At 44.5% G+C, this 137,996-nt stretch overlaps 56 non-coding genes and 4 pseudogenes across 56 annotated transcripts; 34 read left to right on the top strand and 26 right to left on the bottom strand.

The window, feature by feature from the left end:
* Positions 1–44,684: 44,684 nt before the first annotated feature.
* Positions 44,685–44,863, bottom strand: LOC135035141 (U1 spliceosomal RNA; annotated as a pseudogene).
* A 9,283-nt stretch (positions 44,864–54,146) lies between these two features.
* TRNAN-AUU (transfer RNA asparagine (anticodon AUU)) lies at positions 54,147–54,220 on the top strand. Its single transcript has one exon. It is a non-coding gene; the product is annotated as a tRNA-Asn (tRNA).
* A 12,306-nt stretch (positions 54,221–66,526) lies between these two features.
* LOC135035157 (U5 spliceosomal RNA) lies at positions 66,527–66,642 on the bottom strand. The gene has a single exon (XR_010230228.1). It is a non-coding gene; the product is annotated as a U5 spliceosomal RNA (small nuclear RNA).
* Positions 66,643–66,917: 275 nt separating this feature from the next.
* On the bottom strand, positions 66,918–67,033 carry LOC135035151 (U5 spliceosomal RNA). Its single transcript, XR_010230221.1, has one exon. It is a non-coding gene; the product is annotated as a U5 spliceosomal RNA (small nuclear RNA).
* Positions 67,034–67,307: 274 nt separating this feature from the next.
* Positions 67,308–67,423, bottom strand: LOC135035155 (U5 spliceosomal RNA). The gene has a single exon (XR_010230226.1). It is a non-coding gene; the product is annotated as a U5 spliceosomal RNA (small nuclear RNA).
* A 286-nt stretch (positions 67,424–67,709) lies between these two features.
* LOC135035149 (U5 spliceosomal RNA) lies at positions 67,710–67,825 on the bottom strand. Its single transcript, XR_010230219.1, has one exon. It is a non-coding gene; the product is annotated as a U5 spliceosomal RNA (small nuclear RNA).
* Positions 67,826–68,095: 270 nt separating this feature from the next.
* LOC135035146 (U5 spliceosomal RNA) lies at positions 68,096–68,211 on the bottom strand. The gene has a single exon (XR_010230217.1). It is a non-coding gene; the product is annotated as a U5 spliceosomal RNA (small nuclear RNA).
* A 144-nt stretch (positions 68,212–68,355) lies between these two features.
* On the top strand, positions 68,356–68,518 carry LOC135035102 (U1 spliceosomal RNA). Its single transcript, XR_010230184.1, has one exon. It is a non-coding gene; the product is annotated as a U1 spliceosomal RNA (small nuclear RNA).
* A 2,919-nt stretch (positions 68,519–71,437) lies between these two features.
* LOC135035127 (U1 spliceosomal RNA) lies at positions 71,438–71,600 on the top strand. The gene has a single exon (XR_010230205.1). It is a non-coding gene; the product is annotated as a U1 spliceosomal RNA (small nuclear RNA).
* Positions 71,601–72,271: 671 nt separating this feature from the next.
* On the top strand, positions 72,272–72,435 carry LOC135035163 (U1 spliceosomal RNA). Its single transcript, XR_010230235.1, has one exon. It is a non-coding gene; the product is annotated as a U1 spliceosomal RNA (small nuclear RNA).
* A 152-nt stretch (positions 72,436–72,587) lies between these two features.
* On the top strand, positions 72,588–72,750 carry LOC135035125 (U1 spliceosomal RNA). The gene has a single exon (XR_010230203.1). It is a non-coding gene; the product is annotated as a U1 spliceosomal RNA (small nuclear RNA).
* A 671-nt stretch (positions 72,751–73,421) lies between these two features.
* On the top strand, positions 73,422–73,585 carry LOC135035067 (U1 spliceosomal RNA). Its single transcript, XR_010230151.1, has one exon. It is a non-coding gene; the product is annotated as a U1 spliceosomal RNA (small nuclear RNA).
* A 152-nt stretch (positions 73,586–73,737) lies between these two features.
* On the top strand, positions 73,738–73,900 carry LOC135035108 (U1 spliceosomal RNA). The gene has a single exon (XR_010230189.1). It is a non-coding gene; the product is annotated as a U1 spliceosomal RNA (small nuclear RNA).
* A 670-nt stretch (positions 73,901–74,570) lies between these two features.
* Positions 74,571–74,734, top strand: LOC135035066 (U1 spliceosomal RNA). Its single transcript, XR_010230150.1, has one exon. It is a non-coding gene; the product is annotated as a U1 spliceosomal RNA (small nuclear RNA).
* Positions 74,735–74,886: 152 nt separating this feature from the next.
* Positions 74,887–75,049, top strand: LOC135035112 (U1 spliceosomal RNA). The gene has a single exon (XR_010230193.1). It is a non-coding gene; the product is annotated as a U1 spliceosomal RNA (small nuclear RNA).
* Positions 75,050–75,663: 614 nt separating this feature from the next.
* On the top strand, positions 75,664–75,827 carry LOC135035162 (U1 spliceosomal RNA). Its single transcript, XR_010230234.1, has one exon. It is a non-coding gene; the product is annotated as a U1 spliceosomal RNA (small nuclear RNA).
* Positions 75,828–75,979: 152 nt separating this feature from the next.
* LOC135035124 (U1 spliceosomal RNA) lies at positions 75,980–76,142 on the top strand. The gene has a single exon (XR_010230202.1). It is a non-coding gene; the product is annotated as a U1 spliceosomal RNA (small nuclear RNA).
* Positions 76,143–76,813: 671 nt separating this feature from the next.
* On the top strand, positions 76,814–76,977 carry LOC135035205 (U1 spliceosomal RNA). The gene has a single exon (XR_010230279.1). It is a non-coding gene; the product is annotated as a U1 spliceosomal RNA (small nuclear RNA).
* Positions 76,978–77,129: 152 nt separating this feature from the next.
* LOC135035107 (U1 spliceosomal RNA) lies at positions 77,130–77,292 on the top strand. Its single transcript, XR_010230188.1, has one exon. It is a non-coding gene; the product is annotated as a U1 spliceosomal RNA (small nuclear RNA).
* Positions 77,293–77,962: 670 nt separating this feature from the next.
* Positions 77,963–78,126, top strand: LOC135035204 (U1 spliceosomal RNA). The gene has a single exon (XR_010230278.1). It is a non-coding gene; the product is annotated as a U1 spliceosomal RNA (small nuclear RNA).
* Positions 78,127–78,278: 152 nt separating this feature from the next.
* LOC135035111 (U1 spliceosomal RNA) lies at positions 78,279–78,441 on the top strand. Its single transcript, XR_010230192.1, has one exon. It is a non-coding gene; the product is annotated as a U1 spliceosomal RNA (small nuclear RNA).
* Positions 78,442–79,055: 614 nt separating this feature from the next.
* LOC135035152 (U1 spliceosomal RNA) lies at positions 79,056–79,219 on the top strand. The gene has a single exon (XR_010230222.1). It is a non-coding gene; the product is annotated as a U1 spliceosomal RNA (small nuclear RNA).
* A 152-nt stretch (positions 79,220–79,371) lies between these two features.
* Positions 79,372–79,513, top strand: LOC135035119 (U1 spliceosomal RNA; annotated as a pseudogene).
* Positions 79,514–80,204: 691 nt separating this feature from the next.
* On the top strand, positions 80,205–80,368 carry LOC135035176 (U1 spliceosomal RNA). The gene has a single exon (XR_010230249.1). It is a non-coding gene; the product is annotated as a U1 spliceosomal RNA (small nuclear RNA).
* Positions 80,369–83,087: 2,719 nt separating this feature from the next.
* Positions 83,088–83,251, top strand: LOC135035169 (U1 spliceosomal RNA). The gene has a single exon (XR_010230240.1). It is a non-coding gene; the product is annotated as a U1 spliceosomal RNA (small nuclear RNA).
* Positions 83,252–83,403: 152 nt separating this feature from the next.
* LOC135035082 (U1 spliceosomal RNA) lies at positions 83,404–83,566 on the top strand. The gene has a single exon (XR_010230164.1). It is a non-coding gene; the product is annotated as a U1 spliceosomal RNA (small nuclear RNA).
* A 674-nt stretch (positions 83,567–84,240) lies between these two features.
* On the top strand, positions 84,241–84,404 carry LOC135035170 (U1 spliceosomal RNA). Its single transcript, XR_010230242.1, has one exon. It is a non-coding gene; the product is annotated as a U1 spliceosomal RNA (small nuclear RNA).
* A 152-nt stretch (positions 84,405–84,556) lies between these two features.
* On the top strand, positions 84,557–84,719 carry LOC135035090 (U1 spliceosomal RNA). The gene has a single exon (XR_010230172.1). It is a non-coding gene; the product is annotated as a U1 spliceosomal RNA (small nuclear RNA).
* A 674-nt stretch (positions 84,720–85,393) lies between these two features.
* On the top strand, positions 85,394–85,557 carry LOC135035083 (U1 spliceosomal RNA). Its single transcript, XR_010230165.1, has one exon. It is a non-coding gene; the product is annotated as a U1 spliceosomal RNA (small nuclear RNA).
* Positions 85,558–85,709: 152 nt separating this feature from the next.
* LOC135035081 (U1 spliceosomal RNA) lies at positions 85,710–85,872 on the top strand. Its single transcript, XR_010230163.1, has one exon. It is a non-coding gene; the product is annotated as a U1 spliceosomal RNA (small nuclear RNA).
* Positions 85,873–86,546: 674 nt separating this feature from the next.
* On the top strand, positions 86,547–86,710 carry LOC135035071 (U1 spliceosomal RNA). Its single transcript, XR_010230154.1, has one exon. It is a non-coding gene; the product is annotated as a U1 spliceosomal RNA (small nuclear RNA).
* Positions 86,711–86,862: 152 nt separating this feature from the next.
* On the top strand, positions 86,863–87,014 carry LOC135035134 (U1 spliceosomal RNA; annotated as a pseudogene).
* Positions 87,015–87,699: 685 nt separating this feature from the next.
* LOC135035181 (U1 spliceosomal RNA) lies at positions 87,700–87,863 on the top strand. The gene has a single exon (XR_010230253.1). It is a non-coding gene; the product is annotated as a U1 spliceosomal RNA (small nuclear RNA).
* A 152-nt stretch (positions 87,864–88,015) lies between these two features.
* On the top strand, positions 88,016–88,178 carry LOC135035088 (U1 spliceosomal RNA). The gene has a single exon (XR_010230170.1). It is a non-coding gene; the product is annotated as a U1 spliceosomal RNA (small nuclear RNA).
* Positions 88,179–88,852: 674 nt separating this feature from the next.
* On the top strand, positions 88,853–89,016 carry LOC135035203 (U1 spliceosomal RNA). Its single transcript, XR_010230277.1, has one exon. It is a non-coding gene; the product is annotated as a U1 spliceosomal RNA (small nuclear RNA).
* A 152-nt stretch (positions 89,017–89,168) lies between these two features.
* LOC135035080 (U1 spliceosomal RNA) lies at positions 89,169–89,331 on the top strand. Its single transcript, XR_010230162.1, has one exon. It is a non-coding gene; the product is annotated as a U1 spliceosomal RNA (small nuclear RNA).
* An 828-nt stretch (positions 89,332–90,159) lies between these two features.
* LOC135035098 (U1 spliceosomal RNA) lies at positions 90,160–90,322 on the bottom strand. The gene has a single exon (XR_010230180.1). It is a non-coding gene; the product is annotated as a U1 spliceosomal RNA (small nuclear RNA).
* A 152-nt stretch (positions 90,323–90,474) lies between these two features.
* Positions 90,475–90,638, bottom strand: LOC135035194 (U1 spliceosomal RNA). Its single transcript, XR_010230268.1, has one exon. It is a non-coding gene; the product is annotated as a U1 spliceosomal RNA (small nuclear RNA).
* Positions 90,639–91,312: 674 nt separating this feature from the next.
* LOC135035093 (U1 spliceosomal RNA) lies at positions 91,313–91,475 on the bottom strand. Its single transcript, XR_010230175.1, has one exon. It is a non-coding gene; the product is annotated as a U1 spliceosomal RNA (small nuclear RNA).
* Positions 91,476–91,627: 152 nt separating this feature from the next.
* Positions 91,628–91,791, bottom strand: LOC135035200 (U1 spliceosomal RNA). Its single transcript, XR_010230275.1, has one exon. It is a non-coding gene; the product is annotated as a U1 spliceosomal RNA (small nuclear RNA).
* A 674-nt stretch (positions 91,792–92,465) lies between these two features.
* On the bottom strand, positions 92,466–92,628 carry LOC135035097 (U1 spliceosomal RNA). The gene has a single exon (XR_010230179.1). It is a non-coding gene; the product is annotated as a U1 spliceosomal RNA (small nuclear RNA).
* Positions 92,629–92,780: 152 nt separating this feature from the next.
* LOC135035193 (U1 spliceosomal RNA) lies at positions 92,781–92,944 on the bottom strand. The gene has a single exon (XR_010230267.1). It is a non-coding gene; the product is annotated as a U1 spliceosomal RNA (small nuclear RNA).
* Positions 92,945–93,618: 674 nt separating this feature from the next.
* LOC135035096 (U1 spliceosomal RNA) lies at positions 93,619–93,781 on the bottom strand. The gene has a single exon (XR_010230178.1). It is a non-coding gene; the product is annotated as a U1 spliceosomal RNA (small nuclear RNA).
* A 152-nt stretch (positions 93,782–93,933) lies between these two features.
* LOC135035192 (U1 spliceosomal RNA) lies at positions 93,934–94,097 on the bottom strand. Its single transcript, XR_010230266.1, has one exon. It is a non-coding gene; the product is annotated as a U1 spliceosomal RNA (small nuclear RNA).
* Positions 94,098–94,771: 674 nt separating this feature from the next.
* LOC135035126 (U1 spliceosomal RNA) lies at positions 94,772–94,934 on the bottom strand. Its single transcript, XR_010230204.1, has one exon. It is a non-coding gene; the product is annotated as a U1 spliceosomal RNA (small nuclear RNA).
* Positions 94,935–95,086: 152 nt separating this feature from the next.
* LOC135035191 (U1 spliceosomal RNA) lies at positions 95,087–95,250 on the bottom strand. The gene has a single exon (XR_010230265.1). It is a non-coding gene; the product is annotated as a U1 spliceosomal RNA (small nuclear RNA).
* A 674-nt stretch (positions 95,251–95,924) lies between these two features.
* On the bottom strand, positions 95,925–96,087 carry LOC135035079 (U1 spliceosomal RNA). Its single transcript, XR_010230161.1, has one exon. It is a non-coding gene; the product is annotated as a U1 spliceosomal RNA (small nuclear RNA).
* A 674-nt stretch (positions 96,088–96,761) lies between these two features.
* On the bottom strand, positions 96,762–96,924 carry LOC135035087 (U1 spliceosomal RNA). Its single transcript, XR_010230169.1, has one exon. It is a non-coding gene; the product is annotated as a U1 spliceosomal RNA (small nuclear RNA).
* Positions 96,925–97,076: 152 nt separating this feature from the next.
* LOC135035069 (U1 spliceosomal RNA) lies at positions 97,077–97,241 on the bottom strand. The gene has a single exon (XR_010230153.1). It is a non-coding gene; the product is annotated as a U1 spliceosomal RNA (small nuclear RNA).
* Positions 97,242–97,912: 671 nt separating this feature from the next.
* On the bottom strand, positions 97,913–98,075 carry LOC135035113 (U1 spliceosomal RNA). Its single transcript, XR_010230194.1, has one exon. It is a non-coding gene; the product is annotated as a U1 spliceosomal RNA (small nuclear RNA).
* A 152-nt stretch (positions 98,076–98,227) lies between these two features.
* LOC135035167 (U1 spliceosomal RNA) lies at positions 98,228–98,391 on the bottom strand. The gene has a single exon (XR_010230238.1). It is a non-coding gene; the product is annotated as a U1 spliceosomal RNA (small nuclear RNA).
* A 972-nt stretch (positions 98,392–99,363) lies between these two features.
* On the bottom strand, positions 99,364–99,527 carry LOC135035168 (U1 spliceosomal RNA). The gene has a single exon (XR_010230239.1). It is a non-coding gene; the product is annotated as a U1 spliceosomal RNA (small nuclear RNA).
* A 674-nt stretch (positions 99,528–100,201) lies between these two features.
* LOC135035132 (U1 spliceosomal RNA) lies at positions 100,202–100,364 on the bottom strand. Its single transcript, XR_010230209.1, has one exon. It is a non-coding gene; the product is annotated as a U1 spliceosomal RNA (small nuclear RNA).
* A 152-nt stretch (positions 100,365–100,516) lies between these two features.
* On the bottom strand, positions 100,517–100,680 carry LOC135035187 (U1 spliceosomal RNA). The gene has a single exon (XR_010230260.1). It is a non-coding gene; the product is annotated as a U1 spliceosomal RNA (small nuclear RNA).
* Positions 100,681–101,372: 692 nt separating this feature from the next.
* LOC135035074 (U1 spliceosomal RNA) lies at positions 101,373–101,514 on the bottom strand (annotated as a pseudogene).
* A 152-nt stretch (positions 101,515–101,666) lies between these two features.
* On the bottom strand, positions 101,667–101,830 carry LOC135035165 (U1 spliceosomal RNA). Its single transcript, XR_010230236.1, has one exon. It is a non-coding gene; the product is annotated as a U1 spliceosomal RNA (small nuclear RNA).
* A 26,173-nt stretch (positions 101,831–128,003) lies between these two features.
* On the top strand, positions 128,004–128,167 carry LOC135035173 (U1 spliceosomal RNA). Its single transcript, XR_010230245.1, has one exon. It is a non-coding gene; the product is annotated as a U1 spliceosomal RNA (small nuclear RNA).
* Positions 128,168–128,319: 152 nt separating this feature from the next.
* Positions 128,320–128,482, top strand: LOC135035114 (U1 spliceosomal RNA). Its single transcript, XR_010230195.1, has one exon. It is a non-coding gene; the product is annotated as a U1 spliceosomal RNA (small nuclear RNA).
* Positions 128,483–129,156: 674 nt separating this feature from the next.
* Positions 129,157–129,320, top strand: LOC135035183 (U1 spliceosomal RNA). Its single transcript, XR_010230255.1, has one exon. It is a non-coding gene; the product is annotated as a U1 spliceosomal RNA (small nuclear RNA).
* A 150-nt stretch (positions 129,321–129,470) lies between these two features.
* LOC135035077 (U1 spliceosomal RNA) lies at positions 129,471–129,634 on the top strand. The gene has a single exon (XR_010230159.1). It is a non-coding gene; the product is annotated as a U1 spliceosomal RNA (small nuclear RNA).
* Positions 129,635–137,996: the final 8,362 nt, after the last annotated feature.

Genomic DNA, 137,996 nt, shown 5'->3' with positions numbered 1-137,996 from the left:
ATCTCTTTGCCAAAGAGAGATATCGGCAAGGAAAAACTGTATTGTACCTTTGCATTTTTCTCCCAAACGAAAGACACTAGAATGAAAATTTTAAAGCCTCCTGTTAGTGCTTCATCTACACGTTATAGCCCTGAATTTTCCAATGCCTATCTCTTTGCAAAAGAGAGATATCGGCAAGGAAAAGCTGTATTGTACCTTTGCATTTTTCTCCCAAACGAAGGACACTAGAATGAAAATTTAAAAGCCTCCTGTTAGTGCTTCATCTACACGGTATAGCCCTGAATTTTCCAATGCCTAGCTCTTTGCAAAAGAGAGATATTGGCAAGGAAAAGCTGTATTGTACCTTTGCATTTTTCTCCCAAACGAAGGAAACTAGAATGAAAATTTTAAAGCCTCCTGTTAGTGCTTCATCTACACGTTATAGCCCTGAATTTTCCAATGCCTATCTCTTTGCAAAAGAGAGATATCGGCAAGGAAAAACTGTATTGTACCTTTGCATTTTTCTCCCAAACGAAAGACACTAGAATGAAAATTTTAAAGCCTACTGTTAGTGCTTCATCTACACGTTATAGCCCTGAATTTTCCAATGCCTAGCTCTTTGCAAAAGAGAGATATCGGCAAGGAAAAGCTGTATTGTACCTTTGCATTTTTCTCCCAAACGAAAGACACTAGAATGAAAATTTTAAAGCCTCCTGTTAGTGCTTCATCTACACGTTATAGCCCTGAATTTTCCAATGCCTATCTCTTTGCAAAAGAGAGATATCGGCAAGGAAAAGCTGTATTGTACCTTTGCATTTTTCTCCCAAACGAAGGACACTAGAATGAAAATTTAAAAGCCTCCTGTTAGTGCTTCATCTACACGGTATAGCCCTGAATTTTCCAATGCCTAGCTCTTTGCAAAAGAGAGATATTGGCAAGGAAAAGCTGTATTGTACCTTTGCATTTTTCTCCCAAACGAAGGACACTAGAATGAAAATTTTAAAGCCTCCTGTTAGTGCTTCATCTACACGTTATAGCCCTGAATTTTCCAATGCCTAGCTCTTTGCAAAAGAGAGATATCGGCAAGGAAAAGCTGTATTGTACCTTTGCATTTTTCTCCCAAACGAAAGACACTAGAATGAAAATTTTAAAGCCTCCTGTTAGTGCTTCATCTACACGTTATAGCCCTGCATTTTCCAATGCCTATCTCTTTGCAAAAGAGAGATATCGGCAAGGAAAAGCTGTATTGTACCTTTGCATTTTTCTCCCAAACGAAAGACACTAGAATGAAAATTTTAAAGCCTCCTGTTAGTGCTTCATTTACACGTTATAGCCCTGCATTTTCCAATGCCTATCTCTTTGCAAAAGAGAGATATCGGCAAGGAAAAGCTGCATTGTACTTTTGCATTTTTCTCCCAAACGAAAGACACTAGAATGAAAATTTTAAAGCCTCCTGTTAGTGCTTCATCTACACGTTATAGCCCTGAATTTTCCAATTCCTAGCTCTTTGCAAAAGAGAGATATTGGCAAGGAAAAGCTGTATTGTACCTTTGCATTTTTCTCCCAAACGAAAGACACTAGAATGAAAATTTTAAAGCCTCCTGTTAGTGCTTCATCTACACGTTATAGCCCTGAATTTTCCAATGCCTATCTCTTTGCCAAAGAGAGATATCGGCAAGGAAAAACTGTATTGTACCTTTGCATTTTTCTCCCAAACGAAAGACACTAGAATGAAAATTTTAAAGCCTCCTGTTAGTGCTTCATCTACACGTTATAGCCCTGAATTTTCCAATGCCTATCTCTTTGCAAAAGAGAGATATCGGCAAGGAAAAGCTGTATTGTACCTTTGCATTTTTCTCCCAAACGAAGGACACTAGAATGAAAATTTAAAAGCCTCCTGTTATTGCTTCATCTACACGGTATAGCCCTGAATTTTCCAATGCCTAGCTCTTTGCAAAAGAGAGATATTGGCAAGGAAAAGCTGTATTGTACCTTTGCATTTTTCTCCCAAACGAAGGAAACTAGAATGAAAATTTTAAAGCCTCCTGTTAGTGCTTCATCTACACGTTATAGCCCTGAATTTTCCAATGCCTATCTCTTTGCAAAAGAGAGATATCGGCAAGGAAAAACTGTATTGTACCTTTGCATTTTTCTCCCAAACGAAAGACACTAGAATGAAAATTTTAAAGCCTACTGTTAGTGCTTCATCTACACGTTATAGCCCTGAATTTTCCAATGCCTAGCTCTTTGCAAAAGAGAGATATCGGCAAGGAAAAGCTGTATTGTACCTTTGCATTTTTCTCCCAAACGAAAGACACTAGAATGAAAATTTTAAAGCCTCCTGTTAGTGCTTCATCTACACGTTATAGCCCTGAATTTTCCAATGCCTATCTCTTTGCAAAAGAGAGATATCGGCAAGGAAAAGCTGTATTGTACCTTTGCATTTTTCTCCCAAACGAAGGACACTAGAATGAAAATTTAAAAGCCTCCTGTTAGTGCTTCATCTACACGGTATAGCCCTGAATTTTCCAATGCCTAGCTCTTTGCAAAAGAGAGATATTGGCAAGGAAAAGCTGTATTGTACCTTTGCATTTTTCTCCCAAACGAAGGACACTAGAATGAAAATTTTAAAGCCTCCTGTTAGTGCTTCATCTACACGTTATAGCCCTGAATTTTCCAATGCCTAGCTCTTTGCAAAAGAGAGATATCGGCAAGGAAAAGCTGTATTGTACCTTTGCATTTTTCTCCCAAACGAAAGACACTAGAATGAAAATTTTAAAGCCTCCTGTTAGTGCTTCATCTACACGTTATAGCCCTGCATTTTCCAATGCCTATCTCTTTGCAAAAGAGAGATATTGGCAAGGAAAAGCTGTATTGTACCTTTGCATTTTTCTCCCAAACGAAAGACACTAGAATGAAAATTTTAAAGCCTACTGTTAGTGCTTCATCTACACGTTATAGCTCTGAATTTTCCAATGCCTAGCTCTTTGCAAAAGAGAGATATCGGCAAGGAAAAGCTGTATTGTACCTTTGCATTTTTCTCCCAAACGAAAGACACTAGAATGAAAATTTTAAAGCCTCCTGTTAGTGCTTCATCTACACGTTATAGCCCTGAATTTTCCAATGCCTATCTCTTTGCAAAAGAGAGATATCGGCAAGGAAAAGCTGTATTGTACCTTTGCATTTTTCTCCCAAACGAAGGACACTAGAATGAAAATTTTAAAGCCTCCTATTAGTGCTTCATCTACACGTTATAGCCCTGAATTTTCCAATGCCTATCTCTTTGCAAAAGAGAGATATCGGCAAGGAAAAGCTGTATTGTAACTTTGCATTTTTCTCCCAAACGAAAGACACTAGAATGAAAATTTTAAAGCCTCCTGTTAGTGCTTCATCTACACGTTATAGCGCTGCATTTTCCAATGCCTATCTCTTTGCAAAAGAGAGATATTGGCAAGGAAAAGCTGTATTGTACCTTTGAATTTTTCTCCCAAACGAAAGACACTAGAATGAAAATTTTAAAGCCTCCTGTTAGTGCTTCATCTACACGTTATAGCCCTGAATTTTCCAATGCCTATCTCTTTGCCAAAGAGAGATATCGGCAAGGAAAAACTGTATTGTACCTTTGCATTTTTCTCCCAAACGAAAGACACTAGAATGAAAATTTTAAAGCCTCCTGTTAGTGCTTCATCTACACGTTATAGCCCTGAATTTTCCAATGCCTATCTCTTTGCAAAAGAGAGATATCGGCAAGGAAAAGCTGTATTGTACCTTTGCATTTTTCTCCCAAACGAAGGACACTAGAATGAAAATTTAAAAGCCTCCTGTTAGTGCTTCATCTACACGGTATAGCCCTGAATTTTCCAATGCCTAGCTCTTTGCAAAAGAGAGATATTGGCAAGGAAAAGCTGTATTGTACCTTTGCATTTTTCTCCCAAACGAAGGAAACTAGAATGAAAATTTTAAAGCCTCCTGTTAGTGCTTCATCTACACGTTATAGCCCTGAATTTTCCAATGCCTATCTCTTTGCAAAAGAGAGATATCGGCAAGGAAAAACTGTATTGTACCTTTGCATTTTTCTCCCAAACGAAAGACACTAGAATGAAAATTTTAAAGCCTACTGTTAGTGCTTCATCTACACGTTATAGCCCTGAATTTTCCAATGCCTAGCTCTTTGCAAAAGAGAGATATCGGCAAGGAAAAGCTGTATTGTACCTTTGCATTTTTCTCCCAAACGAAAGACACTAGAATGAAAATTTTAAAGCCTCCTGTTAGTGCTTCATCTACACGTTATAGCCCTGAATTTTCCAATGCCTATCTCTTTGCAAAAGAGAGATATCGGCAAGGAAAAGCTGTATTGTACCTTTGCATTTTTCTCCCAAACGAAGGACACTAGAATGAAAATTTAAAAGCCTCCTGTTAGTGCTTCATCTACACGGTATAGCCCTGAATTTTCCAATGCCTAGCTCTTTGCAAAAGAGAGATATTGGCAAGGAAAAGCTGTATTGTACCTTTGCATTTTTCTCCCAAACGAAGGACACTAGAATGAAAATTTTAAAGCCTCCTGTTAGTGCTTCATCTACACGTTATAGCCCTGAATTTTCCAATGCCTAGCTCTTTGCAAAAGAGAGATATCGGCAAGGAAAAGCTGTATTGTACCTTTGCATTTTTCTCCCAAACGAAAGACACTAGAATGAAAATTTTAAAGCCTCCTGTTAGTGCTTCATCTACACGTTATAGCCCTGCATTTTCCAATGCCTATCTCTTTGCAAAAGAGAGATATCGGCAAGGAAAAGCTGTATTGTACCTTTGCATTTTTCTCCCAAACGAAAGACACTAGAATGAAAATTTTAAAGCCTACTGTTAGTGCTTCATCTACACGTTATAGCTCTGAATTTTCCAATGCCTAGCTCTTTGCAAAAGAGAGATATCGGCAAGGAAAAGCTGTATTGTACCTTTGCATTTTTCTCCCAAACGAAAGACACTAGAATGAAAATTTTAAAGCCTCCTGTTAGTGCTTCATCTACACGTTATAGCCCTGAATTTTCCAATGCCTATCTCTTTGCAAAAGAGAGATATCGGCAAGGAAAAGCTGTATTGTACCTTTGCATTTTTCTCCCAAACGAAGGACACTAGAATGAAAATTTTAAAGCCTCCTATTAGTGCTTCATCTACACGTTATAGCCCTGAATTTTCCAATGCCTATCTCTTTGCAAAAGAGAGATATCGGCAAGGAAAAGCTGTATTGTAACTTTGCATTTTTCTCCCAAACGAAAGACACTAGAATGAAAATTTTAAAGCCTCCTGTTAGTGCTTCATCTACACGTTATAGCGCTGCATTTTCCAATGCCTATCTCTTTGCAAAAGAGAGATATCGGCAAGGAAAAGCTGCATTGTACTTTTGCATTTTTCTCCCAAACGAAAGACACTAGAATGAAAAATTTAAAGCCTCCTGTTAGTGCTTCATCTACACGTAATAGCCCTGAATTTTCCAATGCCTATCTCTTTGCAAAAGAGAGATATCGGCAAGGAAATGCTGTATTGTACCTTTGCATTTTTCTCCCAAACGAAAGACACTAGAATGAAAATGTTAAAGCCTCCTGTTAGTGCTTCATCTACACGTTATAGCCCTGCATTTTCCAATGCCTATCTCTTTGCAAAAGAGAGATATCGGCAAGGAAAAGCTGCATTGTACTTTTGCATTTTTCTCCCAAACGAAAGACAATAGAATGAAAATTTTAAAGCCTCCTGTTAGTGCTTCATCTACACGTTATAGCCCTGAATTTTCCAATGCCTATCTCTTTGCAAAAGAGAGATATCGGCAAGGAAAAGCTGTATTGTACCTTTGCCTTTTTCTCCCAAACGAAGGACACTAGAATGAAAATTTTAAAGCCTCCTATTAGTGCTTCATCTACACGTTATAGCCCTGAATTTTCCAATGCCTATCTCTTTGCAAAAGAGAGATATCGGCAAGGAAAAGCTGTATTGTACCTTTGCATTTTTCTCCCAAACGAAGGACACTAGAATGAAAATTTTAAAGCCTCCTGTTAGTGCTTAATCTACACGTTATAGCCCTGAATTTTCCAATGCCTATCTCTTTGCAAAAGAGAGATATCGGCAAGGAAAAGCTGTATTGTACCTTTGCATTTTTCTCCCAAACGAAAGACACTAGAATGAAAATTTTAAAGCCTCCTGTTAGTGCTTCATCTACACGTTATAGCGCTGCATTTTCCAATGCCTATCTCTTTGCAAAAGAGAGATATCGGCAAGGAAAAGCTGTATTGTACCTTTGCATTTTTCTCCCAAACGAAAGACACTAGAATGAAAATTTTAAAGCCTCCTGTTAGTGCTTCATCTACACGTTATAGCCCTGAATTTTCCAATGCCTATCTCTTTGCAAAAGAGAGATATCGGCAAGGAAAAGCTGTATTGTACCTTTGCCTTTTTCTCCCAAACGAAGGACACTAGAATGAAAATTTTAAAGCCTCCTATTAGTGCTTCATCTACACGTTATAGCCCTGAAATTTCCAATGCCTAGCTCTTTGCAAAAGAGAGATATTGGCAAGGAAAAGCTGTATTGTACCTTTGCAGTTTTCTCCCAAACGAAAGACACTAGAATGAAAATTTTAAAGCCTCCTGTTAGTGCTTCATCTACACGTTATAGCCCTGAATTTTCCAATGCCTATCTCTTTGCCAAAGAGAGATATCGGCAAGGAAAAACTGTATTGTACCTTTGCATTTTTCTCCCAAACGAAAGACACTAGAATGAAAATTTTAAAGCCTCCTGTTAGTGCTTCATCTACACGTTATAGCCCTGAATTTTCCAATGCCTATCTCTTTGCAAAAGAGAGATATCGGCAAGGAAAAGCTGTATTGTACCTTTGCATTTTTCTCAAAAACGAAGGACACTAGAATGAAAATTTAAAAGCCTCCTGTTAGTGCTTCATCTACACGGTATAGCCCTGAATTTTCCAATGCCTAGCTCTTTGCAAAAGAGAGATATTGGCAAGGAAAAGCTGTATTGTACCTTTGCATTTTTCTCCCAAACGAAGGAAACTAGAATGAAAATTTTAAAGCCTCCTGTTAGTGCTTCATCTACACGTTATAGCCCTGAATTTTCCAATGCCTATCTCTTTGCAAAAGAGAGATATCGGCAAGGAAAAACTGTATTGTACCTTTGCATTTTTCTCCCAAACGAAAGACACTAGAATGAAAATTTTAAAGCCTACTGTTAGTGCTTCATCTACACGTTATAGCCCTGAATTTTCCAATGCCTAGCTCTTTGCAAAAGAGAGATATCGGCAAGGAAAAGCTGTATTGTACCTTTGCATTTTTCTCCCAAACGAAGGACACTAGAATGAAAATTTTAAAGCCTCCTGTTAGTGCTTAATCTACACGTTATAGCCCTGAATTTTCCAATGCCTATCTCTTTGCAAAAGAGAGATATCGGCAAGGAAAAGCTGTATTGTACCTTTGCATTTTTCTCCCAAACGAAAGACACTAGAATGAAAATTTTAAAGCCTCCTGTTAGTGCTTCATCTACACGTTATAGCGCTGCATTTTCCAATGCCTATCTCTTTGCAAAAGAGAGATATCGGCAAGGAAAAGCTGTATTGTACCTTTGCATTTTTCTCCCAAACGAAAGACACTAGAATGAAAATTTTAAAGCCTCCTGTTAGTGCTTCATCTACACGTTATAGCCCTGAATTTTCCAATGCCTATCTCTTTGCAAAAGAGAGATATCGGCAAGGAAAAGCTGTATTGTACCTTTGCCTTTTTCTCCCAAACGAAGGACACTAGAATGAAAATTTTAAAGCCTCCTATTAGTGCTTCATCTACACGTTATAGCCCTGAAATTTCCAATGCCTAGCTCTTTGCAAAAGAGAGATATTGGCAAGGAAAAGCTGTATTGTACCTTTGCAGTTTTCTCCCAAACGAAAGACACTAGAATGAAAATTTTAAAGCCTCCTGTTAGTGCTTCATCTACACGTTATAGCCCTGAATTTTCCAATGCCTATCTCTTTGCCAAAGAGAGATATCGGCAAGGAAAAACTGTATTGTACCTTTGCATTTTTCTCCCAAACGAAAGACACTAGAATGAAAATTTTAAAGCCTCCTGTTAGTGCTTCATCTACACGTTATAGCCCTGAATTTTCCAATGCCTATCTCTTTGCAAAAGAGAGATATCGGCAAGGAAAAGCTGTATTGTACCTTTGCATTTTTCTCAAAAACGAAGGACACTAGAATGAAAATTTAAAAGCCTCCTGTTAGTGCTTCATCTACACGGTATAGCCCTGAATTTTCCAATGCCTAGCTCTTTGCAAAAGAGAGATATTGGCAAGGAAAAGCTGTATTGTACCTTTGCATTTTTCTCCCAAACGAAGGAAACTAGAATGAAAATTTTAAAGCCTCCTGTTAGTGCTTCATCTACACGTTATAGCCCTGAATTTTCCAATGCCTATCTCTTTGCAAAAGAGAGATATCGGCAAGGAAAAACTGTATTGTACCTTTGCATTTTTCTCCCAAACGAAAGACACTAGAATGAAAATTTTAAAGCCTACTGTTAGTGCTTCATCTACACGTTATAGCCCTGAATTTTCCAATGCCTAGCTCTTTGCAAAAGAGAGATATCGGCAAGGAAAAGCTGTATTGTACCTTTGCATTTTTCTCCCAAACGAAAGACACTAGAATGAAAATTTTAAAGCCTCCTGTTAGTGCTTCATCTACACGTTATAGCCCTGAATTTTCCAATGCCTATCTCTTTGCAAAAGAGAGATATCGGCAAGGAAAAGCTGTATTGTACCTTTGCATTTTTCTCCCAAACGAAAGACACTAGAATGAAAATTTTAAAGCCTACTGTTAGTGCTTCATCTACACGTTATAGCTCTGAATTTTCCAATGCCTAGCTCTTTGCAAAAGAGAGATATCGGCAAGGAAAAGCTGTATTGTACCTTTGCATTTTTCTCCCAAACGAAAGACACTAGAATGAAAATTTTAAAGCCTCCTGTTAGTGCTTCATCTACACGTTATAGCCCTGAATTTTCCAATGCCTATCTCTTTGCAAAAGAGAGATATCGGCAAGGAAAAGCTGTATTGTACCTTTGCATTTTTCTCCCAAACGAAGGACACTAGAATGAAAATTTTAAAGCCTCCTATTAGTGCTTCATCTACACGTTATAGCCCTGAATTTTCCAATGCCTATCTCTTTGCAAAAGAGAGATATCGGCAAGGAAAAGCTGTATTGTACCTTTGCATTTTTCTCCCAAACGAAAGACACTAGAATGAAAATTTTAAAGCCTCCTGTTAGTGCTTCATCTACACGTTATAGCGCTGCATTTTCCAATGCCTATCTCTTTGCAAAAGAGAGATATCGGCAAGGAAAAGCTGCATTGTACTTTTGCATTTTTCTCCCAAACGAAAGACACTAGAATGAAAATTTTAAAGCCTCCTGTTAGTGCTTCATCTACACGTAATAGCCCTGAATTTTCCAATGCCTATCTCTTTGCAAAAGAGAGATATCGGCAAGGAAATGCTGTATTGTACCTTTGCATTTTTCTCCCAAACGAAAGACACTAGAATGAAAATTTTAAAGCCTCCTGTTAGTGCTTCATCTACACGTTATAGCCCTGCATTTTCCAATGCCTATCTCTTTGCAAAAGAGAGATATCGGCAAGGAAAAGCTGCATTGTACTTTTGCATTTTTCTCCCAAACGAAAGACACTAGAATGAAAATTTTAAAGCCTCCTGTTAGTGCTTCATCTACACGTTATAGCCTTGAATTTTCCAATGCCTATCTCTTTGCAAAAGAGAGATATCGTCAAGGAAAAGCTGTATTGTACCTTTGCCTTTTTCTCCCAAACGAAAGACACTAGAATGAAAATTTTAAAGCCTCCTATTAGTGCTTCATCTACACGTTATAGCCCTGAATTTTCCAATGCCTATCTCTTTGCAAAAGAGAGATATCGGCAAGGAAAAGCTGTATTGTACCTTTGCATTTTTCTCCCAAACGAAGGACACTAGAATGAACATTTTAAAGCCTCCTGTTAGTGCTTAATCTACACGTTATAGCCCTGAATTTTCCAATGCCTATCTCTTTGCAAAAGAGAGATATCGGCAAGGAAATGCTGTATTGTACCTTTGCATTTTTCTCCCAAACGAAAGACACTAGAATGAAAATTTTAAAGCCTCCTGTTAGTGCTTCATCTACACGTTATAGCCCTGCATTTTCCAATGCCTATCTCTTTGCAAAAGAGAGATATCGGCAAGGAAAAGCTGCATTGTACTTTTGCATTTTTCTCCCAAACGAAAGACACTAGAATGAAAATTTTAAAGCCTCCTGTTAGTGCTTCATCTACACGTTATAGCCCTGCATTTTCCAATGCCTATCTCTTTGCAAAAGAGAGATATCGGCAAGGAAAAGCTGCATTGTACTTTTGCATTTTTCTCCCAAACGAAAGACACTAGAATGAAAATTTTAAAGCCTCCTGTTAGTGCTTCATCTACACGTTATAGCCCTGAATTTTCCAATGCCTATCTCTTTGCAAAAGAGAGATATCGGCAAGGAAAAGCTGTATTGTACCTTTGCATTTTTCTCCCAAACGAAGGACACTAGAATAAAAATGTTAAAGCCTCCTGTTAGTGCTTCATCTACACGTTATAGCCCTGAATTTTCCAATGCCTATCTCTTTGCAAAAGAGAGATATCGGCAAGGAAATGCTGTATTGTACCTTTGCATTTTTCTCCCAAACGAAAGACACTAGAATGAAAATTTTAAAGCCTCCTGTTAGTGCTTCATCTACACGTTATAGCCCTGCATTTTCCAATGCCTATCTCTTTGCAAAAGAGAGATATCGGCAAGGAAAAGCTGCATTGTACTTTTGCATTTTTCTCCCAAACGAAAGACACTAGAATGAAAATTTTAAAGCCTCCTGTTAGTGCTTAATCTACACGTTATAGCCCTGAATTTTCCAATGCCTATCTCTTTGCAAAAGAGAGATATCGGCAAGGAAAAGCTGTATTGTACCTTTGCCTTTTTCTCCCAAACGAAGGACACTAGAATGAAAAATTTAAAGCCTCCTATTAGTGCTTCATCTACACGTTATAGCCCTGAATTTTCCAATGCCTATCTCTTTGCAAAAGAGAGATATCGGCAAGGAAAAGCTGTATTGTACCTTTGCATTTTTCTCCCAAACGAAGGACACTAGAATGAAAATTTTAAAGCCTCCTGTTAGTGCTTAATCTACACGTTATAGCCCTGAATTTTCCAATGCCTATCTCTTTGCAAAAGAGAGATATCGGCAAGGAAAAGCTGTATTGTACCTTTGCATTTTTCTCCCAAACGAAAGACACTAGAATGAAAATTTTAAAGCCTCCTGTTAGTGCTTCATCTACACGTTATAGCGCTGCATTTTCCAATGCCTATCTCTTTGCAACAGAGAGATATCGGCAAGGAAATGCTGTATTGTACCTTTGCATTTTTCTCCCAAACGAAAGACACTAGAATGAAAATTTTAAAGCCTCCTGTTAGTGCTTCATCTACACGTTATAGCCCTGCATTTTCCAATGCCTATCTCTTTGCAAAAGAGAGATATCGGCAAGGAAAAGCTGCATTGTACTTTTGCATTTTTCTCCCAAACGAAAGACACTAGAATGAAAATTTTAAAGCCTCCTGTTAGTGCTTAATCTACACGTTATAGCCCTGAATTTTCCAATGCCTGTCTCTTTGCAAAAGAGAGATATCGGCAAGGAAATGCTGTATTGCACCTTTGCATTTTTCTCCCAAACGAAAGACACTAGAATGAAAATTTTAAAGCCTCCTGTTAGTGCTTAATCTACACGTTATAGCCCTGAATTTTCCAATGCCTGTCTCTTTGCAAAAGAGAGATATCGGCAAGGAAATGCTGTATTGCACCTTTGCATTTTTCTCCCAAACGAAAGACACTAGAATGAAAATTTTAAAGCCTCCTGTTAGTGCTTCATCTACACGTTATAGCCCTGAATTTTCCAATGCCTATCTCTTTGCAAAAGAGAGATATCGGCAAGGAAAAGCTGTATTGTACCTTTGCCTTTTTCTCCCAAACGAAGGACACTAGAATGAAAATTTTAAAGCCTCCTATTAGTGCTTCATCTACACGTTATAGCCCTGAATTTTCCAATGCCTAGCTCTTTGCAAAAGAGAGATATTGGCAAGGAAAAGCTGTATTGTACCTTTGCATTTTTCTCCCAAACGAAAGACACTAGAATGAAAATTTTAAAGCCTCCTGTTAGTGCTACATCTACACGTTATAGCCCCGAATTTTCCAATGCCTATCTCTTTGCCAAAGAGAGATATCGGCAAGGAAAAGCTGTATTGTACCTTTGCATTTTTCTCCCAAACGAAAGACACTAGAATGAAAATTTTAAAGCCTCCTGTTAGTGCTTCATCTACACGTTATAGCCCTGAATTTTCCAATGCCTATCTCTTTGCAAAAGAGAGATATCGGCAAGGAAAAGCTGTATTGTACCTTTGCATTTTTCTCCCAAACGAAGGACACTAGAATGAAAATTTTAAAGCCCCCTGTTAGTGCTTCATCTACACGTTATAGCCCTGAATTTTCCAATGCCTAGCTCTTTGCAAAAGAGAGATATCGGCAAGGAAAAGCTGTATTGTACCTTTGCATTTTTCTCCCAAACGAAAGACACTAGAATGAAAATTTTAAAGCCTCCTGTTAGTGCTTCATCTACACGGTATAGCCCTGAATTTTCCAATGCCTAGCTCTTTGCAAAAGAGAGATATTGGCAAGGAAAAGCTGTATTGTACCTTTGCATTTTTCTCCCAAACGAAGGACACTAGAATGAAAATTTTAAAGCCCCCTGTTAGTGCTTCATCTACACGTTATAGCCCTGAATTTTCCAATGCCTAGCTCTTTGCAAAAGAGAGATATCGGCAAGGAAAAGCTGTATTGTACATTTGCATTTTTCTCCCAAACGAAAGACACTAGAATGAAAATTTTAAAGCCTCCTGTTAGTGCTTCATCTACACGTTATAGCCCTAAATTTTACAATGCCTATCTCTTTGCAAAAGAGAGATATTGGCAAGGAAAAGCTGTATTGTACCTTTGCATTTTTCTCCCAAACGAAAGACACTAGAATGAAAATTTTAAAGCCTACTGTTAGTGCTTCATCTACACGTTATAGCTCTGAATTTTCCAATGCCTAGCTCTTTGCAAAAGAGAGATATCGGCAAGGAAATGCTGTATTGTACCTTTGCATTTTTCTCCCAAACGAAAGACACTAGAATGAAAATTTTAAAGCCTCCTGTTAGTGCTTCATCTACACGTTATAGCCCTGCATTTTCCAATGCCTATCTCTTTGCAAAAGAGAGATATCGGCAAGGAAAAGCTGCATTGTACTTTTGCATTTTTCTCCCAAACGAAAGACACTAGAATGAAAATTTTAAAGCCTCCTGTTAGTGCTTCATCTACACGTTATAGCCCTGAATTTTCCAATGCCTATCTCTTTGCAAAAGAGAGATATCGGCAAGGAAAAGCTGTATTGTACCTTTGCCTTTTTCTCACAAACGAAGGACACTAGAATGAAAATTTTAAAGCCTCCTATTAGTGCTTCATCTACACGTTATAGCCCTGAATTTTCCAATGCCTATCTCTTTGCAAAAGAGAGATATCGGCAAGGAAAAGCTGTATTGTACCTTTGCATTTTTCTCCCAAACGAAGGACACTAGAATGAAAATTTTAAAGCCTCCTGTTAGTGCTTAATCTACACGTTATAGCCCTGAATTTTCCAATGCCTATCTCTTTGCAAAAGAGAGATATCGGCAAGGAAATGCTGTATTGTACCTTTGCATTTTTCTCCCAAACGAAAGACACTAGAATGAAAATTTTAAAGCCTCCTGTTAGTGCTTCATCTACACGTTATAGCCCTGCATTTTCCAATGCCTATCTCTTTGCAAAAGAGAGATATCGGCAAGGAAAAGCTGCATTGTACTTTTGCATTTTTCTCCCAAACGAAAGACACTAGAATGAAAATTTTAAAGCCTCCTGTTAGTGCTTCATCTACACGTTATAGCCCTGCATTTTCCAATGCCTATCTCTTTGCAAAAGAGAGATATCGGCAAGGAAAAGCTGCATTGTACTTTTGCATTTTTCTCCCAAACGAAAGACACTAGAATGAAAATTTTAAAGCCTCCTGTTAGTGCTTCATCTACACGTTATAGCCCTGAATTTTCCAATGCCTATCTCTTTGCAAAAGAGAGATATCGGCAAGGAAAAGCTGTATTGTACCTTTGCATTTTTCTCCCAAACGAAGGACACTAGAATAAAAATGTTAAAGCCTCCTGTTAGTGCTTCATCTACACGTTATAGCCCTGAATTTTCCAATGCCTATCTCTTTGCAAAAGAGAGATATCGGCAAGGAAATGCTGTATTGTACCTTTGCATTTTTCTCCCAAACGAAAGACACTAGAATGAAAATTTTAAAGCCTCCTGTTAGTGCTTCATCTACACGTTATAGCCCTGCATTTTCCAATGCCTATCTCTTTGCAAAAGAGAGATATCGGCAAGGAAAAGATGCATTGTACTTTTGCATTTTTCTCCCAAACGAAAGACACTAGAATGAAAATTTTAAAGCCTCCTGTTAGTGCTTCATCTACACGTTATAGCCCTGAATTTTCCAATGCCTATCTCTTTGCAAAAGAGAGATATCGGCAAGGAAAAGCTGTATTGTACCTTTGCCTTTTTCTCCCAAACGAAGGACACTAGAATGAAAATTTTAAAGCCTCCTATTAGTGCTTCATCTACACGTTATAGCCCTGAATTTTCCAATGCCTATCTCTTTGCAAAAGAGAGATATCGGCAAGGAAAAGCTGTATTGTACCTTTGCATTTTTCTCCCAAACGAAGGACACTAGAATGAAAATTTTAAAGCCTCCTGTTAGTGCTTAATCTACACGTTATAGCCCTGAATTTTCCAATGCCTATCTCTTTGCAAAAGAGAGATATCGGCAAGGAAAAGCTGTATTGTACCTTTGCATTTTTCTCCCAAACGAAAGACACTAGAATGAAAATTTTAAAGCCTCCTGTTAGTGCTTCATCTACACGTTATAGCGCTGCATTTTCCAATGCCTATCTCTTTGCAAAAGAGAGATATCGGCAAGGAAATGCTGTATTGTACCTTTGCATTTTTCTCCCAAACGAAAGACACTAGAATGAAAATTTTAAAGCCTCCTGTTAGTGCTTCATCTACACGTTATAGCCCTGCATTTTCCAATGCCTATCTCTTTGCAAAAGAGAGATATCGGCAAGGAAAAGCTGCATTGTACTTTTGCATTTTTCTCCCAAACGAAAGACACTAGAATGAAAATTTTAAAGCCTCCTGTTAGTGCTTAATCTACACGTTATAGCCCTGAATTTTCCAATGCCTATCTCTTTGCAAAAGAGATATATCGGCAAGGAAATGCTGTATTGTACCTTTGCATTTTTCTCCCAAACGAAAGACACTAGAATGAAAATTTTAAAGCCTCCTGTTAGTGCTTCATCTACACGTTATAGCCCTGAATTTTCCAATGCCTATCTCTTTGCAAAAGAGAGATATCGGCAAGGAAAAGCTGTATTGTACCTTTGCCTTTTTCTCCCAAACGAAGGACACTAGAATGAAAATTTTAAAGCCTCCTATTAGTGCTTCATCTACACGTTATAGCCCTGAATTTTCCAATGCCTAGCTCTTTGCAAAAGAGAGATATTGGCAAGGAAAAGCTGTATTGTACCTTTGCATTTTTCTCCCAAACGAAAGACACTAGAATGAAAATTTTAAAGCCTCCTGTTAGTGCTTCATCTACACGTTATAGCCCTGAATTTTCCAATGCCTATCTCTTTGCCAAAGAGAGATATCGGCAAGGAAAAGCTGTATTGTACCTTTGCATTTTTCTCCCAAACGAAAGACACTAGAATGAAAATTTTAAAGCCTCCTGTTAGTGCTTCATCTACACGTTATAGCCCTGAATTTTCCAATGCCTATCTCTTTGCAAAAGAGAGATATCGGCAAGGAAAAGCTGTATTGTACCTTTGCATTTTTCTCCCAAACGAAGGACACTAGAATGAAAATTTAAAAGCCTCCTGTTAGTGCTTCATCTACACGGTATAGCCCTGAATTTTCCAATGCCTAGCTCTTTGCAAAAGAGAGATATTGGCAAGGAAAAGCTGTATTGTACCTTTGCATTTTTCTCCCAAACGAAGGACACTAGAATGAAAATTTTAAAGCCCCCTGTTAGTGCTTCATCTACACGTTATAGCCCTGAATTTTCCAATGCCTAGCTCTTTGCAAAAGAGAGATATCGGCAAGGAAAAGCTGTATTGTACCTTTGCATTTTTCTCCCAAACGAAAGACACTAGAATGAAAATTTTAAAGCCTCCTGTTAGTGCTTCATCTACACGTTATAGCCCTGCATTTTCCAATGCCTATCTCTTTGCAAAAGAGAGATATTGGCAAGGAAAAGCTGTATTGTACCTTTGCATTTTTCTCCCAAACGAAAGACACTAGAATGAAAATTTTAAAGCCTACTGTTAGTGCTTCATCTACACGTTATAGCTCTGAATTTTCCAATGCCTAGCTCTTTGCAAAAGAGAGATATCGGCAAGGAAAAGCTGTATTGTACCTTTGCATTTTTCTCCCAAACGAAAGACACTAGAATGAAAATTTTAAAGCCTCCTGTTAGTGCTTCATCTACACGTTATAGCCCTGAATTTTCCAATGCCTATCTCTTTGCAAAAGAGAGATATCGGCAAGGAAAAGCTGTATTGTACCTTTGCATTTTTCTCCCAAACGAAGGACACTAGAATGAAAATTTTAAAGCCTCCTATTAGTGCTTCATCTACACGTTATAGCCCTGAATTTTCCAATGCCTATCTCTTTGCAAAAGAGAGATATCGGCAAGGAAATGCTGTATTGTACCTTTGCATTTTTCTCCCAAACGAAAGACACTAGAATGAAAATTTTAAAGCCTCCTGTTAGTGCTTCATCTACACGTTATAGCCCTGCATTTTCCAATGCCTATCTCTTTGCAAAAGAGAGATATCGGCAAGGAAAAGCTGCATTGTACTTTTGCATTTTTCTCCCAAACGAAAGACACTAGAATGAAAATTTTAAAGCCTCCTGTTAGTGCTTCATCTACACGTTATAGCCCTGAATTTTCCAATGCCTATCTCTTTGCAAAAGAGAGATATCGGCAAGGAAAAGCTGTATTGTACCTTTGCCTTTTTCTCCCAAACGAAGGACACTAGAATGAAAATTTTAAAGCCTCCTATTAGTGATTCATCTACACGTTATAGCCCTGAATTTTCCAATGCCTATCTCTTTGCAAAAGAGAGATATCGGCAAGGAAAAGCTGTATTGTACCTTTGCATTTTTCTCCCAAACGAAGGACACTAGAATGAAAATTTTAAAGCCTCCTGTTAGTGCTTAATCTACACGTTATAGCCCTGAATTTTCCAATGCCTATCTCTTTGCAAAAGAGAGATATCGGCAAGGAAATGCTGTATTGTACCTTTGCATTTTTCTCCCAAACGAAAGACACTAGAATGAAAATTTTAAAGCCTCCTGTTAGTGCTTCATCTACACGTTATAGCCCTGCATTTTCCAATGCCTATCTCTTTGCAAAAGAGAGATATCGGCAAGGAAAAGCTGCATTGTACTTTTGCATTTTTCTCCCAAACGAAAGACACTAGAATGAAAATTTTAAAGCCTCCTGTTAGTGCTTCATCTACACGTTATAGCCCTGCATTTTCCAATGCCTATCTCTTTGCAAAAGAGAGATATCGGCAAGGAAAAGCTGCATTGTACTTTTGCATTTTTCTCCCAAACGAAAGACACTAGAATGAAAATTTTAAAGCCTCCTGTTAGTGCTTCATCTACACGTTATAGCCCTGAATTTTCCAATGCCTATCTCTTTGCAAAAGAGAGATATCGGCAAGGAAAAGCTGTATTGTACCTTTGCATTTTTCTCCCAAACGAAGGACACTAGAATAAAAATGTTAAAGCCTCCTGTTAGTGCTTCATCTACACGTTATAGCCCTGAATTTTCCAATGCCTATCTCTTTGCAAAAGAGAGATATCGGCAAGGAAATGCTGTATTGTACCTTTGCATTTTTCTCCCAAACGAAAGACACTAGAATGAAAATTTTAAAGCCTCCTGTTAGTGCTTCATCTACACGTTATAGCCCTGCATTTTCCAATGCCTACCTCTTTGCAAAAGAGAGATATCGGCAAGGAAAAGCTGCATTGTACTTTTGCATTTTTCTCCCAAACGAAAGACACTAGAATGAAAATTTTAAAGCCTCCTGTTAGTGCTTCATCTACACGTTATAGCCCTGCATTTTCCAATGCCTATCTCTTTGCAAAAGTGAGATATCGGCAAGGAAAAGCTGCATTGTACTTTTGCATTTTTCTCCCAAACGAAAGACACTAGAATGAAAATTTTAAAGCCTCCTGTTAGTGCTTCATCTACACGTTATAGCCCTGAATTTTCCAATGCCTATCTCTTTGCAAAAGAGAGATATCGGCAAGGAAAAGCTGTATTGTACCTTTGCATTTTTCTCCCAAACGAAGGACACTAGAATGAAAATTTAAAAGCCTCCTGTTAGTGCTTCATCTACACGGTATAGCCCTGAATTTTCCAATGCCTAGCTCTTTGCAAAAGAGAGATATTGGCAAGGAAAAGCTGTATTGTACCTTTGCATTTTTCTCCCAAACGAAGGACACTAGAATGAAAATTTTAAAGCCTCCTGTTAGTGCTTCATCTACACGTTATAGCCCTGAATTTTCCAATGCCTAGCTCTTTGCAAAAGAGAGATATCGGCAAGGAAAAGCTGTATTGTACCTTTGCATTTTTCTCCCAAACGAAAGACACTAGAATGAAAATTTTAAAGCCTCCTGTTAGTGCTTCATCTACACGTTATAGCCCTGCATTTTCCAATGCCTATCTCTTTGCAAAAGTGAGATATTGGCAAGGAAAAGCTGTATTGTACCTTTGCATTTTTCTCCCAAACGAAAGACACTAGAATGAAAATTTTAAAGCCTACTGTTAGTGCTTCATCTACACGTTATAGCTCTGAATTTTCCAATGCCTAGCTCTTTGCAAAAGAGAGATATCGGCAAGGAAAAGCTGTATTGTACCTTTGCATTTTTCTCCCAAACGAAAGACACTAGAATGAAAATTTTAAAGCCTCCTGTTAGTGCTTCATCTACACGTTATAGCCCTGAATTTTCCAATGCCTATCTCTTTGCAAAAGAGAGATATCGGCAAGGAAAAGCTGTATTGTACCTTTGCATTTTTCTACCAAACGAAGGACACTAGAATGAAAATTTTAAAGCCTCCTATTAGTGCTTCATCTACACGTTATAGCCCTGAATTTTCCAATGCCTATCTCTTTGCAAAAGAGAGATATCGGCAAGGAAAAGCTGTATTGTACCTTTGCATTTTTCTCCCAAACGAAAGACACTAGAATGAAAATTTTAAAGCCTCCTGTTAGTGCTTCATCTACATGTTATAGCCCTGCATTTTCAAATGCCTATCTCTTTGCAAAAGAGAGATATCGGCAAGGAAAAGCTGCATTGTACTTTTGCATTTTTCTCCCAAACGAAAGACACTAGAATGAAAATTTTAAAGCCTCCTGTTAGTGCTTCATCTACACGTTATAGCCCTGAATTTTCCAATTCCTAGCTCTTTGCAAAAGAGAGATATTGGCAAGGAAAAGCTGTATTGTACCTTTGCATTTTTCTCCCAAACGAAAGACACTAGAATGAAAATTTTAAAGCCTCCTGTTAGTGCTTCATCTACACGTTATAGCCCTGAATTTTCCAATGCCTATCTCTTTGCAAAAGAGAGATATCGGCAAGGAAAAGCTGTATTGTACCTTTGCATTTTTCTCCCAAACGAAGGACACTAGAATGAAAATTTAAAAGCCTCCTGTTAGTGCTTCATCTACACGGTATAGCCCTGAATTTTCCAATGCCTAGCTCTTTGCAAAAGAGAGATATTGGCAAGGAAAAGCTGTATTGTACCTTTGCATTTTTCTCCCAAACGAAGGACACTAGAATGAAAATTTTAAAGCCTCCTGTTATTGCTTCATCTACACGTTATAGCCCTGAATTTTCCAATGCCTATCTCTTTGCAAAAGAGAGATATCGGCAAGGAAAAACTGTATTGTACCTTTGCATTTTTCTCCCAAACGAAAGACACTAGAATGAAAATTTTAAAGCCTACTGTTAGTGCTTCATCTACACGTTATAGCCCTGAATTTTCCAATGCCTAGCTCTTTGCAAAAGAGAGATATCGGCAAGGAAAAGCTGTATTGTACCTTTGCATTTTTCTCCCAAACGAAAGACACTAGAATGAAAATTGTAAAGCCTCCTGTTAGTGCTTCATCTACACGTTATAGCCCTGAATTTTCCAATGCCTATCTCTTTGCAAAAGAGAGATATCGGCAAGGAAAAGCTGTATTGTACCTTTGCATTTTTCTCCCAAACGAAGGACACTAGAATGAAAATTTAAAAGCCTCCTGTTAGTGCTTCCTCTACACGGTATAGCCCTGAATTTTCCAATGCCTAGCTCTTTGCAAAAGAGAGATATTGGCAAGGAAAAGCTGTATTGTACCTTTGCATTTTTCTCCCAAACGAAGGACACTAGAATGAAAATTTTAAAGCCTCCTGTTAGTGCTTCATCTACACGTTATAGCCCTGAATTTTCCAATGCCTAGCTCTTTGCAAAAGAGAGATATCGGCAAGGAAAAGCTGTATTGTACCTTAGCATTTTTCTCCCAAACGAAAGACACTAGAATGAAAATTTTAAAGCCTCCTGTTAGTGCTTCATCTACACGTTATAGCCCTGCATTTTCCAATGCCTATCTCTTTGCAAAAGAGAGATATTGGCAAGGAAAAGCTGTATTGTACCTTTGCATTTTTCTCCCAAACGAAAGACACTAGAATGAAAATTTTAAAGCCTACTGTTAGTGCTTCATCTACACGTTATAGCTCTGAATTTTCCAATGCCTAGCTCTTTGCAAAAGAGAGATATCGGCAAGGAAAAGCTGTATTGTACCTTTGCATGTTTCTCCCAAACGAAAGACACTAGAATGAAAATTTTAAAGCCTCCTGTTAGTGCTTCATCTACACGTTATAGCCCTGAATTTTCCAATGCCTATCTCTTTGCAAAAGAGAGATATCGGCAAGGAAAAGCTGTATTGTACCTTTGCATTTTTCTCCCAAACGAAGGACACTAGAATGAAAATTTTAAAGCCTCCTATTAGTGCTTCATCTACACGTTATAGCCCTGAATTTTCCAATGCCTATCTCTTTGCAAAAGAGAGATATCGGCAAGGAAAAGCTGTATTGTACCTTTGCATTTTTCTCCCAAACGAAAGACACTAGAATGAAAATTTTAAAGCCTCCTGTTAGTGCTTCATCTACATGTTATAGCCCTGCATTTTCCAATGCCTATCTCTTTGCAAAAGAGAGATATCGGCAAGGAAAAGCTGCATTGTACTTTTGCATTTTTCTCCCAAACGAAAGACACTAGAATGAAAATTTTAAAGCCTCCTGTTAGTGCTTCATCTACACGTTATAGCCCTGAATTTTCCAATTCCTAGCTCTTTGCAAAAGAGAGATATTGGCAAGGAAAAGCTGTATTGTACCTTTGCATTTTTCTCCCAAACGAAGGACACTAGAATGAAAATTTAAAAGCCTCCTGTTAGTGCTTCATCTACACGGTATAGCCCTGAATTTTCCAATGCCTAGCTCTTTGCAAAAGAGAGATATTGGCAAGGAAAAGCTGTATTGTACCTTTGCATTTTTCTCCCAAACGAAGGACACTAGAATGAAAATTTTAAAGCCTCCTGTTAGTGCTTCATCTACACGTTATAGCCCTGAATTTTCCAATGCCTATCTCTTTGCAAAAGAGAGATATCGGCAAGGAAAAACTGTATTGTACCTTTGCATTTTTCTCCCAAACGAAAGACACTAGAATGAAAAATTTAAAGCCTACTGTTAGTGCTTCATCTACACGTTATAGCCCTGAATTTTCCAATGCCTAGCTCTTTGCAAAAGAGAGATATCGGCAAGGAAAAGCTGTATTGTACCTTTGCATTTTTCTCCCAAACGAAAGACACTAGAATGAAAATTTTAAAGCCTCCTGTTAGTGCTTCATCTACACGTTATAGCCCTGAATTTTCCAATGCCTATCTCTTTGCAAAAGAGAGATATCGGCAAGGAAAAGCTGTATTGTACCTTTGCATTTTTCTCCCAAACGAAGGACACTAGAATGAAAATTTAAAAGCCTCCTGTTAGTGCTTCATCTACACGGTATAGCCCTGAATTTTCCAATGCCTAGCTCTTTGCAAAAGAGAGATATTGGCAAGGAAAAGCTGTATTGTACCTTTGCATTTTTCTCCCAAACGAAGGACACTAGAATGAAAATTTTAAAGCCTCCTGTTAGTGCTTCATCTACACGTTATAGCCCTGAATTTTCCAATGCCTAGCTCTTTGCAAAAGAGAGATATCGGCAAGGAAAAGCTGTATTGTACCTTTGCATTTTTCTCCCAAACGAAAGACACTAGAATAAAAATTTTAAAGCCTCCTGTTAGTGCTTCATCTACACGTTATAGCCCTGCATTTTCCAATGCCTATCTCTTTGCAAAAGAGAGATATTGGCAAGGAAAAGCTGTATTGTACCTTTGCATTTTTCTCCCAAACGAAAGACACTAGAATGAAAATTTTAAAGCCTCCTGTTAGTGCTTCATCTACACGTTATAGCCCTGCATTTTCCAATGCCTATCTCTTTGCAAAAGAGAGATATTGGCAAGGAAAAGCTGTATTGTACCTTTGCATTTTTCTCCCAAACGAAAGACACTAGAATGAAAATTTTAAAGCCTACTGTTAGTGCTTCATCTACACGTTATAGCTCTGAATTTTCCAATGCCTAGCTCTTTGCAAAAGAGAGATATCGGCAAGGAAAAGCTGTATTGTACCTTTGCATGTTTCTCCCAAACGAAAGACACTAGAATGAAAATTTTAAAGCCTCCTGTTAGTGCTTCATCTACACGTTATAGCCCTGAATTTTCCAATGCCTAGCTCTTTGCAAAAGAGAGATATCGGCAAGGAAAAGCTGTATTGTACCTTTGCATTTTTCTCCCAAACGAAAGACACTAGAATAAAAATTTTAAAGCCTCCTGTTAGTGCTTCATCTACACGTTATAGCCCTGCATTTTCCAATGCCTATCTCTTTGCAAAAGAGAGATATTGGCAAGGAAAAGCTGTATTGTACCTTTGCATTTTTCTCCCAAACGAAAGACACTAGAATGAAAATTTTAAAGCCTCCTGTTAGTGCTTCATCTACACGTTATAGCCCTGCATTTTCCAATGCCTATCTCTTTGCAAAAGAGAGATATCGGCAAGGAAAAGCTGCATTGTACTTTTGCATTTTTCTCCCAAACGAAAGACACTAGAATGAAAATTGTAAAGCCTCCTGTTAGTGCTTCATCTACACGTTATAGCCCTGAATTTTCCAATGCCTATCTCTTTGCAAAAGAGAGATATCGGCAAGGAAAAGCTGTATTGTACCTTTGCATTTTTCTCCCAAACGAAGGACACTAGAATGAAAATTTAAAAGCCTCCTGTTAGTGCTTCCTCTACACGGTATAGCCCTGAATTTTCCAATGCCTAGCTCTTTGCAAAAGAGAGATATTGGCAAGGAAAAGCTGTATTGTACCTTTGCATTTTTCTCCCAAACGAAGGACACTAGAATGAAAATTTTAAAGCCTCCTGTTAGTGCTTCATCTACACGTTATAGCCCTGAATTTTCCAATGCCTAGCTCTTTGCAAAAGAGAGATATCGGCAAGGAAAAGCTGTATTGTACCTTAGCATTTTTCTCCCAAACGAAAGACACTAGAATGAAAATTTTAAAGCCTCCTGTTAGTGCTTCATCTACACGTTATAGCCCTGCATTTTCCAATGCCTATCTCTTTGCAAAAGAGAGATATTGGCAAGGAAAAGCTGTATTGTACCTTTGCATTTTTCTCCCAAACGAAAGACACTAGAATGAAAATTTTAAAGCCTACTGTTAGTGCTTCATCTACACGTTATAGCTCTGAATTTTCCAATGCCTAGCTCTTTGCAAAAGAGAGATATCGGCAAGGAAAAGCTGTATTGTACCTTTGCATGTTTCTCCCAAACGAAAGACACTAGAATGAAAATTTTAAAGCCTCCTGTTAGTGCTTCATCTACACGTTATAGCCCTGAATTTTCCAATGCCTATCTCTTTGCAAAAGAGAGATATCGGCAAGGAAAAGCTGTATTGTACCTTTGCATTTTTCTCCCAAACGAAGGACACTAGAATGAAAATTTTAAAGCCTCCTATTAGTGCTTCATCTACACGTTATAGCCCTGAATTTTCCAATGCCTATCTCTTTGCAAAAGAGAGATATCGGCAAGGAAAAGCTGTATTGTACCTTTGCATTTTTCTCCCAAACGAAAGACACTAGAATGAAAATTTTAAAGCCTCCTGTTAGTGCTTCATCTACATGTTATAGCCCTGCATTTTCCAATGCCTATCTCTTTGCAAAAGAGAGATATCGGCAAGGAAAAGCTGCATTGTACTTTTGCATTTTTCTCCCAAACGAAAGACACTAGAATGAAAATTTTAAAGCCTCCTGTTAGTGCTTCATCTACACGTTATAGCCCTGAATTTTCCAATTCCTAGCTCTTTGCAAAAGAGAGATATTGGCAAGGAAAAGCTGTATTGTACCTTTGCATTTTTCTCCCAAACGAAGGACACTAGAATGAAAATTTAAAAGCCTCCTGTTAGTGCTTCATCTACACGGTATAGCCCTGAATTTTCCAATGCCTAGCTCTTTGCAAAAGAGAGATATTGGCAAGGAAAAGCTGTATTGTACCTTTGCATTTTTCTCCCAAACGAAGGACACTAGAATGAAAATTTTAAAGCCTCCTGTTAGTGCTTCATCTACACGTTATAGCCCTGAATTTTCCAATGCCTATCTCTTTGCAAAAGAGAGATATCGGCAAGGAAAAACTGTATTGTACCTTTGCATTTTTCTCCCAAACGAAAGACACTAGAATGAAAAATTTAAAGCCTACTGTTAGTGCTTCATCTACACGTTATAGCCCTGAATTTTCCAATGCCTAGCTCTTTGCAAAAGAGAGATATCGGCAAGGAAAAGCTGTATTGTACCTTTGCATTTTTCTCCCAAACGAAAGACACTAGAATGAAAATTTTAAAGCCTCCTGTTAGTGCTTCATCTACACGTTATAGCCCTGAATTTTCCAATGCCTATCTCTTTGCAAAAGAGAGATATCGGCAAGGAAAAGCTGTATTGTACCTTTGCATTTTTCTCCCAAACGAAGGACACTAGAATGAAAATTTAAAAGCCTCCTGTTAGTGCTTCATCTACACGGTATAGCCCTGAATTTTCCAATGCCTAGCTCTTTGCAAAAGAGAGATATTGGCAAGGAAAAGCTGTATTGTACCTTTGCATTTTTCTCCCAAACGAAGGACACTAGAATGAAAATTTTAAAGCCTCCTGTTAGTGCTTCATCTACACGTTATAGCCCTGAATTTTCCAATGCCTAGCTCTTTGCAAAAGAGAGATATCGGCAAGGAAAAGCTGTATTGTACCTTTGCATTTTTCTCCCAAACGAAAGACACTAGAATAAAAATTTTAAAGCCTCCTGTTAGTGCTTCATCTACACGTTATAGCCCTGCATTTTCCAATGCCTATCTCTTTGCAAAAGAGAGATATTGGCAAGGAAAAGCTGTATTGTACCTTTGCATTTTTCTCCCAAACGAAAGACACTAGAATGAAAATTTTAAAGCCTCCTGTTAGTGCTTCATCTACACGTTATAGCCCTGCATTTTCCAATGCCTATCTCTTTGCAAAAGAGAGATATCGGCAAGGAAAAGCTGCATTGTACTTTTGCATTTTTCTCCCAAACGAAAGACACTAGAATGAAAATTTTAAAGCCTCCTGTTAGTGCTTCATCTACACGTTATAGCTCTGAATTTTCCAATGCCTAGCTCTTTGCAAAAGAGAGATATCGGCAAGGAAAAGCTGTATTGTACCTTTGCATTTTTCTCCCAAACGAAAGACACTAGAATGAAAATTTTAAAGCCTCCTGTTAGTGCTTCATCTACACGTTATAGCCCTGAATTTTCCAATGCCTATCTCTTTGCAAAAGAGAGATATCGGCAAGGAAAAGCTGTATTGTACCTTTGCATTTTTCTACCAAACGAAGGACACTAGAATGAAAATTTTAAAGCCTCCTATTAGTGCTTCATCTACACGTTATAGCCCTGAATTTTCCAATGCCTATCTCTTTGCAAAAGAGAGATATCGGCAAGGAAAAGCTGTATTGTACCTTTGCATTTTTCTCCCAAACGAAAGACACTAGAATGAAAATTTTAAAGCCTCCTGTTAGTGCTTCATCTACACGTTATAGCGCTGCATTTTCCAATGCCTATCTCTTTGCAAAAGAGAGATATCGGCAAGGAAAAGCTGCATTGTACTTTTGCATTTTTCTCCCAAACGAAAGACACTAGAATGAAAATTTTAAAGCCTCCTGTTAGTGCTTCATCTACACGTAATAGCCCTGAATTTTCCAATGCCTAGCTCTTTGCAAAAGAGAGATATCGGCAAGTAAATGCTGTATTGTACCTTTGCATTTTTCTCCCAAACGAAAGACACTAGAATGAACATTTTAAAGCCTCCTGTTAGTGCTTCATCTACACGTTATAGCCCTGCATTTTCCAATGCCTATCTCTTTGCAAAAGAGAGATATCGGCAAGGAAAAGCTGCATTGTACTTTTGCATTTTTCTCCCAAACGAAGGACACTAGAATGAAAATTTTAAAGCCTCCTGTTAGTGCTTAATCTACACGTTATAGCCCTGAATTTTCCAATGCCTATCTCTTTGCAAAAGAGAGATATCGGCAAGGAAATGCTGTATTGTACCTTTGCATTTTTCTCCCAAACGAAAGACACTAGAATGAAAATTTTAAAGCCTCCTGTTAGTGCTTCATCTACACGTTATAGCCCTGCATTTTCCAATGCCTATCTCTTTGCAAAAGAGAGATATCGGCAAGGAAAAGGTGCATTGTACTTTTGCATTTTTCTCCCAAACGAAAGACACTAGAATGAAAATTTTAAAGCCTCCTGTTAGTGCTTCATCTACACGTTATAGCCCTGCATTTTCCAATGCCTATCTCTTTGCAAAAGAGAGATATCGGCAAGGAAAAGCTGTATTGTACCTTTGCATTTTTCTCCCAAACGAAGGACAATAGAATGAAAATTTTAAAGCCTCCTGTTAATGCTTCATCTACACGTTATAGCCCTGAATTTTCCAATGCCTATCTCTTTGCAAAAGAGAGATATCGGCAAGGAAAAGCTGTATTGTACCTTTGCCTTTTTCTCCCAAACGAAGGACACTAGAATGAAAATTTTAAAGCCTCCTATTAGTGCTTCATCTACACGTTATAGCCCTGAATTTTCCAATGCCTATCTCTTTGCAAAAGAGAGATATCGGCAAGGAAAAGCTGTATTGTACCTTTGCATTTTTCTCCCAAACGAAGGACACTAGAATGAAAATTTTAAAGCCTCCTGTTAGTGCTTAATCTACACGTTATAGCCCTGAATTTTCCAATGCCTATCTCTTTGCAAAAGAGAGATATCGGCAAGGAAATGCTGTATTGTACCTTTGCATTTTTCTCCCAAACGAAAGACACTAGAATGAAAATTTTAAAGCCTCCTGTTAGTGCTTCATCTACACGTTATAGCCCTGCATTTTCCAATGCCTATCTCTTTGCAAAAGAGAGATATCGGCAAGGAAAAGCTGCATTGTACTTTTGCATTTTTCTCCCAAACGAAAGACACTAGAATGAAAATTTTAAAGCCTCCTGTTAGTGCTTCATCTACACGTTATAGCCCTGCATTTTCCAATGCCTATCTCTTTGCAAAAGAGAGATATCGGCAAGGAAAAGCTGCATTGTACTTTTGCATTTTTCTCCCAAACGAAAGACACTAGAATGAAAATTTTAAAGCCTCCTGTTAGTGCTTCATCTACACGTTATAGCCCTGAATTTTCCAATGCCTATCTCTTTGCAAAAGAGAGATATCGGCAAGGAAAAGCTGTATTGTACCTTTGTTTTTTTCTCCCAAACGAAGGACACTAGAATAAAAATTTAAAAGCCTCCTGTTAGTGCTTCATCTACACGTTATAGCCCTGAATTTTCCAATGCCTATCTCTTTGCAAAAGAGAGATATCGGCAAGGAAAAGCTGTATTGTACCTTTGCATTTTTCTCCCAAACGAAGGACAATAGAATGAAAATTTTAAAGCCTCCTGTTAATGCTTCATCTACACGTTATAGCCCTGAATTTTCCAATGCCTATCTCTTTGCAAAAGAGAGATATCGGCAAGGAAAAGCTGTATTGTACCTTTGCATTTTTCTCCCAAACGAAAGACACTAGAATGAAAATTTTAAAGCCTCCTGTTAGTGCTTCATCTACACGTTATAGCCCTGCATTTTCCAATGCCTATCTCTTTGCAAAAGAGAGATATCGGCAAGGAAAAGCTGTATTGTACCTTTGCATTTTTCTCCCAAACGAAAGACACTAGAATGAAAATTGTAAAGCCTCCTGTTAGTGCTTCATCTACACGTTATAGCCCTGAATTTTCCAATGCCTATCTCTTTGTTATCATGCTGTTAACTGGGTTCAGATCACAAGTTGTACGGTGTGATTGGTGTGGCTGGTATGAGTCTTACCCGGGATTCAAAATCCTTCCTTATTGTGTACGCTCGTCCGGGCACAGTATCCTAACTGAGGCTTGAGGAGGGTCATAGGGGGAGGAGCCAGTGCACACCAGCTAGTCCTAAAGCTTTTACTTTGTGCCCAGTCTCCTGCGGAGCCGCTATTCCCCATGGTCCTTTCGGAGTCCCCAGCATCCACTACGGACTATGAGAAATAGAATTATCGGTAAGTAAATTCTTATTTTCTGGACTGTGTCCAGGATCATCCTTAGGAATAGAAGACGTGTCTTCGGGATCAGCTGCGATTTTGGAATATTAAGAATCCAACCGTGCTGCCGCAACACTACCTGAGATAGTGCTACCCCGACTACCAACTGTTCCCTGGATCTTGCCCTTATCCGGAGATCGTCCAAGTAAGGGATAATTAAAACTCCCTTCCTTCGAAGGAGTATCATCATTTCGGCCATTACTTTGGTAAAGACCCGGGGTGCCGTGGACAAACTAAACGGCAGCGTCTGAAACTGATAGTGACAGTTCTGTACCACAAACCTGAGGTACCCTTGGTGAGAAGGGTAATTTGGGACATGGAGATAAGCATCCTTGATGTCCAGAGACACCATATAATCCCCTTCTTCCCGGTTTGCCATCACCGCTCTGAGTGACTCCATCTTGAATTTGAACCTTTGTATGTAAGTGTTCAAGGATTTCAGATTTAAATTAGGTCTCACCGAGCCGTCCGGCTTCGGTACCACAAACAGCGTGGAATAATACCCCTTTCCCTGTTGTAGGAGGGGTACCTTGATTATCACCTGCTGGGAATACAGCTTGTGAATGGCTTCCCATACCGCCTCCCTGTCGGAGGGAGACGTCGGTAAAGCAGACTTTAGGAAAACGGCGAAGGGGAGACGTCTCGAATTCCAATTTGTACCCCTGAGATACCACCTGAAGGATCCAGGGGTCCACCTGTGAGTGAGCCCACTGCACGCTGAAATTTATGAGACGGGCCCACACCGTTTCTGTTCCTGGGAACTGGCTGTTTGCTGCAGCCTTTTTCCTCTCCCTCTGCCTCGGGGCAGAAATGAGGAGCCTTTTGCTCGCTTGCCCTTATGGGGCCCAAAGGACTGCGCCTGATAATACGGCGTCTTCTTATGTTGAGAGGCTACCTGGGGTAAAAATGTGGATTTCCCAGCTGTTGCCGTGGCCACCAGGTCTGTTAGACCTACCCCAAATAACTCCTCCCTTTTATAAGGCGATACTTCCATATGCCTTTTGGAATCAGCATCACCTGACCACTGTCTTGTCCATAACCCTCTTCTGGCAGAAATGGACAGCGCACTTACTCTTGATGCCAGTCGGCAAATATCCCTCTGTGCATCACGCATATATAGAAAGCATCTTTTAAATGCTCTATAGTCAGTAATATACTGTCCCTATCTAGGGTATCAATATTGTCAGTCAGGGAATCCGACCAAGCCACCCCAGCACTGCACATCCAGGCTGAGGCGATTGCTGGTCGCAGTATCACACCCGTGTGAGTGTATATACATTTTAGGATATTTTACTGCTTTCTGTCAGCAGGTTCCTTAAGGGCGGCCGTATCCGGGGACGGTAGTGCCACCTGTTTAGACAAGCGTGTGAGCGCTTTATTCACCCTAGGGGGTGTTTCCCAATGTGCCCTATCCTCTGGCGGGAAGGGGTATGATGCTAATAACTTTTTAGGAATTAACAGTTTTTATCGGGGGAAACCCACGCATCATCACACACTTCATTTAATTCCTCAGATGCAGGAAAAACTACAGGCAGTTTTTTCTCACCCAACATAATACCCTTTTTAGTGGTACTGGTATTATCAGAAATGTGTAAAAACATTTTCCATAGCCTCAATCATGTAACGTGTGGCCCTACTGGAAGTCACATTCGTCTCTTAATCGTCGACACTGGAATCAGTATCCGTGTCGGCGTCTGTATCTGCCATCTGCGGTAACGGGCGTTTTAGAGCCCCTGATGGCTTTTGAGACACCTGGACAGGCACAGGCTGAGTAGCCGGCTGTCTCATGTCATCAATCTTTTGTAAAGAGCTGACACTGTCACGTAATTCCTTCCATAAGCTCAGCCACTCAGGTGTCGACTCCCTAGGGGGTGACAACTCCATTACAGGCAATTGCTCCGCCTCCACACCATTTTCCTCCTCATACATGTCGACACAATCGTACCGACACACAGCACACACACAGTGAATGCTCTGATAGAGGACAGGACCCCACTAGCCCTTTGGGGAGACAGAGGGAGAGTATGCCAGCACACACCAGAGCGCTAATAATATATATACAGGGATAACCTTATATAAGTGTTTTTCCCCTTATAGCTGCTGTATTGTTATACTACGCCTAATTAGTGCCCCCCTCTCTTTTTTAACCCCTTTCTGTAGTGTAGTAACTGCAGGGGAGAGCCAGGGAGCTTCCCTCCAACGGAGCTGTGAGAGAAAATGGCGCCAGTGTGCTGAGGAGATAGGCTCCGCCCCCTTCTCGGCGGCCTTTTCTCCCGTTTTTCTGTGGAATCTGGCAGGGGTTAAAATTCATCCATATAGCCCTGGGGGCTATATGTGATGTATTTTCGCCAGCCAAGGTGTTTCTATTGCTGCTCAGGGCGCCCCCCCCTAGCGCCCTGCACCCTCAGTGACCGAAGTGTGAAGTGTGTTGAGGAGCAATGGCGCACAGCTGCAGTGCTGTGCGCTACCTTGGTGAAGACAGGATGTCTTCTGCCGCCGATTTTCCGGACCTCTTCTTGCTTCTGGCTCTGTAAGGGGGCCGGCGGCGCGGCTCTGGGACCGAGCTCCGAGGCTGGGCCTGTGTTCGGTCCCTCTGGAGCTAATGGTGTCCAGTAGCCTAAGAAGCCCAATCCACTCTGCACGCAGGTGAGTTCGCTTCTTCTCCCCTTAGTCCCTCGATGCAGTGAGCCTGTTGCCAGCAGGTCTCACTGAAAATAAAAAACCTAAAACTAAACTTTCACTAAGAAGCTCAGGAGAGCCCCTAGTGTGCACCCTTCTCGGCCGGGCACAAAAATCTAACTGAGGCTTGGAGGATTGTCATAGGGGGAGGAGCCAGTGCACACCAGGTAGTCCTAAAGCTTTACTTTTGTGCCCAGTCTCCAGCGGAGCCGCTAATCCCCATGGTCCTTACGGAGTTCCCAGCATCCACTAGGACGTCAGAGAAACACTGATAGAGTACATTATATTTATGAATTAATTGCTTCCAGATTCTGCAGCAGCATCATCAGCACCACCAGTGTTACTCACAGTCACTTCACACTGACTGCTGCACAACACATCACTTAATTTCCGGGCCGCCCGCCACCTGGTGAAGAGACATGGGAGATGAAGGACCAGCAGTGCCACGTTGAGCGGAAGTATTGTGAATTAGTTACCCACACACTCCTTGTGACACCTGCTCCCCGTCTGCCCTCCCACCCGCCGCCTGCCGTCCGGAACCCGCACTGACAAGTAAGTCTCAGCAGAATGTGTCTGCCAGCAGCTCCCAGTCCCTCCTAGAGGAACACTGCCAGTGGTGTGGCGGCCGCGGCACACTAGGACTGAGAGACCGCAGCAGGAGGAAAGCACAGGTGGGCGGGAGGAGAGCATGGGCGGACATCACCATGTCACATTGCAAGGTGACGCCAGTCCCCCCAGTGAGGCCGCCGACGAATGCACTCAGCATAGTATTAGCAGCAGGCAGAGGGGGGTCGGGTGCAGCGGTGGTGGGAGGTACGGAAATGAGCTGCAGGCTAGGCTCCACCGATCACACACTCAGCGATCACTGTGCTACAGCAAGCGTGGCGTGCAGCGGTGCTGGACATGAGGGAGTGCCTGTGCGCACCTGGCACCCCCTGTACGCACGCCTATGCGCTACCACCACCCATATGCCACACTACATCACTATGCTACAGCCCTCCCATATGCTGCACTTCATAATTACACTATACCCCCCATACAACATACTACATCACCACACTACACTACTCACAATAAAATTAAAACATCCCAGTTCCTCATTCTTAATGAGCTCACGTGAGTTCTCTCCCCAACGGAGCTCCAGACCAAGTAACAATGAAGACACCAGCAGCGTGTAGGGGGCAGGCCTGGTCCACTTGTCAGGAGAGAGCAGTCACAGGAGGGTAAGAAGGGGGCGGGGCCTAGTCCTACAGACGGGAGAGAGCACAGACAGGAGAGAGCAAGGTACAGGGGTAGAAGGGGACGGAGCCTATTCTTACAGGCTTTCAAAATTCGACTTTAAAATTCGACATTTGACAAATTCGACTTTTCTGCAATGGTACAAATGCGGCAATTCGACAAAAGTATATTCAATTGAAGTTTGTAAATTCGACAACAGTGCTTTTAAACAGTAAATTCGTCATTTTCAATCCGCCACACTTTGCTGGCGGAATCTAATAAAAAAAAATTAAAAACATGTTTTTTTTTGCAGTTTTTTTTTTTTGGTAATAGCATATCTATTTATATTAGAAGGGATTAGGTACTTGGTTTGTCTTTTTTGGAGGCACAAGTATTATTTATATATTTTTTAAAATATTATTTATTTTTTAAATGGAATGTGAAAAACCCGAAAAAAAAATTGCGTGGGTCCCCCCTCCAAAGCATAACCAGCCTCGGGCTCTTCGAGCCGGTCCTGGTTCTAAAAATCTGGGGGGAAAACGGACAGGGGATCCCCCGTATTTTTAAAACCAGCACCGGGCTCTGCGCCTGGTGCTGGTGCAAAAAATACGGGGAACAAAAAGAGTAGGGGTCCCCCGTATTTTTTACACCAGCATCGGGCTCCACTAGCTGGACAGATAATGCCACAGCCGGGGGTCACTTTTATACAGTGCCCTGCGGCCGTGGCATTAAATATCCAACTAGTCACCCCTGGCCGGGGTACCCTTGGGGAGTGGGGACCCCCAGCCACCCAAGGGCCAGGGGTGAAGCCCGAGGCTGTCCCCCCCATCCAAGGGCTGCGGATGGGAGGCTGATAGCCTTGAGAAAATTTAAATAATATTGTTTTTTCTAGTAGTACTACAAGTCCCAGCAAGCCTCCCCCGCAAGCTGGTACTTGGAGAACCACAAGTACCAGCATGCAGGAGAAAAACGGGCCCGCTGGTACCTGTAGTTCTACTGGGGAAAAAATACCCAAATAAAAACAGGACACAGACACCGTAAAAATATAACTTTATTTCCCACCTGCCGACACACCCATACTTACCTATGTTGACATGAAGCAGTAGGTCCTCTTCTCCAAGTAGAATCCACGGGTACCTGAAAATAAAAGATAATTATACTCTCCTGATCCAGGTTCCAGATTAAATCCACGTACTTGGCAAAACAACAAACCGAACACCCGGACCAGACGGACTGAAAGGGGTCCCATGTTTACACATGGGATCCCTTTCCACGAATGCAGACATCCGAATCTCGCGAGAATCCGACAGCGGGATGATGACGTTCGTGCGCGCTCGGGCTAGCCGAGCAAGGCGGGAAGGTTCGAACCTGCCTCGGACCCGTGTAAAATGGGTGAAGTTCGGGGGGTTCGGATTCCGACGAACCGAACCCACTCATCACTAGTATGTACGTGAGTGTCAGGTGCCGTGCGCGTACATACGTGTCAGTGCCGTGCGTGTACGTACGTGTGTGTCAAGTGTCGTGCGTGTACGTGTGTGTGTGTGTGTGTGTCAGGTGGCGCGTACCTACATGTGTGTATGTCAGGTGCTGTGCATGTGTGTACGTACAGGCGTGTGTCAGGTGCCGCGCGTGTACGTACGTGTGTGTGTGTGCCAGGAGCCGCGCGTGTACATGCGTGTGGGTGTCAGGAGCCGTGCGTATACGTACATACGTGTAGGTGTCAGGTGCCGTGCGTATACGTACATACGTGTGTGTGTCAGGAGCCGCGCGTGTTCGTACATGTGTGTGTGTGTCAGGAGCCACGCGTGTGTGTGTGTGTGTGTGTGTCAGGAGCCGCGCGTGTTCGTACATGTGTGTCAGGTGCCGCACGTGTATGTGTGTGTGTGTGTGTTAAATTCCGCGTGTGTACGTACGTATGTGTGTGCCTGGAGCCGCGCGTGTACATACATGTGTGTGTGTGTCAGGTGCTGTACGTGTATGTGTGTGTCTCAGGTGCTGCACGTGTATATGTGTGTATCTCAGGTGCTGCATTTGTATGCGTCAGCTGCCACGTGGGTGTCAGGTGTTGAGCGTGTATGTGTTTGTGTCGCATCTGTATGTGTGTGACTGTCAGGTGCTGCACGTGTATGTGTGTGTCAGGTGCTGCATGTATATATGTGTGTGTTAGGTGCTGTTCATGTATGTGGGAGTGGCAGGTGCTACATGTGTATATATGTGTGAGTGGCAGGTGCTGCGTGTGTATACGAGTGTGTGTGAGGTGCTGCGAGTGTATGTGTGTGTTAGGTGCTCTGAGTGTATATGATTGTGTGTCAGGTGCTGTGCGTGTGTGCGTTAAATGCCACATGTATGTATGTATGTGTGTCAGGTGCTGCGTGTGTGTGTGGGTGTGTCAGGTGCTGCATGTCTGTGTGTGTGAGTGTGTCAGGTGCTGCATGTGTGTGTGTGTGTCTGTCAGGTGCTGCATGTGTGTGTCAGGTGCTGCATGTCTGCGTGTGTGTCAGGCGCTGCATGTCTGTGTCAGGTGCTGCGTGTGTGTGTGTCAGGTGCTGTGTGTGTGTGTGTGTCAGGTGCTGCGTATGTGTGTGTGTGTCAGGTGCTGCATGTCTGTGTCAGGTGCTGCGTGTCTGCGTGTGTGTGTGTCAGGTGCTGCGTGTCTGCGTGTGTGTGTCAGGTGCTGCGTGTCTGCGTGTGTGTGTCAGGTGCTGCGTGTGTGTGTGTGTGTGTGTCAGGTGCTGCGTGTCTGCGTGTGTGTGTCAGGCGCTGCATGTCTGTGTGTCAGGTGCTGCGTGTGTGTGTGTCAGGTGCTGTGTGTGTGTGTCAGGTGCTGCGTGCCGTGTGCGTGTGTCAGGTGCGTGAGTGTGCGTGTGTCAGGTGCGTGAGTGTGTGTGTGTCAGGTGCGTGAGTGTGTGTGTGTGTCAGGTGCGTGAGTGTGTGTGTCAGGTGCGTGAGTGTGTGTGTGTCAGGCGCTGCGTGTCTGTGTGTGTCAGGCGCTGCGTGTCTGTGTGTGTAAGGCGCTGCGTGTGAGTGTGTGCGTGTGTGTCAGGTCCGTGTGAGTGTCAGGTGCTGCGTCTGTGTGTGTGTGTCAGGTGCTGCGTGTGTGCGTGTGTGTCAGGCGCTGCGTGTGCGTGTGTCAGGCGCTGCAGGGAGGGCGGGGGGGACGGACAGCAGGGAGGGCGGGGGGGGGACGGACACACAGCAGGGAGGGCGGGGGGAGAACGGACACACAGCAGAGAGGAGGAGGGGGGGTGGCCGGACACAGCGGGAGGAGGGGGGGTGGCCGGACACAGCGGGAGGAGGGGGGTGGCCGGACACAGCGGGAGGAGGGGGGGTGGCCGGACACAGCGGGAGGAGGGGGGGTGGCCGGACACAGCGGGAGGGGGGGGTGGCCGGACACAGCGGGAGGGGGGTGTGGACGGACACAGCGGGAGGGGGGGGGGCCGCACACAGCGGGAGGAGGGGAGGGTGGCCGGACACAGCGGGAGGAGGGGAGGGTGGCCGGACACAGCGGGAGGAGGGGAGGGTGGCCGGACACACAGCAGGGAGGGCGCGGGGGGTAACACACTGCAGGGAGGAGGGGGGGGACACACAGCAGGGAGGGCAAGGGGGGGGGGCGACGGACACACAGCAGGGGGGGGGGAGGGAGACGGACACACAGCAGGGAGGGCGAGAGGGGGAGGGGGGGGTGACTGGTGACCATAGAGACCTTGATAAATACCGCATACTGCAGGGAGGGAGGGCCGGACACAGCGGGAGGAGGAGGAGGGAGGAGTGGCCGGACACAGCTGCCCGAGGCGCCTCCTACTGCCAGCCGCACCACAGACGCGGGGAGGAGACGCAGGCAGCCACCAGGGATGGTCCGGCGGGCGGCCGGGCACACAGCGGGCGAGCGGGCGGGCGAGCGGGCGGGCGAGCGAGCGGGCGGGCGGGTGGGAGGGGAGGGTGGCCGGGCGGGCGGGAGGGGAGGGTGGCCGGACACGCGGGGGAGAAGTGGAAGCTGGGCACACAGCGGTGGGCTGCCTGACAGAACTCACCCAGTGCTACGATCTCCTCCCGCTTCATGGACCTCAATGAACTCACACGCCGGGAACCGCTGGCTGTCCTCCTGCAGCTCCACGTGACTCCTTCCCGCTCTGTCTCCTCGTGCCCAACTGCCAGAGCTACTCTCTGTACACCCCCTGCTGGCGGTCACTGCGCAGGCGCAACAAATTGAAATGCCCTATCTCTATAATGGGGCATATTTCTCTTAATTAAAAAAACCCTATAACTTTCTGAAAAACCACAACCCCAAAAGGCACTACACTGGGGCATACTCTATCTAGTAAAACAAACCCCAAGTCTTAATTCGTCCTCTATCCTGAGTTATGCCTTCCCAAAAAAATCTTCATTCACTCTATGGGAAAACGTTGTCAAAAAGCCACAGAGGGAGTGGCAGAAAAAAACTGACAGTTGGAACTTTAGCTTACTCCCAATTCCTCATTTTTTATTATTTTGCCCTGAAATTTGTCCTGCAGCAGCGGGTGACGATTCTACGCGTCCATGCCAAATTTCAGCTCAGTACGTCCAATCAGTTTTGAGGTGTAGCCCCTCAAACACCATGCCCCCATCTCAGAAGTTCCCTATGGGAGAATTCCGTTTGTTCGATTCAGCCTTAATATAAGGGCACGACCGTGCCCTTATAATTGACAGTATTGTTTTCTTTCAAAAATCCACTTAATTTTCTTTACCCGATTATTAAAATGGTAATTGACAAAAACAAACTACATTGTCACCAGAAGTGCAATACAAAATGTACAAGTGATATATTAAAATCATCTTTCCAGCTTGAATTTCAATGATGCATTGGGGCAACGATTTTGTGAGAAACATCTTCACCCTTAAATAAAGATTTTCTTAATTCCTTACCTGTGTGCTAATTAGATATCACCTTGTTTTCACATTAAACAGACTTCCACATGAGAAAACAGCAAAGATGCAGTGGCGTTAATGTTTCCTGGTGTCAACCTGTATTATTTCCGTAGATATTGAAATGAGGATGCATCTTGCTGCCTTTCCAATGAAGCAAGTTTAATTTAGTAATAGGTGAAAAACCATCCCTACAAAGATGTTAATCAGATACTTGGCTTTGTGGACACTTTTCAGAGAACAAATTTGTTATCATAAAAATAAAGCCAGAAAATGAAGAGCTGTTTAATCACTCAATTGGATTTTTCTGCCAGCATTTTTCTTTTTCTCTGCAACCCACTGCTAAATTGTGCTTCCTAGCTGTTTTTTTATAAAATCACTTAATCAAATCTAACTCTGATTACATCAGAGAAGGCCAGGTACCCTACACCATAAGAGGGGGTTTGCAATTTTGACTTGTCTACTTAAATATCACCAAAATCTGATCACAAGGTCAATTACGTCCCTGGGTGGGATTGAACCACCAACCTTTTGATTAATAGCTGAACACACTAACCGATTGCGCCACAGAGACACTTTGCAAAAACTATATACTGACAAAGACTAATAAGCATTCATCTAGAACGTTTCCTAGAAAAACTTTAAAAAGTCAATAATCTGGAGAGTTTTTGTAAGATGTTTCTTCCAGCAACCAATGAAGAAACACATTGGTACTTTCGCATGATGAGTGAGTGCTTCAGGATCTCTTGCACTTACATGTGCAGCAGAGTACTGCAATGGAAGCATGCTGGGCCCATAACCCAGAGGTAGGCAGATTGAAACTATCCTTTGCTATATGCATTTTTTTTTTGTTCATTAAAGTAATCCAAAACTGGGATTGATATTTTAGCTTTTATTTTTACTTAAAGTACAATAACTTTTACCATTTTAATTTGTTTTAATAGTATATTGACAGTATTGTTTTCTTTCAAAAATCCACTTAATTTTCTTTACCCTATTATTAAAATGGTAATTGACAAAAACAAACTACATTGTCACCAGAAGAGCAATACAAAATGTACAAGTGATATATTAAAATCATCTTTCCAGCTTGAATTTCAATGATGCATTGGGGCAACAATTTTGTGAGAAACATCTTCACCCTTAAATAAAGATTTTCTTAATTCCTTACCTGTGTGCTAATTAGATATCACCTTGTTTTCACATTAAACAGACTTCCACATGAGAAAGCAGCAAGGATGCAGTGGCGTTAATGTTTCCTGGTGTCAACCTGTATTATTTCAGTAGATATTGAAATGAGGATGCATCTTGCTGCCTTTCCAATGAAGCAAGTTTAATTTAGTAATAGGTGAAAAACCATCCCTACAAATATGTTAATCAGATACTTGGCTTTGTGGACACTTTTCAGAGAACAAATTAGTTAGCATAAAAATAAAGCCAGAAAATGAAGAGCTGTTTAATCACTCAATTGGATTTTTCTGCCAGCATATTTCTTTTTCTCTGCAACCCACTGCTAAATTGTGCTTCCTAGCTGTTTTTATAAAATCACTGAATCAAATCTAACTCTGATTACATCAGAGAAGGCCAGGTACCCTACACCATAACAGGGGTTTGAAATTTTGACTTGTCTACTTAAAGATCACCAAAATCTGATAACAAGGTCAATTAAGTCCCTGGGTGGAATTGAACCACCAACCTTTTGGTTAATAGCCTTACACACTAACTGATTGCGCCACAGCAACACTTTGCAAAAGTAGTTACTGACAAAGGCTAATAAGCATTCATCTAGAACGATTCCTAGAAACATTTTAAAAAGTCAATAATGTGGAGAGTTTTTGTAAGATGTTTCTTCCATCAACCAATGAAGAAACACATTGGTACTTTCCCATGATGAGTGAGTGCTTCAGGATCTCTTGCACTTACATGTGCAGCAGAGTACTGTAATGGAAGCATGCTGGGTCCATAACCCAGAGGTAGGCAGATTGAAACTATCCTCTGCTATATGCATTTTTTTTTGTTAATTAAAGTAATCCAAAACTGGGATTGATATTTTTGCTCTTTTATTTTTACTTAAAGTACAATAACTTTTACCATTTTAATTTGTTTTAATAGTATATTGACAGTATTGTTTTCTTTCAAAAATCCAATTAATTTTCTTTACCCGATTATTAAAATGGTAATTGACAAAAGCAAACTACATTGTCACCAGAAGAGCAATACAAAATGTACAAGTGATATATTAAAATCATCTTTCCAGCTTGAATTTCAATGATGCATTGGGGCAACGATTTTGTGAGAAACATCTTCACCCTTAAATAAAGATTTTCTTAATTCCTTACCTGTGTGCTAATTAGATATCTCCTTGATTTCACATTAAACAGACTTCCACATGAGAAAGCAGCAAGGATGCAGTGGCGTTGATGTTTCCTGGTGTCAACCTGTATTATTTCAGTAGATATTGAAATGAGGATGCATCTTGCTGCCTTTCCAATTAAGCAAGTTTAATTTAGTAATAGGTGAAAAACCATCCCTACAAAGATGTTAATCAGATACTTGGCTTTGTGGACACTTTTCAGAGAACAAATTTGTTAGCATAAAAATAAAGCCAGAAAATGAAGAGCTGTTTAATCACTCCATTGGATTTTTTTGCCAGCATATTTCTTTTTCTCTGCAACCCACTGCTAAATTGTGCTTCCTAGCTGTTTTTATAAAATCACTGAATCAAATCTAACTCTGATTACATCAGAGAAGGCCAGGTACCCTACACCATAACAGGGGTTTTTGAAATTTTGACTTGTCTACTTAAAGATCAACAAAATCTGATAACAAGGTCAATTACGTCCCTGGGTGGGATTGAACCACCAACCTTTTGGTTAATTGCCGTACACACTAACTGATTGCGCCACAGCGATACTTTTCAAAAGTACATACTGACAAAGGCTAATAAGCATTCATCTAGAACGTTTCCTATAAAAACTTTAAATAGTCAATAATCTGGAGAGTTTTTGTATGATGTTTCTTCCATCAACCAATGAAGAAACACATTGGTACTTTCCCATGATGAGTGAGTGCTTCAGGATCTCTTGCACTTACATGTGCAGCAGAGTACTGTAATGGAAGCATGCTGGGTCCATAACCCAGAGGTAGGCAGATTGAAACTATCCTCTGCTATATGCATTTTTTTTGTTAATTAAAGTAATCCAAAACTGGGATTGACATTTTTGCTCTTTTATTTTTACTTAAAGTACAATAACTTTTACCATTTTAATTTGTTTTAATAGTATATTGACAGTATTGTTTTCTTTCAAAAATCCAATTAATTTTCTTTACCCGATTATTAAAATGGTAATTGACAAAAACAAACTACATTGTCACCAGAAGAGCAATACAAAATGTACAAGTGATATATTAAAATCATCTTTCCAGCTTGAATTTCAATGATGCATTGGGGCAACGATTTTGTGAGAAACATCTTCACCCTTAAATAAAGAATTTTCTTAATTCCTTACCTGTGTGCTAATTAGATATCACCTTGTTTTCACATTAAACAGACTTCCACATGAGAAAACAGCAAAGATGCAGTGGCGTTAATGTTTCCTGGTGTCAACCTGTATTATTTCCGTAGATACTGAAATGAGGATGCATCTTGCTGCCTTTCCAATGAAGCAAGTTTAATTTAGTAATAGGTGAAAAACCATCCCTACAAAGATGTTAATCAGATACTTGGCTTTGTGGACACTTTTCAGAGAACAAATTTGTTATCATAAAAATAAAGCCAGAAAATGAAGAGCTGTTTAATCACTCAATTGGATTTTTCTGCCAGCATTTTTCTTTTTCTCTGCAACCCACTGCTAAATTGTGCTTCCTAGCTGTTTTTTTATAAAATCACTTAATCAAATCTAACTCTGATTACATCAGAGAAGGCCAGGTACCCTACACCATAAGAGGGGGTTTGCAATTTTGACTTGTCTACTTAAATATCACCAAAATCTGATCACAAGGTCAATTACGTCCCTGGGTGGGATTAAACCACCAACCTTTTGATTAATAGCTGAACACACTAACCGATTGCGCCACAGAGACACTTTGCAAAAAGTACATACTGACAAAGACTAATAAGCATTCATCTAGAACGTTTCCTAGAAAAACTTTAAAAAGTCAATAATCTGGAGAGTTTTTGTAAGATGTTTCTTCCAGCAACCAATGAAGAAACACATTGGTACTTTCGCATGATGAGTGAGTGCTTCAGGATCTCTTGCACTTACATGTGTAGCAGAGTACTGCACTGGAAGCATGCTGGGCCCATAACCCAGAGGTAGGCAGATTGAAACTATCCTTTGCTATATGCATTTTTTTTTGTTCATTAAAGTAATCCAAAACTGGGATTGATATTTTAGCTTTTAGTTTTACTTAAAGTACAATAACTTTTACCATTTTAATTTGTTTTAATAGTATATTGACAGTATTGTTTTCTTTCAAAAATCCAATTAATTTTCTTTACCCGATTATTAAAATGGTAATTGACAAAAACAAACTACATTGTCACCAGAAGAGCAATACAAAATGTACAAGTGATATATTAAAATCATCTTTCCAGCTTGAATTTCAATGACGCATTGGGGCAACGATTTTGTGAGAAACATCTTCACCCTTAAATAAAGATTTTCTTAATTCCTTACCTGTGTGCTAATTAGATATCACCTTGTTTTCACATTAAACAGACTTCCATATGAGAAAACAGCAAAGATGCAGTGGCTTGGATTTTTGAAAGAAAACAATACTGTCAATATACTATTAAAACAAATTAAAATGGTAAAAGTTATTGTACTTTAAGTAAAAATAAAAGCTAAAATATCAATCCCAGTTTTGGATTACTTTAATGAACAAAAAAATAATGCATATAGCAAAGGATAGTTTCAATCTGCCTACCTCTGGGTTATGGGCCCAGCATGCTTCCATTGCAGTACTCTGCTGCACATGTAAGTGCAAGAGATCCTGAAGCACTCACTCATCATGCGAAAGTACCAATGTGTTTCTTCATTGGTTGCTGGAAGAAACATCTTACAAAAACTCTCCAGATTATTGACTTTTTAAAGTTTTTCTAGGAAACGTTCTAGATGAATGCTTATTAGTCTTTGTCAGTATGTACTTTTTGCAAAGTGTCTCTGTGGCGCAATTGGTTAGTGTGTTCAGCTATTTATCAAAAGGTTGGTGGTTCAATCCCACCCAGGGATGTAATTGACCTTGTGATCAGATTTTGGTGATATTTAAGTAGACAAGTCAAAATTGCAAACCCCCTCTTATGGTGTAGGGTACCTGGCCTTCTCTGATGTAATCAGAGTTAGATCTGATTAAGTGATTTTATAAAAAAAAACAGCTAGGAAGCACAATTTAGCAGTGGGTTGCAGAGAAAAAGAAAAATGCTGGCAGAAAAATCCAATTGAGTGATTAAACAGCTCTTCATTTTCTGGCTTTATTTTTATGATAACAAATTTGTTCTCAGAAAAGTGTCCACAAAGCCAAGTATCTGATTAACATCTTTGTAGGGATGGTTTTTCACCTATTACTAAATTAAACTTGCTTCATTGGAAAGGCAGCAAGATGCATCCTCATTTCAATATCTACGGAAATAATACAGGTTGACACCAGGAAACATTAACGCCACTGCATCTTTGCTGTTTTCTCATGTGGAAGTCTGTTTAATGTGAAAACAAGGTGATATCTAATTAGCACACAGGTAAGGAATTAAGAAAATCTTTATTTAAGGGTGAAGATGTTTCTCACAAAATCGTTGCCCCAATGCATCATTGAAATTCAAGCTGGAAAGATGATTTTAATATATCACTTGTACATTTTGTATTGCTCTTCTGGTGACAATGTAGTTTGTTTTTGTCAATTACCATTTTAATAATCGGGTAAAGAAAATTAATTGGATTTTTGAAAGAAAACAATACTGTCAATATACTATTAAAACAAATTAAAATGGTAAAAGTTATTGTACTTTAAGTAAAAATAAAAGAGCAAAAATATCAATCCCAGTTTTGGATTACTTTAATTAACAAAAAAAAATGCATATAGCAGAGGATAGTTTCAATCTGCCTACCTCTGGGTTATGGACCCAGCATGCTTCCATTACAGTACTCTGCTGCACATGTAAGTGCAAGAGATCCTGAAGCACTCACTCATCATGGGAAAGTACCAATGTGTTTCTTCATTGGTTGATGGAAGAAACATCTTACAAAAACTCTCCACATTATTGACTTTTTAAAATGTTTCTAGGAATCGTTCTAGATGAATGCTTATTAGCCTTTGTCAGTATGGACTTTTGCAAAGTGTTGCTGTGGCGCAATCAGTTAGTGTGTAAGGCTATTAACCAAAAGGTTGGTGGTTCTATCCCACCCAGGGACTTAATTGACCTTGTTATCAGATTTTGGTGATCTTTAAGTAGACAAGTCAAAATTTCAAACCCCCTGTTATGGTGTAGGGTACCTGGCCTTCTCTGATGTAATCAGAGTTAGATTTGATTCAGTGAATTTATAAAAACAGCTAGGAAGCACAATTTAGCAGTGGGTTGCAGAGAAAAAGAAATATGCTGGCAGAAAAATCCAATTGAGTGATTAAACAGCTCTTCATTTTCTGGCTTTATTTTATGCTAACAAATTTGTGCTCTGAAAAGTGTCCACAAAGCCAAGTATCTGATTAACACCTTTGTAGGGATGGTTTTTCACCTATTATTAAATTAAACTTGCTTCATTGGAAAGGCAGCAAGTGATGTCATCCAAGCAGTGGGTCAAAGTTGGCTTCAAACCTCGTCTGCTTATGAAAAGAGAAAAGGGGTATGCAGGGCATGGCGGCCTTTTGCGGTGCTTGGATGACCCCTAGTTCGCATTAAATAATGCAGTCGAGTTTCCCACATTTGGGGAAATCACAGGGGTCAGCATACCAAGAATGCAATGAATGAAACGCTCCCTGGGAGAACAGTCTTCATGACCATGGTATCTCCTATGCAAAATAAGTATGATTTGGGATAGGGCTGGGGAGGGCCTCTGCTCAGGCACATCTCTGTCAAGTAAAGGAGATTCAACTGAGGCAGCACAAGGGAACTCTCATCTGGGGACAACAACTGCAGGGAGAACACATATTCTCAGATGAACATGGGAGGGCAGAAGGCTGCCTAATACTGAAGCACCCCCAAACAACAAACCAAATGCAACAACTAGTGCAAGCATTCCTGGGGGAAGGCCTGCAGCAGATGGATTTGCATATGGCGATGTCATCCAAGCAGTGGGTCAAAGTTGGCTTCAACCCTCGTCTGCATATGAAAAGAGAAAAGGGGCGTGCAGGGCATGGCGGCCTTTTGCGGCACTTGGATGACCCCTAGTTCACATTTCTTGCAGCAGCTGGGCACTGTAACAGCTCCAGAGCTGCTCTGTAAGGCAAGTAAAAGGGTGTGGGCCCTGCAGCACTACCTGTAGTTCGCATTGTGCGAGACCCCTAGTTCGCATTAAACACCCCCACCCTCCTTCGGTGTGGGGCTCATGTTGGCCATGCCCCAGCCCCTGAAGCATTCACGCTGATTTCTTGCAGCAGCTGGGCACTGTAACAGCTCAAGAGCTGCTCTGTAAGGCAAGTAAAAGGGTGTGGGCCCTGCAGCACTACCTGTAGTTTGCATTGTGCTTTGGAAGGCACAAAGTAAGCAGAGGGGAGGAGAAGTCAGGATAGTGCACAAGGGTATAGACGGGAGGGGCTCAAGAAAAAAGAAGTGGAAACAGACAGCAAACTAGGCTTCCAATGCACAATGCAAACTACAGGTAGTGCTGCAGGGCCCACACCCTTTTACTTGCCTTACAGAGCAGCTCTGGAGCTGTTTAATCACTCAATTGGATTTTTCTGCCAGCATAATTTTTCTCTTACGTCCTAGAGGATGCTGGGGACTCCGTAAGGACCATGGGGGATAGACGGGCTCCGCAGGAGACATGGGCACTTTAAGAAAGACTTTAGATCTGGGTGTGCACTGGCTCCTCCCTCTATGCCCCTCCTCCAGACCTCAGTTTACTACTGTGCCCAGAGGAGACTGGGTGCTTTTCAGGGAGCTCTCCTGAGTTTCCTGACAGAAAGTATATTTGTTAGATTTTTTTATTTTCAGGGAGCCTGCTGGCAACAGACTCTCTGCATCGAGGGGCGGAGGGGAGAGATGCACACCTACTTCTGTGAGTTGATAGGCTCTGCTTCTTAGGCTACTGTACAGCATTAGCTCCAGAGGGATCGGTACGCAGGTCTCACCCTCGCCGTCCGTCCCAGCGCCGCGCCGCCGTCCCCCTCGCAGAGCCGGAAGATAGAAGCCGGGTGAGTATGAGAAGAAAAGAAGACTTCAGAGGCGGCGGAAGACTTCATGATCTTCACTGAGGTAACGCACAGCAGTAAAGCTGTGCTCCATTGCTCCCATACACCTCTCACATGGCAGTCAGTGTAAGGGTGAAGGGCGCAGGGGGGACGCCCTGGGCAGCAATATAGACCTCTCTTTGGCAAATTAAATATATATGCAGCTAGGCACTGTATATATATATATAAGAGCCCCCGCCATTTTTTTACTATATTTGAGCGGGACAGAAGCCCGTCGCTGAGGGGGTGGGGCTTCTCCCTCAGCACTCACCAGCGCCATTTTCTCCACGGCACCGCTGAGGGGAAGCTCCACGGACTCTCCCCTGCTTATACCACGGTAGAAAGAGGGTCTTAAAGAAGAGGGGGGCACATAATTAGGCGCATATATATATGGAAATACAGCGCTACTGGGTAAACATAAAATTATTGTGTTTTTTTCCTGGGTCATATAGCGCTGGGGTGTGTGCTGGCATACTCTCTCTCTCTGTCTCTCCAAAGGGCCTTGTTGGGGAACTGTCCTCAGATAAGAGGATTCCCTGAGTGTATGGTGTGTCGGTACACGTGTGTCGACATGTCTGAGGTAGAAGGCTCTCCTAGAGAGGAGCAGGAGCAAATTAATGTGGTGTCTCCATCGACAACGCCGACACCTGACTGGATGGATATGTGGAATGTTTTAAGTGCTAATGTAAACTTATTACACAAGAGATTAGACAAAGCTGAAGCTAGGGAACAGTCAGGGAGTCAACCCATGCCTGTCCCTATGTCGCAGGGACCTTCGGGTCTCAAAAGCGCCCACTATCCCAAATAGTTGACACAGATACCGACACGGATTCTGACTCCAGTGTCGACTACTATGATGCAAAGTTACAGCCAAAATTGGCTAAATGTATTCGATATATGATTATTGCACTAAAAGATGTTTTGCACATCACAGAGTCCCCTGTCCCTGACACGAGGGTACACATGTATAAGGGAAAGAAACCTGAGATAACCTTTCCCCCCTCACATGAGTTGAACGAATTATGTGAAAAAGCTTGGGAATCTCCAGACAAAAAGCTGCAGATTCCCAAAAGGATTCTTATGGCGTATCCTTTCCCGCCAATGGACAGGATACGGTGGGAATCCTCCCCTAGGGTGGATAAAGCATTGACACGCTTATCCAAAAAGGTAGCGCTGCCATCCCAGGATACGGCTACCATCAGGGACCCTGCTGACCGCAAGCAGGAGGTTACCCTAAAGTCCATTTACACACATTCTGGTACCTTACTCAGACCGGCAATTGCGTCGGCCGGGGTTGTAGCGCGGTGGCAGCATGGACAGATACCTTATCAGCAGAGATTGAGACCCTAGATAAGGATGCTATGTTATTGACCATAGGGCATATAAAAGATGCTGTCCTATATATGAGAGATGCTCAAAGTGACATTAGTCTACTGGGTTCTAGAATAAACGCTATGTCGATTTCTGCTAGATGAGTCCTATGGACCCGGCAATGGACAGGTGATGCCGACTCAAAAAGGCATATGGAGGTTTTACCTTACAGGGGTGAGGAATTGTTTGGGGAAGGTCTCTCGGACCTAGTCTCCACAGCTACAGCTGGTAAATCAAATTTTTTGCCTTATATTCCCTCACAGCCTAAGAAAGCACCACATTATCAAATGCAGTCCTTTCGATCACAGAGAAACAAGAAAGTACGAGGTGCGTCGTTTCTTGCCAGAGGTAAGGGCAGAGGGAAGAAGCTGCACAACACAGCTAGTTCCCAGGAACAGAAGTCCTCCCCGGCCTCTACAAAATCCACTGCATGACGCTGGGGCTCCGCTAAAGGAGTCCGCCCAGTTGGGGGCACGTCTTCGAGTTTTCAGCCACATCTGGGTTCATTCGCAGGTGGATCCCTAGGCAATAGAAATTGTTTCTCAGGGTTACAAGCTGAAATTCGAAGAGGTGCCTCCTCGCCGGTTTTTCAAATCGGCCCTACCATCTTCTCCCCAGGAAAGGGAGATAGTGTTAAATGCAATTCACAAATTGTATCTTCAACAGGTGGTGGTCAAGGTTCCCCTGCTTCAACAAGGAAAGGGAAATTATTCGACCCTGTTTGTAGTCCCAAAACCGGACGGTTTGGTCAGACCCATATTAAATTTAAAATCCCTGAACCTATACTTGAAAAGGTTCAAGTTCAAGATGGAATCGCTAAGAGCGGTCATCGCCAGCCTAGAAGGGGGGGATTTTATGATATCTCTGGACATAAAGGATGCATACCTTCATGTACTCATTTATCCACCTCATCAGGCGTACCTAAGATTTGCGGTACAGTATTGTCATTACCAATTTCAGACGTTGCCGTTTGGTCTCTCCAGAATTTTCTCCAAGAATTTTCACCAAGGTAATGACGGAAATTATGGTGCTCCTGCGAAAGCAAGGTGTCACAATTATCCCGTACTTGAACGATCTCCTCATAAAAGCGAGATCAAGAGAGCAGTTGCTGAACAGCGTATAACTTTCACTGAAGGTGTTACAGCAACACGGCTGGATTCTCAATATCCCGAAGTCGCAGTTGGTTCCTACGACTCGTCTGACTTTGCTTGGGCATTATTCTGGATACGGACCAGAAAAGGGTTTATCTTCCGATAGAAAAGGCCCAGGAACTCATGACTCTGGTCAGGAACCTATTGAAACCAAAACAGGTGTCAGTGCATCACTGCACTCGAGTCCTGGGAATGATGGTGGCATCATACGAGGCCATTCCCTTCGGCAGGTTCTATGCGAGGATCTTGCAATGGGACCTACTGGACAAGTGGTCCGGGTCACATCTACAGATTCATCAGTTGATCACCCTGTCCCCCAGGGCCAGGGTATCTCTCCTGTGGTGGCTGCAGAGTGCTCACCTTCTAGAGGGCCGCAGGTTCGGCATTCAGGACTGGATCCTGGTGACCACGAACGCGAGCCTCCGAGGTTGGGGAGCAGCCACACAGGGAAGAAATTTCCAAGGTCTTTGGTCAAGTCAGGAGACTTGTCTTCACATCAACATCCTGGAGCTAAGGGCCATATACAACGCCCTATGTCAAGCGGAGACCTTACTTCGCGACCAACCAGTTCTGATCCAGTCAGACAACGTCACCGCAGTAGTTCATGTAAACCGCCAAGGCGGCACAAGGAGCAGAGTGGCGATGGCGGAAGCCACCAGAATTCTTCGCTGGATGGAGAATCATGTAAGCGCACTGTCAGCAGTGTTCATTCCGGGAGTGGACAACTGGGAAGCAGACTTCCTCAGCAGACACAACCTACATCCAGGAGAGTGGGGACTCCATCAGGAAGTCTTCGCACAGATTGCAAGTCGGTGGGGACTGTTCCAGATAGACATGATGGCGTCCCGCCTCAACAAAAAGCTACAGAGGTATTGCACCAGGTCAAGAGACCCTCAGGCAGTAGCTGTAGACGCCCTAGTGACACCGTGGGTGTTCCGGTCGGTCTATGTATTTCCTCCTCTACCTCTCATACCCAAGGTGTTGATAATAGTAAGAAAAAGAGGAGTAAGAACAATTCTCATTGTTTCAGATTGGCCGCGAAGGACCTGGTATCCAGATCTGCAGGAAATGCTCACAGAAGATCCGTGGCCACTTCCTCTAAGACAGGACCTGTTGCAACAGGGGCCCTGTCTGTTCCAAGACTTACCGCGGCTGCGTTTGACGGCATGGCGGTTGAACGCCGGATCCTAGCGGAAAAGGGTATTCCAGATGAGGTCATTCCTACGCTAATAAAGGCTAGGAAGGACGTGACATCTAAACATTATCACTGTATATGGCGAAAATATGTTTCTTGGTGTGAGGCCAGGAATGCTCATACGGAAGAATTCCACCTGGGCCACTTCCTTCACTTCCTACAAACTGGAGTGAATTTGGGCCTAAAATTAGGCTCTATTAAGGTTCAGATTTTGGCCTTATCCATTTTCTTTCAAAAGGAATTGGCCTCTCTTCCTGAAGTAAGTACAAACTTTTGTGAAGGGAGTACTGCATATTCAGCCTCCTTTTGTACCTCCGGTGGTCCCTTGGGACCTTAACGTGGTGTTAAGGTTATGGTTTGAACCACTTAAAATGGTGGAGTTTAAATATCTCACTTGGAAGGTGGTCATGTTATTAGCCTTGGCTTCCGCTAGGCGAGTGTCGGAATTAGCAGCTTTATCACATAAAATCCCCTATCTGGTTTTCCATATGGATAGAGCGGAATTGCAGACCCGTCCTCAATTCCTGCTAATAGTGGACTCATCCTTTCATATGAACCAACCTATCGTGATGCCTGTGGCTACGCGTGACTTGGAGGATTCCGAGTCCCTTGATGTGGTCAGGGCTTTGAAAATTTACGTGGCCAGAACGGCTAGAGTCAGAAAAACAGAAGCACTGTTTGTCCTGTATGCAGCCAACAAGATTGGCACCCCTGCTTCAAAGCAGACTATTGCTCTCTGGATCTGTAACACGATTCAGCAGGCGCATTCTATGGCGGGATTGCCGTTGCCTAATTCAGTCAAGGCCCATTCCACTAGGAAGGTGGGCTCTTCTTGGGCAGCTGCCCGAGGGGTCTCGGCACTACAGCTGTGCCGAGCTGCTACTTGGTCGGGTTCAAACACCTTTGCAAAGTTCTATAAGTTTGATACCCTGGCTGAGGAGGACCTCCTGTTTGCTCAATCGGTGCTGCAGAGTCATCCGCAGGAGCCCGTTTGGGAGCTTTGGTATAATCCCCATGGTCCTTACGGAGTCCCCAGCATCCTCTAGGACGTAAGAGAAAATAAGATTTTAAACCTACCGGTAAATCTTTTTCTCGTAGTCCGTAGAGGATGCTGGGTGCCCGTCCCAAGTGCGGACTACTTCTGCAAGACTTGTATATAGTTATTGCTTACATAAGGGTTATATGTTAGTTTTCATCGGTCTTGGACTGATGCTATGTTGTTTTCATACTGTTAACTGGGTAGTATATCACAAGTTATACGGTGTGATTGGTGTGGCTGGTATGAATCTTGACCTTGGATTAACAAAAATCCTTTCCTCGTACTGTCCGTCTCCTCTGGGCACAGTTTCTCTAACTGAGGTATGGAGGAGGGGCATAGAGGGAGGAGCCAGTGCACACCCAGATCTAAAGTCTTTCTTAAAGTGCCCATGTCTGCTGCGGAGCCCGTCTATCCCCCATGGTCCTTACGGAGTCCCCATCATCCTCTACGGACTACGAGAAAAAAATTTTACCGGTAGGTTTAAAATGTTATTTTTTTCTCTGCAACCCACTGCTAAATTGTGCTTCCTAGCTGTTTTTTATAAAATCACTTAATTAAATCTAACTCTGATTATGTCAGAGAAGGCCAGGTACCCTACACCATAAGAGGGGGTTTGAAATTTTGACTTGTCTACTTAAAGATCACCAAAATCTGATCACAAGGTCAATTACATCCCTGGGTGGGATTGAACCACCAACCTTTTGGTTAATAGCCCATGTAAGTGAAAGAGATCCTGAAGCACTCACTCATCATGGGAAAGTACCAATGTGTTTCTTACAAAAATTCTCCAGATTATTGACTTTTTAAAGTTTTTCTAGGAAACGTTCTAGATGAATGCTTATTAGCCTTTGTCAGTATCTACTTTTGCAAGGTGTCTATGTGGCGCAATCGGTTAGCATGTTTGGCTTTTAACCAAAAGGTTGGTGGTTCAATCCCACCCAGGGATGTATTTGACCTTGTAATCAGATTTTGGTGATCTTTAAGTAGACAAGTCAAAATTTCAAACCCCCTCTTATGGTGTAGGGTACCTGGCCTTCTCTGATGTAATCAGAGTTAGATTTGATTAAGTGATTTTATAAAAAAACAGCTAGGAAGCACAATTTAGCAGTGGGTTGCAGAGAAAAAAAATTATGCTGGCAGAAAAGTCCAATTGAGTGACGAAACAGCTCTTCATTTTCTGATTTTATGTTTATGCTAACAAATTTGCTCTATGAAAAGTGTCCACAAAGCCAAGTCTCTGATTAACACCTTTGTAGGAATGGTTTTTCACCTATTACTGAATTAAACTTGCTTCATTGGAAAGGCAGCAAGATGCATCCTCATTTCAATGTCTACTGAAATAATACAGGTTGACACCAGGAAACATAAACGTCACTGCATCCTTGCTGCTTCCTCATGGGGAAGTCTGTTTAATGTGAAAACAAGGTGATATCTAATCAGCACACAGGTAAGGAATTAAGAAAATCTTTCTTTATGGGTGAAGATGTTTCTCACAAAATTGTTGCACCAAAGCATCATTGAATTTCAAGCTGGAAAGATGATTTTAATATATCACTTGTACATTTTGTACTGCTCTTCTGGTGACAATGTAGTTTGTTTTTGTCAATTACCATTTTAATAATAGGGGAAAGAAAATTAAGTGGATTTTTGAAAGAAAACAATACTGTCAATATACTATTAAAACAAATTAAAATGGTAAAAGTTATTGTACTTTAAGTAAAAATAAAAGAGCCAAAATATCAATCCCAGTTTTGGATTACTTTAATTAACAAAAAACAATGCATATAGCAGAGGATAGTTTCAATCTGCCTACCTCTGGGTTATGGGCCCAGCATGCTTCCGTTGCAGTACTTTGCTGCTCATGTAAGTGCAAGAGATCCTGAAGCACTCACTCATCATGGGAAAGTACCAATGTGTTTCTTACAAAAACTCTCCAGATTATTGACTTTTTAAAGTTTTTCTGGGAAACGTTCTAGATGAATGCTTATTAGCCTTTGTCAGTATATACTTTTACGAGGTGTCTCTGTGGTGCAATCGGTTAGCATGTTTGGCTATTAACCAAAAGGTTGGTGGTTCAATCCCACCCATGGATGTAATTGACCTTGTGATTAGATTTTGGTAATCTTTAAGTAGACAAGTCAAAATGTCAAACTCCCTCTTATGGTGTAGGGTACCTGGCCTTCTCTGATGTAATCAGAGTTAGATTTGATTAAGTGATTTTATAAAAAACAGCTAGGAAGCACAATTTAGCAGTGGGTTGCAGAGAAAAAAAATTATGCTGGCAGAAAAGTCCAATTGAGTGATTAAACAGCTCTTCATTTTCTGATTTTATGTTTATGCTAACAAATTTGCTCTCTGAAAAGTGTCCACAAAGCCAAGTCTCTGATTAACACCTTTGTAGGAATGGTTTTTCACCTATTACTGAATTAAACTTGCTTCATTGGAAAGGCAGCAAGATGCATCCTCATTTCAATGTCTACTGAAATAATACAGGTTGACACCAGGAAACATAAACGTCACTGCATCCTTGCTGCTTCCTCATGGGGAAGTCTGTTTAATGTGAAAACAAGGTGATATCTAATCAGCACACAGGTAAGGAATTAAGAAAATCTTTCTTTATGGGTGAAGATGTTTCTCAAAAAATTGTTGCACCAAAGCATCATTGAAATTCAAGCTGGAAAGATGATTTTAATATATCACTTGTACATTTTGTACTGCTCTTCTGGTGACAATGTAGTTTGTTTTTGTCAATTACCATTTTAATAATAGGGTAAAGAAAATTAAGTGGATTTTTGAAAGAAAACAATACTGTCAATATACTATTAAAACAAATTAAAATGGTAAAAGTTATTGTACTTTAAGTAAAAATAAAAGAGCCAAAATATCAATCCCAGTTTTGGATTACTTTAATTAACAAAAAACAATGCATATAGCAGAAGATAGTTTCAATCTGCCTACCTCTGGGTTATGGGCCCAGCATGCTTCCGTTGCAGTACTCTGCTGCTTATGTAAGTGCAAGAGATCCTGAAGCACTCACTCATCATGGGAAAGTAGCAATGTGTTTCTTACAAAAACTCTCCAGATTATTGACTTTTTAAAGTTTTTCTAGGAAACGTTCTAGATTGATGCTTATTAGCCTTTGTCAGAATAAACTTTTACGAGGTGTCTCTGTGGTGCAATCGGTTAGCATGTTTGGCTATTAACCAAAAGGTTGGTGGTTCAATCCCATCCAGGGATGTAATTGACCTTGTGATCAGATTTTGGTGATCTTTAAGTAGACAAGTCAAAATTTCAAACCCCCTCTTATGATGTAGGGTACCTGGCCTTCTCTGATGTAATCAGAGTTAGATTTGATTAAGTGATTTTATAAAAAACAGCTAGGAAGCACAATTTAGCAGTGGGTTGCAGAGAAAAAAAAATTATGCTGGCAGAAAAGTCCAATTGAGTGATTAAACAGCTCTTCATTTTCTGACTTTATTTTTATGCTAACAAATTTGCTCTCTGAAAAGTGTCCACAAAGCCAAGTCTCTGATTAACACCTTTGTAGGAATGTTTTTTCACCTATTACTGAATTAAACTTGCTACATTGGAAAGGCAGCAAGATGCATCCTCATTTCAATGTCTACTGAAATAATACAGGTTGACACCAGGAAACATAAACGTTACTGCATCCTTGCTGCTTTCTCATGTGGAAGTCTGTTTAATGTGAAAACAAGGTAATATCTAATCAGCACACAGGTAAGGAATTAAGAAAATCTTTCTTTATGGGTGAAGATGTTTCTCACAAAATTGTTGTCCCAATGCATCATTGAAATTCAAGATGGAAGATGATTTTAATATATCACTTGTACATTTTGCATTGCTCTTCTGGTGACAATGTAGTTTGTTTTTGTCAATTACCATTTCAGTAATAGGGTAAAGAAAATTAAGTGCATTTTTTAAAGAAAACAATGCTGTCAATATACTATTAAAACAAATTAAAATGATAAAAGTTATTGTACTTTAAGTAAAAATAAAAGAGCCAAAATATCAATCCCAGTTTTTGATTACTTTAATTATAAAAAAAAAATGCACATAGCAGAGGATAGTTTCGATCAATCGACCTCTGGGTTATGGGCCTAGCATCCTTCCATTGCACTACTCTGCTGCTCATGGAAGTCCGAGAGATCCTGAAGACTAAATTGATTAAAGGCCTAAAAGTACTGGACTATAAGGAAAGACTTACTAGGCTGAATATGTATACACTAGAAAAGAGGTGCCTAAGAGGAGATATTATTAATATCTTCAAATATGTAAAGATACATAACAAAGAGTTATCAGAGGAATTATTTATTAAAAGAACACGTGGTCACTCGCTGCGACTGGAGGAAAGTTCAGAACGCAATGGAGGAAAGGGTTCTTAACTGTTAGGGCAATCAGGATGTGGAATTCCCTGCCAGGGAAGGTGGTAATGGCGGACTCTGTAATTGGATTTAAAAAAGGAATGGATACATTTCTGAATGAAAAAGCTATCCAAGGTTATAATACTTAAAATATCAACAAGGTTAATCCGGGGGTAACATGAGTTATAGTAGCTAACTAGTCATAAAACATTATTCAGCAAGTATGTAGAATCATCACAACTTAAAACAGGTTGAACACGATGGGCAATTTGCCTCTATTCAACCTCAAAAACTATGTTACTATATGTTACTATATTACTGTAGTATACAGAACACCACAATGCAATGAGCAGTGATAGTGAGCACTGATGAGGATACTAGAACTGACACTGAGCAGCAAGATGCAGCACTGGACTATTAGTAATGTACTGTAGTATGCTGAGCACCACAATGCAGCACAAGACAATGAGCAGTGATACTGAGCACTGATGAGGATACTACTGAGAACTGACACTGAGCAGGAGAGACACACTACTAGTATTACTGAGCAGCAATAAGTAACCACTGATACTGAGCACTGATATTGAGATTTCCACTGAGAGAACATAGCCACGTCCTCTCCGCTCTCTCTTCAATGCACGAGTAAAAATGGCGGCAACGTGCAGCTCTATATATAATATCCGAATCTCGCGAGAATCCGACAGCGGGATGATGACATTTTCCCTTGTTCAGGTTTTCCGAGTCTGGCGGGAACAACCGAGCCTGCCTCAGACTAGAGATGAGCGCCGGAAATTTTTCGGGTTTTGTGTTTTGGTTTTGGGTTCGGTTCCGCGGCCGTGTTTTGGGTTCGACCGCGTTTTGGCAAAACCTCACCGAATTTTTTTTGTCGGATTCGGGTGTGTTTTGGATTCGGGTGTTTTTTTCAAAAAACCCTAAAAAACAGCTTAAATCATAGAATTTGGGGGTAATTTTGATCCCAAAGTATTATTAACCTCAAAAAACATAATTTACACTCATTTTCAGCCTATTCTGAACACATCACACCTCACAATATTATTTTTAGTCCTAAAATTTGCACCGAGGTCGCTGTGTGAGTAAGATAAGCGACCCTAGTGGCCGACACAAACACCGGGCCCATCTAGGAGTGGCACTGCAGTGTCACGCAGGATGGCCCTTCCAAAAAACCCTCCCCAAACAGCACATGACGCAAAGAAAAAAAGAGGCGCAATGAGGTAGCTGACTGTGTGAGTAAGATTAGCGACCCTAGTGGCCGACACAAACACCGGGCCCATCTAGGAGTGGCACTGCAGTGTCACGCAGGATGTCCCTTCCAAAAAACCCTCCCCAATCAGCACATGATGCAAAGAAAAAGAAAAGAAAAAAGAGGTGCAAGATGGAATTATCCTTGGGCCCTCCCACCCACCCTTATGTTGTATAAACAAAACAGGACATGCACACTTTAACCAACCCATCATTTCAGTGACAGGGTCTGCCACACGACTGTGACTGATATGACGGGTTGGTTTGGACCCCCCCCAAAAAAGAAGCAATTAATCTCTCCTTGCACAAACTGGCTCTACAGAGGCAAGATGTCCACCTCATCTTCACCCTCCGATATATCACCGTGTACATCCCCCTCCTCACAGATTATCAATTCGTCCCCACTGGAATCCACCATCTCAGCTCCCTGTGTACTTTGTGGAGGCAATTGCTGCTGGTCAATGTCTCCGCGGAGGAATTGATTATAATTCATTTTAATGAACATCATCTTCTCCACATTTTCTGGATGTAACCTCGTACGCCGATTGCTGACAAGGTGAGCGGCGGCACTAAACACTCTTTCGGAGTACACACTTGTGGGAGGGCAACTTAGGTAGAATAAAGCCAGTTTGTGCAAGGGCCTCCAAATTGCCTCTTTTTCCTGCCAGTATAAGTACGGACTGTGTGACGTGCCTACTTGGATGCGGTCACTCATATAATCCTCCACCATTCTATCAATGTTGAGAGAATCATATGCAGTGACAGTAGACGACATGTCCGTAATCGTTGTCAGGTCCTTCAGTCCGGACCAGATGTCAGCATCAGCAGTCGCTCCAGACTGCCCTGCATCACCGCCAGCGGGTGGGCTCGGAATTCTAAGCCTTTTCCTCGCACCCCCAGTTGCGGGAGAATGTGAAGGAGGAGATGTTGACAGGTCGCGTTCCGCTTGACTTGACAATTTTGTCACCAGCAGGTCTTTCAACCCCAGCAGACCTGTGTCTGCCGGAAAGAGAGATCCAAGGTAGGCTTTAAATCTAGGATCGAGCACGGTGGCCAAAATGTAGTGCTCTGATTTCAACAGATTGACCACCCGTGAATCCTTGTTAAGCGAATTAAGGGCTGCATCCACAAGTCCCACATGCCTAGCGGAATCGCTCCGTGTTAGCTCCTTCTTCAATGCCTCCAGCTTCTTCTGCAAAAGCCTGATGAGGGGAATGACCTGACTCAGGCTGGCAGTGTCTGAACTGACTTCACGTGTGGCAAGTTCAAAGGGCATCAGAACCTTGCACAACGTTGAAATCATTCTCCACTGCACTTGAGACAGGTGCATTCCATCTCCTATATCGTGCTCAATTGTATAGGCTTGAATGGCCTTTTGCTGCTCCTCCAACCTCTGAAGCATATAGAGGGTTGAATTCCACCTCGTTACCACTTCTTGCTTCAGATGATGGCAGGGCAGGTTCAGTAGTTTTTGGTGGTGCTCCAGTCTTCTGTACGTGGTGCCTGTACGCCGAAAGTGTCCCGCAATTTTTCTGGCCACCGACAGCATCTCTTGCACGCCCCTGTCGTTTTTTAAAAAATTCTGCACCACCAAATTCAAGGTATGTGCAAAACATGGGACGTGCTGGAATTTGCCCATATTTAATGCACACACAATATTGCTGGCGTTGTCCGATGCCACAAATCCACAGGAGAGTCCAATTGGGGTAAGCCATTCCGCGATGATCTTCCTCAGTTGCCGTAAGAGGTTTTCAGCTGTGTGCGTATTCTGGAAAGCGGTGATACAAAGCGTAGCCTGCCTAGGAAAGAGTTGGCGTTTGCGAGATGCTGCTACTGGTGCCGCCGCTGCTGTTCTTGCGGCGGGAGTCCATACATCTACCCAGTGGGCTGTCACAGTCATATAGTCCTGACCCTGCCCTGCTCCACTTGTCCACATGTCCGTGGTTAAGTGGACATTGGGTACAACTGCATTTTTTAGGACACTGGTGAGTCTTTTTCTGACGTCCGTGTACATTCTCGGTATCGCCTGCCTAGAGAAGTGGAACCTAGATGGTATTTGGTAACGGGGGCACACTGCCTCAATAAATTGTCTAGTTCCCTGTGAACTAACGGCGGATACCGGACGCACGTCTAACACCAACATAGTTGTCAAGGACTCAGTTATCCGCTTTGCAGTAGGATGACTGCTGTGATATTTCATCTTCCTCGCAAAGGACTGTTGAACAGTCAATTGCTTACTGGAAGTAGTACAAGTGGGCTTACGACTTCCCCTCTGGGATGACCATCGACTCCCAGCGGCAACAACAGCAGCGCCAGCAGCAGTAGGCGTTACACGCAAGGATGCATCGGAGGAATCCCAGGCAGGAAAGGACTCGTCAGACTTGCCAGTGACATGGCCTGCAGGACTATTGGCATTCCTGGGGAAGGAGGAAATTGACACTGAGGGAGTTGGTGGGGTGGTTTGCGTGAGCTTGGTTACAAGAGGAAGGGATTTACTGGTCAGTGGACTGCTTCCGCTGTCACCCAAAGTTTTTGAACTTGTCACTGACTTATTATGAATGCGCTGCAGGTGACGTATAAGGGAGGATGTTCCGAGGTGGTTAACGTCCTTACCCCTACTTATTACAGCTTGACAAAGGGAACACACGGCTTGACACCTGTTGTCCGCATTTCTGGTGAAATACCTCCACACCGAAGAGCTGATTTTTTTGGTATTTTCACCTGGCATGTCAACGGCCATATTCCTCCCACGGACAACAGGTGTCTCCCCGGGTGCCTGACTTAAACAAACCACCTCACCATCAGAATCCTCCTGGTCAATTTCCTCCCCAGCACCAGCAACACCCATATCCTCCTCATCCTGGTGTACTTCAACACTGACATCTTCAATCTGACTATCAGGAACTGGACTGCGGGTGCTCCTTCCAGCACTTGCAGGGGGCATGCAAATAGTGGAAGGCGCATGCTCTTCACGTCCAGTGTTGGGAAGGTCAGGCATCGCAAACGACACAATTGGACTCTCCTTGTGGATTTGGGATTTCAAAGAACGCACAGTTCTTTGCGGTGCTTTTGCCAGCTTGAGTCTTTTCAGTTTTCTAGCGAGAGGCTGAGTGCTTCCATCCTCATGTGAAGCTGAACCACTAGCCATGAACATAGGCCAGGGCCTCAGCCGTTCCTTGCCACTCCGTGTGGTAAATGGCATATTGGCAAGTTTACGCTTCTCCTCCGACAATTTTATTTTAGGTTTTGGAGTCCTTTTTTTTCTGATATTTGGTGTTTTGGATTTGACATGCTCTGTACTATGACATTGGGCATCGGCCTTGGCAGACGACGTTGCTGGCATTTCATCGTCTCGGCCATGACTAGTGGCAGCAGCTTCAGCACGAGGTGGAAGTGGATCTTGATCTTTCCCTAATTTTGGAACCTCAACTTTTTTGTTCTCCATATTTTATAGGCAGAACTAAAAGGCACCTCAGGTAAACAATGGAGATGGATGGATTGGATACTAGTATACAATTATGGACGGACTGCCACGGTTAGGTGGTATAAAAAAACCACGGTTAGGTGGTATATATTATAATAATAATACAATTATGGATGGACGGACTGCCTGCCGACTGCCGACACAGAGGTAGCCACAGCCGTGAACTACCGCACTGTACACTGGTTGATAAAGAGATAGTAGTATACTCGTAACAACTAGTATGACACTATGACGACGGTATAAAGAATGGAAAAAAAACCACGGTTAGGTGGTATATATTATAATAATAATACAATTATGGATGGACGGACTGCCTGCCGACTGCCGACACAGAGGTAGCCACAGCCGTGAACTACCGCACTGTACACTGGTTGATAAAGAGATAGTAGTATACTCGTAACAACTAGTATGACACTATGACGACGGTATAAAGAATGAAAAAAAAACCACGGTTAGGTGGTATATATTATAATAATAATACAATTATGGATGGACGGACTGCCTGCCGACTGCCGACACAGAGGTAGCCACAGCCGTGAACTACCGCACTGTACACTGGTTGATAAAGAGATAGTAGTATACTCGTAACAACTAGTATGACACTATGACGACGGTATAAAGAATGGAAAAAAAACCACGGTTAGGTGGTATATATTATAATAATAATACAATTATGGATGGACGGACTGCCTGCCGACTGCCGACACAGAGGTAGCCACAGCCGTGAACTACCGCACTGTACACTGGTTGATAAAGAGATAGTAGTATACTCGTAACAATTAGGATGACACTATGACGGTATAAAGAATGAAAAAAAAAACACGGTTAGGTGGTAGGTATATAATAATAAATAATACAATTCTGGTCGGACGGACTGCCTGCCGTGTGCCGACACAGAGGTAGCCACAGCCGTGAACTACCGCACTGTACACTGGTTGATAAAGAGATAGTAGTATACTCGTAACAACTAGTATGACACTATGACGACGGTATAAAGAATGGAAAAAAAACCACGGTTAGGTGGTATATATTATAATAATAATACAATTATGGATGGACGGACTGCCTGCCGACTGCCGACACAGAGGTAGCCACAGCCGTGAACTACCGCACTGTACACTGGTTGATAAAGAGATAGTAGTATACTCGTAACAATTAGGATGACACTATGACGGTATAAAGAATGAAAAAAAAAACCACGGTTAGGTGGTAGGTATATAATAATAAATAATACAATTCTGGTCGGACGGACTGCCTGCCGTGTGCCGACACAGAGGTAGCCACAGCCGTGAACTACCGCACTGTACACTGGTTGATAAAGAGATAGTAGTATACTCGTAACAATTAGGATGACACTATGACGGTATAAAGAATGAAAAAAAAACCACGGTTAGGTGGTAGGTATATAATAATAAATAATACAATTCTGGTCGGACGGACTGCCTGCCGTGTGCCGACACAGAGGTAGCCACAGCCGTGAACTACCGCACTGTACACTGGTTGATAAAGAGATAGTAGTATACTCGTAACAATTAGGATGACACTATGACGGTATAAAGAATGAAAAAAAAACCACGGTTAGGTGGTAGGTATATAATAATAAATAATACAATTCTGGTCGGACGGACTGCCTGCCGTGTGCCGACACAGAGGTAGCCACAGCCGTGAACTACCGCACTGTACACTGGTTGATAAAGAGATAGTAGTATACTCGTAACAATTAGGATGACACTATGACGGTATAAAGAATGAAAAAAAAAACCACGGTTAGGTGGTAGGTATATAATAATAAATAATACAATTCTGGTCGGACGGACTGCCTGCCGTGTGCCGACACAGAGGTAGCCACAGCCGTGAACTACCGCACTGTACACTGGTTGATAAAGAGATAGTAGTATACTCGTAACAATTAGGATGACACTATGACGGTATAAAGAATGAAAAAAAAAACCACGGTTAGGTGGTAGGTATATAATAATAAATAATACAATTCTGGTCGGACGGACTGCCTGCCGTGTGCCGACACAGAGGTAGCCACAGCCGTGAACTACCGCACTGTACACTGGTTGATAAAGAGATAGTAGTATACTCGTAACAATTAGGATGACACTATGACGGTATAAAGAATGAAAAAAAAACCACGGTTAGGTGGTAGGTATATAATAATAAATAATACAATTCTGGTCGGACGGACTGCCTGCCGTGTGCCGACACAGAGGTAGCCACAGCCGTGAACTACCGCACTGTACTGTGTCTGCTGCTAATATAGACTGGTTGATATTTAAAGAGATATTAGTAGTATACAACAATACTATACTGGTGGTCAGGCACTGGTCACCACTCCTGCAGCAAAAGTGTGCACTGTTAATTTATATAATTGTACTCCTGGCTCCTGCTAACAACCTGCAGTGCTCCCCAGTCTCCCCCACAATTAATTATAAGCTTTTAATTTATACATTGATGACTGTGCAGCACACTGGGCTGAGCTGAGTGCACACAGACTGAGTCACACTGTGTGACTGACTGTGCTGTGTATCGTTTTTTTTTTCAGGCAGAGAACGGATATAGCAGAGAGAAGTGAACGGATATATTATATTAAATAAAAGTTAACTAGCAACTGCACTGGTCACTGACTGTGGTAAACTAACTCTGTCTGCGACTCTGCACAATCTCTCTCTCTCTATCTAATCTATCTCTATTCTAATGGAGAGGACGCCAGACACGTCCTCTCCCTATCAATCTCAATGCACGAGTGAAAATGGCGGCGACGCGCGGCTCCTTATATAGAATCCGAGTCTCGCGATAGAATCCGAGCCTCGCGAGAATCCGACAGCGTCATGATGACGTTCGGGCGCGCTCGGGTTAACCGAGCAAGGCGGGAAGATCCGAGTCGCTCGGACCCGTGAAAAAAAACATGAAGTTCGGGCGGGTTCGGATTCCGAGGAACCGAACCCGCTCATCTCTACCTCAGACCAGTGTAAACAACGTGGAGTTCGTGGGGAATTCGGTTCTCGGAGAACCGAACCCGCTCCTCTCTACCTTATACCCATCAATTTTTTTTATTTTCAATCTAAGCCCCTGCAGTTTTCTGTAAGCATCTGCTTCGCTATCATGATCAACAAGTCACAAGGGCAAACACTCAGGGCTTGAGGCATAGATCTTTGGACCAGCTGCTACAAGCATGGCAGAGGTGTCACTATCACTGGTGACACCCAGAGAGGTGGCGAGGGAGATTGTAATGCAGTGCGTGCAAATAAGCAGCGCAATGGTAAAAAGGAGGCATGATTTCATAGGTAGGGGCGTGGCCTGGTGGCCTGAATCTACATTTTGTTGCTCCGGGTGTCCCGGGGGTTGGGGGCTGCACCCGGGGACTAGTGTGTAAGCGGTGCTGGCTCCTGCACAGTGACAGGGCATGGCCACCCAGTATGACACCTCCCTTCTTGACCATGCTGTAATTGCAGTCGCACTGCAGTTCAGCGTGATCATAAACAATGGTGTAGCCTCCTGCTGGTGCAGACTGTATGTGCGCGCAGGAAGCCGCCACCATTTTTGTGATCACAGCGGCTGAATGTGATGTCATACAGCCGCTGTGACCACGCCCCCTGTGTCTCCTCCATTGCAGACCCCATTTTGAAGCCTTGCCCCCGCACTGCTCCATCCCTGACTTGGAAATGGAGTGTTGCTGACCCCACTCTCCCCCCCTGCCCCGATTGACAGGCAGAGGCGATCGCATGCAGGCACATGCATATGCTCTTAGCAATTTTTGCAGTTGGATCGCTTATTGTGATTGCAATCCAACCTGAATCAGGCCCTATTACCAATCACAATGCGCTGCGGGCAGTACAAAATTGGGTTAATATAGGAGAAAAACCCCCAGACCTGTGCTCCTTAACTGTACCTGGTGGCTAGTGGAGCGGCTGCCCAGTAATCAGTGTCCACCCCAGTGCGCACACGGCCCACCCCCTACGGCCACGCTCCCCTTTATCAGCGGCCTCGTGATCCGGAAGGGCGGTGTGTGTGTGTGACTGACCTTAGGAAGAAACCGGAGCCTCCGCTGCAGTGACCCAGCAACCAGGGCACGGGAGTATACAGCGCCGCTGGGAGTGATGAAGCTGCAGTAAAGATGTCTATTAGACCTAGCCTGCTGCAGCCCTTGTAGATTATCATAAAACAAGTTCTTCTTTTCTTGTCAAAATTAATAGCTAAGAATAGGCTGCCTGAGGCAGGCCCCTGTTAAGTGGCCTGCTACTGAAGGCACCAACTACAAACTGAACTCCCTGTTCATGGAAGCGGGGTTATAGAGGAGGATGCGCTGAGCATCTTGGGAACAGTCAAAAGCTTTGAGCCGGTTGGTGCCTCAGATCAAGATCCTACTCTACACCCCAATGTGAATCCTTGTGGAGTCCAGTGTACCCCACAGAAGAAATTAATGTGTCACACCCATTGGCAGCAACCTAAGAATAGCTGCTGACGGGCACAATTGAGAAAGGAAGGGGGGGGGCATTTGAATCCAGCACATAGATGCAATTCAAATATGTAATTTGTACCTTCCTATTTTAAAATATAATGGATGAACCTCACCCTGTGAGAACAATCTTCATGATCAAGAGATCTAATATGTAAAATAAGTATGAGTTGGGATAGGGCTGGGGAGGGTGGCAGCTCGGGCAGCCCCTCCCCCGTCAAGTTAAGGAGATTCAACTGAGGAAGCACAAGGGAACTCTCGTCTGGGGACAACAACTGCAGGGAGACCACATCTTTTCAGATGAACATGGGAGGGCGGAAGGCTGCCTAATACTTAAGCACCATCAAATATCAAACCATATCCAACAACTAGTACAAGCATTCCTGGGGGAAGGTCTGCAGCAGACGGATTTGCATACGGTGATGTCATCCAAGCAGTGGGCCAAAGTTGGCTGGAACCCTCATCTGCATATAAAAAGAGAAAAGGGGCATGCAGGGCATGGCGGCCTTTTGCAGTGCTTGGATGACCCCTAGTTCGCATTAAACACCCCCACCCTCCTTTGGTGTGGGGCTCATGTTGGCCATGCCCCATCCCCTGAAGCATTCATGCTGATTTCTTGCAACAGCTGGGCACTGTAACAGCTCCAGAGCTGCTCTGTAAGGCAAGTAAAAGGGTGTGGGCCCTGCAGCACCACCTGTAGTTCGCATTGTGCGTTGGAAGGCACAAAGTAAGCAGACGGGAGGAGAAGTCAGGATAGTACACAAGGGCATCCTTTTTTCTTAGTCCATAGAGGATGCTGGGGTCACATTAAGAACCATGGGGTATATACGGGATCCGCAAGAGACATGGGCACTTTAAGACTTTCAAAGGGTGTGAACTGGCTCCTCCCTCTTTGCCCCTCCTCCAGAATCCAGTTATAGGAACTGTGCCCAGGGAGACGGACATTTCGAGGAAAGGATTTATTGTTAAACTAAGGTGAGCATCTTACCAGCTCACACCTTAAGCATGCCGCAGAACGTGGCATTCAACAGAACACAAGCCAACGGCATGAACAATTGCAGCAAAAAGCTGACCAGAACCGTAACACAACATGTGTATAACCACAAGTAATAACTGCAGACACAGTATGGACTGGGACGGGTGCCCAGCATCCTCTACGTACTAAGAGAAAAGGATTTACCGGTAGGTATTAAAATCCTATTTTCTCATACGACCTAGAGGATGCTGGGGTCACATTAAGAACCATGGGGTTATACCAAAGCTCTTGAACGGGTGGGAGAGTGCGTACGACTCTGCAGCACCGAATGACCCAACTTGAGGTTATCATCAGCCAAGGTATCAAACTTGTAAAACTCAGCAAAAGTGTTTACTAAATAGCTGCTCTGCAAAGTTGCAATGCCGAGACTCCCCGACCAGCTGCCCAGGATGAACCCACCTTTCTAGTAGAATGGGTCTTCACCTAATTCAGTAACGGCAATCCTGCCGTGGAATGAGCATGCTGAATCTTACCACAGATCCAGCGCATAATGGTCTGCATGGAAGCAGGACACCCAATCCTGTTGGGAGCATACAGGACAAACAGAGCCTCTGTTTTCCTAATCTGAACCGTTCTGGTGACATAAATTTTCAAAGTTCTGACCACAGCCAGAGACTTTGACTCAACGAAGGTGTCAGTGGCCAAAGACACCATGTGGAAAGATGAACCACCTTTGGCAGAAATTGTTGACGTGTCCTCAATTCTGCTCTATCTTCATGAAAGATCAAATAAAGGCTCTTGTGATACTGCATGGTTTGTACTGTTTTCCATGTGCTCCCAGATCTTTCAAGCAAGTAGCATGGTCAAGAAAGTTCTGTTTGAAAAGAAACAAACATTTACTGTCATTGTTATGCAAATAAACTTACATTAAAGCTAACAAGAAAGCACACTCGTTCTGTCTTTAAACTGATAAAAGAAACCCCAATAATATGGGGCATGCAAAAATTGAGATAAAACTCAGTTTTGCTCCTCTCCACGGAAATCTTTAATAAAAGGCGAAATATTTGTTAGTTCTGAAGAGAAACCAGAGCATGACCAAGATTCCACCTGTCGCCTGAGTGCCATGCCAGCAGTTCTCATTCAGCTCAAAGTGAGCACCCAATTTGAATGAAAGAAAGCAGATTTCTCACCAGGCTTCCCCTTGCTATAAACATGGTTTGTACTCTTTTCCATGTGCTCCCAGATCTTTCAAACAATTAGTGTGGTCAAGAAAGTTCTGTTTGAAAAGAAACAAACATTTACTGTCATTTCTATGCAAATGAGCTTACATTAAAGCACACTCGTTCTATCTTTAAACCGATAAAATAAAACCCCAATAAGATGGGGCATGCAAAAATTGAGATAAAACTCAGTTTTGCTCCTCTCCACGGAAATCTTTAGTAAAAAGCGAAAGATTTGTTCGTTCTGAAGAGAAACCAGAGCATGACCAAGATTCTACCTGTCGCCTGAGTGCCATGCCAGCAGTCCTCATTCAGCTCAAAGTGAGCACCCAATTTGAAAGAAAGAAAGCAGATTTCTCACCAGGCTTCCCCTTGCTATAAACATGGTTTGTACTCTTTTCCATGTGCTCCCAGATCTTTCAAGCAATTAGTATAGTCAAGAAAGTTTTGTTTGAAAAGAAACAAACATTTACTGTCATTTCTATGCAAATGAGCTTACATTAAAGCACACTCGTTCTATCTTTAAACTGATAAAAGAAACCCCAATAAGACGGGGCATGCAAAAATTGAGATAAAACTCAGTTTTGCTCCTCTCCACGGAAATCTTTAATAAAAGGCGAAAGATTTGTTCGTTCTGAAGAGAAACCAGAGCATGACTAAGATTCCACCTGTCGCCTGAGTGCCATGCCAGCAGTCCTCATTCAGCTCAAAATGAGCACCCAATTTGAAAGAAAGAAAGCAGATTTCTCACCAGACTTCCCCTTGCTATAAGCATGGTTTGTACTCTTTTCCATGTGCTCCCAGATCTTTCAAGCAATTAGTATGGTCAAGAAAGTTCTGCTTGAAAAGAAACAGACATTTATTGTCATTGTTATGCAAATAAACTTACATTAAAGCTAACAAGAAAGCACACTCGTTCTGTCTTTAATCTGATAAAAGAAACCCCAATAATATGGGGCATGCAAAAATTGAGATAAAGCTCAGTTTTGCTCCTCTCCACAGAAATCTTTAGTAAAAGGCGAAAGATTTGTTCGTTCTGAAGAGAAACCAGAGCATGACCAAGATTCCACCTGTCGCCTGAGTGCCGTGCCAGCAGTCCTCATTCAGATCAAAGTGAGCGCCCAATTTGAAAGAAAGCAGATTTCTCACCTGTCTTCTCCTTGCTATAAGCATGGTTTGTACTGTATTCCATGTGCTCCCAGATCTTTCAATCAAGTAGCATGGTCAAGAAAGTTCTGTTTGAAAAGAAACAAACATTTACTGTCATTTCTATGCAAATGAGCTTACATTAAAGCACACTCATTCTATCTTTAAACCGATAAAAGAAACCCCAAAAAGATGGGGCATGCAAAAATTGAGATAAAACTCGGTTTTGCTCCTCTCCACGGAAATCTTTAGTAAAAGGCGAAAGATTTGTTCGTTCTGAAGAGAAACCAGAGCATGACCAAGATTTTTATCTGAAAATATGTGTTCTCCCTGCAGTTGTTGTCCCCAGATGAGAGTTCCTTTGTGCTGACTCAGTTGAATCTCCTTTACTTGACAGGGGGATGCTCGAGCAGCGACCCTCCCCAGCTCTAGCCCAACTCCTACTTACCTGCCAGGTGAGATACTATGATCATGAAGGTGCTTCTCCCAGGGCAAGGCTCACCCATTGCACTCTGGGTGTGCTGCTTCTGCGATTTCCCCAAATGTGGGAAACTTGACTGCATAATTTGTGTTTCCCCTGGTCGGCTCTCGTATAATTCAGATCTCTTTGTCTCAGGTCTCTCTCCAGCCTAGTTTGCTGTCTGTTTCCACTTCTCTTTTCTTGAGCCGCTCCCTTCTATGCCCTTGCGCACTATCCTGACTTCTCCCGTCTGCTTACTTCGTGCCTTCCAACGCACAATGCAAACTACAGGTAGTGCTGCAGGGCCCACACCCTTTTACTTGCCTTACAGAGCGTCTCTGGAGCAGTTACAGTGCCCAGCTGCTGCAAGAAATCAGCTTGAATGCTTCAGGGGCTGGGGCATAGCCAACATGAGCCCCACACCGAAGGAGGGTGGAGGTGTGTAATGCGAACTAGGGGTCATCCAAGCGCCGCAAAAGGCCGCCATGCCCTGCACGCCCCTTGTCTCTTTTCATATGCAGACGAGGGTTGAAGCCAACTTTGACCCACTGTTTGGATGACATCACCATATGCAAATCCATCTGCTGCAGGCCTTCCCCCAGGAATGCTTGCACTAGTTGTTGCATTTGGTTTGTTGTTTGGGGGTGCTTCAGTATTAGGCAGCCTTCTGCCCTCCCATGTTCATCTGAAAATATGTGTTCTCCCTGCAGTTGTTGTCCCCAGATGAGAGTTCCCTTGTGCTGCCTCAGTTGAATCTCCTTTACTTGACAGAGATGTGCCTGAGCAGCGGCCCTCCCCAGCCCTATCCCAAATCATACTTATTTTGCATAGGCGATACCATGGTCATGAAGATTGTTCTCCCAGTGTGAGGTTCATTCATTGCATTCTGGGTATGCTGACCCCTGTGAGTTTTTCCTATGAATAAGCAAATGCGAAACGATCGTTAGGGATCGGACACGTTCACTATGTGTTCTTTTATTGTAGTTTAGCCACTGTACAACTATTGTTTGCCTAGCTTGTTTAAATATTGCCTCTAGAATTAGTGCTGCTACAGCGGGTCCCCCCGTGTGCTGATTGCACGGGAGACGGCCGCTGTATAGTGTACTTAGCCACACGGCTAAAATTAGTGCTGCTGCAGCGGGTCCCCCTGTGTGCTGATTGCACGGGAGACTGCCGCTGTATACTGTACTTAGCCACACGGCTAAAATTAGTGCTGCTGCAGCGGGTCCCCCTGTGTGCTGATTGCACGGGAGACGGCCGCTGTATACAGTACTTAGCCACATGGCTAAAATTAGTGCTGCTGCAGCGGGTCCCCCTGTGTGCTGATTGCACGGGAGACGGCCGCTGTATAGTGTACCTAGCCACACGGCTAAAATTAGTGCTGCTGCAGCGGGTCCCCCTATGTGCTGATTGCACGGGAGACGACCGCTACATAGTATACCTGGCCACGTGGCTAGAATCAGTGCTGCTGCTGCGGGTTCCCCTGTGTGCTGATTACACGGGAGACGGCCGCTACACAGTATACTTAGCCACACGGGTGGTCTCATACGGGAGAGCCGCGGCTAGCGGCTTCCTGCAGACATACCGTGTGGGAAGGAATTGAGGGCATTGCTACACTGGGACTTTCTATTAAGGTCTCAGTGTGCTGACCCTAATACTTAATACAAAAACAGCCAAATATTAAGGGGACACTATATTGTCACTTGCTCCCGCTGATATACACTGCGGGAAGGAACTGACGTCTTCACTGCACTGGAAAAAAGTTTATAAAATCCCACTGTGCCGGCCCGACAACACTTTATGTAGTAGTGGCAGACTATAGAGGGGACACATATTAATCCCAGCTATAGTGTGGATGAATTAACAGGCACTGTCTATTATTAGAAACATATGCACTGCATACAATATTGAATAACTAACTGCCCTATTATAAAAGTGGTAAATGGGATATAAGGAAATGTCATAATATATAGGGGTGATTGCCTTATGAGCACTTTGGCTGTGATATTAAAGACACAATTGCTTGAACATTAAGGACAAGTATTTGGTAAAAATTGTTCAACAAACTACACATGTGCATAACAGATGTTGAGTAAAATCATAAAAAAACAGTGACTGTATGGTAAATGCATAATAAACATATGTGCAAGTGATGTCGATATAGGACCCACTCCCATATAGTAAAGACTATTATCAAAGATACACATGTGTAGAGAATAATTTCCAGCCCCATCTGTCTGAGAATTTTCTGTCAGACAGCTATAAGGGCATTTCAAGGAGAAAATAACACACAAAGTATCATATAATCATTTAGGACAGAGGCACAGGGATATTATCCCGCTAGCAGCAAAGCAATCAATACACTATTCAGAGGAGGCAACTAGATATTGTGGCCCACCATTTAATTATCGCAAAATATAGTCAGTGATGCGCACACTGTCAATACGAAGTCAAAATTACATAAGTGGTGGTATTATTAAGTCACATGTAGGAGTTGTTTACTCCTGGATACAAATGTATCATTGCAAGACATCTGGCAACTATAGTTGTTACTAACACTCAAACACTGTTTAAAACATTGGAGACAGTGAAGAAATACATCATTACAGTGGCGAAGCTTTTTAATTCACTTTATTAAATTTATTCACATAAATTCATTCACGTTAATCACAATTCACATGCACTATATTTCGCTAATGTCTTAAGTAATAATAATAAAAGTTATATTTTAAAATTAGTGGTCATCTATCGTAACAGATATTTGACTTTAAGTAAGTATATTTGTCCGCGTGTGCCCAATACAGGGACTTTTCTTCTTGTGAATCTCTAGACCCCTGTGATTTCCCCAAATGTGGGAAACTCGACTGCATTATTTGTGGTAGTGGGGGACTGTGTTTGTGCTTTCCTCTGGTCAGCTCGGGTAAAAATCAGATTTCTTTATCTCAGATCTTCCTCTAGCCTTGTTCTTCTTTCGAGAGTTCCCTTGTGCTGCCTCAGTTGGATCTCTTTCACTTGACAGGGGGGTACCCGAGCAGCGACCCTCCCCAGCTCTAGCCCAACTCCTACTTACCTGCCAGGTGAGATACTATGATCATGTAGGTGCTTCTCCCAGGGCAAGGCTCACCCATTGCACTCTGGTTGTGCTGCCCCTGCGATTTCCCCAAATGTGGGAAACTTGACTGCATAATTTGTGTTTCCCTTGGTCGGCTCTCGTATAATTCAGATCTCTTTGTCGCAGGTCTCTCTCCAGCCTAGTTTGCTGTCTGTTTCCACTTCTCTTTTCTTGAGCCGCTCCCTTCTATGCCCTTGCGCACTATCCTGACTTCTCCCGTCTGCTTACTTCGTGCCTTCCAACGCACAATGCAAACTACAGGTAGTGCTGCAGGGCCCACACCCTTTTACTTGCCGTACAGAGCAGCTCTGGAGCAGTTACAGTGCCCAGCTGCTGCAAGAAATCAGCTTGAATGCTTCAGGGGCTGGGGCATAGCCAACATGAGCCCCACACCGAAGGAGGGTGGAGGTGTGTAATGCGAACTAGGGGTCAGCCAAGCGCCGCAAAAGGCCGCCATGCCCTGCACGCCCCTTTTCTCTTTTCATATGCAGATGAGGGTTGAAGCCAACTTTGACCCACTGCTTGGATGGCATCACCATATGCAAATCCATCTGCTGCAGGCCTTCCCCCAGGAATGTTTGCACTAGTTGTTGCATTTGGTTTGTTGTTTGGGGGTGCTTCAGTATTAGGCAGCCTTCTGCCCTCCCATGTTCATCTGAAAATATGTGTTCTCCCTGCAGTTGTTGTCCCCAGATGAGAGTTCCCTTGTGCTGCCTCAGTTGAATCTCCTTTACTTGACAGAGATGCGCCTGAGCAGCGGCCCTCCCCAGCCCTATCCCAAATCATACTTATTTTGCATAGGAGAGACCATGGTCTTGAAGATTGTTCTCCCAGGGTGAGGTTCATTCATTGCATTCTGGGTATGCTGACCCCTGTGATTTCCCCAAATGTGGGAAACTCAACTGCATTATTTGTGGTAGTGGGGGACTGTGTTTGTGCTTTCCTCTGGTCAGCTCTGGTAAAAGTCAGATTTATTTGTTTCAGATCTTCCTCTAGCCTTGTTCTTCTTTCGAGAGTTCCCTTGTGCTGCCTCAGTTGGATCTCCTTCACTTGACAGGGGTGTGCCCGAGCAGCGACCCTCCCCAGCTCTAGCCCAACTTCTACTTACCTGCCAGGTGAGATACTATAATCATGAAGGTGCTTCTCCCAGGGCAAGGCTCACCCATTGCACTCTGGATGTGCTGCCCCTGCGATTTCCCCAAATGTGGGAAACTTGACTGCATAATTTGTGTTTCCCCTGGTCGGCTCTCGTATAATTCAGATCTCTTTGTCTCAGGTCTCTCTCCAGCCTAGTTTGCTGTCTGTTTCCACTTCTCTTTTCTTAAGCCGCTCCATTCTATGGCCTTGCGCACTATCCTTACTTCTCCCGTCTGCTTACTTTGTGCCTTCCAATACACAATGCAAACTACAGGTAGTGCTGCAGGGCCCACACCCTTTTACTTGCCGTACAGAGCAGCTCTGGAGCTGTTACAGTGCCCAGCTACTGCAAGAAATCAGCTTGAATGCTTCAGGGGCTGGGGCATAGCCAACATGAGCCCCACACCGAAGGAGAATGGAGGTGTTTAATGCGAACTAGGGGTCATCCAAGCGCCGCAAAAGGCCGCCATGCCCTGCACGCCCCTTTTCTCTTTTCATATGCAGACGAGGGTTGAAGCCAACTTTGACCCACTGCTTGGATGACATCACCATATGCAAATCCATCTGCTGCAGGCCTTCCCCCAGGAATGCTTGCACTAGTTGTTGCATTTGGTTTGTTGTTTGGGGGTGCTTCAGTATTAGGCAGCCTTCTGCCCTCCCATGTTCATCTGAAAATATGTGTTCTCCCTGCAGTTGTTGTCCCCAGATGAGAGTTCCCTTATGCTGCCTCAGTTGAATCTCCTTTACTTGACAGAGATGTGCCTGAGCAGCGGCCCTCCCCAGCCCTATCCCAAATCATACTTATTTTGCATAGGAGATACCATGGTCATGAAGATTATTCTCCCAGTGTGAGGTTCATTCATTGCATTCTGGGTATGCTGACCCCTGTGATTTCCCCAAATGTGGGAAACTCGACAGCATTATTTGTGGTAGTGGGGGACTGTGTTTGTGTTTTCCTCTGGTCAGCTCTGGTAAAAGTCAGATTTCTTTGTCTCAGATCTTCCTCTAGCCTTGTTCTTCTTTCGAGAATTCCCTTGTGCTGCCTCAGTTGGATCTCCTTCACTTGACAGGGGGGTACCCGAGCAGCGACCCTCCCCAGCTCTAGCCCAACTCCTACTTACCTGCCAGGTGAGATACTATGATCACGTAGGTGCTTCTCCCAGGGCAAGGCTCACCCATTGCACTCTGGGTGTGCTGCTCCTGCGATTTCCCCAAATGTGGGAAACTTGACTGCATAATTTGTGTTTCCCCTGGTCGGCTCTCGTATAATTCAGATCTCTTTGTCTCAGGTCTCTCTCCAGCCTAGTTTGCTGTCTGTTTCCACTTCTCTTTTCTTAAGCCGCTCCATTCTATGGCCTTGCGCACTATCCTTACTTCTCCCGTCTGCTTACTTTGTGCCTTCCAATGCACAATGCAAACTACAGGTAGTGCTGCAGGGCCCACACCCTTTTACTTGCCGTACAGAGCAGCTCTGGAGCTGTTACAGTGCCCAGCTACTGCAAGAAATCAGCTTGAATGCTTCAGGGGCTGGGGCATAGCCAACATGAGCCCCACACCGAAGGAGGGTGGAGGTGTTTAATGCGAACTAGGGGTCATCCAAGCGCCGCAAAAGGCCGCCATGCCCTGCACGCCCCTTTTCTCTTTTCATATGCAGACGAGGGTTGAAGCCAACTTTGACCCACTGCTTGGATGACATCACCATATGCAAATCCATCTGCTGCAGGCCTTCCCCCAGGAATGCTTGCACTAGTTGTTGCATTTGGTTTGTTGTTTGGGGGTGCTTCAGTATTAGGCAGCCTTCTGCCCTCCCATGTTCATCTGAAAATATGTGTTCTCCCTGCAGTTGTTGTCCCCAGTGAGAGTTCCCTTATGCTGCCTCAGTTGAATCTCCTTTAATTGACAGAGATGTGCCTGAGCAGCGGCCCTCCCCAGCCCTATCCCAAATCATACTTATTTTGCATAGGAGATACCATGGTCATGAAGATTATTCTCCCAGTGTGAGGTTCATTCATTGCATTCTGGGTATGCTGACCCCTGTGATTTCCCCAAATGTGGGAAACTCGACAGCATTATTTGTGGTAGTGGGGGACTGTGTTTGTGTTTTCCTCTGGTCAGCTCTGGTAAAAGTCAGATTTCTTTGTCTCAGATCTTCCTCTAGCCTTGTTCTTCTTTCGAGAATTCCCTTGTGCTGCCTCAGTTGGATCTCCTTCACTTGACAGGGGGGTACCCGAGCAGCGACCCTCCCCAGTTCTAGCCCAACTCCTACTTACCTGCCAGGTGAGATACTATGATCACGTAGGTGCTTCTCCCAGGGCAAGGCTCACCCATTGCACTCTGGGTGTGCTGCTCCTGCGATTTCCCCAAATGTGGGAAACTTGACTGCATAATTTGTGTTTCCCCTGGTCGGCTCTCGTATACTTCAGATCTCTTTGTCTCAGGTCTCTCTCCAGCCTAGTTTGCTGTCTGTTTCCACTTCTCTTTTCTTAAGTGCCTTCCAATGCACAATGCAAACTACAGGTAGTGCTGCAGGGCCCACACCCTTTTACTTGCCGTACATAGCAGCTCTGGAGCTGTTACAGTGCCAAGCTGCTGCAAGAAATCAGCTTGAATGCTTCAGGGGCTGGGGCATAGCCAACATGAGCCCCACACCGAAGGAGGGTGGGGGTGTTTAATGCGAACTAAGGGTCATCCAACGCCGCAAAAGGCCGCCATGCCCTGCATACCCCTTTTCTCTTTTCATATGCAGATGAGGGTTGAAGCCAACTTTGACCCACTGCTTGGATGGCATCACCATATGCAAATCCATCTGCTGCAGGCCTTCCCCCAGGAATGTTTGCACTAGTTGTTGCATTTGGTTTGTTGTTTGGGGGTGCTTCAGTATTAGGCAGCCTTCTGCCCTCCCATGTTCATCTGAAAATATGTGTTCTCCCTGCAGTTGTTGTCCCCAGATGAGAGTTCCCTTGTGCTGCCTCAGTTGAATCTCCTTTACTTGACAGAGATGCGCCTGAGCAGCGGCCCTCCCCAGCCCTATCCCAAATCATACTTATTTTGCATAGGAGAGACCATGGTCTTGAAGATTGTTCTCCCAGGGTGAGGTTCATTCATTGCATTCTGGGTATGCTGACCCCTGTGATTTCCCCAAATGTGGGAAACTCAACTGCATTATTTGTGGTAGTGGGGGACTGTGTTTGTGCTTTCCTCTGGTCAGCTCTGGTAAAAGTCAGATTTATTTGTTTCAGATCTTCCTCTAGCCTTGTTCTTCTTTCGAGAGTTCCCTTGTGCTGCCTCAGTTGGATCTCCTTCACTTGACAGGGGTGTGCCCGAGCAGCGACCCTCCCCAGCTCTAGCCCAACTTCTACTTACCTGCCAGGTGAGATACTATAATCATGAAGGTGCTTCTCCCAGGGCAAGGCTCACCCATTGCACTCTGGATGTGCTGCCCCTGCGATTTCCCCAAATGTGGGAAACTTGACTGCATAATTTGTGTTTCCCCTGGTCGGCTCTCGTATAATTCAGATCTCTTTGTCTCAGGTCTCTCTCCAGCCTAGTTTGCTGTCTGTTTCCACTTCTCTTTTCTTAAGCCGCTCCATTCTATGGCCTTGCGCACTATCCTTACTTCTCCCGTCTGCTTACTTTGTGCCTTCCAATACACAATGCAAACTACAGGTAGTGCTGCAGGGCCCACACCCTTTTACTTGCCGTACAGAGCAGCTCTGGAGCTGTTACAGTGCCCAGCTACTGCAAGAAATCAGCTTGAATGCTTCAGGGGCTGGGGCATAGCCAACATGAGCCCCACACCGAAGGAGAATGGAGGTGTTTAATGCGAACTAGGGGTCATCCAAGCGCCGCAAAAGGCCGCCATGCCCTGCACGCCCCTTTTCTCTTTTCATATGCAGACGAGGGTTGAAGCCAACTTTGACCCACTGCTTGGATGACATCACCATATGCAAATCCATCTGCTGCAGGCCTTCCCCCAGGAATGCTTGCACTAGTTGTTGCATTTGGTTTGTTGTTTGGGGGTGCTTCAGTATTAGGCAGCCTTCTGCCCTCCCATGTTCATCTGAAAATATGTGTTCTCCCTGCAGTTGTTGTCCCCAGATGAGAGTTCCCTTATGCTGCCTCAGTTGAATCTCCTTTACTTGACAGAGATGTGCCTGAGCAGCGGCCCCCCCCAGCCCTATCCCAAATCATACTTATTTTGCATAGGAGATACCATGGTCATGAAGATTATTCTCCCAGTGTGAGGTTCATTCATTGCATTCTGGGTATGCTGACCCCTGTGATTTCCCCAAATGTGGGAAACTCGACAGCATTATTTGTGGTAGTGGGGGACTGTGTTTGTGTTTTCCTCTGGTCAGCTCTGGTAAAAGTCAGATTTCTTTGTCTCAGATCTTCCTCTAGCCTTGTTCTTCTTTCGAGAATTCCCTTGTGCTGCCTCAGTTGGATCTCCTTCACTTGACAGGGGGGTACCCGAGCAGCGACCCTCCCCAGCTCTAGCCCAACTCCTACTTACCTGCCAGGTGAGATACTATGATCACGTAGGTGCTTCTCCCAGGGCAAGGCTCACCCATTGCACTCTGGGTGTGCTGCTCCTGCGATTTCCCCAAATGTGGGAAACTTGACTGCATAATTTGTGTTTCCCCTGGTCGGCTCTCGTATAATTCAGATCTCTTTGTCTCAGGTCTCTCTCCAGCCTAGTTTGCTGTCTGTTTCCACTTCTCTTTTCTTAAGCCGCTCCATTCTATGGCCTTGCGCACTATCCTTACTTCTCCCGTCTGCTTACTTTGTGCCTTCCAATGCACAATGCAAACTACAGGTAGTGCTGCAGGGCCCACACCCTTTTACTTGCCGTACAGAGCAGCTCTGGAGCTGTTACAGTGCCCAGCTACTGCAAGAAATCAGCTTGAATGCTTCAGGGGCTGGGGCATAGCCAACATGAGCCCCACACCGAAGGAGGGTGGAGGTGTTTAATGCGAACTAGGGGTCATCCAAGCGCCGCAAAAGGCCGCCATGCCCTGCACGCCCCTTTTCTCTTTTCATATGCAGACGAGGGTTGAAGCCAACTTTGACCCACTGCTTGGATGACATCACCATATGCAAATCCATCTGCTGCAGGCCTTCCCCCAGGAATGCTTGCACTAGTTGTTGCATTTGGTTTGTTGTTTGGGGGTGCTTCAGTATTAGGCAGCCTTCTGCCCTCCCATGTTCATCTGAAAATATGTGTTCTCCCTGCAGTTGTTGTCCCCAGTGAGAGTTCCCTTATGCTGCCTCAGTTGAATCTCCTTTAATTGACAGAGATGTGCCTGAGCAGCGGCCCTCCCCAGCCCTATCCCAAATCATACTTATTTTGCATAGGAGATACCATGGTCATGAAGATTATTCTCCCAGTGTGAGGTTCATTCATTGCATTCTGGGTATGCTGACCCCTGTGATTTCCCCAAATGTGGGAAACTCGACAGCATTATTTGTGGTAGTGGGGGACTGTGTTTGTGTTTTCCTCTGGTCAGCTCTGGTAAAAGTCAGATTTCTTTGTCTCAGATCTTCCTCTAGCCTTGTTCTTCTTTCGAGAATTCCCTTGTGCTGCCTCAGTTGGATCTCCTTCACTTGACAGGGGGGTACCCGAGCAGCGACCCTCCCCAGTTCTAGCCCAACTCCTACTTACCTGCCAGGTGAGATACTATGATCACGTAGGTGCTTCTCCCAGGGCAAGGCTCACCCATTGCACTCTGGGTGTGCTGCTCCTGCGATTTCCCCAAATGTGGGAAACTTGACTGCATAATTTGTGTTTCCCCTGGTCGGCTCTCGTATACTTCAGATCTCTTTGTCTCAGGTCTCTCTCCAGCCTAGTTTGCTGTCTGTTTCCACTTCTCTTTTCTTAAGTGCCTTCCAATGCACAATGCAAACTACAGGTAGTGCTGCAGGGCCCACACCCTTTTACTTGCCGTACAGAGCAGCTCTGGAGCTGTTACAGTGCCAAGCTGCTGCAAGAAATCAGCTTGAATGCTTCAGGGGCTGGGGCATAGCCAACATGAGCCCCACACCGAAGGAGGGTGGGGGTGTTTAATGCGAACTAAGGGTCATCCAACGCCGCAAAAGGCCGCCATGCCCTGCATACCCCTTTTCTCTTTTCATATGCAGATGAGGGTTCCAGCCAACTTTGGCCCACTGCTTGGATGACATCACCGTATGCAAATCCGTCTTCTGCAGAACTTCCCCCAGGAATGCTTGTACTAGTTGTTGCATTTGGTTTGTTGTTTGGGGGTGCTTCAGTATTAGGCAGCCTTCTGCCCTCCCATGTTCATCTGAAAATATGTGTTCTCCCTGCAGTTGTTGTCCTCAGATGGGAGTTCCCTTGTGCTGCCTCAGTTGAATCTCCTTTACTTGACAGAGATGTGCCTGAGCAGCGGCCCTCCCCAGCCCTATCACAAATCATACTTATTTTGCATAGGAGATACCATGGTCATGAAGATTGTTCTCCGAGGGTGAGGTTCATTCATTGCATTTTGGGTATGCTGACCCCTGTGATTTCCCCAAATGTGGGAAACTCGACTGCATTATTTGTGGTAGTGGGGGACTGTGTTTGTGCTTTCCTCTGGTCAGCTCTGGTAAAAGTCAGATTTCTTTGTCTCAGATTTTCCTCTAGCCTTGTTCTTCTTTCGAGAGTTCCCTTGTGCTGCCTCAGTTGGATCTCCTTCACTTGACAGGGGGGTACCCGAGCAGCAACCCTCCCCAGCTCTAGCCCAACTCCTACTTACCTGCCAGGTGAGATACTATGATCATGAAGGTGCTTCTCCCAGGGCAAGGCTCACCCATTGCACTCTGGGTGTGCTGCTCCTGCGATTTCCCCAAATGTGGGACACTTGACTGCATAATTTGTGTTTCCCCTGGTCGGCTCTTATATAATTTAGATCTCTTTGTCTCAGGTCCCTCTCCAGCCTAGTTTGCTGCCTGTTTCCACTTCTCTTTTCTTGAGCCGCTCCCTTCTATGCCCTTGTGCACTATCCTGACTTCCCCGTCTGCTTACTTTGTGCCTTCCAACGCACAATGCAAAATACAGGTAGTGCTGCAGGGCCCACACCCTTTTACTTGCTTTACAGAGCAGCTCTGGAGCTGTTACAGTGCCCAGCTGCTGCAAGAAATCAGCTTGAATGCTTCAGGGGCTTGGGCATAGCCAACATGAGCCCCACACCGAAGGAGGGTGGAGGTGTTTAATGCGAACTAGGGGTCATCCAAGCGCCGCAAAAGGCCGCCATGCCCTGCACACCCCTTTTTTATTTTCATATGCAGACGAGGGTTGAAGCCAACTTTGACCCACTGCTTGGATGACATCACCATATGCAAATCCATCTGCTGCAGGCCTTCCCCCAGGAATGCTTGCACTAGTAGTTGCATTTGGTTTGTTTTTTGGGGGTGCTTCAGTATTAGGCAGCCTTCTGCCCTCCCATGTTCATCTGAAAATATGTGTTCTCCCTGCAGTTGTTGTCCCCAGATGAGAGTTCCCTTGTGCTGCCTCAGTTGAATCTCCTTTACTTGACAGAGATGTGCCTGAGCAGCGGCCCTCCCCAGCCCTATCCCAAATCATACTTATTTTGCATAGGAGATACCATGGTCATGAAGATTGTTCTCCCAGGGTGAGGTTCATTCATTGCATTCTGGGTATGCTGACCCCTGTGATTTCCCCAAATGTGGGAAACTCGACTGCATTATTTGTGGTAGTGGGGGACTGTGTTTGTGCTTTCCTCTGGTCAGCTCTGGTAAAAGTCAGATTTCTTTGTCTCAGATCTTCCTCTAGCCTTGTTCTTCTTTCGAGAGTTCCCTTGTGCTGCCTCAGTTGGATCTCCTTCACTTGACAGGGGGTGCACGAGCAGCAATCCTCCACAGCTCTAGCCCAACTCCTACTTACCTGCCAGGTGAGATACTATGATCTTCACTGTTAGGGCAATCAGGATGTGGAAATCCCTGCCAGGGAAGGTGGTAATGGCGGACTCTGTAATTGGATTTAAAAAAGGAATGGATACATTTCTGAATGAAAAAGCTATCCAAGGTTATAATACTTAAAATATCAACATGGTTAATCCGGGGGTAACATGAGTTATAGTAGCTAACTAGTCATAAAACATTATTCAGCAAGTATGTAGAATCATCACAACTTAAAACAGGTTGAACACGATGGGCAATTTGCCTCTATTCAACCTCAAAAACTATGTTACTATATGTTACTATATTACTATGTTACTGTAGTATACAGAACACCACAATGTAATGAGCAGTGATAGTGAGCACTGATGAGGATACTAAAACTGACACTGAGCAGCAAGATGCAGCACTGGACTATTAGTAATGTACTGTAGTATGCTGAGCACCACAATGCAGCACAAGACAATGAGCAGTGATACTGAGCACTGATGAGGATACTACTGAGAACTGACACTGAGCAGGAGAGACACACTACTAGTATTACTGAGCAGCAATAAGTAACCACTGATACTGAGCACTGATATGGAGATTTCCACTGAGAGAACATAGCCACGTCCTCTCCGCTCTCTCTTCAATGCACGAGTAAAAATGGCGGCAACGCGCAGCTCTTTATATGGAATCCGAATCTCGCGAGAATCCGACAGCGGGATGATGACATTTTCCCTTGTTCAGGTTTTCCGAGTCAGGCGGGAACAACCGAGCCTGCCTCGGACCAGTGTAAACCACGTGGAGTTCGTCGGGAATTCGGTTCTCTGAGAACCGAACCCGCTCCTCTATATATACTATATTACTATGTTACTGTAGTATACAGAACACCACAATGCAATGAGCAGTGATAGTGAGCACTGATGAGGATACTAGAACTGACACTGAGCAGCAAGATGCAGCACTGGACTATTAGTAATGTACTGTAGTATGCTGAGCACCACAATGCAGCACAAGACAATGAGCAGTGATACTGAGCACTGATGAGGATACTACTGAGAACTGACACTGAGCAGGAGAGACACACTACTAGTATTACTGAGCAGCAATAAGTAACCACTGATACTGAGCACTGATATTGAGATTTCCACTGAGAGAACATAGCCACGTCCTCTCCGCTCTCTCTTCAATGCACGAGTAAAAATGGCAGCAACGCGCAGCTCTTTATATGGAATCCGAATCTCGCGAGAATCCGACAGCGGGATGATGACATTTTCCCTTGTTCAGGTTTTCCGAGTCAGGCGGGAACAACCGAGCCTGCCTCGGACCAGTGTTAACCACGTGGAGTTCGTGGGGAATTCGGTTCTCGGAGAACCGAACCCGCTCCTCTCTACCTTATACCCATCAATTTTTTTATTTTCAGTCTAAGCCCCTGCAGTTTTCTGTAAGCATCTGCTTCGCTATGATGATCAACAAGTCACAAGGGCAAACACTCAGGGCTTGAGGCGTAGATCTTAGGACCAGCTGCTACAAGCATGGCAGAGGTGTCACTATCACTGGTGAGACCCAGAGAGGTGGCGAGGGAGATTGTAATGCAGTGCGCGCAGATAAACAGCGCAATGGTAAAAAGGAGGCATGGTTTCATAGGTAGGGGCGTGGCCTGGTGGCCTGAATCTACATTTTGTTGCTCCGGGAGTCCCGGGGGTTGGGGGCTGCACCCGGGGACTAGTGTGTGAGCGGTGCTGGCTCCTGCACAGTGACAGGGCATGGCCACCCAGCATGACGCCTCCCTTCTTGACCATGCTGTAATTGCAGTCGCACTGCAGTTCAGCGTGATCATAAAAAATGGTGTAGGCTCCTGCTGGTGCAGACTGTAGAGAAAAGCTGCTGTGACCACGCCCCCTGTGTCTCCTCCGTTGCAGACCCCATTTTGAAGCCTTGCCCCCGGACTAAGAGAAAAGAATGCCCTTGCGCACTATCCTGACTTCTCCTCCCGTCTGCTTAATTTGTGCCTTCCAACGCACAATGCGAACAACAGGTGGTGCTGCAGGGCCCACACTCTTTTACTTGCCTTACAGAACAGCTCTGGAGCTGTTACAGTGCCCAGCTGCTGCAAGAAATCAGCTTGAATGCTTCAGGGGATGGGGCATGGCCAACATGAGCCCCACACCAAAGGAGGGTGGGGGTGTTTAATGCGAACTAGGGGTCATCCAAGCACTGCAAAAGGCCGCCATGCCCTGCATGCCCCTTTACTCTTTTCATATGCAGATGAGGGTTCCAGTCAACTTTGACCCACTGCTTGGATAACATCACCATATGCAAATCCGTCTGCTGCAGACCTTCCCCCAAGAGTGCTTGTACTAGTTGTTGCATATGGTTTGATATTTGATGGTGCTTCAGTATTAGGCAGCCTTCCGCCCTCCCATGTTCATCTGAAAAGATGTGGTCTCCCTGCAGTTGTTGTCCCCAGATGAGAGTTCCCTTGTGCTGCCTCAGTTGAATCTCCTTTACTTGACAGAGATGTGCCTGAGCAGCGGCCCTCACCAGCCCTATCCCAAATCATACTTATTTTGCATAGGAGATACCATGGTCATGAAGATTGTTCTCCCAGGGTGAGGTTCATTCATTGCATTCTGGGTATGCTGACCCCTGTGATTTTCCCAAATGTGGGAAACTCGACTGCATTATTTGTGGTAGTGAGGGACTGTGTTTGTGCTTTCCTCTGGTCAGCTCTGGTAAAAGTCAGATTTCTTTGTCTCAGATCTTCCTCTAGCCTTGTTCTTCTTTCGAGAGTTCCCTGGTGCTGCCTCAGTTGGATCTCCTTCACTTCACAGGGGGGAACCCGAGCAGCGACCCTCCCCAGCTCTAGCCCAACTCCTACTTACCTGCCAGGTGAGATACTATGATCATGAAGGTGCTTCTCCCAGGGCAAGGCTCACCCATTGCACTCTGGGTGTGCTGCCCCTGCGATTTCCCCAAATGTGGGAAACTTGACTGCATAATTTGTGTTTCCCCTGGTCGGCTCTCGTATAATTCAGATCTCTTTGTCTCAGGTCTCTCTCCAGCCTAGTTTGCTGTCTGTTTCCACTTCTCTTTTCTTCAGCCGCTCCCTTCTATACCCTTGTGCACTATCCTGACTTCTCCCCCAGTCTGCTTACTTTGTGCCTTCCAATGCACAATGCAAACTACAGGAAGTGCTGCAGGGCCCACACCCTTTTACTTGCCTTACAGAGCAGCTCTGGAGCTGTTACAGTGCCCAGCTGCTGCAAGAAATCAGCTTGAATGCTTCAGGGGATGGGGCATGGCCAACATGAGCCCCACACCAAAGGAGGGTGGAGGTGTTTAATGCGAACTAGGGGTCATCCAAGCACCGCAAAAGGCCGCCATGCCCTGCACGCCCATTTTCTCTTTTCATATGCAGATGAGGGTTGAAGCCAACTTTGACCCACTGCTTGGATGACATCACCGTATGCAAATCCGTCTTCTGCAGAACTTCCCCCAGGAATGCTTGCACTAGTTGTTGCATTTGGTTTGTTGTTTGGGGGTGCTTCAGTATTAGGCAGCCTTCTGCCCTCCCATGTTCATCTGAAAATATGTGTTCTCCCTGCAGTTGTTGTCCCCAGATGAGAGTTCCCTTGTGCTGCCTCAGTTGAATCTCCTTTACTTGACAGAGATGTGCATGAGCAGCGGCCCTCCCCAGCCCTATTCCAAATCATACTTATTTTGCATAGGAGATACCATGGTCATGAAGATTGTTCTCCCAGGGTGAGGTTCATTCATTGCATTTTGGGTATGCTGACCCCTGTGATTTCCCCAAATGTGGGAAACTTGACTGCATTATTTGTGGTAGTGGGGGACTGTGTTTGTGCTTTCCTCTGGTCAGCTCTGGTAAAAGTCAGATTTCTTTGTCTCAGATTTTCCTCTAGCCTTGTTCTTCTTTCGAGAGTTCCCTTGTGCTGCCTCAGTTGGATCTCCTTCACTTTACAGGGGGGTACCCGAGCAGCGACCCTCCCCAGCTCTAGCCCAACTCCTACTTACCTGCCAGGTGAGATACTATGATCATGAAGGTGCTTCTCCCAGGGCAAGGCTCACCCATTGCACTCTGGGTGTGCTGCCCCTGCGATTTCCCCAAATGTGGGAAACTTGACTGCATAATTTGTGTTTCCCTTGGTCGGCTCTCGTATAATTCAGATCTCTTTGTCTCAGGTCTCTCTCCAGCCTAGTTTGCTGTCTGTTTCCACTTCTCTTTTCTTCAGCCGCTCCCTTCTATACCCTTGTGCACTATCCTGACTTCTCCTCCCGTCTGCTTACTTTGTGCCTTCCAATGCACAATGCAAACTACAGGTAGTGCTTCAGGGCCCACACCCTTTTACTTGCCTTACAGAGCAGCTCTGGAGCTGTTACAGTGCCCAGCTGCTGCAAGAAATCAGCTTGAATGCTTCAGGGGATGGGGCATGGCCAACATGAGCCCCACACCAAAGGAGGGTGGGGGTGTTTAATGCGAACTAGGGGTCATCCAAGCACTGCAAAAGGCCGCCATGCCCTGCATGCCCCTTTTCTCTTTTCATATGCAGATGAGGGTTCCAGTCAACTTTGGCCCACTGCTTGGATAACATCACCATATGCAAATCCGTCTGCTGCAGACCTTCCCCCAGGAGTGCTTGTACTAGTTGTTGCATATGGTTTGATATTTGATGGTGCTTCAGTATTAGGCAGCCTTCCGCCCTCCCATGTTCATCTGAAAAGATGTGGTCTCCCTGCAGTTGTTGTCCCCAGATGAGAGTTCCCTTGTGCTGCCTCAGTTGAATCTCCTTTGCTTGACAGAGATGTGCCTGAGCAGCGGCCCTCACCAGCCCTATCCCAAATCATACTTATTTTGCATAGGAGATACCATGGTCATGAAGATTGTTCTCCCAGGGTGAGGTTCATTCATTGCATTCTGGGTATGCTGACCCCTGTGATTTTCCCAAATGTGGGAAACTCGACTGCATTATTTGTGGTAGTGGGGGACTGTGTTTGTGCTTTCCTCTGGTCAGCTCTGGTAAAAGTCAGATTTCTTTGTCTCAGATCTTCCTCTAGCCTTGTTCTTCTTTCGAGAGTTCCCTGGTGCTGCCTCAGTTGGATCTCCTTCACTTCACAGGGGGGAACCCGAGCAGCGACCCTCCCCAGCTCTAGCCCAACTCCTACTTACCTGCCAGGTGAGATACTATGATCATGAAGGTGCTTCTCCCAGGGCAAGGCTCACCCATTGCACTCTGGGTGTGCTGCCCCTGCGATTTCCCCAAATGTGGGAAACTTGACTGCATAATTTGTGTTTCCCCTGGTCGGCTCTCGTATAATTCAGATCTCTTTGTCTCAGGTCTCTCTCCAGCCTAGTTTGCTGTCTGTTTCCACTTCTCTTTTCTTCAGCCGCTCCCTTCTATACCCTTGTGCACTATCCTGACTTCTCCTCCCGTCTGCTTACTTTGTGCCTTCCAATGCACAATGCGAACTACAGGTAGTGCTGCAGGGCCCACACCCTTTTACTTGCCTTACAGAGCAGCTCTGGAGCTGTTACAGTGCCCAGCTGCTGCAAGAAATCAGCTTGAATGCTTCAGGGGCTGGGGCATAGCCAACATGAGCCCCACACCAAAGGAGGGTGGAGGTGTTTAATGCAAACTAGGGGTCAGCCAAGCGCCGCAAAAGGCCACCATGCCCTGCACGCCCCTTTTCTCTTTTCATATGCAGACGAGGATTGAAGCCAACTTTGACCCACTGCTTGGATGACATCACCATATGCAAATCCATCTGCGGCAGGCCTTCCCCCAGGAATGCTTGCACTAGTTGTTGCATTTGGTTTGTTGTTTGGGGGTGCTTCAGTATTAGGCAGCCTTCTGCCCTCCCATGTTCATCTGAAAATATATGTTCTCCCTGCAGTTGTTGTCCCAAGATGAGAGTTCCCTTGTGCTGCCTCAGTTGAATCTCCTTTACTTGACAGAGATGTGCATGAGCAGCGGCCCTCCCCAGCCCTATTCCAAATCATACTTATTTTGCATAGGAGATACCATGGTCATGAAGATTTTTCTCCCAGGGTGAGGTTCATTCATTGCATTTTGGGTATGCTGACCCCTGTGATTTCCCCAAATGTCGGAAACTTGACTGCATTATTTGTGGTAGTGGGAGACTGTGTTTGTGCTTTCCTCTGGTCAGCTCTGGTAAAAGTCAGATTTCTTTGTCTCAGATTTTCCTTTAGCCTTGTTCTTCTTTCGAGAGTTCCCTTGTGCTGCCTCAGTTGGATCTCCTTCACTTTACAGGGGGGTACCCGAGCAGCGACCCTCCCCAGCTCTAGCCCAACTCCTACTTACCTGCCAGGTGAGATACTATGATCATGAAGGTGCTTCTCCCAGGGCAAGGCTCACCCATTGTACTCTGGGTGTGATGCTCCTGCGATTTCCCCAAATGTGGGAATCTTGACTGCATAATTTGTGTTTCCCCTGGTCGGCTCACGTATAATTCAGATCTCTTTGTCTCAGGTCTCTCTCCAGCCTAGTTTGCTGTCTGTTTCCACTTCTCTTTTCTTCAGCCGCTCCCTTCTATACCCTTGTGCACTATCCTGACTTCTCCTCCCATCTGCTTACTTTGTGCCTTCCAATGCACAATGCAAACTACAGGTAGTGCTGCAGGGCCCACACCCTTTTACTTGCCTTACAGAGCAGCTCTGGAGCTGTTACAGTGCCCAGCTGCTGCAAGAAATCAGCTTGAATGCTTCAGGGGCTGGGGCATAGCCAACATGAGCCCCACACCGAAGGAGGGTGGAGGTGTTTAATGCGAACTAGGGGTCATCCAAGCACCGCAAAAGGCCGCCATGCCCTGCACGCCCCTTTTCTCTTTTCATATGCAGATGAGGGTTGAAGCCAACTTTGACCCACTGCTTGGATGACATCACCGTATGCAAATCCATCTTCTGCAGAACTTCCCCCAGGAATGCTTGCACTAGTTGTTGCATTTGGTTTGTTGTTTGGGGGTGCTTCAGTATTAGGCAGCCTTCTGCCCTCCCATGTTCATCTGAAAATATGTGTTCTCCCTGCAGTTGTTGTCCCCAGATGAGAGTTCCCTTGTGCTGCCTCAGTTGAATCTCCTTTACTTGACAGAGATGTGCATGAGCAGCGGCCCTTCCCAGCCCTATTCCAAATCATACTTATTTTGCATAGGAGATACCATGGTCATGAAGATTGTTCTCCCAGGGTGAGGTTCATTCATTGCATTTTGGGTATGCTGACCTCTGTGATTTCCCCAAATGTGGGAAACTTGACTGCATTATTTGTGGTAGTGGGGGACTGTGTTTGTGCTTTCCTCTGGTCAGCTCTGGTAAAAGTCAGATTTCTTTGTCTCAGATTTTCCTCTAGCCTTGTTCTTCTTTCGAGAGTTCCCTTGTGCTGCCTCAGTTGGATCTCCTTCACTTTACAGGGGGGTACCCGAGCAGCGACCCTCCCCAGCTCTAGCCCAACTCCTACTTACCTGCCAGGTGAGATACTATGATCATGAAGGTGCTTCTCCCAGGGCAAGGCTCACCCATTGCACTCTGGGTGTGCTGCTCCTGCGATTTCCCCAAATGTGGGAAACTTGACTGCATAATTTGTGTTTCCCCTGGTCGGCTCTCGTATAATTCAGATCTCTTTGTCTCAGGTCTCTCTCCAGCCTAGTTTGCTGTCTGTTTCCACTTCTCTTTTCTTGAGCCGCTCCCTTCTATGCCCTTGCGCACTATCCTGACTTCTCCTCCTGTCTGCTTACTTTGTGCCTTCCAACGCACAATGCGAACTACAGGTAGTGCTGCAGGGCCCACACCCTTTTACTTGCCTTACAGAGCAGCTCTGGAGCTGTTACAGTGCCCAGCTGCTGCAAGAATTCAGCTTGAATGCTTCAGGGGCTGGGGCATAGCCAACATGAGCCCCACACCAAAGGAGGGTGGAGGTGTTTAATGCAAACTAGGGGTCAGCCAAGCGCCGCAAAAGGCCACCATGCCCTGCACGCCCCTTTTCTCTTTTCATATGCAGACGAGGGTTGAAGCCAACTTTGACCAACTGCTTGGATGACATCACCATATGCAAATCCATCTGCGGCAGGCCTTCCCCCAGGAATGCTTGCACTAGTTGTTGCATTTGGTTTGTTGTTTGGGGGTGCTTCAGTATTAGGCAGCCTTCTGCCCTCCCATGTTCATCTGAAAATATATGTTCTCCCTGCAGTTGTTGTCCCAAGATGAGAGTTCCCTTGTGCTGCCTCAGTTGAATCTCCTTTACTTGACAGAGATGTGCATGAGCAGCGGCCCTCCCCAGCCCTCTTCCAAATCATACTTATTTTGCATAGGAGATACCATTGTCATGAAGATTTTTCTCCCAGGGTGAGGTTCATTCATTGCATTTTGGGTATGCTGACCCCTGTGATTTCCCCAAATGTGGGAAACTCGACTGCATTATTTGTGGTAGTGGGAGGCTGTGTTTGTGATTTCTTCTGGTCAGCTCTGGTAAAAGTCAGATTTCTTTGTTTCAGATTTTCCTTTAGCCTTGTTCTTCTTTCGAGAGTTCCCTTGTGCTGCCTCAGTTGGATCTCCTTCACTTAACAGGGGGGTGCCCGAGCAGCGACCCTCCCTAGCTCTAGCCCAACTCCTACTTACCTGCCAGGTGAGATACTATGATCATGAAGGTGCTTCTCCCAGGGCAAGGCTCACCCATTGCACTCTGGGTGTGCTGCCCCTGCGATTTCCCCAAATGTGGGAAACTTGACTGCATAATTTGTGTTTCCCCTGGTCGGCTCTCGTATAATTCAGATCTCTTTGTCTCAGATCTCTCTCCAGCCTAGTTTGCTGTCTGTTTCCACTTCTCTTTTCTTCAGCCGCTCCCTTCTATACCCTTGTGCACTATCCTGACTTCTCCTCCCGTCTGCTTACTTTGTGCCTTCCAATGCACAATGCAAACTACAGGTAGTGCTGCAGGGCCCACACCCTTTTACTTGCCTTACAGAGCGTCTCTGGAGCTGTTACAGTGCCCAGCTGCTGCAAGAAATCTGCTTGAATGCTTCAGGGGATGGGACATGGCCAACATGAGCCCCACACCAAAGGAGGGTGGAGCAGAAGGCTGCCTAATACTGAAGCACCCCCAAACAACAAACCAAATGCAACAACTAGTGCAAGCATTCCTGGGGGAAGGCCTGCCGCAGATGGATTTGCATATGGTGATGTCATCCAAGCAGTGGGTCAAAGGTGGCTTCAACCCTCGTCTGCATATAAAAACAGAAAAGGGGCGTGCAGGGCATGGTGGCCTTTTGCGGCGCTTGACTGACCCCTAGTTTGCATTAAACACCTCCACCCTCCTTCGGTGTGGGGCTCATGTTGGCTATGCCCCAGCCCCTGAAGCATTCAAGCTGATTTCTTGCAGCAGCTGGCCACTGTAACAGCTCCAGAGCTGCTCTGTAAGGCAAGTAAAAGGGTGTGGGCCCTGCAGCACTACCTGTAGTTTGCATTGTGCATTGGAAGGCACAAAGTAAGCAGACGGGAGGAGAAGTCAGGATAGTGCACAAGGGTATAGAAGGGAGCGGCTGAAAAAAAGAGAAGTGGAAACAGACAGCAAACTAGGCTGGAGAGAGACCTGAGACAAAGAGATCTGAATTATACGAGAGCCGACCAGGGGAAACACAAATTATGCAGTCAAGTTTCCCACATTTGGGGAAATCGCAGGAGCAGCACACCCAGAGTACAATGGGTGAGCCTTGCCCTGGGAGAAGCACCTTCATGATCATAGTATCTCACCTGGCAGGTAAGTAGGAGTTGGGCTAGAGCTGGGGAGGGTCGCTGCTCGGGTACCCCCCTGTAAAGTGAAGGAGATCCAACTGAGGCAGCACAAGGGAACTCTCGAAAGAAGAACAAGGCTAAAGGAAAATCTGAGACAAAGAAATCTGACTTTTACCAGAGCTGACCAGAAGAAATCACAAACACAGCCTCCCACTACCACAAATAATGCAGTCAAGTTTCCCACATTTGGGGAAATCACAGGGGTCAGCATACCCAAAATGCAATGAATAAACCTCACCCTGGGAGAAAAATCTTCATGACCATGGTATCTCCTATGCAAAATAAGTATGATTTGGAATAGGGCTGGGGAGGGCCGCTGCTCATGCACATCTCTGTCAAGTAAAGGAGATTTAACTGAGGCAACACAAGGGAACTCTCATCTGGGGACAACAACTGCAGGGAGAACATATATTTTCAGATGAACATGGGAGGGCAGAAGGCTGCCTAATACTGATGCACCCCCAAACAACAAACCAAATGCAACAACTAGTGCAAGCATTCCTGGGGGAAGGCCTGCCGCAGATGGATTTGCATATGGTGATGTCATCCAAGCAGTGGGTCAAAGTTGGCTTCAACCCTCGTCTGCATATGAAAAGAGAAAAGGGGCGTGCAGGGCATGGCGGCCTTTTGCGGTGCTTGGATGACCCCTAGTTCGCATTAAACACCTCCACCCTCTTTTGGTGTGGGGCTCATGTTGGCCATGCCCCATCCCCTGAAGCATTCAAGCAGATTTCTTGCAGCAGCTGGGCACTGTAACAGCTCCAGAGCTGCTCTGTAAGGCAAGTAAAAGGGTGTGGGCCCTGCAGCACTACCTGTAGTATGCATTGTGCATTGGAAGGCACAAAGTAAGCAGACGGGAGGAGAAGTCAGGATAGTGCACAAGGTTATAGAAGGGAGCGGCTGAAGAAAAGAGAAGTGGAAACAGACAGCAAACTAGGCTGGAGAGAGACCTGAGACAAAGAGATCTGAATTATACGAGAGCCGACCAGGGGAAACACAAATTATGCAGTCAAGTTTCCCACATTTGGGGAAATCGCAGGGGCAGCACACCCAGAGTGCAATGGGTGAGCCTTGCCCTGGGAGAAGCACCATCATGATCATAGTATCTCACCTGGCAGGTAAGTAGGAGTTGGGCTAGAGCTGGGGAGGGTCTCTGCTCGGGCACCCCCCTGTCAAGTGAAGGAGATCCAACTGAGGCAGCACAAGGGAACTCTCGAAAGAAGAACAAGGCTAGAGGAAGATCTGAAACAAAGAAATCTGACTTTTACCAGAGCTGACCAGAGGAAAACACAAACACAGTCCCCCACTACCACAAATAAAGCAGTCGAGTTTCCCACATTTGGGGAAATCACAGGGGTCAGCATACCCAGAATGCAATGAATGAACCTCACCCTGGGAGAATAATCTTCATGACCATGGTATGTCCTATGCAAAATAAGTATGATTTGGGATAGAGCTGGGGTGGGCCGCTGCTCAGGCACATCTCTGTCAAGTTAAGGAGATTCAACTGAGGCAGCACAAGGGAACTCTCATCTGGGGACAACAACTGCAGGGAGAACACATATTTTCAGATGAACATGGGAGGGCAGAAGGCTGCCTAATACTGAAGCACCCCCAAACAACAAACCAAATGCAACAACTAGTGCAAGCATTCCTGGGGGAAGTTCTGCAGAAGACGGATTTGCATACGGTGATGTCATCCAAGCAGTGGGTCAAAGTTGGCTTCAACCCTCATCTGCATATGAAAAGAGAAAAGGGGCGTGCAGGGCATGGCGGCTTTTTGCGGTGCTTGGATGACCCCTAGTTCGCATTAAACACCTCCACCTTCCTTTGGTGTGGGGCTCATGTTGGCCATGCCCCATCCCCTGAAGCATTCAAGCTGATTTCTTGCAGCAGCTGGGCACTGTAACAGCTCCAGAGCTGCTCTGTAAGGCAAGTAAAAGGGTGTGGGCCCTGCAGCACTACCTGTAGTTTGCATTGTGCATTGGAAGGCACAAAGTAAGCAGACGGGAGGAGAAGTCAGGATAGTGCACAAGGGTATAGAAGGGAGCGGCTGAAGAAAAGAGAAGTGGAAACAGACAGCAAACTAGGCTGGAGAGAGACCTGAGACAAAGAGATCTGAATTATACGAGAGCCGACCAGGGGAAACACAAATTATGCAGTCAAGTTTCCCACATTTGGGGAAATCGCAGGAGCAGCACACCCAGAGTACAATGGGTGAGCCTTGCCCTGGGAGAAGCACCTTCATGATCATAGTATCTCACCTGGCAGGTAAGTAGGAGTTGGGCTAGAGCTGGGGAGGGTCGCTGCTAGGGTACCCCCCTGTAAAGTGAAGGAGATCCAACTGAGGCAGCACAAGGGAACTCTCGAAAGAAGAACAAGGCTAAAGGAAAATCTGAGACAAAGAAATCTGACTTTTACCAGAGCTGACCAGAGGAAAGCACAAACACAGTCTCCCACTACCACAAATAATGCAGTCAAGTTTCCCACATTTGGGGAAATCACAGGGGTCAGCATACCCAAAATGCAATGAATGAACCTCACCCTGGGAGAAAAATCTTCATGACCATGGTATCTCCTATGCAAAATAAGTATGATTTGGAATAGGGCTGGGGAGGGCCGCTGCTCATGCACATCTCTGTCAAGTAAAGGAGATTCAACTGAGGCAGCACAAGGGAACTCTCATCTTGGGACAACAACTGCAGGGAGAACACATATTTTCAGATGAACATGGGAGGGCAGAAGGCTGCCTAATACTGAAGCACCCCCAAACAACAAACCAAATGCAACAACTAGTGCAAGCATTCCTGGGGGAAGTTCTGCAGAAGACGGATTTGCATACGGTGATGTCATCCAAGCAGTGGGTCAAAGTTGGCTTCAACCCTCATCTGCATATGAAAAGAGAAAAGGGGCGTGCAGGGCATGGCGGCCTTTTGCGGTGCTTGGATGACCCCTAGTTTGCATTAAACACCTCCACCCTCCTTTGGTGTGGGGCTCATGTTGGCCATGCCCCATCCCCTGAAGCATTCAAGCTGATTTCTTGCAGCAGCTGGGCACTGTAACAGCTCCAGAGCTGCTCTGTAAGGCAAGTAAAAGGGTGTGGGCCCTGCAGCACTACCTGTAGTTTGCATTGTGCATTGGAAGGCACAAAGTAAGCAGACGGGAGGAGAAGTCAGGATAGTGCACAAGGGTATAGAAGGGAGCGGCTGAAGAAAAGAGAAGTGGAAACAGACAGCAAACTAGGCTGGAGAGAGACCTGAGACAAAGAGATCTGAATTATACGAGAGCCGACCAGGGGAAACACAAATTATGCAGTCAAGTTTCCCACATTTGGGGAAATCGCAGGAGCAGCACACCCAGAGTACAATGGGTGAGCCTTGCCCTGGGAGAAGCACCTTCATGATCATAGTATCTCACCTGGCAGGTAAGTAGGAGTTGGGCTAGAGCTGGGGAGGGTCGCTGCTCGGGTACCCCCCTGTAAAGTGAAGGAGATCCAACTGAGGCAGCACAAGGGAACTCTCGAAAGAAGAACAAGGCTAAAGGAAAATCTGAGACAAAGAAATCTGACTTTTACCAGAGCTGACCAGAGGAAAGCACAAACACAGTCTCCCACTACCACAAATAATGCAGTCAAGTTTCCCACATTTGGGGAAATCACAGGGGTCAGCATACCCAAAATGCAATGAATGAACCTCACCCTGGGAGAAAAATCTTCATGACCATGGTATCTCCTATGCAAAATAAGTATGATTTGGAATAGGGCTGGGGAGGGCCGCTGCTCATGCACATCTCTGTCAAGTAAAGGAGATTCAACTGAGGCAGCACAAGGGAACTCTCATCTTGGGACAACAACTGCAGGGAGAACACATATTTTCAGATGAACATGGGAGGGCAGAAGGCTGCCTAATACTGAAGCACCTCCAAACAACAAACCAAATGCAACAACTAGTGCAAGCATTCCTGGGGGAAGGCCTGCCGCAGATGGATTTGCATATGGTGATGTCATCCAAGCAGTGGGTCAAAGTTGGCTTCAACCCTCGTCTGCATATGAAAACAGAAAAGGGGCGTGCAGGGCATGGTGGCCTTTTGCGGCGCTTGTCTGACCCCTAGTTTGCATTAAACACCTCCACCCTCCTTCGGTGTGGGGCTCATGTTGGCTATGCCCCAGCCCCTGAAGCATTCAAGCTGATTTCTTGCAGCAGCTGGGCACTGTAACAGCTCCAGAGCTGCTCTGTAAGGCAAGTAAAAGGGTGTGGGCCCTGCAGCACTACCTGTAGTTTGCATTGTGCATTGGAAGGCACAAAGTAAGCAGACGGGAGGAGAAGTCAGGATAGTGCACAAGGGTATAGAAGGGAGCGGCTGAAGAAAAGAGAAGTGGAAACAGACAGCAAACTAGGCTGGAGAGAGACCTGAGACAAAGAGATCTGAATTATACGAGAGCCGACCAGGGGAAACACAAATTATGCAGTCAAGTTTCCCACATTTGGGGAAATCGCAGGAGCAGCACACCCAGAGTACAATGGGTTAGCCTTGCCCTGGGAGAAGCACCTTCATGATCATAGTATCTCACCTGGCAGGTAAGTAGGAGTTGGGCTAGAGCTGGGGAGGGTCGCTGCTCGGGTACCCCCCTGTAAAGTGAAGGAGATCCAACTGAGGCAGCACAAGGGAACTCTCGAAAGAAGAACAAGGCTAAAGGAAAATCTGAGACAAAGAAATCTGACTTTTACCAGAGCTGACCAGAGGAAAGCACAAACACAGTCTCCCACTACCACAAATAATGCAGTCAAGTTTCCCACATTTGGGGAAATCACAGGGGTCAGCATACCCAAAATGCAATGAATGAACCTCACCCTGGGAGAAAAATCTTCATGACCATGGTATCTCCTATGCAAAATAAGTATGATTTGGAATAGGGCTGGGGAGGGCCGCTGCTCATGCACATCTCTGTCAAGTAAAGGAGATTCAACTGAGGCAGCACAAGGGAACTCTCATCTTGGGACAACAACTGCAGGGAGAACACATATTTTCAGATGAACATGGGAGGGCAAAAGGCTGCCTAATACTGAAGCACCCCCAAACAACAAACCAAATGCAACAACTAGTGCAAGCATTCCTGGGGGAAGTTCTGCAGAAGACGGATTTGCATACGGTGATGTCATCCAAGCAGTGGGTCAAAGTTGGCTTCAACCCTCATCTGCATATGAAAAGAGAAAAGGGGCGTGCAGGGCATGGCGGCCTTTTGCGGTGCTTGGATGACCCCTAGTTCGCATTAAACACCTCCACCCTCCTTTGGTGTGGGGCTCATGTTGGCCATGCCCCATCCCCTGAAGCATTCAAGCTGATTTCTTGCAGCAGCTGGGCACTGTAACAGCTCCAGAGCTGCTCTGTAAGGCAAGTAAAAGGGTGTGGGCCCTGCAGCACTACCTGTAGTTTGCATTGTGCATTGGAAGGCACAAAGTAAGCAGACGGGAGGAGAAGTCAGGATAGTGCACAAGGGTATAGAAGGGAGCGGCTGAAGAAAAGAGAAGTGGAAACAGACAGCAAACTAGGCTGGAGAGAGACCTGAGACAAAGAGATCTGAATTATACGAGAGCCGACCAGGGGAAACACAAATTATGCAGTCAAGTTTCCCACATTTGGGGAAATCGCAGGGGCAGCACACCCAGAGTGCAATGGGTGAGCCTTGCCCTGGGAGAAGCACCTTCATGATCATAGTATCTCACCTGGCAGGTAAGTAGGAGTTGGGCTAGAGCTGGGGAAAGTCGCTGTTCGGGCACCCCCCTGTCAAGTGAAAGAGATCCAACTGAGGCAGCACAAGGAAACTCTCATCTGGGGACAACAACTGCAGGGAGAACACATATTTTCAGATGAACATGGGAGGGCAGAAGGCTGCCTAATACTGAAGCACCCCCAAACAACAAACCAAATGCAACAACTAGTACAAGCATTCCTGGGGGAAGTTCTGCAGAAGACGGAATTGCATACGGTGATGTCATCCAAGCAGTGGGCCAAAGTTGGCTGGAACCCTCATCTGCATATGAAAAGAGAAAAGGGGTATGCAGGGCATGGCGGCCTTTTGCGGCGCTTGGATGACCCTTAGTTCGCATTAAACACCTCCACCCTCCTTCGGTGTGGGGCTCATGTTGGCCATGCCCCATCCCCTGAAGCATTCAAGCTGATTTCTTGCAGCAGCTTGGCACTGTAACAGCTCCAGAGCTGTTCAGTAAGGCAAGTAAAAGGGTGTGGGCCCTGCAGCACTACCTGTAGTTTGCATTGCGCATTGGAAGGCACAAAGTAAGCAGACAGGAGGAGAAGTCAGGATAGTGCACAAGGGTATAAAAGGGAGCGGCTCAAGAAAAGAGAAGTTGAAACAGACAGCAAACTAGGCTGGAGAGAGACCTGAGACAAAGAGATCTGAATTATACGAGACCTGACCAGGGGAAACACAAATTATGCAGTCAAGTTTCCCACATTTGGGGAAATCGCAGGGGCAGCACACCCAGAGTGCAATGGGTGAGCCTTGCCCTGGGAGAAGCACCTTCATGATCATAGTATCTCACCTGGCAGGTAAGTAGGAGTTGGGCTAGAGCTGGGGAGGGTCGCTGCTCGGGCACCCCCCTGTCAAGTGAAGGAGATCCAACTGAGGCAGCACAAGGAAACTCTCGAAAGAAGAACAAGGCTAGAGGAAGATCTGAAACAAAGAAATTTGACTTTTACCAGAGCTGACCAGAGGAAAACACAAACACAGTCCCCCACTACCAACAAATAAAGCAGTCGCGTTTCCCACATTTGGGGAAATCACAGGGGTCAGCATACCCAGAATGCAATGAATGAACCTCACCCTGGGAGAACAATCTTCATGACCATGGTATCTCCTATGCAAAATAAGTATGATTTGGGATAGGGCTGGGGAGGGACGCTGCTCATGCACATCTCTGTCAAGTAAAGGAGATTCAACTGAGGCAGCACAAGGGAACTCTCATCTGGGGACAACAACTGCAGGGAGAACACATATTTTCAGATGAACATGGGAGGGCAGAAGGCTGCCTAATACTGAAGCACCCCCAAACAACAAACCAAATGCAACAACTAGTGCAAGCATTCCTGGGGGAAGTTCTGCAGAAGACGGATTTGCATACGGTGATGTCATCCAAGCAGTGGGTCAAAGTTGGCTTCAACCCTCATCTGCATATGAAAAGAGAAAAGGGGCGTGCAGGGCATGGCGGCCTTTTGCGGTGCTTGGATGACCCCTAGTTCGCATTAAACACCCCCACCCTCCTTTGGTGTGGGGCTCATGTTGGCCATGCCCCATCCCCTGAAGCATTCAAGCTGATTTATTGCAGCAGCTGGGCACTGTAACAGCTCCAGAGCTGCTCTGAACGGCAAGTAAAAGGGTGTGGGCCCTGCAGCACTACCTGTAGTTTGCATTGTGCATTGGAAGGCACAAAGTTAGCAGACGGGAGAAGTCAGGATAGTGCGCAAGGGCATAGAAGGGAGCGGCTCAAGAAAAGAGAAGTTGAAACAGACAGCAAACTAGGCTGGAGAGAGACCTGAGACAAAGAGATCTGAATTATACGAGAGCCGACCAGGGGAAACACAAATTATGCAGTCAAGTTTCCCACATTTGGGGAAATCGCAGGAGCAGCACACCCAGAGTGCAATGGGTGAGCCTTGCCCTGGGAGAAGCACCTTCCTGATTATAGTATCTCACCTGGCAGGTAAGTAGGAGTTGGGCTAGAGCTTGGGAGGGTCGCTGCTCGGGCACCCCCCTGTCAAGTGAAGGAGATCCAACTGAGGCAGCACAAGGAAACTCTCGAAAGAAGAACAAGGCTAGAGGAAGATCTGAGACAAAGAAATCTGACTTTTACCAGAGCTGACCAGAGGAAAGCACAAACACAGTCCCCCACTACCACAAATAATGCAGTCGAGTTTCCCAAATTTGGGAAAATCACAGGGGTCAGCATACCCAGAATGCAATGAATGAACCTCACCCTGGGAGAACAATCTTCATGACCATGGTATCTCCTATGCAAAATAAGTATGATTTGGGATAGGGCTGGGGAGGGCCGCTGCTCAGGCACATCTCTGTCAAGTAAAGGAGATTCAACTGAGGCAGCACAAGGGAACTCTCATCTGGGGACAACAACTGCAGGGAGAACACATATTTTCAGATGAACATGGGAGGGCAGAAGGCAGCCTAATACTGAAGCACCCCCAAACAACAAACCAAATGCAACAACTAGTGCAAGCATTCCTGGGGGAAGGCCTGCAGCAGATGGATTTGCATACGGTGATGTCATCCAAGCAGTGGGTCAAAGTTGGCTTCAACCCTCGTCTGCATATGAAAAGAGAAAAGGGGCGTGCAGGGCATGGCGGCCTTTTGCGGCGCTTGGATGACCCCTAGTTCGCATTAAACACCTCCACCCTCCTTCGGTGTGGGGCTCATGTTGGCTATGCCCCAGCCCCTGAAGCATTCAAGCTGATTTCTTGCAGCAGCTGGGCACTGTAACAGCTCCAGAGCTGCTCTGTACGGCAAGTAAAAGGGTGTGGGCCCTGCAGCACTACCTGTAGTTTGCATTGTGCATTGGAAGGCACAAAGTAAGCAGACAGGAGGAGAAGTCAGGATAGTGCACAAGGGTATTAAAGGGAGGGGCTCATGAAAAAAGAAGTGGAAACAGACAGCAAACTAGGCTGGAGAGAGACCTGAGACAAAGAGATCTGAATTATACGAGAGCCGACCAGGGGAAACACAAATTATGCAGTCAAGCTTCCCACATTTGGGGAAATCAGAGTGCAATGGGTGAGCCTTGCCCTGGGAGAAGCACCTTCATGATCATAGTATCTCACCTGGCAGGTAAGTAGGAGTTGGGCTAGAGCTGGGGAGGGTCGCTGCTCGGGCACCCCCCTGTCAAGTGAAAGAGATCCAACTGAGGCAGCACAAGGGAACTCTCGAAAGAAGAACAAGGCTAGAGGAAGATCTGAGACAAATAAATCTGACTTTTACCAGAGCTGACCAGAGGAAAGCACAAACACAGTCCCCCACTACCACAAATAATGCAGTCGAGTTTCCCACATTTGGGGAAATCACAGGGGTCAGCATACCCAGAATACAATGAATGAACCTCACCCTGGGAGAACAATCTTCATGACCATGGTATCTCCTATGCAAAATAAGTATGATTTGGGATAGGGCTGGGGAGGGCCGCTGCTCAGGCACATCTCTGTCAAGTAAAGGAGATTCAACTGAGGCAGCACAAGGGAACTCTCATCTGGGGACAACAACTGCAGGGAGAACACATGTTTTCAGATGAACATGGGAGGGCAGAAGGCTGCCTAATACTGAAGCACCCCCAAACAACAAACCAAATGCAACAACTAGTGCAAGCATTCCTGGGGGAAGGCCTGCAGCAGATGGATTTGCATACGGTGATGTCATCCAAGCAGTGGGTCAAAGTTGGCTTCAACCCTCGTCTGCATATGAAAAGAGAAAAGGGGCGTGCAGGGCATGGCGGCCTTTTGCGGCGCTTGGATGACCCCTAGTTCACATTAAACACCTCCACCCTCCTTCGGTGTGGGGCTCATGTTGGCTATGCCCCAGCCCCTGAAGCATTCAAGCTGATTTCTTGCAGCAGCTGGGCACTGTAACAGCTCCAGAGCTGCTCTGTACGGCAAGTAAAAGGGTGTGGGCCCTGCAGCACTACCTGTAGTTTGCATTGTGCATTGGAAGGCACAAAGTAAGCAGACAGGAGGAGAAGTCAGGATAGTGCACAAGGGTATAAAAGGGAGGGGCTCATGAAAAAAGAAGTGGAAACAGACAGCAAACTAGGCTGGAGAGAGACCTGAGACAAAGAGATCTGAATTATACGAGAGCTGACCAGGGGAAACACAAATTATGCAGTCAAGCTTCCCACATTTGGGGAAATCGCAGGGGCACCACACCCAGAGTGCAATGGGTGAGCCTTGCCCTGGGAGAAGCACCTTCATGATCAAAGTATCTCACCTGGCAGGTAAGTAGGAGTTGGGCTAGAGCTGGGGAGGGTCGCTGCTCTGGCACCCCCCTGTCAAGTGAAAGAGATCCAACTGAGGCAGCACAAGGGAACTCTCGAAAGAAGAACAAGGCTAGAGGAAGATCTGAGACAAATAAATCTGACTTTTACCAGAGCTGTCCAGAGGAAAGCACAAACACAGTCCCCCACTACCACAAATAATGCAGTCGTGTTTCCCACATTTGGGGAAATCACAGGGGTCAGCATACCCAGAATGCAATGAATGAACCTCACCCTGGGAGAACAATCTTCATGACCATGGTATCGCCTATGCAAAATAAGTATGATTTGGGATAGGGCTGGGGAGGGCCGCTGCTCAGGCACATCTCTGTCAAGTAAAGGAGATTCAACTGAGGCAGCACAAGGGAACTCTCATCTGGGGACAACAACTGCAGGGAGAACACATATTTCCAGATAAACATGGGAGGGCAGAAGGCTGCCTAATACTGAAGCACCCCCAAACAACAAACCAAATGCAACAACTAGTACAAGCATTCCTGGGGGAAGGCCAGCAGCAGATGGATTTGCATATGGTGATGTCATCCAAGCAGTGGGTCAAAGTTGGCTTCAACCCTCGTCTGCATATGAAAAGAGAAAAGGGGCGTGCAGGGCATGGCGGACTTTTGCGGCGCTTGGATGACCCCTAGTTCGCATTAAACACCTCCACCCTCCTTCGGTGTGGGGCTCATGTTGGCTATGCCCCAGCCCCTGAAGCATTCAAGCTGATTTCTTGCAGCAGCTGGGCACTGTAACAGCTCCAGAGCTGCTCTGAACGGCAAGTAAAAGGGTGTGGGCCCTGCAGCACTACCTGTAGTTTGCATTGTGCATTGGAAGGCACAAAGTAAGCAGACGGGAGAAGTCAGGATAGTGCGCAAGGGCATAGAAGGGAGCGGCTCAAGAAAAGAGAAGTTGAAACAGACAGCAAACTAGGCTGGAGAGAGACCTGAGACAAAGAGATCTGAATTATATGAGAGCCGACCAGGGGAAACACAAATTATGCAGTCAAGTTTCCCACATTTGGGGAAATCGCAGGAGCAGCACACCCAGAGTGCAATGGGTGAGCCTTGCCCTGGGAGAAGCACCTACATGATCATAGTATCTCACCTGCCAGGTAAGTAGAAGTTGGGCTAGAGCTGGGGAGGGTCGCTGCTCGGGTACCCCCCTGTCAAGTGAAGGAGATCCAACTGAGGCAGCACAAGGGAACTCTCGAAAGAAGAACAAGGCTAGAGGAAGATCTGAGACAAATAAATCTGACTTTTACCAGAGCTGACCAGAGGAAAGCACAAACACAGTCCCCCACTACCACAAATAATGCAGTCGAGTTTCCCACATTTGGGGAAATCACAGGGGTCAGCATACCCAGAATGCAATGAATGAACCTCACCCTGGGAGAACAATCTTCATGACCATGGTATCTCCTATGCAAAATAAGTATGATTTGGGATAGGGCTGGGGAGGGCCGCTGCTCAGGCACATCTCTGTCAAGTAAAGGAGATTCAACTGAGGCAGCACAAGGGAACTCTCATCTGGGGACAACAACTGCAGGGAGAACACAAATTTTCAGATGAACATGGGAGGGCAGAAGGCTGCCTAATAATGAAGCACCCCCAAACAACAAACCAAATGCAACAACTAGTGCAAGCATTCCTGGGGGAAGGCCTGCAGCAGATGGATTTGCATACGGTGATGTCATCCAAGCAGTGGGTCAAAGTTGGCTTCAACCCTCGTCTGCATATGAAAAGAGAAAAGGGGCGTGCAGGGCATGGCGGCCTTTTGCGGCGCTTGGATGACCCCTAGTTCGCATTAAACACCTCCACCCTCCTTCGGTGTGGGGCTCATGTTGGCTATGCCCCAGCCCCTGAAGCATTCAAGCTGATTTCTTGCAGCAGCTGGGCACTGTAACAGCTCCAGAGCTGCTCTGTACGGCAAGTAAAAGGGTGTGGGCCCTGCAGCACTACCTGTAGTTTGCATTGTGCATTGGAAGGCACAAAGTAAGCAGGCAAGGTCCAGAGAACAGTTAGAGGTCGGAGTAGCACTATCTCAAGTAGTACTACGACAGCACGGATGGATTCTAAATATTCCAAAATCGCAGCTGATTCCGACGACACGTCTGCTGTTCCTAGGGATGATTCTGGACACAGTACAGAAAAAGGTGTTTCTCCCGGAGGAGAAAGCCAAGGAGTTATCCGACATAGTCAGGAACCTCCTAAGACCAGGCCAAGTGTCAGTACATCAATGCACAATGGTCCTGGGAAAGATGGTGGCTTCTTACGAAGCGATTCCATTCGGCAGATTCCACGCAAGAACTTTTCAGTGGGATCTGCTGGACAAATGGTCCGGATCGCATCTTCAAATGCATCAGCGGATAACCCTGTCTCCAAGGACAAGGGTGTCTCTCCTGTGGTGGTTACAGAGTGCTCATCTCCTAGAGGGCCGCAGATTCGGCATTCAGGATTGGGTCCTGGTGACCACGGATGCCAGCCTGAGAGGCTGGGGAGCAGTCACACAGGGAAGAAATTTCCAGGGCTTGTGGTCAAGCATGGAAACGTCACTTCACATAAATATCCTGGAACTAAGGGCCATTTACAATGCCCTAAGTCAGGCAAGACCTCTGCTTCAGGGTCAGCCGGTGTTGATCCAGTCGGACAACATCACGGCAGTCGCCCACGTAAACAGACAGGGCGGCACAAGAAGCAGGAGGGCAATGATGGAAGTGGCAAGGATTCTTCGCTGGGCGGAGAATCATGTGATAGCACTGTCAGCAGTGTTCATTCCGGGAGTGGACAACTGGGAAGCAGACTTCCTCAGCAGACACGATCTTCACCCGGGGGAGTGGGGACTTCACCCAGAAGTCTTCCACATGATTGTGAACCGTTGGGAAAAACCAAAGGGTGGACATGATGGCGTCCCGCCTCAACAAAAAACTGGACAGATATTGCGCCAGGTCAAGGGACCCTCAGGCAATAGCTGTGGACTCTCTGGTAACACCGTGGGTGTACCAGTCAGTGTATGTGTTCCCTCCTCTTCCTCTCATACCAAAAGTACTGAGAATCATAAGAAGGAGAGGAGTAAAGACTATACTCGTGGCTCCGGATTGGCCAAGAAGGACTTGGTACCCGGAAATTCAAGAGATGCTCACGGAAGACCCGTGGCCTCTACCTCTAAGAAAGGACCTGCTCCAGCAGGGACCATGTCTGTTCCAAGACTTACCGCGGCTGCGTTTGACGGCATGGCGGTTGAACGCCGGATCCTGAAGGAAAAAGGCATTCCGGATGAAGTCATCCCTACCCTGATCAAAGCCAGGAAGGATGTAACCATACAACATTATCACCGTATTTGGCGTAAATATGTTGCGTGGTGCGAGGCCAGGAAGGCCCCTACAGAGGAATTTCAACTGGGTCGTTTCCTGCATTTCCTGCAAACAGGACTGTCTATGGGCCTCAAATTAGGGTCCATTAAGGTTCAAATTTCGGCCCTGTCAATATTCTTCCAAAAAGAACTGGCTTCTGTTCCTGAAGTTCAGACGTTTGTCAAGGGAGTACTGCATATACAGCCTCCTTTTGTGCCTCCAGTGGCACCTTGGGATCTCAATGTAGTTTTGGGATTCCTAAAATCACATTGGTTTGAACCACTCACCACTGTGGACTTAAAATATCTCACATGGAAAGTGGTAATGCTGTTAGCCCTGGCTTCAGCCAGGCGTGTCTCAGAATTGACCAAAACAAAAAACTGCAACAAACGAGTGCCTAATCATCAAAATAAAAAGTGAAAACCAATACGTGTTTCATAGAATTAAATAATCACAATTTTATGTTCCTGATAGTCTGCGCTTGCCGGAATACTATGTGTAGTATTGTGGTGATAGCATAGAAAAAGAACAAACGGCTGCGCTGAATATCAGGAACGAAACATGATGTACAGAGAGCCAACGTAAAAAATAACAATGTTTATTAATAAAACATATAAAAAGATTAATTGTCAAATAACCGGTGAAAAATATATACAAATATATATAAGAACAGTCACTAGACGTGAACTAGTGGTATATTGTAATGACTCAGCTTATTGGGGTGAAAAGTTCCGTGATTCACTTGTTAGATAGTTGATAAATACCAGGTGTGTTGGTAGGATCCTAATGAATAAAAAAGTCCCTCAGTTGAAATTGATATTCAATACCTTTCCAAAATGGGCTGGTAAGAGCCGAGCGTCCTCGGCTTCAATGTCCTGCAATGCCCATATACGCTGTGCAGCGGAAAGGAATGGATCGTCTCTCTCACAACCCGGTCGTGGCGGCGTGTGCGCTGAAGCCGCTGATGTCGGATGCTGTAGAAGGAGGGTGCAGCGGGGACCAAGGAACACCTGGAAGATTTCACCTGAGCTGAGTGTGGATAGGGGCGGGTCCTGACGCGTTTCGTCACGTTCACGTGACTTTCTCAAAGGTAGAATGTTCTTATATATATTTATATATATTTTTCACCGGTTATTTGACAATTAATCTTTTTATATGTTTTATTAATAAACATTGTTATTTTTTACGTTGGCTCTCTGTACATCGTGTCTCAGAATTGGCGGCTTTATCCTATAAAAGCCCTTACCTAATTTTTCATATGTGGTGCCTGCGGCTACTAGGGACTTGGAGGATTCCAAGTTGCTGGACGTAGTCAGGGCCCTGAAAATATATGTTTCCAGGACGGCTGGAGTCAGAAAATCTGATTCGCTGTTTATCCTGTATGCACCCAGCAAGCTGGGTGCTCCTGCTTCTAAGCAGACGATTGCTCGTTGGATTTGTAGTACAATTCAGCTTGCACATTCTGTGGCAGGCCTGCCACAGCCAAAATCTGTAAAAGCCCATTCCACACGGAAAGTGGGCTCATCTTGGGCGGCTGCCCGAGGGGTCTCGGCTTTACAACTTTGCCGAGCAGCTACTTGGTCAGGGGAAAACATGTTTGCTAAATTCTACAAATTTGATACCCTGGCTGAGGAGGACCTGGAGTTCTCTCATTCGGTGCTGCAGAGTCATCCGCACTCTCCCACCCGGTTGGGAGCTTTGGTATAATCCCCATGGTCCTTTCGGAGTCCCCAGCATCCACTAGGACGTTAGAGAAAATAAGAATTTACTTACCGATAATTCTATTTCTCATAGTCTGTAGTGGATGCTGGGCGCCCATCCCAAGTGCGGATTGTCTGCATTACTTGTACATAGTTATTGTTACAAAAATCGGGTTATTGTTGTTGTGAGCCATCTTTTCAGAGGCTCCTTCTGTTATCATGCTGTTAACTGGGTTCAGATCACAAGTTGTACGGTGTGATTGGTGTGGCTGGTATGAGTCTTACCCGGGATTCAAAATCCTTCCTTATTGTGTACGCTCGTCCGGGCACAGTATCCTAACTGAGGCTTGGAGGAGGGTCATAGGGGGAGGAGCCAGTGCACACCAGCTAGTCCTAAAGCTTTTACTTTGTGCCCAGTCTCCTGCGGAGCCGCTATTCCCCATGGTCCTTTCGGAGTCCCCAGCATCCACTACGGACTATGAGAAATAGAATTATCGGTAAGTAAATTCTTATTTTCTGGACTGTGTCCAGGATCATCCTTAGGAATAGAAGACGTGTCGTCGGAATCAGCTGCGATTTTGGAATATTAAGAATCCAACCGTGCTGCCGCAACACTACCTGAGATAGTGCTACCCCGACTACCAACTGTTCCCTGGATCTTGCCCTTATCCGGAGATCGTCCAAGTAAGGGATAATTAAAACTCCCTTCCTTCGAAGGAGTATCATCATTTCGGCCATTACTTTGGTAAAGACCCGGGGTGCCGTGGACAAACCAAACGGCAGCGTCTGAAACTGATAGTGACAGTTCTGTACCACAAACCTGAGGTACCCTTGGTGAGAAGGATAATTTGGGACATGGAGATAAGCATCCTTGATGTCCAGAGACACCATATAATCCCCTTCTTCCCGGTTTGCCATCACCGCTCTGAGTGACTCCATCTTGAATTTGAACCTTTGTATGTAAGTGTTCAAGGATTTCAGATTTAAATTAGGTCTCACCGAGCCGTCCGGCTTCGGTACCACAAACAGCGTGGAATAATACCCCTTTCCCTGTTGTAGGAGGGGTACCTTGATTATCACCTGCTGGGAATACAGCTTGTGAATGGCTTCCCATACCGCCTCCCTGTCGGAGGGAGACGTCGGTAAAGCAGACTTTAGGAAAACGGCGAAGGGGAGACGTCTCAAATTCCAATTTGTACCCCTGAGATACCACCTGAAGGATCCAGGGGTCCACCTGTGAGTGAGCCCACTGCACGCTGAAATTTATGAGATGGGCCCCCACCGTTTCTGTTCCTGGGAACTGGCTGTTTGCTGCAGCCTTTTTCCTCTCCCTCTGCCACGGGGCAGAAATGAGGAGCCTTTTGCCCGCTTGCCCTTATGGGGCCCAAAGGACTGCGCCTGATAATACGGCGTCTTCTTATGTTGAGAGGCTACCTGGGGTAAAAATGTGGATTTCCCAGCCGTTGCCGTGGCCACCAGGTCTGTTAGACCTACCCCAAATAACTCCTCCCTTTTATAAGGCGATACTTCCGTATGCCTTTTGGAATCAGCATCACCTGACCACTGTCTTGTCCATAACCCTCTTCTGGCAGAAATGGACAGCGCACTTACTCTTGATGCCAGTCGGCAAATATCCCTCTGTGCATCACGCATATATAGAAAGCATCTTTTAAATGCTCTATAGTCAGTAATATACTGTCCCTATCTAGGGTATCAATATTGTCAGTCAGGGAATCCGACCAAGCCACCCCAGCACTGCACATCCAGGCTGAGGCGATTGCTGGTCGCAGTATCACACCCGTGTGAGTGTATATACATTTTAGGATATTTTACTGCTTTCTGTCAGCAGGTTCCTTAAGGGCGGCCGTATCCGGGGACGGTAGTGCCACCTGTTTAGACAAGCGTGTGAGCGCTTTATTCACCCTAGGGGGTGTTTCCCAATGTGCCCTATCCTCTGGCGGGAAGGGGTATGATGCTAATAACTTTTTAGGAATTAACAGTTTTTATCGGGGGAAACCCACGCATCATCACACACTTCATTTAATTCCTCAGATGCAGGAAAAACTACAGGCAGTTTTTTCTCACCCAACATAATAGCCTTTTTAGTGGTACTGGTATTATCAGAAATGTGTAAAAACATTTTCCATAGCCTCAATCATGTAACGTGTGGCCCTACTGGAAGTCACATTCGTCTCTTAATCGTCGACACTGGAATCAGTATCCGTGTCGGCGTCTGTATCTGCCATCTGCGGTAACGGGCGTTTTAGAGCCCCTGATGGCTTTTGAGACACCTGGACAGGCACAGGCTGAGTAGCCGGCTGTCTCATGTCATCAATCTTTTGTAAAGAGCTGACACTGTTACGTAATTCCTTCCATAAGCTCAGCCACTCAGGTGTCGACTCCCTAGGGGGTGACAACTCCATTACAGGCAATTGCTCCGCCTCCACACCATTTTCCTCCTCATACATGTCGACACAATCGTACCGACACACAGCACACACACAGGGAATGCTCTGATAGAGGACAGGACCCCACTAGCCCTTTGGGGAGACAGAGGGAGAGTATGCCAGCACACACCAGAGCGCTATATATATATATATATACAGGGATAACCTTATATAAGTGTTTTTCCCCTTATAGCTGCTGTATTGTTATACTACGCCTAATTAGTGCCCCCCTCTCTTTTTTAACCCCTTTCTGTAGTGTAGTAACTGCAGGGGAGAGCCAGGGAGTTTCCCTCCAACGGCGCTGTGAGAGAAAATGGCGCCAGTGTGCTGAGGAGATAGGCTCCGCCCCCTTCTCGGCGGCCTTTTCTCCCGTTTTTCTGTGGAATCTGCCAGGGGTTAAAATTCATCCATATAGCCCTGGGGGCTATTTGTGATGTATTTTCGCCAGCCAAGGTGTTTCTATTGCTGCTCAGGGCGCCCCCCCCTAGCGCCCTGCACCCTCAGTGACCGAAGTGTGAAGTGTGCTGAGGAGCAATGGCGCACAGCTGCAGTGCTGTGCGCTACCTTGGTGAAGACAGGATGTCTTCTGCCGCCGATTTTCCGGACCTCTTCTTGCTTCTGGCTCTGTAAGGGGGCCGGCGGCGCGGCTCTGGGACCGAGCTCCGAGGCTGGGCCTGTGTTCGGTCCCTCTGGAGCTAATGGTGTCCAGTAGCCTAAGAAGCCCAATCCACTCTGCACGCAGGTGAGTTCGCTTCTTCTCCCCTTAGTCCCTCGATGCAGTGAGCCTGTTGCCAGCAGGTCTCACTGAAAATAAAAAACCTAAAACAAAACTTTCACTAAGAAGCTCAGGAGAGCCCCTAGTGTGCACCCTTCTCGGCCGGGCACAAAAATCTAACTGAGGCTTGGAGGATTGTCATAGGGGGAGGAGCCAGTGCACACCAGGTAGTCCTAAAGCTTTACTTTTGTGCCCAGTATCCTGCGGAGCCGCTAATCCCCATGGTCCTTACGGAGTTCCCAGCATCCACTAGGACGTCAGAGAAACACTGATAGAGTACATTATATTTATGAATTAATTGCTTCCAGATTCTGCAGCAGCATCATCAGCACCACCAGTGTTACTCACAGTCACTTCACACTGACTGCTGCACAACACATCACTTAATTTCCGGGCCGCCCGCCACCTGGTGAAGAGACATGGGAGATGAAGGACCAGCAGTGCCACGTTGAGCGGAAGTATTGTTAATTAGTTACCCACACACTCCTTGTGACACCTGCTCCCCGTCGGCCCTCCCACCCGCCGCCTGCCGTCCGGAACCCGCACTGACAAGTAAGTCTCAGCAGAATGTGTCTGCCAGCAGCTCCCAGTCCCTCCTAGAGGAACACTGCCAGTGGTGTGGCGGCCGCGGCACACTAGGACTGAGAGACCGCAGCAGGAGGAAAGCACAGGTGGGCGGGAGGAGAGCATGGGCGGACATCACCACGTCACATTGCAAGGTGACGCCAGTCCCCCCAGTGAGGCCGCCGATGAATGCACTCAGCATAGTATTAGCAGCAGGCAGAGGGGGGTCGGGTGCAGCGGTGGTGGGAGGTACGGAAATGAGCTGCAGGCTAGGCTCCACCGATCACACACTCAGCGATCACTGTGCTACTCAAGCGTGGCGTGCAGCGGTGCTGGACATTAGGGAGTGCCTGTGCGCACCAGGCACCCCCTGTACGCACGCCTATGCGCTACCACCCCCCATATGCCACACTACATCACTATGCTACAGCCCTCCCATATGCTGCACTTCATAATTACACTATACCCCCCATACAACATACTACATCACCACACTACACTACTCACAATAAAATTAAAACATCCCAGTTCCTCATTCTTAATGAGCTCACGTGCGTTCTCTCCCCAACGGAGCTCCAGACCAAGTAACAATGAAGACACCAGCAGCGTGTAGGGGGCAGGCCTGGTCCACTTGTCAGGAGAGAGCAGTCACAGGAGGGTAAGAAGGGGGCGGGGCCTAGTCCTACAGACGGGAGAGAGCACAGACAGGAGAGAGCAAGGTACAGGGGTAGAAGGGGACGGAGCCTATTCTTACAGGCTTTCAAAATTCGACTTTAAAATTCGACATTTGACAAATTCGACTTTTCTGCAATGGTACAAATGCGGCAATTCGACAAAAGTATATTCAATTGAAGTTTGTAAATTCGACAACAGTGCTTTTAAACAGTAAATTCGTCATTTTCAATCCGCCACACTTTGCTGGCGGAATCTAATAAAAAATTTTTAAAAACATGTTTTTTTTTTTTGGTAATAGCATATCTATTTATATTAGAAGGGATTAGGTACTTGGTTTGTCTTTTTTGGAGGCACAAGTATTATTTATATATTTTTTAAAATATTATTTATTTTTTAAATGGAATGTGAAAAACCCGAAAAAAAAATTGCGTGGGTCCCCCCTCCAAAGCATAACCAGCCTCGGGCTCTTCGAGCCGGTCCTGGTTCTAAAAATCCGGGGGAAAAACGGACAGGGGATCCCCTGTATTTTTAAAACCAGCACCGGGCTCTGCGCCTGGTGCTGGTGCAAAAAATACGGGGGACAAAAAGAGTAGGGGTCCCCCGTATTTTTTACACCAGCATCGGGCTCCACTAGCTGGACAGATAATGCCACAGCCGGGGGTCACTTTTATACAGTGCCCTGCGGCCGTGGCATTAAATATCCAACTAGTCACCCCTGGCCGGGGTACCCTGGGGGAGTGGGGACCCCTTCAATCAAGGGGTCCCCCCCCCCAGCCACCTAAGGGCCAGGGGTGAAGCCCGAGGCTGTCCCCCCCATCCAAGGGCTGCGGATGGGAGGCTGATAGCCTTGAGAAAATTTAAAGAATATTGTTTTTTCTAGTAGTACTACAAGTCCCAGCAAGCCTCCCCCGCAAGCTGGTACTTGGAGAACCACAAGTACCAGCATGCAGGAGAAAAACGGGCCCGCTGGTACCTGTAGTTCTACTGGGGGAAAAATACCCAAATAAAAACAGGACACAGACACCGTGAAAGTATAACTTTATTTCCCACCTGCCGACACACACATACTTACCTATGTTGACATGAAGCAGTCGGTCCTCTTCTCCAAGTAGAATCCACGGGTACCTGAAAATAAAAGATAATTATACTCACCTGATCCAGGTTCCAGATTAAATCCACGTACTTGGCAAAACAACAAACCGAACACCCGGACCAGACGGACTGAAAGGGGTCCCATGTTTACACATGGGATCCCTTTCCAAGAATGCAGACATCCGAATCTCGTGAGAATCCGACAGCGGGATGATGACGTTCGTGCGCGCTCGGGCTAGCCGAGCAAGGCGGGAAGGTTCGAACCTGCCTCGGACCCGTGTAAAATGGGTGAAGTTCGGGGGGTTCGGATTCCGACGAACCGAACCCACTCATCACTAGTATGTACGTGAGTGTCAGGTGCCGTGCGCGTACATACGTGTCAGTGCCGTGCGTGTACGTACGTGTGTGTCAAGTGTCGTGCGTGTACGTGTGTGTGTGTGTGTGTGTGTGTGTCAGGTGGCGCGTACCTACATGTGTGTATGTCAGGTGCTGTGCATGTGTGTACGTACAGGCGTGTGTCAGGTGCCGCGCGTGTACGTACGTGTGTGTGTGTGTGTGTGTGTGTGCCAGGAGCCGCGCGTGTACATGCGTGTGGGTGTCAGGAGCCGTGTGTATACGTACATACGTGTAGGTGTCAGGTGCCGTGCGTATACGTATATACGTGTGTGTGTCAGGAGCCGAGCGTGTTCGTACATGTGTGTGTGTGTGTGTGTGTGTCAGGAGCCACGCGTGTGTGTGTGTCAGGAGCCACGCGTGTTCGTACATGTGTGTCAGGTGCCGCACGTGTAAGTGTGTGTGTGTTTTAAATTCCGCGTGTGTACGTACGTATGTGTGTGCCTGGAGCCGCGCGTGTACATACATGTGTGTGTGTGTCAGGTGCTGTACGTGTATGTGTGTGTCTCAGGTGCTGCACGTGTATATGTGTGTATCTCAGGTGCTGCATTTGTATGTGTCAGCTGCCACGTGGGTGTCAGGTGTTGAGCGTGTATGTGTTTGTGTCGCATCTGTATGTGTGTGACTGTCAGGTGCTGCACGTGTATGTGTGTGTCAGGTGCTGCATGTATATATGTGTGTGTTAGGTGCTGTTCATGTATGTGGGAGTGGCAGGTGCTACATGTGTATATATGTGTGAGTGGCAGGTGCTGCGTGTGTATACGAGTGTGTGTGAGGTGCTGCGAGTGTATGTGTGTGTTAGGTGCTCTGAGTGTATATGATTGTGTGTCAGGTGCTGTGCGTGTGTGCGTTAAATGCCACATGTATGTATGTGTGTCAGGTGCTGCGTGTGTGTGTGGGTGTGTCAGGTGCTGCATGTCTGTGTGTGTGGGTGTGTCAGGTGCTGCATGTGTGTGTGTGTGTGTGTGTGTCTGTCAGGTGCTGCATGTGTGTGTCAGGTGCTGCATGTCTGCGTGTGTGTGTCAGGCGCTGCATGTCTGTGTCAGGTGCTGCGTGTGTGTGTGTCAGGTGCTGTGTGTGTGTGTCAGGTGCTGCGTATGTGTGTGTGTGTCAGGTGCTGCGTGTCTGTGTCAGGTGCTGCGTGTCTGCATGTGTGTGTCAAGTGCTGCGTGTCTGCGTGTGTGTGTCAGGTGCTGCATGTCTGCGTGTGTGTGTCAGGTGCTGCGTGTGTGTGTGTGTGTCAGGTGCTGCGTGTCTGCGTGTGTGTGTCAGGTGCTGCGTGTCTGCGTGTGTGTGTCAGGCGCTGCATGTCTGTGTGTCAGGTGCTGCGTGTGTGTGTGTCAGGTGCTGTGTGTGTGTGTCAGGTGCTGCGTGCCGTGTGCGTGTGTCAGGTGCGTGAGTGTGCGTGTGTCAGGTGCGTGAGTGTGTGTGTGTCAGGTGCGTGAGTGTGTGTGTGTGTGTCAGGTGCGTGAGTGTGTGTGTCAGGTGCGTGAGTGTGTGTGTGTCAGGCGCTGCGTGTCTGTGTGTGTCAGGCGCTGCGTGTCTGTGTGTGTCAGGCGCTGCGTGTGAGTGTGTGCGTGTGTGTCAGGTCCGTGTGAGTGTCAGGTGCTGCGTCTGTGTGTGTGTGTCAGGTGCTGCGTGTGTGCGTGTGTGTCAGGCGCTGCGTGTGCGTGTGTCAGGCGCTGCAGGGAGGGCGGGGGGGACGGACACACAGCAGGGAGGGCGGGGGGAGAACGGACACACAGCAGAGAGGAGGAGGGGGGGTGGACGGACACAGCGGGAGGAGGGGGGGTGGCCGGACACAGCGGGAGGAGGGGGGGTGGCCGGACACAGCGGGAGGAGGGGGGGGTGGCCGGACACAGCGGGAGGGGGGGTGGCCGGACACAGCGGGAGGGGGGGTGGACGGACACAGCGGGAGGGGGGGGTGGCCGGACACAGCGGGAGGGGGGGTGGCCGGACACAGCGGAAGGAGGGGAGGGTGGCCGGACACAGCGGGAGGAGGGGAGGGTGGCCGGACACAGCGGGAGGGGGGGGGGGTGGCCAGACACAGCGGGAGTGGGGGGGGGTGGCCGGTCACAGCGGGAGGGGGGGGTGGCCGGACACAGCGGGAGGTAGGGGGTGGACGGACACAGTGAGAGGGGGGGGGTGGCCGGACACAGCGGGAGGGGGGGTGGCCGGACACAGCGGGAGGAGGGGAGGGTGGCCGGACACAGCGGGAGGAGGGGAGGGTGGCCGGACACACAGCAGGGAGGGCGCGGGGGGAACACACTGCAGGGAGGAGGGGGGGGACACACAGCAGGGAGGGCAAGGGGGGGGGCGACGGACACACAGCAGGGGGGGGAGACGGACACACAGCAGGGAGGGCGAGAGGGGGAAGGGGGGGTGACTGGTGACCATAGAGACCTTGATAAATACCGCATACTGCAGGGAGGGAGGGCCGGACACAGCGGGAGGAGGAGGAGGGAGGAGTGGCCGGACACAGCTGCCCGAGACGCCTCCTACTGCCAGCCGCACCACAGACGCGGGGAGGAGACGTAGGCAGCCACCAGGGAAGGTCCGGCGGGCGGCCGGGCACACAGCGGGCAAGCGGGCGGGCGAGCGGGCGGGCGGGCGGGCGGGAGGGGAGGGTGGCCGGGCGGGCGAGAGGGGAGGGTGGCCGGACACGCGGGGGAGAAGTGGAAGCTGGGTACACAGCGGTGGGCTGCCTGACAGAACTCACCCAGTGCTACGCAGCTCCGGCGATCTCCTCCCGCTTCATGGACCTCAATGAACTCACACGCCGGGAACCGCTGGCTGTCCTCCTGCAGCTCCACGTGACTCCTTCCCGCTCTGTCTCCTCGTGCCCAACTGCCAGAGCTACTCTCTGTACACCCCCTGCTGGCGGTCACTGCGCAGGCGCAATAAATTGAAATGCCCTATCTCTATAATGGGGCATATTTCTCTTAATTAAAAAAACCCTATAACTTTCTGAAAAACCACAACCCCAAAAGGCACTACACTGGGGCATACTCTATCTAGTAAAACAAACCCCAAGTCTTAATTCGTCCTCTATCCTGAGTTATGCCTTCCCAAAAAAATCTTCATTCACTCTATAGGAAAACGTTGTCAAAAAGCCACAGAGGGAGTGGCAGAAAAAAACTGACAGTTGGAACTTTAGCTTACTCCCAATTCCTCATTTTTTATTATTTTGCCCTGAAATTTGGCCTGCAGCAGCGGGTGACGATTCTACGCGTCCATGCCAAATTTCAGCTCAGTACGTCCTATCAGTTTTGAGGTGTAGCCCCTCAAAAACCATGCCCCCATCTCAGAAGTTCCCTATGGGAGAATTCCGTTTGTTCGATTCAGCCTTAATATAAGGGCACGACCGTGCCCTTATAATTGACAGTATTGTTTTCTTTCAAAAATCCACTTAATTTTCTTTACCCGATTATTAAAATGGTAATTGACAAAAAACAAACTACATTGTCACCAGAAGAGCAATACAAAATGTACAAGTGATATATTAAAATCATCTTTCCAGCTTGAATTTCAATGATGCATTGGGGCAACGATTTTGTGAGAAACATCTTCACCCTTAAATAAAGATTTTCTTAATTCCTTACCTGTGTGCTAATTAGATATCACCTTGTTTTCACATTAAACAGACTTCCACATGAGAAAACAGCAAAGATGCAGTGGCGTTAATGTTTCCTGGTGTCAACCTGTATTATTTCCGTAGACATTGAAATGAGGATGCATCTTGCTGCCTTTCCAATGAAGCAAGTTTAATTTAGTAATAGGTGAAAAACCATCCCTACAAAGATGTTAATCAGATACTTGGCTTTGTGGACACTTTTCAGAGAACAAATTTGTTATCATAAAAATAAAGCCAGAAAATGAAGAGCTGTTTAATCACTCAATTGGATTTTTCTGCCAGCATATTTCTTTTTCTCTGCAACCCACTGCTAAATTGTGCTTCCTAGCTGTTTTTATAAAATCACTGAATCAAATCTAACTCTGATTACATCAGAGAAGGCCAGGTACCCTACACCATAACAGGGGTTTTCGAAATTTTGACTTGTCTACTTAAAGATCAAAAAAATCTGATAACAAGGTCAATTACGTCCCTGGGTGGGATTGAACCACCAACCTTTTGGTTAATAGCCGTACACACTAAGTGATTGCGCCACAGCGACACTTTGCAAAAGTACATACTGACAAAGGCTAATAAGCATTCATCTAGAACGTTTCCTATAAAAACTTTAAATAGTCAATAATCTGGAGAGTTTTTGTAAGATGTTTCTTCCATCAACCAATGAAGAAACACATTGGTACTTTCCCATGATGAGTGAGTGCTTCAGGATCTCTTGCACTTACATGTGCAGCAGAGTACTGTAATGGAAGCATGCTGGGTCCATAACCCAGAGGTAGGCAGATTGAAACTATCCTCTGCTATATGCATTTTTTTTTGTTAATTAAAGTAATCCAAAACTGGGATTGATATTTTTGCTCTTTTATTTTTACTTAAAGTACAATAACTTTTACCATTTTAATTTGTTTTAATAGTATATTGACAGTATTGTTTTCTTTCAAAAATCCAATTAATTTTCTTTACCCGATTATTAAAATGGTAATTGACAAAAACAAACTACATTGTCACCAGAAGAGCAATACAAAATGTACAAGTGATATATTAAAATCATCTTTCCAGCTTAAATTTCAATGATGCATTGGGGCAACGATTTTGTGAGAAACATCTTCACCCTTAAATAAAGATTTTCTTAATTCCTTACCTGTGTGCTAATTAGATATCACCTTGTTTTCACATTAAACAGACTTCCACATGAGAAAACAGCAAAGATGCAGTGGCGTTAATGTTTCCTGGTGTCAACCTGTATTATTTCCGTAGATATTGAAATGAGGATGCATCTTGCTGCCTTTCCAATGAAGCAAGTTTAATTTAGTAATAGGTGAAAAACCATCCCTACAAAGATGTTAATCAGATACTTGGCTTTGTGGACACTTTTCAGAGAACAAATTTGTTATCATAAAAATAAAGCCAGAAAATGAAGAGCTGTTTAATCACTCAATTGGATTTTTCTGCCAGCATTTTTCTTTTTCTCTGCAACCCACTGCTAAATTGTGCTTCCTAGCTGTTTTTTTTATAAAATCACTTAATCAAATCTAACTACATCAGAGAAGGCCAGGTACCCTACACCATAAGAGGGGGTTTGCAATTTTGACTTGTCTACTTAAATATCACCAAAATCTGATCACAAGGTCAATTACGTCCCTGGGTGGGATTGAACCACCAACCTTTTGATTAATAGCTGAACACACTAACCGATTGCGCCACAGAGACACTTTGCAAAAAGTACATACTGACAAAGACTAATAAGCATTCATCTAGAACGTTTCCTAGAAAAACTTTAAAAAGTCAATAATCTGGAGAGTTTTTGTAAGATGTTTCTTCCAGCAACCAATGAAGAAACACATTGGTACTTTCGCATGATGAGTGAGTGCTTCAGGATCTCTTGCACTTACATGTGCAGCAGAGTACTGCAATGGAAGCATGCTGGGCCTATAACCCAGAGGTAGGCAGATTGAAACTATCCTTTGCTATATGCATTTTTTTTGTTCATTAAAGTAATCCAAAACTGGGATTGATATTTTAGCTTTTATTTTTACTTAAAGTACAATAACTTTTACCATTTTAATTTGTTTTAATAGTATATTGACAGTATTGTTTTCTTTCAAAAATCAACTTAATTTTCTTTACCCTATTATTAAAATGGTAATTGACAAAAACAAACTACATTGTCACCAGAAGAGCAATACAAAATGTACAAGTGATATATTAAAATCATCTTTCCAGCTTGAATTTCAATGATGCATTGGGGCAACGATTTTGTGAGAAACATCTTCACCCTTAAATAAAGATTTTCTTAATTCCTTACCTGTGTGCTAATTAGATATCACCTTGTTTTCACATTAAACAGACTTCCACATGAGAAAGCAGCAAGGATGCAGTAGCGTTAATGTTTCCTGGTGTCAACCTGTATTATTTCAGTAGATATTGAAATGAGGATGCATCTTGCTGCCTTTCCAATGAAGCAAGTTTAATTTAGTAATAGGTGAAAAACCATCCCTACAAATATGTTAATCAGATACTTGGCTTTGTGGACTCTTTTCAGAGAACAAATTAGTTAGCATAAAAATAAAGCCAGAAAATGAAGAGCTGTTTAATCACTCAATTGGATTTTTCTGCCAGCATATTTCTTTTTCTCTGCAACCCACTGCTAAATTGTGCTTCCTAGCTGTTTTTATAAAATCACTGAATCAAATCTAACTCTGATTACATCAGAGAAGGCCAGGTACCCTACACCATAACAGGGGGTTTGAAATTTTGACTTGTCTACTTAAAGATCACCAAAATCTGATAACAAGGTCAATTAAGTCCCTGGGTGGGATTGAACCACCAACCTTTTGGTTAATAGCCTTACACACTAACTGATTGCGCCACCGCGACACTTTGCAAAAGTATATACTGACAAAGGCTAATAAGCATTCATCTAGAACGATTCCTAGAAACATTTTAAAAAGTCAATAATGTGGAGAGTTTTTGTAAGATGTTTCTTCCATCAACCAATGAAGAAACACATTGGTACTTTCCCATGATGAGTGAGTGCTTCAGGATCTCTTGCACTTACATGTGCAGCAGAGTACTGTAATGGAAGCATGCTGGGTCCATAACCCAGAGGTAGGCAGATTGAAACTATCCTCTGCTATATGCATTTTTTTTGTTAATTAAAGTAATCCAAAACTGGGATTGATATTTTTGCTCTTTTATTTTTACTTAAAGTACAATAACTTTTACCATTTTAATTTGTTTTAATAGTATATTGACAGTATTGTTTTCTTTCAAAAATCCAATTAATTTTCTTTACCCGATTATTAAAATGGTAATTGACAAAAACAAACTACATTGTCACCAGAAGAGCAATACAAAATGTACAAGTGATATATTAAAATCATCTTTCCAGCTTGAATTTCAATGATGCATTGGGGCAACGATTTTGTGAGAAACATCTTCACCCTTAAATAAAGATTTTCTTAATTCCTTACCTGTGTGCTAATTAGATATCACCTTGTTTTCACATTAAACAGACTTCCACATGAGAAAACAGCAAAGATGCAGTGGCGTTAATGTTTCCTGGTGTCAACCTGTATTATTTCCGTAGATATTGAAATGAGGATGCATCTTGCTGCCTTTCCAATGAAGCAAGTTTAATTTAGTAATAGGTGAAAAACCATCCCTACAAAGATGTTAATCAGATACTTGGCTTTGTGGACACTTTTCAGAGTACAAATTTGTTATCATAAAAATAAAGCCAGAAAATGAAGAGCTGTTTAATCACTCAATTGGATTTTTCTGCCAGCATTTTTCTTTTTCTCTGCAACCCACTGCTAAATTGTGCTTCCTAGCTGATTTTTTATAAAATCACTTAATCAAATCTAACTCTGATTACATCAGAGAAGGCCAGGTACCCTACACCATAAGAGGGGGTTTGCAATTTTGACTTGTCTACTTAAATATCACCAAAATCTGATCACAAGGTCAATTACGTCCCTGGGTGGGATTGAACCACCAACGTTTTGATTAATAGCTGAACACACTAACCGATTGCGCCACAGAGACACTTTGCAAAAAGTCCATACTGACAAAGACTAATAAGCATTCATCTAGAACGTTTCCTAGAAAAACTTTAAAAAGTCAATAATCTGGAGAGTTTTTGTAAGATGTTTCTTCCAGCAACCAATGAAGAAACACATTGGTACTTTTGCATGATGAGTGAGTGCTTCAGGATCTCTTGCACTTACATGTGCAGCAGAGTACTGCAATGGAAGCATGCTGGGCCCATAACCCAGAGGTAGGCAGATTGAAACTATCCTTTGCTATATGCATTTTTTTTTTGTTCATTAAAGTAATCCAAAACTGGGATTGATATTTTAGCTTTTATTTTTACTTAAAGTACAATAACTTTTACCATTTTAATTTGTTTTAATAGTATATTGACAGTATTGTTTTCTTTCAAAAATCCACTTAATTTTCTTTACCCTATTATTAAAATGGTAATTGACAAAAACAAACTACATTGTCACCAGAAGAGCAATACAAAATGTACAAGTGATATATTAAAATCATCTTTCCAGCTTGAATTTCAATGATGCATTGGGGCAACGATTTTGTGAGAAACATCTTCACCCTTAAATAAAGATTTTCTTAATTCCTTACCTGTGTGCTAATTAGATATCACCTTGTTTTCACATTAAACAGACTTCCACATGAGAAAACAGCAAAGATGCAGTGGCGTTAATGTTTCCTGGTGTCAACCTGTATTATTTCCGTAGATATTGAAATGAGGATGCATCTTGCTGCCTTTCCAATGAAGCAAGTTTAATTTAGTAATAGGTGAAAAAACATCCCTACAAAGATGTTAATCAGATACTTGGCTTTGTGGACACTTTTCAGAGAACAAATTTGTTATCATAAAAATAAAGCCAGAAAATGAAGAGCTGTTTAATCACTCAATTGGATTTTTCTGCCAGCATTTTTCTTTTTCTCTGCAACCCACTGCTAAATTGTGCTTCCTAGCTGTTTTTTTATAAAATCACTTAATCAAATCTGATTACATCAGAGAAGGCCAGGTACCCTACACCATAAGAGGGGGTTTGCAATTTTGACTTGTCTACTTAAATATCACCAAAATCTGATTACAAGGTCAATTACGTCCCTGGGTGGGATTGAACCACCAACCTTTTGATTAATAGCTGAACACACTATCCGATTGCGCCACAGAGACACTTTGCGAAAAGTCCATACTGACAAAGATTAATAAGCATTCATCTAGAACGTTTCCTAGAAAAACTTTAAAAAGTCAATAATCTGGAGAGTTTTTGTAAGATGTTTCTTCCAGCAACCAATGAAGAAACACATTGGTACTTTCGCATGATGAGTGAGTGCTTCAGGATCTCTTGCACTTACATGTGCAGCAGAGTACTGCAATGGAAGCATGCTGGGCCCATAACCCAGAGGTAGGCAGATTGAAACTATCCTTTGCTATATGCATTTTTTTTTTGTTCATTAAAGTAATCCAAAACTGGGGTTGATATTTTAGCTTTTATTTTTACTTAAAGTACAATAACTTTTACCATTTTAATTTGTTTTAGTGCAAATGGCATATCAGCAGTCAGCACTAACTGGTGACATGCCATTTGTACAAGTAAGCCATGTGTGACTAATATATAAACATACTTTATTAAATAACACCTCAAACTATCATACCCAGGATTCAAACCTATAACCTGTTGAATTCTAATCAAACACCCTACCCATGGAGCTACTTGATCCTGCATCTTTTCTAACCTCCAAAAACAGATTCAGTTGCATTTTCCAGCGTGTTTTGTTTGCGCCTTTGCAAATGTCTTACATCGACAAACTTATTTAGTACTATTTTGCAAATAGGGTTACATTGTCGCAACATTGTGTTCCCTAATTGCTTGATTTTTTAAATGCAACAATGCAGACACCTGATAATTGCTCTGTGGAGTCTTATTTTGTGTTTTGTGTTTAGTCTTTAGATCTGAATTTGAATGTACTTGTGAACTAACTTAATTTCCTACTTCTAAATTCATTCCTAAATTCACTACTTACATGAATCCTGTAGTTGGGCATTTTGGGACTTCGATTGTGGGCATTGTTTTGTGTCCAGACCAGCAGCAGGTGGTGTGCATTTGCTGGAAAGGCATCGAAGACCTCCGATATGCTGCATCTCCTGATGTGTGTCTCCCTCAAGTGGCTGTCAGCAAATGCCTGCTAGACACCCCATTCCAAGCTGATTGTGACATCATGGAACATGCATCATAGAACAGGCATGCTAAAACATGGGTCTTCAACCTGCGACCCTCCAGCTGCTGTGGAACTACACATCCCAGCATGCCCTGCCTCAGTTTTAGCATACCTTAATAGCAAAACTGTGGCAGGGCATGCTGGGATGTGTAGTTTCACAGCAGCTGGAGGGCCACAGGATGAAGACCCATGTGCTAGAGCCAAGCCGCAGGTACATTGAATGCTAGCAAGCTGAATATTTAAATCCTTTTTGTTCCGCAGCATTCCAATGCGGAAGATTCCATGGAACCAGAGATCCTTCCATTGAGAAGGACATGCTGCCTGGATGACTACACTGTGCAAATTAAATCACGGAGCCAGTTGGCTTGTGGGTGGCTCTGGTGACTGGGTGGTTGGGTGGGTGGTGTGTCGGAAGTGGAGCGCATGCAAATGATTGTGTATCATCCAGCTAGTGAGAGAGAAAACTCATGCAGGAGTGTGCCTGCTTGTCAGTGGGTTATGCACCTTGCCAGACGTTAAATCTACATAGAGCAGCTGGAGGGGACAAGAGCAGGTTTGCAAAATATAGATAGAAGAGCATATATGCTGGCGCATTCTCCATGATTGTGTCAGCTTATGTTTTGGTGCACTGCACTTTCCTCCACTAAGTTTTAGCCATTTTTGTTAAGCTCAAGTGTAGTTGCTTCTCGGCCTTTTGGCTGTGATCTTGTATCGTGGTTGAAGGGTCTGCTGGAGGGAGGGATTGTTTTCTTCATTGGCGAAAGACCAAAGATATTCCAGGATGGAAGGCTTGGGAACACTATCTGTTTTTCAGTTGTGGAAGAGCACAGAGGTCGGATTGGACTACATTCTATAGTAAAGGATATCTTTCTATTTATTGACCCTCCCCTTATATGTGTCTGTGTTACAATAAAGCTTCGGTTTTGTGAATCCCTCACCCTCTTACACTCCACACCCATAGCCTTATTAACTGTTGTATTATTGTATAGTTTAAATGTATAGTGCAGTTCATGATTTATAGTGTAGACTGGCCTGTGCTGTAGTTCTTGAACTGTACTATACCGTCAGCATTTGTATTGTGTTTTGGCTGTGCTGCAACACTGTATTTATGTGTGCAATGTTTATGTATGTTTTTTTTTATGTCAATAAAGACTGCTTTTTCAAGCCAATATCTGAAAACAATCAATGTTTATCTTTGATGGCAATAAAAGTGGTATGATATTTGATGCTTTTGAAATCCAATATCTGATATGTCCCCTATCTGGGAACCATATATTAAATGGCTTTTCAGAAAAGGGAGATGGAGAAGAGCTTTCAGTACTTGTAGGACCGATGCACATAAAGAAGCAAAAAAACATACATAAACATTACACACATAAGTACCGCGTTGCGGCACAGCCAAAACACAATAGAAATGCTGATGGTATAGTACAGTTCAAGAACTACAGCACAGGCCAGCCTACACTATAAATCATGAACTGCACTATACATTTAAACTGTACAATAATACAACAGTTAATAAGGCTATGGGTGTGGAGTGTAAGAGGGTGAGGGAATCACAAGCCCGAAGCTTTATTGAAAGACTGACACATATAAGGGGAGGATTAATAAATAGAAAGACATCCTTTACTATAGAATGTAGTCCAATCCGGTCTTTCAACTCTTCCACAATTGAAAAACGGATAGTGTTCCCAAGCCTTCCATCCTGGAATATCTTTGGTCTTTCGCCAATGAAGAAAGCAATCCCTCCCTCCAGCAGACCCTTCAACCACAATACAAGATCACAGCCAAAAGGCCGAGAAGCAACTACACTTGAGCTTAACAAAAATGGCTAAAACTTAGTGGAGGAAAGTGCAGTGCACCAAAACATAAGCTGACACAATCATGGAGAAAGCGCCAGCATATATGCTCTTCTATCTATATTTTGCAAACATGCTCTTGTCCCCTCCAGCTGCTCTATGTAGATTTAACGTCTGGCAAGGAGCATAACCCACTGACAAGCAGGCACACTCCTGCATGAGTTTTCACTCTCACTAGCTGGATGATACACAATCATTTGCATGTGCTCCACCTCCGACACACCACCCACCCAACCACCCAGTCACCAGAGCCACCCACAAACCAACTGGCTCCGTGATTTAATTTGCACAGTGTAGTCATCCAGGCAGCATGTCCTTCTCAATGGAAGGATCTCTGGTTCCATGGAATCTTCCGCATTGGAATGCTGCGGAACAAAAAGGATTTAAATATTCAGCTTGCTAGCATTCAATGTACCTGCGGCTTGGCTCTAGCACATGGGTCTTCATCCTGTGGCCCTCCAGCTGCTGTGAAACTACACATCCCAGCATGCCCTGCCACAGTTTTGCTATAAGGTATGCTAAAACTGAGGCAGGGCATGCTGGGATGTGTAGTTCCACAGCAGCTGGAGGGTCGCAGGTTGAAGACCCATGTTTTAGCATGCCTGTTCTATGATGCATGGTTCCGTGATGTCACAATCAGCTTGGAATGGGGTGTCTAGCAGGCATTTGCTGACAGCCACTTAAGGGAGACACACATCAGGAGATGCAGCATATCGGAGGTCTTCGATGCCTTTTCCAGCAAATGCACACCACCTGCTGCTGGTCTGGACACAAAACAATGCCCACAATCGAAGTCCCAAAATGCCCAACTACAGGATTCATGTAAGTAGTGAATTTAGGAATGAATTTAGAAGTAGGAAATTAAGTTAGTTCACAAGTACATTCAAATTCAGATCTAAAGTCTAGGTAGGCCTCACGTCCTGGCAGCCGCCAGCATTTAAAAATGCCTTGATTAGAGGTACGGAATTAAATGTAGATAAGAAGTAGACACAAAATAAGACTCCGCAGAGCAGTTATCAGGTGTTTTTATCAATTGTTGCATTTAAAAAAATCAAGCAATTAGGGAACACAATGTTGCAACAATGTAACCCTATTTGCAAAATAGTACTAAATAAGTTTGTCGATGTAAGACATTTGCAAAGGCGCATCCAAAACACGCTGGAAAATGCTACTGAATCTGTTTTTGGAGGCTAGAATAGGAAATGTGCATCGGTCCTACAAGTACTGAAAGCTCTTCTCCCATCTCCCTTTTCTGAAAAGCCATTTAATATATGGTTCCCAGATAGGGGGACATATCAGATATTGCCTTTCAAAAGCAGCAAATATCATACCACTTCTATTGCCATCAAAGATAAACATTGATTGTTTTCAGATATTGGATTGAAAAAGCAGTCTTTATTGACATAAAGAAGCAAAAAAACATACATAAACATTACACACATAAGTACTGTGTTGCAGCACAGCCAAAACACAATACAAATGCTGTCGGTATAGTACAGTTCAAGAACTACAGCACAGGTCAGCCTACACTATAAATCATGAACTGCACTATACATTTAAACAATACAATAGTTAATAAGGCTATGGGTGTGGAGTGTAAGAGGGTGACGGAATCACAAGCCAAAGCTTTATTGAAAGACAGACACATATAAAGGGAGGATTAATAAATACAAAGATACCCTTTACTATAGAATGTAGTCCAATCCGGTCTTTCAACTCTTCCACAACTGAAAAACGATATGTGTTCCCAAGCCTTCCATCCTGGAATATCTTCAGTCTCTCGCCAATGAAGAAAACAATCCCTCCAGCAGACTCTTTCAACCACAATACAATATCACAGCCAAAAGAGCGAGAAGCACTACACTTGCGTTTAAACAAAATGGCTAAAACTTAGTGAAAGTGCAGTGCACCAAAACATAAGCTGACACAATCATGGAGAATGCGCCAGCATATATGCTCTTCTGTCTATATTTCCAAACCTGCTCTTGTCCCCTCCAGTTGCTCCATGTAGATTTGACGTCTGGCAAGGTGCATAACTCACTGACAAGCAGGCACACTCCTGCATGAGTTTTCTCTCTCACTAGCTGGATGATACACATTCATTTGCATGTGCTCCACCTCCGACACACCGCCCACCCAACCACCCAGTCACCAGAGCCACCCACAAGCCAACTGGCTCCGTGATTTAATTTGCACAGTGCAGTCATCCAGGCAGCATGTCCTTCTCAATGGAATAATCTCTGGTTCCATGGAATCTTCCGCATTGGAATGCTGCGGAAACAAAAAGGATTTAAACATTCAGCTTGCTAGCATTCAATGTACCTGCGGTTTGGTTCTAGCACATGGGTCTTCATCCTGTTGCCCTCCAGCTGCTGTGAAACTACACATCCCAGCATGCCCTGCTACAGTTTTGCTTTTAAGGTATGCTAAACTGAGGCAGGGCATGCTGGGATATGTAGTTCCACAGCAGCTGGAGGGTCGCAGGTTGAAGACCCATGTTCTAGCATGCCTGTTCTATGATGCATGTTCCGTGATGTCACAATCAGCTTGGAATGGGGTGTCTAGCATGCATTTGCCTGACAGCCACTTGAGGCAGACACACATCAGGAGATGCAGCATATCGGAGGTCTTCGATGCCTTTCCAGCAAATGCACACCACCAGCTGCTGGTCTGGACACAAAACAATGCCCACAATTGAAGGCTCAAAATGCCCACTACAGGATTAATGTAAGTAGTGAATTTAGGAATGAATTAGAAGTAGGAAATTAAGTTAGTTCACAAGTACATTCAAATTCAGATCTAAGACTAGGTAGGCCTCACGTCCTGGCAGCACCCAGCATTAAAAATGCCTTGATTATAGGTAGGGAATTAAATGTAGATAAGAAGTAGACCACAAAAGAAGACTCCACAGAGCAATTATCAGGTGTCTTTATCAATTTTTGCATTTAAAAAATCAAGCAATAGGGAACACAATGTTGCGACAATGTAACCCTATTGCAAAATAGTACTAAATAAGTTTGTCGATGTAAGACATTTGCAAAGGCGCAAACAAAACACGCTGGAAAATGCAACTGATCTGTTTTTGGAGGTTAGAATAGATGCAGGATCAAGTAGCTCAATGGGTAGGGTGTTTGATAGAATTTAACAGGTTATAGGTTGAATCCTGGGTATGATAGTTGAGGTGTTATTTAATAAAGTATGTTTATATATTAGTCACACATGGCTTACTTGTACAAATGGCATGTCCACCAGTTAGTGCTGACTGCTGATATGCCATTTACACAAACATGCCATGTGTGACTGTATATGCATTTAAGGAGGGCACCCCTGCAAAACCACAAACCATTGATTGTCAAGTATACTAGATATATCTTCATATCTCATGTGCTTTCTCTGAGACCAATCTTGTTATGGCCCCCTTCCCCACAAGGCATGCGCCTTTTGTCCATATTGCAAAATGGGGGGGAGGGCATATAATTCTCTGTCACAGGGCACCAAAAAGTCTAGTTATGGCTCTGGTATGCATTATGTAATCTGGCAGACCATCTCTCCAACACTGGCTGGTTGGAATAGAAATCCGGTTATCTATGTGAGCAAATGACCATCAACGATTTACTCTCAAACACTAAAAAATGGACAAAAATGGTCCCCTAAACAAATTGGTTAAATTTTGGGTTTAACCAATTTGTGTAATGACCATTTTTGACCACTTTTCTAGTGTTTGGGAGCAAATGGTTAATTGACATTTGCTCCTATACATTACCAGATTTTCATTCCATCCATCCAGACTGGATAGATAGCCTGACAGATAATTGTGTAGTGTACGCCCAGGATAACTGTTAGTCCATGCTTTATTTTATGGCGGACATAAATGGGTGGACAGATCCAGGGCAAGCACTGCCCACTCATGCATAGTTGTCAACTGATGTGAAGTTCCAGGGGGCAATCTCAGTTATAAAGAGAAGTATCTGGAAATTGTCCCTAGTTAAAAAAAAAAAAATTGATCAACTCCATTTATTTAGTATAATATCCCAGGTGATAGGATGCCGGCAGTCAGAACAACATACTTTATTAAATAACACATCTCAAACTACCATACCCAGGATTCAAACCTATAACCTGTTGAATTCTAATCAAACACCCTACCTATTGAGCTATTTGATCCTGCATAAAAATTGTGAACATTATATGAAGCTATTGGTACTTTGCAAAAAAAAAGAATCAGCATTACAACGCAGCAGATCCATGCAGTTTGCAGCCACACACTACATGTATCTGCTCAGCCACAATGCTGATTATTTCTTCACAAAGTACAAGGTGAGCTCCAAACAGAATTCTCTAGCTTAGAATTATACCTTTCTTTGCCAAACCTAGAAGTCGGGCCCCCCACCCTGGGATCCCCCAGAGGGAGGCCTGCACCGTCATGCGGCAGGCTTGTCCGTTTTGGAAGCAGGCTGATGGGCAGCCCAGGATTGCTTCAGTCTGGGCTTGGCAGGTCTGGAAACATGAGCTTGCTTTGGGTATGCCTGACCTTGGGTACGCTTTACCTGGAGGATGAAAGGGCCAAGAAAAGTACTTTTAGCCTTCTGCGTGGTAGGAGTCATACTAGGTAGGCAAGCTGTTTTAGCAGTAGCCAGATCAGCTACAATCTTATTGAGGTCTTCTCCAAAAGGAGATTCAACTGAGGCAGCACAAGGGAACTCTCATCTGGGGACAACAACTGCAGGGAGAACACATATTTTCAGATGAACATGGTAGGGCAGAAGGCTGCCTAATACTGAAGCACCCCCAAACAACAAATCAAATGCAACTTACTTGACAGAGATGTGCCTGAGCAACGGCCCTCCCCAGCCCTATCCCAAATCATACTTATTTTGCATAGGAGATACCATGGTCATGAAGATTGTTCTCCCAGGGTTAGGTTCATTCATTGCATTCTGGGTATGCTGACCCCTGTGATTTCCCCAAATGTGGGAAACTCGACTGCATTATTTGTGGTAGTGGGGGACTGTGTTTGTGCTTTCCTCTGGTCAGCTCTGGTAAAATTCAGATTTCTTTGTCTCAGATCTTCCTCTAGCCTTGTTCTTCTTTCGAGAGTTCCCTTGTGCTGCCTCAGTTGGATCTCCTTCACTTGACAGGGGGGTGCCCGAGCAGCGACCCTCCCCAGCTCTAGCCCAACTCCTACTTACCTGCCAGGTGAGATACTATGATCATGAAGTTGCTTCTCCCAGGGCAAGGCTCACCCATTGCACTCTGGGTGTGCTGCCCCTGCGATTTCCCCAAATGTGGGAAACTTGACTGCATAATTTGAGTTTTCCCTGGTCGGCTCTCATGTAATTCAGATCTCTTTGTCTCAGGTCTCTCTCCAGCCTAGTTTGCTGTCTGGTTCCACTTCTTTTTTCTTGAGCCCCTCCCTTCTATACCCTTGTGCACTATCCTGACTTCTCCTCCCGTCTGCTTACTTTGTGCCTCCCAATGCACAATGCAAACTGCGGGTAGTGCTGCAGGGCCCACACCCTTTTACTTGCTTTACAGAGCAGCTCTGGAGCTGTTACAGTGCCCAGCTGCTGCAAGAAATCAGCTTGAATGCTTCAGGGGCTGGTGAATGGCCAACATGAGCCCCACACCGAAGGAGGGTGGGGGTGCTTAATGCGAACTTGGGGTCATCCAAGCACCACAAAAGGCCTCCATGCCCTGCACGCTCCTTTTCTCTTTTCATATGCAGACGAGGGTTGAAGCCAACTTTGACCCACTGCTTGGATGACATCACCATATTCAAATCCATCTGCTGCAGGCCATCCCCCAGGAATGCTTGCACTAGTTGTTGCATTTGGTTTGTTGTTTGGGGGTGCTTCAGTATTAGGCAGCCTTCTGCCACCCCATGTTCATCTGAAAATATGTGTTCTCCCTGCAGTTGTTGTCCCCAGATGAGAGTTCCCTTGTGCTGCCTCAGTTGAATCTCCTTTACTTGACAGAGATGTGCCTGAGCAGCGGCCCTCCCCTGCCCTATCCCAAATCATACTTATTTTGCATAGGAGATACTATTGTCATGAAGATTGTTTTCCCAGGGTGAGGTTCATTCATTGCATTCTGGGTATGCTGACCCCTGTGATTTCCCCAAATGTGGGAAACTCGACTGCATTATTTGTGGTAGTGGTGGACTGTGTTTGTGCTTTCCTCTGGTCAGCTCTGGTAAAGTCAGATTTCTTTGTCTCAGATCTTCCTCTAGCCTTGTTCTTCTTTTGAGAGTTCCCTTGTGCTGCCTCAGTTGGATCTCCTTCACTTGAAAGGTAGTGCCCGAGCAGCGACCCTCCCCAGCTCTAGCCCAACTCCTACTAACCTGCCAGGTGAGATACTATGATCATGAAGGTGCTTCTCCCAGGGCAAGGCTCACCCATTGCACTCTGGGTGTGCTGCCCCTTGCGATTTCCCCAAATGTGGGAAACTTGACTGCATAATTTGTGTTTCCCCTGGACGGCTCTCGTATAATTCAGATCTCTTTGTCTCAGGTCTCTCTCCAGCCTAGTATGCTGTCTGTTTCCACTTCTCTTTTCTTGAGCCCCTCCCTTCTATAACCTTGTGCACTATCCTGACTTCTCCTCCCGTCTGCTTACTTTGTGCCTTCCAATGCACAATGCAAACTACAGGTAGTGCTGCAGGGCCCACACCCTTTTACTTGCCTTACAGAGCAGCTCTGGAGCTGTTACAGTACCCAGCTGCTGCAAGAAATCAGCTTGAATGCTTCAGGGGCTGGGGCATGGCCAACATGAGCCCCACACTGAAGGAGGGTGGGGGTGTTTAATGCGAACTAGGGGTCATCCAAGCGTCGCAAAAGGCCGCCATGCCCTGCATATCCCTTTTCTCTTTTCATAAGCAGACGAGGGTTGAAGCCAACTTTGACCCACTGCTTGGATGACATCACTTGCTGCCTTTCCAATGAAGCAAGTTTAATTTAGTAATAGGTGAAAAACCATCCCTACAAAGGTGTTAATCAGATACTTGGCTTTGTGGACACTTTTCAGAGAACAAATTAGTTAGCATAAAAATAAAGCCAGAAAATGAAGAGCTGTTTAATCACTCAATTGGATTTTTCTGCAAGCGTATTTCTTTTTCTCTGCAACCCACTGCTAAGTTGTGCTTCCTAGCTGTTCTTTTATAAAATCACTTAATCAAATCTAACTCTGATTACATCAGAGTAGGCCAGGTACCCTACACCATAAGAGGGGGTTTGAAATTTTGACTTGTCTACTTAAAGATCACCAAAATCTGATGACATGGTCAATAACATCCCTGGGTGGGATTGAACCACCAACCCTTTGGTTAATAACCAAACACACTAACCGATTGCACCACCGAGACACTTTGCAAAAGTACATACTGACAAAGGCTAATAAGCATTCATCTAGAACGTTTCCTAGAAAACTTTAAAAAGTCAATAATCTGGAGAGTTTTTGTAAGATGTTTCTTCCATCAACCAATGAAGAAACGCATTGGTACTTTCCCATGATGAGTGAGTGCTTCAGGATCTCTTGCACTTACATGTGCAGCAGAGTACTGCAATGGAAGCATGCTGGGCCCCTTAACCCAGAGGTAGGCAGATTGAAACTATCCTCTGCTATATGCATTTTTTTTTGTTAATTAAAGTAATCCAAAACTGGGATTGATATTTTTGCTCTTTTATTTTTACTTAAAGTACAATAACTTTTACCATTTTAATTTGTTTTAATAGTATATTGACAGTATTGTTTTCTTTCAAAAATCCACTTAATTTTCTTTACCCTATTATTAAAATGGTAATTGACAAAAACAAACTACATTGTCACCAGAAGAGCAATACAAAATGTACAAGTGATATATTAAAATCATCTTTCCAGCTTGAATTTCAATGATGCATTGGGGCAACGATTTTGTGAGAAACATCTTCACCCTTAAATAAAGATTTTCTTAATTCCTTACCTGTGTGCTAATTAGATATCACCTTGTTTTCACATTAAACAGACTTCCACATGAGAAAGCAGCAAGGATGCAGTGGCGTTAATGTTTCCTGGTGTCAACCTGTATTATTTCAGGAGATATTGAAATGAGGATGCATCTTGCTGCCTTTCCAATGAAGCAAGTTTAATTTAGTAATAGGTGAAAAACCATCCCTACAAAGATGTTAATCAGATACTTGGCTTTGTGGACACTTTTCAGAGAACAAATTTGTTAGCATAAAAATAAAGCCAGAAAATGAAGAGCTGTTTAATCACTCAATTGGATTTTTTTGCCAGCATATTTCTTTTTCTCTGCAAACCACTGCTAAATTGTGCTTCCTAGCTGTTTTTATAAAATCACTGAATCAAATCTAACTCTGATTACATCAGAGAAGGCCAGGTACCCTACACCATAACAGGGGTTTTTGAAATTTTGACTTGTCTACTTAAAGATCACCAAAATCTGATAACAAGGTCAATTACATCCCTGGGTGGGATTGAACCACCAACCTTTTGGTTAATAGCCGTACACACTAACTGATTGCGCCACAGCGACACTTTGCAAAAGTATATACTGACAAAGGCTAATAAGCATTCATCTAGAACGTTTCCTTGAAAAACTTTAAATAGTCAATAATCTGGAGAGTTTTTGTAAGATGTTTCTTCCATCAACCAATGAAGAAACACATTGGTACTTTCCCATGATGAGTGAGTGCTTCAGGATCTCTTGCAGTTACATGTGCAGCAGAGTACTGTAATGGAAGCATGCTGGGTCCATAGCACAGAGGTAGGCAGATTGAAACTATCCTCTGCTATATGCGTTTTTTTTTTGTTAATTAAAGTAATCCAAAACTGGGATTGATATTTTTGCTTTTTTATTTTTACTTAAAGTACAATAACTTTTACCATTTTCATTTGTTTTAATAGTATATTGACAGTATTGTTTTCTTTCAAAAATCCACTTAATTTTCTTTACCCGATTATTAAAATGGTAATTGACAAAAACAAACTACATTGTCACCAGAAGAGCAATACAAAATGTACAAGTGATATATTAAAATCATCTTTCCAGCTTGAATTTCAATGATGCATTGGGGCAACGATTTTGTGAGAAACATCTTCACCCTTAAATAAAGATTTTCTTAATTCCTAACCTGTGTGCTAATTAGATATCACCTTGTTTTCACATTAAACAGACTTCCACATGAGAAAGCACAAAGGATGCAGTGGCGTTAATGTTTCCTGGTGTCAACCTGTATTATTTCAGTAGATATTGAAATGAGGATGCATCTTGCTGCCTTTCCAATGAAGCAAGTTTAATTTAGTAATAGGTTAAAAACCATCCCTACAAAGGTGTTAATCAGAAACTTGGCTTTGTGGACACTTTTCAGAGAACAAATTTGTTAGCATAAAAATAAAGCCAGAAAATGAAGAGCTGTTTAATCACTCAATTGGATTTTTTTGCCAGCATATTTCTTTTTCTCTGCAACCCACTGCTAAATTGTGCTTCCTAGCTGTTTTTATAAAATCACTGAATCAAATCTAACTCTGATTACATCAGAGTAGGCCAGGTACCCTACACCATAAGAGGGGGTTTGAAATTTTGACTTGTCTACATAAAGATCACCAAAATCTGATAACAAGGTCAATTACGTCCCTGGGTGGGATTGAACCACCAACCTTTTGGTTAATAGCCTTACACAGTAACTGATTGCGCCACAGCAACACTTTGTAAAAGTCCATACTGACAAAGGCTAATAAGCATTCATCTAGAACGATTCCTAGAAACATTTTAAAAAGTCAATAATGTGGAGAGTTTTTGTAAGATGTTTCTTCCATCAACCAATGAAGAAACACATTGGTACTTTCCCATGATGAGTGAGTGCTTCAGGATCTCTTGCACTTACATGTGCAGCAGAGTACTGTAATGGAAGCATGCTGGGTCCATAACCCAGAGGTAGGCAGATTGAAACTATCCTTTGCTATATGCATTTTTTTTTTTGTTCATTAAAGTAATCCAAAACTGGGATTGATATTTTAGCTTTTATTTTTACTTAAAGTACAATAACTTTTACCATTTTAATTTGTTTTAGTGCAAATGGCATATCAGCAGTCAGCACTAACTGGTGACATGCCATTTGTACAAGTAAGCAATGTGTGACTAATATATAAACATGCTTTATTAAATAACATCTCAAACTATCATACCCAGGATTCAAACCTATAACCTGTTGAATTCTAATCAAACACCCTACCCATGGAGCTACTTGATCCTGCATCTTTTCTAACCTCCAAAAACAGATTCAGTTGCATTTTCCAGCGTGTTTTGTTTGCGCCTTTGCAAATGTCTTACATCGACAAACTTATTTAGTACTATTTTGCAAATAGGGTTACATTGTCGCAACATTGTGTTCCCTAATTGCTTGATTTTTTAAATGCAACAATTGATAAAGACACCTGATAATTGCTCTGTGGAGTCTTATTTTGTGTTTTGTGTTTAGTCTTTAGATCTGAATTTGAATGTACTTGTGAACTAACTTAATTTCCTACTTCTAAATTCATTCCTAAATTCACTACTTACATGAATCCTGTAGTTGGGCATTTTGGGACTTCGATTGTGGGCATTGTTTTGTGTCCAGACCAGCAGCAGGTGGTGTGCATTTGCTGGAAAGGCATCGAAGACCTCCGATATGCTGCATCTCCTGATGTGTGTCTCCCTCAAGTGGCTGTCAGCAAATGCCTGCTAGACACCCCATTCCAAGCTGATTGTGACATCATGGAACATGCATCATAGAACAGGCATGCTAAAACATGGGTCTTCAACCTGCGACCCTCCAGCTGCTGTGGAACTACACATCCCAGCATGCCCTGCCTCAGTTTTAGCATACCTTAATAGCAAAACTGTGGCAGGGCATGCTGGGATGTGTAGTTTCACAGCAGCTGGAGGGCCACAGGATGAAGACCCATGTGCTAGAGCCAAGCCGCAGGTACATTGAATGCTAGCAAGCTGAATATTTAAATCCTTTTTGTTCCGCAGCATTCCAATGCGGAAGATTCCATGGAACCAGAGATCCTTCCATTGAGAAGGACATGCTGCCTGGATGACTACACTGTGCAAATTAAATCACGGAGCCAGTTGGCTTGTGGGTGGCTCTGGTGACTGGGTGGTTGGGTGGGTGGTGTGTCGGAAGTGGAGCGCATGCAAATGATTGTGTATCATCCAGCTAGTGAGAGAGAAAACTCATGCAGGAGTGTGCCTGCTTGTCAGTGGGTTATGCACCTTGCCAGACGTTAAATCTACATAGAGCAGCTGGAGGGGACAAGAGCAGGTTTGCAAAATATAGATAGAAGAGCATATATGCTGGCGCATTCTCCATGATTGTGTCAGCTTATGTTTTGGTGCACTGCACTTTCCTCCACTAAGTTTTAGCCATTTTTGTTAAGCTCAAGTGTAGTTGCTTCTCGGCCTTTTGGCTGTGATCTTGTATCGTGGTTGAAGGGTCTGCTGGAGGGAGGGATTGTTTTCTTCATTGGCGAAAAACCAAAGATATTCCAGGATGGAAGGCTTGGGAACACTATCTGTTTTTCAGTTGTGGAAGAGCACAGAGGTCGGATTGGACTACATTCTATAGTAAAGGATATCTTTCTATTTATTGACCCTCCCCTTATATGTGTCTGTGTTACAATAAAGCTTCGGTTTTGTGAATCCCTCACCCTCTTACACTCCACACCCATAGCCTTATTAACTGTTGTATTATTGTATAGTTTAAATGTATAGTGCAGTTCATGATTTATAGTGTAGACTGGCCTGTGCTGTAGTTCTTGAACTGTACTATACCGTCAGCATTTGTATTGTGTTTTGGCTGTGCTGCAACACTGTATTTATGTGTGCAATGTTTATGTATGTTTTTTTTTATGTCAATAAAGACTGCTTTTTCAAGCCAATATCTGAAAACAATCAATGTTTATCTTTGATGGCAATAAAAGTGGTATGATATTTGATGCTTTTGAAATCCAATATCTGATATGTCCCCTATCTGGGAACCATATATTAAATGGCTTTTCAGAAAAGGGAGATGGGAGAAGAGCTTTCAGTACTTGTAGGACCGATGCACATAAAGAAGCAAAAAAACATACATAAACATTACACACATAAGTACCCGCGTTGCGGCACAGCCAAAACACAATAGAAATGCTGATGGTATAGTACAGTTCAAGAACTACAGCACAGGCCAGCCTACACTATAAATCATGAACTGCACTATACATTTAAACTGTACAATAATACAACAGTTAATAAGGCTATGGGTGTGGAGTGTAAGAGGGTGAGGGAATCACAAGCCCGAAGCTTTATTGAAAGACTGACACATATAAAGGGAGGATTAATAAATAGAAAGACATCCTTTACTATAGAATGTAGTCCAATCCGGTCTTTCAACTCTTTCACAATTGAAAAACGGATAGTGTTCCCAAGCCTTCCATCCTGGAATATCTTTGGTCTTTCGCCAATGAAGAAAGCAATCCCTCCCTCCAGCAGACCCTTCAACCACAATACAAGATCACAGCCAAAAGGCCGAGAAGCAACTACACTTGAGCTTAACAAAAATGGCTAAAACTTAGTGGAGGAAAGTGCAGTGCACCAAAACATAAGCTGACACAATCATGGAGAATGCGCCAGCATATATGCTCTTCTATCTATATTTTGCAAACATGCTCTTGTCCCCTCCAGCTGCTCTATGTAGATTTAACGTCTGGCAAGGTGCATAACCCACTGACAAGCAGGCACACTCCTGCATGAGTTTTCACTCTCACTAGCTGGATGATACACAATCATTTGCATGTGCTCCACCTCCGACACACCACCCACCCAACCACCCAGTCACCAGAGCCACCCACAAACCAACTGGCTCCGTGATTTAATTTGCACAGTGTAGTCATCCAGGCAGCATGTCCTTCTCAATGGAAGGATCTCTGGTTCCATGGAATCTTCCGCATTGGAATGCTGCGGAACAAAAAGGATTTAAATATTCAGCTTGCTAGCATTCAATGTACCTGCGGCTTGGCTCTAGCACATGGGTCTTCATCCTGTGGCCCTCCAGCTGCTGTGAAACTACACATCCCAGCACGCCCTGCCACAGTTTTGCTATAAGGTATGCTAAAACTGAGGCAGGGCATGCTGGGATGTGTAATTCTACAGCAGCTGGAGGGTCGCAGGTTGAAGACCCATGTTTTAGCATGCCTGTTCTATGATGCATGTTCCGTGATGTCACAATCAGCTTGGAATGGGGTGTCTAGCTGGCATTTGCTGACAGCCACTTGAGGGAGACACACATCAGGAGATGCAGCATATCGGAGGTCTTCGATGCCTTTCCAGCAAATGCACACCACCTGCTGCTGGTCTGGACACAAAACAATGCCCACAATCGAAGTCCCAAAATGCCCAACTACAGGATTCATGTAAGTAGTGAATTTAGGAATGAATTTAGAAGTAGGAAATTAAGTTAGTTCACAAGTACATTCAAATTCAGATCTAAAGTCTAGGTAGGCCTCACGTCCTGGCAGCCGCCAGCATTTAAAAATGCCTTGATTAGAGGTACGGAATTAAATGTAGATAAGAAGTAGACACAAAATAAGACTCCGCAGAGCAGTTATCAGGTGTTTTTATCAATTGTTGCATTTAAAAAATCAAGCAATTAGGGAACACAATGTTGCAACAATGTAACCCTATTTGCAAAATAGTACTAAATAAGTTTGTCGATGTAAGACATTTGCAAAGGCGCATCCAAAACACGCTGGAAAATGCAACTGAATCTGTTTTTGGAGGCTAGAATAGGAAATGTGCATCGGTCCTACAAGTACTGAAAGCTCTTCTCCCATCTCCCTTTTCTGAAAAGCCATTTAATATATGGTTCCCAGATAGGGGACATATCAGATATTGCCTTTCAAAAGCAGCAAATATCATACCACTTCTATTGCCATCAAAGATAAACATTGATTGTTTTCAGATATTGGATTGAAAAAGCAGTCTTTATTGACATAAAGAAGCAAAAAAACATATATAAACATTACACACATAAGTACTGTGTTGCAGCACAGCCAAATCACAATACAAATGCTGTCGGTATAGTACAGTTCAAGAACTACAGTACAGGTCAGCCTACACTATAAATCATGAACTGCACTATACATTTAAACAATACAATAGTTAATAAGGCTATGGGTGTGGAGTGTAAGAGGGTGACGGAATCACAAGCCCAAAGCTTTATTGAAAGACAGACACATATAAAGGGAGGATTAATAAATACAAAGATACCCTTTACTATAGAATGTAGTCCAATCCGGTCTTTCAACTCTTCCACAACTGAAAAACGGATAGTGTTCCCAAGCCTTCCATCCTGGAATATCTTCAGTCTCTCGCCAATGAAGAAAACAATCCCTCCAGCAGACTCTTCAACCACAATACAATATCACAGCCAAAAGAGCGAGAAGCAACTACACTTGCGTTTAAACAAAATGGCTAAAACTTAGTGGAGGAAAGTGCAGTGCACCAAAACATAAGCTGACACAATCATGGAGAATGCGCCAGCATATATGCTCTTCTGTCTATATTTTCCAAACCTGCTCTTGTCCCCTCCAGTTGCTCCATGTAGATTTGACGTCTGGCAAGGTGCATAACTCACTGACAAGCAGGCACACTCCTGCATGAGTTTTCTCTCTCACTAGCTGGATGATACACATTCATTTGCATGTGCTCCACCTCCGACACACCGCCCACCCAACCACCCAGTCACCAGAGCCACCCACAAGCCAACTGGCTCCGTGATTTAATTTGCACAGTGCAGTCATCCAGGCAGCATGTCCTTCTCAATGGAATAATCTCTGGTT

Source organism: Pseudophryne corroboree, unplaced genomic scaffold, assembly GCF_028390025.1.
Source record: "Pseudophryne corroboree isolate aPseCor3 unplaced genomic scaffold, aPseCor3.hap2 scaffold_595, whole genome shotgun sequence".
Classification (NCBI taxonomy): domain Eukaryota; kingdom Metazoa; phylum Chordata; class Amphibia; order Anura; family Myobatrachidae; genus Pseudophryne; species Pseudophryne corroboree.
The sequence above is the reverse complement of the archived record's forward strand: the minus strand, read 5'-3'. Positions and strand labels throughout refer to the sequence as shown.